At 38.2% G+C, this 144,179-nt stretch overlaps 1 protein-coding gene across 1 annotated transcript; it reads left to right on the forward strand.

Moving 5' to 3' along the window:
- Nucleotides 1-233: 233 nt before the first annotated feature.
- NEK10 (NIMA related kinase 10) lies at nt 234-88,733 on the forward strand. The gene is given in 35 exon segments (XM_048301646.1): nt 234-391; nt 865-979; nt 1,298-1,374; nt 2,492-2,606; nt 3,088-3,186; nt 5,807-5,891; nt 6,348-6,389; nt 6,937-7,015; nt 7,369-7,436; nt 8,455-8,477; nt 8,479-8,532; nt 9,519-9,605; nt 11,014-11,037; nt 11,039-11,144; nt 11,147-11,229; nt 11,735-11,877; nt 12,367-12,428; nt 14,511-14,553; nt 14,556-14,584; nt 16,720-16,784; nt 18,163-18,265; nt 18,383-18,499; nt 19,047-19,163; nt 19,165-19,204; nt 19,800-19,848; nt 20,439-20,556; nt 20,748-20,850; nt 38,072-38,146; nt 55,336-55,466; nt 55,885-55,955; nt 61,007-61,221; nt 71,611-71,784; nt 71,873-71,959; nt 86,771-86,880; nt 88,650-88,733. Coding segments are annotated over 33 exon segments (2,802 nt in total). The 5' UTR covers nt 234-391; nt 865-905; the 3' UTR covers nt 86,815-86,880; nt 88,650-88,733.
- Nucleotides 88,734-144,179: the final 55,446 nt, after the last annotated feature.

The following is a 144,179-nucleotide window of genomic DNA, read 5'->3' on the forward strand; positions in this document are numbered from 1 at the left end:
CAACCTGTTCCAGTGCCTCATCACCCTCACATTTCCTCCTAATATCTAATCTAAACCTGACTTTTAGATTAAAGTCATCATCCCTTGTTCTAACACCACATACCCATGTAAAAGTCCCTCTGCAACTCTTTTGTAGGCCCCTTTAGGTACAGGATTGCTGCTCGATAACTCCCTTTTCTTTTCTCCAGGCCAAACAACCCTAATTCTCTCAGCTTCTCTCAGCGCAGGGGAGGTGCTCCAGCCCTCTGATCATCCTTGTAGCCCTCCTCTGGACTCACTCCAACAGGTCCCTGTTGTTCTTCTGATGGGGCGCCCAGAGCTGCATGCGGTAGTCCAAGTGGGATCTCAGGAGAGTCGAGTAGAGGGGGAGAATCACCTCTCTCAACTCACTGTATGCATCTCATTTTTTTGTCAGATACCTCCTTTTTCTACCCTTCATTTGACTTGTTTATTTGAATGATATAACTATTATATTTTCTGTTGTCTGGACAACAGCTTGTTGTTGACAACCATCATTGATGTTAGCCTGCAAGCAGTGCTGTAACATAACCGGCCAATTCACAGTGAAAAATAATGGCAATAAGATGAAAGAAGAGTAAAAATCCTAATAAAAAACATGTGAAATAGCAAGACAGTATTGTCTATGCATGTGTTGGAAAACCAAGGTTTCTGCAAGTTAGTTTAATAGCTTTCTTAGTAATATCTGGAATTTCAAAGGATATGCTGATATAATGCCCAAGGCTTCATGCTGAGAAAATGGCAAAGCTGTTTTTTTTCTAAAAGCCTTACCAGTTGGTTCTGTAAGTAAACATGTGGTCCTTTTGCTGCAGTGATGTTATTCTTTGTATCTGCTTTGTTTTTAAGGAAAGGAGTTTTTAGCCCCATAATGATAATAGTGATACACAATGCCTGATCAGGACAAAAAGTTGAAGAGCACAGAAAAAGCAACAGACAAAAAGCCTCCTGGGATCTCTATGAGGTATAGTATCTGACTTTTACTTTGAACTTCAGCAGGACTCGTGTGGAATTTTCACTGGCTGCCAAAGCAGAATGCTTCAATTTGAAACGCAGTATAAACATGACAACTGTTACTCTGGTCACAAAGTTTATTTGCACCTTTGTTGATTTAAGGCATTCTGGAGAGGCTGTAAATTTTTCTGTACGCAAAATGTGGACACCAGGCAACTCTAGAAAACTTTATTTTCTGTCAGTAGCATTGTTGCTTGCTGACCTTCTTTGCAGTTATGGAAATACTTTTGTGTAACTATTAACACATGCAATTGTGGTTTTTTCCTAGGGATTATTCTGATCTAAAAAGACGTCAGTCTCTCTTAAGTGTTCAGTCAAGGAACCAACAGGTATTTTTCAATAACTGTTATTAAATGTGCTTTAAAATTATAATTAATGGTGATTATCTTTCTGGCATATGCTTAGAACATTGTGTTCTCTAATTATTAAAACATGTTAGCAAAATCTCGAGTAGCGGATGTCTTTCTTCTTGTCTCTTTTTTTTTTTCCCTTGGCAACACTAGACCTTCTGTGTGGGACAAATCACATTTAGAACAGGTGAAAGAATGAAACTGATCCTCTTCCCATTCTACTGTACCACATTTTTTTATTTTAACAGGAAAAAATTGCTTTAGTTTGTATCTTGAACAGGTTTTATCCAGCTATTGTTGCATATAGTCAAGTAGCATAGCAGATTTGTTTTCCTCTGTGCCCTTTCACAGTGTCACAAGAAGGTAGGCTTAAAGATGCATGAGTAACAGCATGGGGGAGAGTGGTAAAGAATATAAGATAAGATCAGCATTTTAACCATAAACAAATTGTCTTTGAAGAATAACTCAGCTGAAAATACGCAGGGCATAAATACCAACTTACAGGAGAAAGTCGAATCTCTTTCACCTCAACTCACTTAGTGAAGCTTGTATTTGCCATTTGAAGCAAAAAAAACCAACACATGATGATGGGTGTGAGTCTTTGGAATCACAGAACATTTTCTCCCTTTCAATTCTGTAAAAAGATATGACAAAATGACTAAAGGATTCATCCATGTGCGGTAGGAGTTATGCACTTTCTGCCTGGTTAGAGGCCTGGAATTGCTTCTGAGCAGAAAGCTGAAACGTGAGTTGTCCAACCTGAAAAGAATGTGAAGGCTATGCAATTGTAGAATTGGGACAGGTAAGAAGCATAGATAATGAGTGTGTGTTGCAGATTTTGTCAGGCTTTGGTATTATAAATTTTAAAGGACACCATTCTTCGCTTTTTACTCACCTCTATGTACTTGTTTTCCAGTCTTGCTTTGCATCAGTTTTCTGCCACGTCAGTTTTGTTTTGCAGAGTGGGTGTATGTATTCTATAATGCCAAGTTTTAGGTCGAAAGTTCAAGTCAGAACTTGAGAAGAAGTACTTTTACTTGATCATATTCTCATAAAACTTAAAATGCAATGTTTGCCTTACAACTACTATCCCTTCCCTCCTTGTATTCCAGCTATATATATATATTCCAGTGTGACAAGACCTTGGCAAAATGTCAAAAGCAATGAACAAAAGTCCAGTGGTCAATGGCAAGAATCAACAGAAGCTTTTGAGCTTGAAAAATTTAGGTAAAAATAATAAAAAATAAGCTGATGATGACACTCTCATATCTCTGAACATCTTTATGTATCTAAGGGCATCACCTTTTTGAGGTGTGAAGGCATTTGTATTTTTACCTATGTCTGTTACTTGTACTTTTCATGTTAATTTGAGATGAGAATTACATATTTTAAACTTTTTAAACCTGTTTATGTTCCTGCCTTTGTAAGTTTCAGACTTTCCCACTCAGCACAGTACACTGATGAGAGTTAATATACTCATTTTAAATTGTGATCATTTCTTTTTTTGGAAAACATATACCATTCTGTCCCAAATTTTGCATGAGACAGACTGTTAATGTCTGGCAATCTGAAATTGTGTTATTCTGTGGTAACTGCTAATAGGAAATTTCTTAGATTTTGTTGCGAATGTTATGTTGTAGCAATGTAAAATTGTCTTGTGACAAGTTAATTAGCAATTCACCATTTTTCTTTTTTTCTTCCTCATTAGCATGACCTGCAAAAATGAGAGAAATATTAGCAAGCATCCCAAACATCAGCTGTTTCAAGATACCTTTATGACTTTAGTTAAGAACAGACTTACCTACAGGTCGGTATATGAAACACATTCATAACCAGGAAGGAGGGCCACTCTTTCTTGCCTTACATGAAGAAGCAAGATGCATGGATAATATTTCATATTGTTACAACAACACACCTCTCTGTGGAAACTACCAGCAGCATTTCGCTTCATAATCTCAGTTTTAAACAACCATTGTGTATTGGCTTTGAGGAGCAAATACTTGGGTTAGTGGGACAGAAGAATGAAGGACTGGGTATATGACAAAACTTGGATGACCAAAATTCTAACTATTATGTTTTCTTGATCATTTATCTGTATATGGTGTCTGTAATCTAAGATTTGCTTTTCTAATTTATTTTACTGTTTCTATTCGTATTTTGTGGACTGCTGCCTTTATAGAGAGAGGCCAGTGGCTTCCATAAAATTCTGATGAGTTGATGCCACTTGTTGGTATTTATTTGTATTTGTGTGTATAACAGGATTGGAAAGGGTAGTCCCTTTTCTTATGCTGCTTTCATTTATGTGAGGAAAAAGTACAAGACCTTAAAAAAATAGAGGGGACAGAGAAAGATTCCTTTGGGGTGCTTTTTTCAGGATTTTTTTACTATACTCCTTTGCAGTGTATTGTATTTTCCTTTTTAAAGCCCAAATACATTTTCTAAAAAAACCCTTAAGTGGTACAGAAGTTTAAAGAAGGAGCATTTAAAGGTATTAATGTGTAACTGCTAGAACTTGCAGAGGAATCTAACAACATCACATAGTTTGCTTAGATCCTTATTCAGAACCAACTGGGGAACTTGGGATCTCTTCCTTGATTATCTAAATGGCAGTGATTTTAAAACAGGTCATTTAACTGATTTGTAAATCTGATACCTCTTTTGTGCATGTGAACTCAGTACTCACCAGTGAGAGGTCAGTGGCTCAGCTTCATTTGCCAAAAATCTAAGAATATCTTACACTGTGATTTCCCAAGTTCTATTTATGCGTTGTGGCATACTTGGCTTATATTTTGGTTTTCTTTGGTGGTTCTTTGTGACAGTGATATGGCAAAACAAGCCTCTTGTATTAAGAATGAAAGCACTCAGGCAAGGCGGATGAAACAAGCATAAATTAGTAGGTATGTAAAATCTGTAAGGTAGCTGGAGTTACAAAGGTGACTTAGTTGCCCTTTGTAAATATTTTACTATGACTGTGATGATGTCCCCCCTGTGGACCTACTCCCATTTCGTTGTGTCGGAGCTATAGACTGTCACCTTGATCAGCATTACACACTTGGCTGGCATAACCATGTTGGTTGGGAGGAAGAAAAGATGACCTCCCCCTTACTGGCATCACTGTGTGTGCAAAAGTCCTGGTTGCAGGTAGTTTTCTTGACAAGAAAGCTGTGATCAGCTTAGCTTCAGTAGTTTGAATAAGGGGCATAACTAAGGCAGAAAAAATCTCGCTGGCATAAGCTGGATATGTACCTGGTGTACCTAGTAATGTGTATTGTAAATGTAACTGCAGTAGAAAAGGCTCTCAAATGTTAACCAGGCTCGGAGAATGACTGTCCACTGTGGTAATATCTTCAGGCCACTTTAAAATCTGACCTACAGATTTTGTACACAGGTATATGGTTGCTGTTTTCTTTCCATTAAAGTTTTTTTCTGTTCTGATGTGGCCAATTATGGAATCATAATGAAAAATGGTATTACTTTGGGCAGAATATTGGCAAAAAAGGGCTGAGAGTTTGTTAGTATCTATTTGTAAAACATTTATTTTTATGGAGGTATTTTTAGCTATTGGCGTCATTCCCAACTGCAAATGATGAAAAGGAAAGAGAACTGCCATGACCCATACACTTCTTCTATTTCCAAGAAACTTACCCAAACAAATTCTGTCCTCTCAGTTAAAATAACAACCAAAAAAACACATGGCAAAGTTGTCTAATTTTAGGTTTATTTTAAATAGGGAAATGGGGATATATACTTTCAACAGACAGTGGAAATACTGATTCCATTACTGGTATTTTATGCAGGGTTTCTGCCCCTGGATGCTTTCTGCAAATCTGATTTGTGTTTTCTGCCATGTCTTATGCTGGATATTCATATGTAGAAATATAAAGAAGGAAGTTCTATATGGAAATACAATCCTATTTCAAGAACATTTGAACTAAATAATTTATTCCCAGGATAATAGAATCAGAGTTTTTAAAAACTGGGATAGATTATGATAATTCAAAAGAATATTTTAAATATAGCTATTTTTACTTCTGTAGCACCCTTATTTTTCCATAAGTATATTTTGTGCACTGAAGTTTGCTGTGTGGTTTCTCACTTATTTTGCCCTTTTGGGCCTTGGTCCAAACACTGAAAGTTTATATCAAAGCATGGATAATTTGTTCTTAGAGATAAGCATGTACTTCCCTGCATCAGTTCAGTGATAATAAGTGATGGCTGGTAATGCTCATATAACGAAATAAATTTATTTATAGCTGCTACTGTATTTGAATATAAATGGTATTAAAAGTTCTATGGTATGGTATGTTGAACAGTTGTTGTAGCTCACTAATTGTCTAGTCAATTGATCCTGAATCAAACTATTTTATTTAAGTGTTTAAACACTTTTTTATTGCATTTGGTTTATGTTTTGAATATTTCTTTTGCAGGCAGTGGGTTATTCAAGCTCCATCCATCCATTTTCTTAGAGTATTAATCTGCCTGAGATTATTAATAAGGGATCCATGCTGCCAAGTCAGTACATCAAAATATTGTTTCTTGCTTGGATAAGGGGATGTATGTGTGTCATGTATATGAGTTGTATTGGTGCTTGTGTGCATGCTTACATATATGTATCCGTATTTCTATATGTGAGGATGTGAATTGCAAACAAACAGACTCCAAGAGTGATTTTACACCATTACTGCATAACTTGCTCAGTTTCTGGTATTTCTTATGTCATGTCTGTTGTTGCTGACCCTAACAAAGAAACTGTAAATCCCCATGACTGATGGCTTGGTCACTGCTCTGAGCCCTAGGCTTGGTACTTGGCTTTATCATACAGATATGTAAAATTCCCGTAATGTAGTAAGTGAAGAAAACGGAAAGCCCTGTTTTAGAACCTTTAACATTTCACCTCTGTTTTTGTTTATCTACTTATTTTAAGTAATTCTGAACTCTTTTTTTTTCTAATATTTATATTTCCTATAGGAAATGCTCCACAGCCTGGGTGGAATTGAAAATCTAGCTCAGGTAGGATTCCTCTTAGTACCTTTTTCCATTATGTTGCATGACAGTTTATTATGATTAGAATGAAATATACCGTCAAAAGCAGTATATAGATACTCTTGGTTTATGGAAAGAAATGAGTCCATTTCTCTATTTGCACATGAGCAGTTGGTGTGGGTTTTTTCACTAGTTTTCAAAACAACTGTCCTATAATCTAGCTGCATTCATCTAGGACTTCTAATTAGTAGACTTAAGAAATGCCTCCTGAAGTGGGAGAAATAGAAAAGTCAACACAATTGGTTAGGTCAAAAGAAACTGTATATTTTTAAAGGGAGATGGCTAAAGCCACCCTGAACTGTAGCAAATGACTTTGCAAAGGGAAAAGCATACTTATAAAATGTTGAAACAGGTTTAAACCTTGGGTCTACAGTACTATTGCATTACTGAATATTTTTTCATGAAATAGATGCACCACCTACAGGCTCTTCCTGGGCAGAACAGTCTAGGTTTATGGAGTCTTCAAACTTTTTTTTCCTAATGGTATCCTTTATTTTTCCTCCCCTGCTTGTAGTATATGGGAACAGTAGCAAATCGTTATCTTAATTATGGAGAAGAGCAGCATAATGTGGACAAGTTGGTCAACATGACATGTAAGTGCAATAGCTGATAAGAGAAATGATAAGGCTACTCACAACTTTTTGTGTGAGGCTTTTAAAATGTTTAAAATACTTGAGGTGGTCATTAAGTAAGATATTACTAGATTCATTGTAGACATCATCACACAAGTAAAAGCTGAAATTCCTGTGGAAAAGAACAGCTTGTTTTTCTACATAAGTAATATTTCTTTAAGAAATTAGTATCTTTTTATGCATTGAAATAAAAGAGTAAAATGAGCTAGTTATGGTTCAAAGAACATATGCAGTGTTTTGCTCTGTTACCTGACTGGTGAAATGAAAATGTTAGGGAGAAAAATTCAATTTATGTGACTTCCTTTGTTCCACAGATATTTTCCAAAAGCTTGCTGCTGTTAAAAATCCAAGAGAATGGGTTGTAGCAAGTGGAGAACATAAAGTAAGTGCTTTATAAAATTGCTGATTTTGTTCAATTAGCTACTTAATACAATAACCTATGCTTTTTAGATTTGACCTAGGTGGGACTAAATTCCTTACCTTGTCAGGCTTGTAAAGTAAGATAATCTCTGTGTTTTTCAGATCTATTAGTAGTATCATAAAAATAATTTCTTCTCTGTAAGTTGATTGGTCTGATGTATGGTTATTGGTGGTTTGAGACAAATAGATTGTAAACATTTGGAGTAAACTAAACATTTGTTCATATAAAAAGTAGTGCTCATGTACACACTGTCCCGTGCTACACGTTACTGTGATTCAGATAGTTTTATATACTTTTAAAACATAAATGTATTTTGAAGTTTTTTTACACAAATTTCTGCTGTGGTTTTTCACCACAGGTAAAGTATTCTGCCTAAATATTCTGTGTCAACCAGACATCCCTTGCTATGCATTACCATCAGTCTAAGAATCTGTCCTTAACTATTGCTGGTTTATGGCTAAACTGAATACAGTAGAGATCAAAATCAGTATAACTAGTGTTTCATGATTCTATCATGCTGCAGAAAAACAATGGCAATTGTTTTTAGAGAATCTAGACAAGATTTATTTAGGTATAAAGCATGAACAGAAATACATGCAAGGCCTTAAATTACTGTGCTGTTTAAATATAAGCTTAATATTAACTTTTTGCTTCAGGAGGCCTGATTTAGAATTCTGAAGTGTTACACAAAAACGAATTTTTACAATGGTGTAATAAGTTGGAGAGATGCTTTAGCAGTCAAAGAAATATTAATTGTAATTTGATAAGGAACATCCTTGCTTGTCCTACTGGGTGTATTCTAAGATTTTAAGTGTATATTTAAGAGTACTTTAAATGTACCTAAGACTTTTAACATACTGTGTAAGGATTTAGTATCTTAATTTTTGCTTTTCAACAAATATTTCTATATGCATTTGAGTTGTAAAAGAAAACAATATACTTTATATTTACTTACCTTGTTTCATATTTTGTTTTCCAGACCTTAGTAAATTTGTTATCTGCCAGACAGCCATGTGTTTTTTGGTGCCCTCTGTGCTCTGACTAGCTTAGCAGAAAGGTAGGTTCAAATTAATGAGCTATAATTAACAAAAGCTTTTTAATGTTTTCTCTTGACACAATATTAAAACTGCTCTTTATGAGGAAAAATTAAATGTTCTTAATTTTATATTGAAGCATTAGAAACTGAAGTAGAAACTTTGGTCCCTGCAGCAGACTTCTTGTTCATGTGGACAGCTGTGCAAGACTGGAACCACAGAATCTGTCTTTGCAATCCTTTTGCAGGATTCTAGAATTCCTACTGACTTCCTGCATATAAAAATCTTTTGTCCTCAGCTTAATGTAACAGTGCCTCACAATAATCAGGTAGAATATTGTTCAGTGTAGCAAATAATAAATGTGTACTCCCAAATCCATGTATATGTACGCTCTTCTCATTAATTAGTGTTTAAATAAAGATAAAAAGAGAAAAAAAGATCAAAAAGGAGGACAGAGCAAATTTCATCCATAATGGCATTGTATAAGAAAAACTGCTGTTTCTACATTATTGGTCTGCTGTCTCCCAGACTTCCCAAAATTCTGATTCAGTTTAAATTTTTTTTAAGGTCCATGTTAATTTAAATGATGTTATACTTTTTCAACTTCTGTTTAATTTCACTGAATTAAATGTAGGATTCTGGGTTACATTTGAACTAGGCGAGAAAGAGTTTGGAGTATATTACAAATGTTCATGGAAATTGTGGTTGTTTTTAAAAATGTACTCCACTTGCTTAATTACCAGTAAGGCATAAAATAAATTAGTGTCTTTATTTTTATGCATTCACATTTACTTTTTTTATACGGGGAAAATTGGATAATTGTTGCATTGTTACTCTTGACCCAGAATATATTTGTGGCTTTAAGTGTTTGTGTGCACAATATGATATTATTACGTAAGACTTGGGAAAAAAATAATTCATCAAATGTACAAAGAAGGAGGCTAAAGAGCAATGTGTGTTTATCATATAGTTTCATCTGATATAAATGCCAGGAATAATCAGTTTGTAGTCCAGAATGTAAGCAGAAGATAAGTGAGCTCATCATTGTTGAAAACTTGCTGGTGATATTACATGAATACAATTTTCTCTCTGAAAGGTGAGACTTAATTTGTGGATTAAATGTGTTAAAATAATTTTGATTTTTTTATTTAGGGATGCTTGTATTTAGAGGTATTAGAAAACGTGCCACTTTACCATACCTAAGGTCATATTCTGATACCTGTGTATTTTCAGTCACTGAAAAATGCAAAAAGCAAAGTCTTTTCCGGCAGTTTCTTTTTAATCCATCTCCTCTCTCTCCACTGTTGGCCTCCAGTGCAGTGCAAATGAGTTACAATCTTACCATAAAGTGATAGCAATCCTTTTTCTTGGGGCATCTCTTTGTTGCTCCTGGCAGACCTCAGTGGTTAGATGGAAAGCATGCCGAGCCCTGACAGTTCCTGGCACGCCCAACATAAACTAGTAAAATTGCAACCTAGAGCTGCTGTAGTTTGTGCCAGAGGCTGAGTCAGATCCCACGTCCCGTTGATCAGAAAATCATAAACGTTCCTTCAATTGTTCAATCATCTCAGCTAAGACTGCTAGCAAAGCATCACTGCATTTCAGTGAGAAACTGAAAGACTTTCAAATTTGATAATACATCACTTACCACATTTAAAATTCTGAAGAGATTTTAAAATTTCATGGTTAATTATTTCACACATATAAATGACGTTTTATGTGACTAAGGATAGAGAAATTTAACATATGAAAAGGTTTTATTTTGTTTCTGGGTTTGAAAATTATTTAGGTTATATGTAAATCAAAAGTTAGATGTAAGAACTAGAATTTGAATGTAGACAGGAAGATGATGAAGTTCTGTGCTAGTTAAGCATAATTTTAAATTCAGATATGAAAGTGAATTCATATGTTTCATTAAAGACACATGGACTTTTTTTGCTTCAAGGGGAAATGGATATCCTTAACAATATTTTCTGTGGGAAGTCCACCTTAATTGCAGTTAATGAAAGTCTTGTGTAAATCTTTTAATGGATATATCCAGTCACTTTCTAAACATAATATTCAAACCATACTGGAGAAGAATCATGCATTTTTGTGTTATCTGTGGAACTAGGCTATTCGAGTTGCATAGATGGACTTTACAAGTTTGTGCAGTCAGTGCTACTTGTAGTACTAATGCCATTAATGAGAAGATGGTACCACAGATGACGGCAGCCCACCTGGCCACCTCCCATCCTGGCTGGGTTGCCTCTGCTGACAGCTGAACTCAATGTAAATATAATTTCATCCCTTGTGAAAGTTTGGACCATTGTCTTCTTTTACTTTTTAAACAGTGACTTTAACCAAGTTGCAGTGACTTTAACTTGTTTTGTTTAAATTATTTTTTTTTATAGGAGATCTCTGTTCCTTTTTGAACTTCCTGTGGTTTTTTTTTCCCTTTGCTAAATGACAATACAAAATAATGATGGAGTTACTGTTAAAATTTCTTGCTGGTTTTTTTTTAGGCTGTTGCTACGACTTCTTTGTGCAGTCACAAGTCAAAGAGCAAATAAAAATGTATGAAGGAGTTCCAGTCTTGCTCAGTTAACTCCATTCTGATGACATCAAACATCTCTGGAGTATAGCTTGTATTCTGTTTGTGAGGTTTGTGAAGATCTTGAGACTAGTGTGGAAATTTGGATCTGGGGTGGAATCAAGCAGCTCCTTCGTATATTTTAGGGGTAGGTTTTCAGTCCTCAACATCGTGGCAATTGTACAAGACTGTTTGATATATTAAGATATATTTGACCAAGCCCTGTTTTATCAAATAGTATCTTTGCCTTGTTCAGCTGTATGTGATGCCAACAGAATTTAAAAGCCTATTTAGAACATAATGAATGAGCAATATTTTTTCCAGCCTTTCCTATTTCATTGTTATCCTAAGGTGTTTTTTCATATTTTCAAGTATAAACTAAATAATGAATAGTCATAAATATATAATTACTGTCTGTTTAGTTTTCCTATTAATCTGACACCTATTTAGTGAGCTAGAATTGTGAATATAATTGATGAACATGGTTTAGAAATTTTCTGTTTAAAGGCTTGTTTGCTTTTTTAAAGTGTATTAGCTAATTCAGTGAAAAACATAAAAATTTTCAGAACTTCAGAAATGGTTAACAGAGACATATTAAGCCATTTTTTTAGCACTGCCATTTGATTTTTATTTTGTTCTGTTTTTTCTTCAAGGGAAAGAATTCTTGTGTCTGACCACTCTTCAGCTGGAAGCTTATCTAGTGCAAATGCAGCAGGGAGAATCCAGTATCTTCATTGGTCAGATGATCTGAGTCCTGATGAGATACAAAAAAAAAATACTTTCTCACTTCAAGCAGGTAGGTTTATAAGGTCTAATACTCTATGTCTTTACATACACTTGTGCAAAAGGATTAAAAATATTTCAAAATGGTAAATTTTTATACCTGCTTTAGGGAGTAGGAGCACCAAATCAGATTAGTTTATTTCCAAATGTGTGATAGCAGCACTTATTTTCAAAAAGTACACTTTTGTTAGAAAGAAGCAAAGCATAAAGTATCTGGGAAACATATATATTTCTTCACCTGCAAAAACAGTGACAAAAAAAGTTATTTATTTATTTTATTTTGTGTTTAGCATGAGATTATTTTTATTTGATTTTATTTTTCTTCACTTCATTTTAAATTTTCTATGATAGATGAATATGAATAATATGATTTCAAAGTGATATTCTAATGACTACTAGTCAGGTGAGGATTTATTGGTAGTTATGGACCAAATCCCTTTTAGAGGAGATTTCTCAATAGAGTCAAATGGCCCTAAATGTTACATCTGAATCTTTATTCTAGCTTCTTGTGCTGCAGTTACTGAACTGGTGCTCAATGAGACTAATGCTTACGAGGTTGTACAGGTAGGAAGATTTTATTCAGTTAAGTAAGGCATTATAGTTTATAATTTCACGTAATTGTTGTTATTCATTATCATAATTTAAGAGATTGGAAATATGCCTTTCTATAACTTTAGTACTTCTGTTTCTTTATAAATTTACACACAGAGACATAGACACAAAGGTTATCAGCATAGGTGTCTGGAAGAATAAACAACTTTATTCAGACAAGGTTTATTTTGGCATCTCTTGCCATGCTTTTATTATATTCAAAATAGGATCGTAAATAAAAGTAATCACAGAATAAACAGAGAAATGCAAATTCTGAATTTCATGAAGTTTATTACAAAAAACTATGCATCATAAAAATTGACATGTTGCTGTTTCACAAGCAGTTTATTTTTTCTTAAGAGTATGGTATTTCTGAGATAACTTCCTGGCATTCATCTCCAGGGATAAAACATTCTTAAAATCCCTGGTTGTATTCCAGACCTAGTCAAAGATACAAATATTAAGGACCTTAATATCAGCTGAAAGCTGTAGCCAACTCTTAAACTCTAAATGTTAAATCAAAGCCTTCAATTTAGATTAAAACCAAACTAGAGGTATTCCTGGAGGAACCGAGAGACCAAGAGCCTTAAATATGAATGGGAAAGAAGTTTGTGTATATTTCAAAATTGTTGGTTGAGAGAAAAGGAATGAAAGTAAGTCTAAAAATATATATTTTTTATGATTCTTAAGCATTAAAATTTCAATAAACTGTACTGATTTAGATAACTATTTATCTAAACAACATAACTGTATGTATTTTAGGCTGAGTCTGATTTCAGTAAAATAAAATATGACTTGTTTAAATTAAATGGTTTTAACAGAGAGTTTTTCTGCATTGCTCCAGCAGTACATGGTAACTGTGGTGTCAGTACATCACTTAAAAATGTACAATGTGCAGGCCTGGAAAAGGTGTTTCAAACTTAACTTCTGCTGCTGCTCATTCTGTCAAAAGACACCAACCTCTCTGTTTGTTTAAACACCAGCCAACAATCCCCTTTCAGATCAGGACATAGCCTCAAGCATGTTCATTTCAATTGGAGTTCCACTCTACAATACCACTGTAGTAATTTTAAATCCTACTTCTTTCTTTTTGCTTCGAGAGTTGCATGGTGAACAAAGTGAAACAACTCACCTGGGTTAAAAACAGAGGACAAAGATGTGCAACTCTTTCAGTTATGTGCCACGGAGGTCAATCTGTAAAGGTTTATATCACCTGGTGTCTAAGGGCTCTTGGATCAGGCAGTTGGGAACTTTTGCTTCTGCAGTAGCTGCCCTCTGCTGCCTGTCCCTCTCCGCCGTCTGTCCTCTGTCCTTGTCACACAGCCTTGGCAGCAGTCTGTGGTAATTCTGGTAGCAGATAGAATGTGTTTGACTCAATGGCTCTTCTGCACAGTCCAAAAACCTATGCTTAACCATAATTCTAATTAAGCTTAATTCTATCTTCATGATCAGTTGAAGAAAACATCGGGAACTGCAGAAGAGCCTCTGCAGAGCTGACACATATTCTCTTCAACTCTGCTAAAGAGGAGAGTAGTCTCCATCAGGGACCTTGTCAAGTAACTGGGAGCAGTACTCCAACTCAATCTACCAGCCACCTATCAAACTCATAAAGTGGATAGGATAGTGGAGGACACATGGTTGCATGAAAATGGAAGCTGACATCAGTATGGTGTTCACAAAATCCTGCTGAAGGCACAGACAGACTTCTCAGGCTATCGCTTTTGGTGTTTCTCCAATTTATTTTTACTGAGACTTGAATTTTATTCCTGACAATTCAAAATATGGTGCCACATGGTGACTGACTATTGCTGCAATTTCCTTCACGTGTAGAGACAGAAGCACTTCTTTATCTGTTCACAGGCTCTCTTTGTGGTATCAGTTTAAATGTAACAACGACTTAATTCTTATACACATTTAAGCTTACATTTTAAGTGTGCAATAGGATGTTGAGAACTTGTCTATTGGTATTAGCTTCTGATTTATCTGAACACTGACTTTTATTTGTGATTTGTATGCAAAGATACACTATTAATGCTGACTTTTTTCTGTTTCCAGGCAAATGGAATATATACAATAGCAAAGCTGATTTTACCAAAGAAAGGAATGCTGAAAGAGCCAGTTTATTACAGGTAACTCCCTTTATTATCATTGCACAATGAAAGCCCCAACAGTCCCTGATAATTTTTTATGAATTAAAGTTTATTTTAAAGTACAGTAGAAAAAAAATCGTATTTAAAGGGGAACCCCTCCCCCCCCCCCCCCAAAGCAACAAATGGCCCAGGAACTAAAAGTTAAAGAGAGACTCAATTTCTGTTCTGATTTACTTTGTTTCTAGCACTTCATATAGTGTAAAGGAAAGACAATATTTTTCTTGCGATAATCTTTCCTCTACTTTTTCAGGTTGTCTAACATCAGATCTTCTTTATCGAGCCTTGATCTTCATTGAAACTCACTCTAGACTTGACACTCTACTAATACCTGTTTATTTCTGGAGCATTTTACTGTGGATGTTAAATAAAATACATGAAGACAGTACATAAAATAGAGAAAATTTAAGTGTAGAATAAATACAGGCCAAAAAAGCATAGAATGGCTCTTGGTTTTGCATGTCATTACCCTCATAAATGTACTGGTTTGAGTCAACTTAGACTAAAGGTTATCAGTAGTAATTAATTACCTGGTAGCTTTTCTCAGGCTCTGTGAAGTGGTGAGTGTCTCTTTAAGCTATGGGAATGTAGTGCTCAGAGCTTCAGGGATGAGCACAGCTGCTTCTGCTCCAGTTGGCAAAGTCCTTAGCCCAGCTGAATGCATTCGTCATCCTGCCTCTCACCCGGTCTTTGTTCTGACAGAGCCACTTCCACTATATAGCTATATAGCTACTCTACTATTTAATCAGCTAGGTGTGCTTGGATACTGAAGAAAGGTATTTCCACCAAAAAAAAAATTAATTCATTCTAGTGTTGTCTTTCTCATCACAGTTCTTCTAGATTAGAATTGGAGGGTAGATTCAGTGCAGTAGGTACCTTTCTACTGCAGTGAGGTTTTATAGTGCACTTCAGTTAAATCATCTTAAGGATGAGATAAATACAAACCTTCCTGGAGGGTAGGTATGGAACTAACATGCAGTCTCACAAACTGGAGTATGTGCTCAGTATCGTTGTCTCACACAACTGTAAGGAGCTTAATATATGCCCACTGAGATTTTTAGATTCCAGCAGAATGTGTTGGAAATAACTCACAAGAGCTACTAAGCAGCTGTAGTTGGGTTAAACATGAAGCCATTTGAATGAATAATGGACTTAATGATCGCATATGAAAACTAAATCTGTTTTGTGCAAGAGGTATATTTTTATGAAACCTTGTTTAGCTTCTCACACTGCTATCTGTATTGCCTTTATAAATGTTACTGCTGTGAAATACAGTTGTAGCTATTGGAATATCCTTTTTGAGTTTCACAGACATTTTTCTTAGAATTCTTGCAATCCTGGTGTGGTGTCTTTACTGCCCCATTGTGTATGTTTTCAATGATCAATTAACTTTTCAGCTTCTTTCTGCCATGCTACCTAAGTGATCTTACTTCAGGACTATCTTTGTTTGCTCAGCTATAAATGTGCCAGATCACTGAGTCTTTAGAAATAGAAATAAAAATGAGTTGCATCAAAGCATACATATTAACTACCTGCCAGTAGCTGTCTTAAAGGACTTTCTTTGTTTTGGAACTAAGAGAGAGATAGGAGCTGAGGTACATAAAGTTCTCTGTAAATACGATGAATTTAGGGTTAAAAAGTTGAGTAATCTCTCTTCTCTCACTCTTCTTTTTTGTCCCTGTTAGAACTTACGGTGCTCCACACTGAATTTTTCAGAAAAAAATGCAAAATGCTTTTTTTCTGCAACACTACAAACCCACCAGTTCGTTTACCTTTTTCAGCATTGGAGAAGAAAGCAGGTCTCAAGTCTTGAGCTATCTGCAGATGAAAAGAGATGATCAAGATTTAGGTGTGCTTCAGCATGTGCTGAAGCTGTTGTCACCAACTTTTTTTTTTTTTTTAATTGTTTTTCTCCCCTTAATGTCCTTGCATACTTTTAAAATACAGGAGGAACTTAGTATAGTTTTATTCCCTTTGTTATCAGGCTAATAAGATAATCTGTCATTTAAATACAAAGTTTGACAGTATATAAGGTCAAGGAGAATCCTTGTTGTTTATCAGTGGCTTTTCCATGTGTTATAAGTCTCTCATTAATTTAAGTACTTTTCCTACTATAGTGTTATGCTTTCAGAGCCCTGAGATTTCTCTTCAGTATGGAAAGAAATCAACATATTTTTAAAAGGTATGTTAACCATATGTTTTGTGAAACTCTTTTAGGATAGCTTTCAAAAAGAAATATTTTTTAAATGTCAATTATTTTGTAATGGGCAATTTCTGTTCTGTTCACAACTACAGATAGCCCTTCATAACTACACTCATCCCTTCATTGCATCAGTGCCAGTCTGCAAGATTAGGTGTTCAGTGTTGGGACTTCTTTTGTGTGTATGCCAGACTACCTAGCTCTGTATGGGCTCCTTCTCCCCACATGAATCAACCTTTTATATATGTTGAGGACAGATTTAATACTGCTGGTGATAAAACATACTTTTACCCTGAAGATGAGCAGACGCAAGTTGCAGCCCTGGATAGTAGCAATTAAGTGGAAGCAGTTAAACTTTTTCTCTGAGCCCTCTACTCCTTCACCATGGGTCTGACTTTGCATCAAGCTGTTTTACTTAGGAGTGTTGCTGGAAGGTTTGGATCAATAAGGACAAAATGTTTTCCATCAATAATGCATTTTTACTAGTAAGATGGCCATTTCACCATGTTGGCTACAAAGGCTATGTGAAATCTTAGTTTGATTTGTGGGATTAGGATAGTAATCGGAGTGTCTAGGAGGTGTGCCTGTCAGGAGTGTTTATGTTTTTATTTTATATCATAAATTACTAAAGTTCTAAATATGACTTTTGTGTTATTTTTATTTTTAAAAGGTGGATTTTGTACTGGAAGTGCCTCAGTGTGTAATGAATTTTCATGGTTGGTGACAAGTTTTTGAAGAATCTGGACTAATTTACTGTCTTGACTTTTCCAAATGCCCTGATCTTCTCCATTTCTACTTATTCCAGAACTTTAAAAAGAAACAAAGCTTCAGTCAAATATCTAACTAATCAACTGTTACATGTTATCTGTTGGCTTTTGCTTTTCTCAGTCCTTTTCATCTTTTAGACTAGGATTCTTGGCCAAAAATTCTAAGATGGGTGTCACAATTCTTTAAATGCAGAAAAATGTTAATCCTATCACTTAGTGCATTACAAGAAGAAACTCAGATACAGTGATAACAAGCATAAAAGAAAGTGCTGTAAGAAAAAAAAAGCAAAATTACTGGAAATTCAGGAGGTGCATTGACTTTAAAGACTTATACTTGTTTGGAGAATTGGCATTTATATTGGTTGGCATACCCAACCAATGGGGGCTGAAGTCTGACTTTTAAAATGGACTTTAACTCCTATGTATATAGTGTTAGAGGATTAATATCTCAATAGATTAGTGAAAAATAAGTGTACTATTTAGGAGGTTCTGAAGTAAGTTGTAATAATAAACATTGAAAAGTCTCTGGTGTAGATTAATAGCTACTGCGTACATTGTTTCTAAAAAATATAAAAAATTTTGAACCTTTCTAGACTTTTCCCTACTGACTTTTTTGAAATCTTCATTGATATTGGACATTATGTGCATGATATCAGAGCTTATGAAGGGTTGGTATTAAAGCTAAATTTCTTAAAGGTAGGTAAAAAACCTTAAGCCTGCATAGTTTTAAGAAGTCATATTCTTGCACATTCGTAGCACAAGAAAGGCATAAACATTTTAAATTTATTTATTTGTAATTTAATTTATGACTAGGAGGATGTATTGAAGCAAATTGCTGAAAATATTGAGAGCATGAATCACTATAAGGCACCCACAAAACATATAGGAATTGCAGTTTGAGAGCACCTTGGCAATGGAGCTTTTGGAAGTGTATAGAAGGTAAACTTTTCTTTTGCTATTATTTTCCAGATTTGAGAGGAAGCTTCATGAAGAGGGTCTAATACCTGTTCTAGGCACAACTGTCCTTTGAATTTCAATTGGGAAATGTAGGTGCAAAAAGGCCTTTGTGGATCTGAGCTTGTTGTTAGTGTTTGCTGCGATTTTGTTTGTTCCATGTTTTATATTTGGGATTGACCAGTGTATCTCTTAGGTTTCCTACCTTACTTTCTCTTAATTCCTTTCCACTAACAGCATTTATGTCTATTGCAAAGCTAATTAATCTATGTAAAACCACAAAAATTCAAGCATGTTTCATCTGACAAGCAACACTGGGTACAGATAATGTTACTTCAAGCACTGTGCAAGTTCAGTAGTCTACTGCTAACCTGTACTGTTGGACTGTAGTTCTTTTACTAATCACATCATACACAAAAAAAGCTATGATTATAAATTCTGTGAGAAAGGTTTTGACTCTGATAACTAATCTGGTAGCCATATACCATTCTTCCTATCCCCATCCTGTATTTATTGTACAAAGGTTTTATCTTGTTTATGGGTTAGAAAACATAACAGACAAAATCTCCTGGCAATGAAAGAAGTCAATTGACACAATCCAGCATTTGGAAAGGACAAAAAACACAGAGACAGCAGTGTAAAAAAACATTGTCTCTGAATTAACCATCACCAAAGAGCAGGTGTGTCTCGTGAGCTCTAGTTTGATATGTTGGCATTCTGAATTATTAACTGTGAGTTCTCATATGGAAAGCTGCCTGGTGGAAAAGGACCTGGGGATGCTGGTTGGCAGCTGCCTGAATATGAGCCAGCAGTGTGCCCAAGAAGGCCAGTGGCATCCTGGCCTGTATCAGCAACAGTGTGGCCAGCCAGGACCAGGGCAGTGATTGTCCCCCTGTGCTTGGCACTGGTGGGGCCACACCTCAAATCCTGTATTTTGTTCTGGGCCTCTCACTACAAGAGGGTCATTGAGGTGTTTGAGCTGGTCCAGAGAAGGGCAATGGAGCTGGTGGAGGGTCTGGAGTACAAGTTCTATGAGGAGTGGTTGAGGGAGCTGGGGGTGTTTAGCCAGAAATAATACTCTATTTTCCTCCCAATTACTCTAGTAATGTGCAACATTTCTCTGCATTTGGGGTAACAGTGAAGGTACAGTGGAGTTCATAAACAAGTTTGTGGAATCCTTGTAGTATCCTTCCTTCCTAGGTGTAGCTAAGCATTTTAAATACTGTGCCATTGGTTTAACTATTCTAAGCATCTACATTTCTTTCCTCATTGTACTTTTATCATCCAAATGTTGTACGGTATTGCAGAACCTTCTTGGAAAGTGAGTATAAATGCAGAGAATTACCATATTGCACATAGTGAAGAAATAGACTTATATAATAAAACCACTTACAGGTTGGCAGGAGTGTGTTGAATTTGAGCAATAATCTTTCTTCAAGAACTGCTACAAATTCAGACAGACATATATTCCTTTAAAATTGAAAAAAATTATGAGAAATAGTGTTTTTATTTGTTTATCTATCAGTAAAATTAGATGCAATGTAAACATGTAGCAGGCATCATTCTTCTCTAAAGATCCAAAGTTTACAACTGAAATGCTAAATAGGGAGAAAAGCTGTGGTGAGTAGTAGAGTGAATGATATAGATTGCCAGCCATATTGTTTTAATTTTCTTTTCAATAATGAGTTATCTCCATACACCTGCCTGCTGAGTGATTATCAGGCAGTGATTTCCTTATAGTTCTGGGATATCAACTGAGGAAAAAATCGAACAAAAAAGTGTAGAAAAGTATAAAATATATCTGTCTGTACAAATAAAATTTTAAAGTAAAAAATAACAGCTTTTAAAATACATTTTTACCTCAAATACTCTATTTTAAAATGCCTTCTGTATAAATAATGTTCTATTAATTTATTGTATTGTACCTAGTCATGGAACTCATAGAGAGGGTGCCATTGGGAGAACACTTTCACTCTTTGAAGGAAAAGCAACAACAGTTTACAGAAGACAGAATACGGCATATATTTATCCAAGTAAGAGCCTCCATTCTTTTTGCCAGGACTTTCCTACATGTAATTAGTAGCACCATGTTTTCAGGCTAATAAGTGACAAAGTAATGCTTATTGTATCAGTCACTAATATATAGCTGTGAATTTAATTATATGTGCCTTTATTTAGGTTCTATTTAAGAATGTTTGTAAGGCTCTTTCTGTTTCTGTTTAAGCTTTGTCTAGGTCTTTGTTATTTGCATAAAGAGAAAAGGATTGTTCATCGAGATCTCACTCCAAACAATGTCATGTTGGGGGATAAAGACAAAGTTACAATTAGTAAGTAGAACTGCTTTTTTTGAAGACAATTTCTCAAGATCTACCTGAGGAGCATTTTCTAATCAAAATTGAGAAGGTTTCAGATTCCTGGGTGGTGTTGGTCACCATACCTGGAAGCTAGCATATTATTGCATTATTATATTGTTGAGTGAAATTGTTGAATCACAGAATGGACTGGATTGAAAGAGACCTTAAATATAATCTATTTTCAACCGCCCTGCTGTGGACAGGCCTTTCTCTAGATCAGGTTGCTCAGAGCTCCATTCATCCTGACCTTAAATACTTCATGTGATGGACGCCCTGTTCCAGTGCCTCACCACCCACACAGTAAAGAATTTTTTCCTAATAGCTAATCTAAATCTACTCTTTTTCAGTTTAAAACCATTCCCCCTTGTCCAGTCACTATGTGCTCTTGTTATAAGTCCTTCTCCATCTTTCTCATAGGCTCCCTTAAGGTACTGGAAGACCACAGTTAGGTCACCTCAAAGCCTTCTCTTTTCCAGGCCAAACAAACCCAATTTTCTCAGGCTCTCCTCATAGAAGAGGTGCTTCATCTCTCTAATCATCTTGTTGGTCTTCCTCTGGACTTGCTCCAACATGTTTATGTTCTCCTGTGCTGAGGATCCCAGAGCTGGATGCAGTGCTCCAGGTGGCTCTCACCAGAGTGGAGTAGAGGGACAGAATCCTCTCCCTTGCCCTGCTGGCCGCACTGCTTTGGATGCAGCTCGGGACACATTCAGCTTTCTGAGTGCTGGGTCATGTCCAGCCTCTCACCCACCAGCACCCCAAATCCTTCTCTCCAGGGCTGCTCTGTATCTGTTCATCCCCCAACCTGTGTTGATAACAGGAATTGCCCTGACACAGATGCAGCACCTTACTGTTGGTCCTGTTAAACTGCATGAGATTCCCATGGACCCATTTCTCGAGCTTGTCCAGGTCCCTTGGGATGGCATCCCCTCCTTCAGGTGTGCTGACTGCACCACTCAGCTTGGTGCCACCTGGAAATTTGCTGAGGGTGTACTTGATCCTTCCATCTATGTCATCAATGAAGATATTAAATAACACTGGTCCCAGTATGAACCCCTGAGGGACACTACTTGTCACTGATGTCCATTGGGACTGATCACTGCCCTCTGGATAGTATGGAATGCAGCCATTCAACTAATTTCTTATCCATCTAGCAGTCCACTCATCAATTCCTATTGTGGGGAACCATGTCAAAGGCTTTACAAAAGTCCAGATAAATTGTATCTGTAGTCCTTCCCTTGTCCACTGATGTAGTCACTCCATCACAGAAGGCCACTAGGTTGGTCAGGCAGGACTTGCCCTTGGTGAAGCCATGCTGGCTCACCTGAAATCACCTCTTTGTCCTCCCTGAATCTTAGCATAGCTTCTAGGAGGATCTGTTCTGTGATCTTCCCAGGCACAGAAGTAAAATAATTGCTAATACAATTTCGTGGTATCAGCCATGACTATATTTTTTGCAGCTATGGATATCAAATATGATGGAGGAGATGATTTAGCCCTAAAATATTTAAACTATAGTTATGCTTCAAGGCCTGTTTTTATTTAAATTTGCAAGAATATAGAAATAACCAGATTATAGAATAGGTGCTAGTGAACATACAAAGTATAACAGCTGTCTATTCTATTCCAATCTTACCATGAAATTGTTTAGTATCCTTCAGTTGTTCCCAGATCAGCTGCAGTGAGGTGCTGTTTGTGTAAGTCTGTAGTAGTGAATATTCTTGATTTATGCTTCTATAATCATCACAGTGTGGAGGAAGGAATCCAGGCAGGTTCCAGGACAGGCTTTGAAAGCAATATGTGTGTGAACAGTGCAAAGCATGGCATAGTTTTAGTCTTTGAGTGAACTAATACAACCTGGTACACACAGCAAGCCTTCCAGGCAATTCAGATCCTGTAGTTTTTGAAGTCCTCAAAGAAGTACTGCATGTTTTCTTGCTGCTTATGACACAGAAGAAAATACACAATTTGAATGCTGCAGAATTGTTGTGAGAAGTCTTTCTGCAAAATTCAATCTCTCTTCTTTAAATATAACAGGAAAGTGTAGGCACATACACACACCCATCCACAAAGCACTCAGCCATAAATATTTAGCAATAGTTGTTTCACAGTAAATATTTTTACCTGATCGTGTACATACTTCATTCATTATCAAACCATATGTGCTAAACCCCCTCTGACATGTGCTAAACCCCCTCTGATTCTTAGTAATGGTGCAGTTTTGAAAGAATGTGATTTAATGGTGCATTTTTCCTTGAGTGATGAAAATAAATATGCAGAGTATTATTTTAAGGTACCATATAATTGTATTTTATATCAGCATACTGCCACTGAGGGGCACTCTTGTCTCAACAGCCTTTCCTTATCTTTGTTCCATTCTAAATATAGAGTAGTCTAAACGTACTTTTCAAAAGCTGGCTCAAAATTGCCCTTGAAAAGCATTTATATTTCTGTCAAAGATTTGCAGGCGTTCAGGAAAATTGGAAGAACAGAAACTTATTTGGACCATTACTACAGCAATTAGTTTAAAACTATTACAGTATTTAAACGAACACTTTATTTAGTCCTACAACTAGTACAAGTGTAGTACCTATTGAATTTTTGGGGAGAGCTGACGACATTTTATCTATTGTTTCTGAATTTAATTGAGCCTTGTTGTTTAACAACCTTAATGAAATTAAGACTAAGTTACTTTCTTCCTGATGATAGTTAGTATGTACTGTATGGATGCATGCTGTCATATTGTTCCTAACTCATACAGTCCATGTATGCCAAAGACTGGAGCATTTGTGATCTTGATGCTTATATCTCACAGTATTTGAGGATAAATATACTGTCCATTAAGTACATGTCAAGTGGTTCTTAGTGAAAGTTTATCCTGATTTCAGTTGTGATAGAGTTAATAGTCTTTCTAGTAGCTGGTACAGTGCTGTGTTTTGAATTTCGTATGACAATAATGTTGATAACACGCTGAGGTTTTAGTTGTTGCTGAGTAGAGTATACTCTAAATCAAGGACTTTTCAGTTTTCCATGCTCTGCCAGGGAAGAGCTGCACAACAAGCTGGGGGCAGGGAGTGTATCCAGAATAGCTGACCTGAACTAGCTCAAGGGATATTCCATACCACAGAATGCCATTCCCAGTATATAAACTGAGGGGAGTTGGCCAGGCACTGCCGATGGCTGCTCGAGGACTGGCTGGGCATCTTTCAGCAGGTGGTGAGCAACTGCAGTGAGCATAATTTGTTTTTCTTAAGTTTTATTCTGCCCCCCCCCCCCCCTTTAATTACATTTGCTATTAATATTATAATAAATGCTGGTACTATAATATTACAATATTATAATATTTTATTTTGTTTCAGTCATCAAACTGTTCTTACATTGACCCATGAGTTTTATTTTCTTTTTTCTGATTCTCCTCCCCAGTGGAGAAGGTGACAAGTTGAGTGTGTGGTGCTTAGTTGCTGGCTGGGGTTAAATCATGACAAAGTTACTACAAAATGTTAGATGAATGTGAAGCATATGCTAAAATATTGAGAAATCTCTGCATTGAATTTATCCTATCAGCTTTTATTAAAAGAGAAGGTCTGCTCTAAGATCTACTGAAACCTGTAGTTCTGCGTTTACAAGCTGCACACTCATCCTAAATAGAGTGAGTTCAATTTTCTGGAGTCTTTCAAATCTGAAAACTGACCCAAACTTGCCTTGATCTAACTAGAGTAATGTTCCAGTGGACTACCTGTGAAGCAGTGTTATGTGACTGTGTAATTGGGATATGGCTGAAATTATTTTGCTTTATAAAAGAATCTTATATTACTGCTCTATTTCATTTTTCTCCATCAGTCCTTCTGGAAATAGTAACACTTGTTAATCTCTTGCTATAAGAATCTGCAGGCTGACAGTATAACAAAGGCAGCTCATTCATCTGTAACTAATGTTCTTAAAAAATACTATCTTTAGAGGGGTGCCTTAGTTTCAGACTCTACTGGTATATTTTGATTAAAAAAAAAAATTAGTGAAGTGAGCAATACGCTGGAGAAAGGGCTTCTAGAGACTAAGACTTTAATTCTGCAGCAGCCACACCAATGAACTGCTTTAAGAAAATTCTTGGACCCACAGATAGGCTTTTCATACCATGTATAGGAGTATGGGACCACTCACATTCCAAATCTCTTGAAGATATATTACACAGTTTCTGCTTTTACCTGGGTTGAAAAGGAAAGGAGTGCATAGTGTGGGAGACATTCCCACCTTGCTGTCAGAGCAGAAAACAATAAACCTGCTAAAGAATTATGCTTGTTTGTCCTGATGGAGAAAAGTTCTACAGGTGGCCCTTGTGGAACAATTCCAGCAGAACTTGGTAGGCAGGGACCTATGGTGAAAGAAAACTGTTGGGGTTTTAGTTTAGTCTTAGGTTTTCCTGTTAAAGGAATTTTCTCCCATATGCATGTTGCTAGGGGACAAATAGCTGTACTTAAGAAAGACAAAAAGGGGAGTGGGGCGGGCCTGGCTACTCTTTTGTCTACACCTGGGTGTGGGGGCAGTTCGCTCTGAGCGTCCGGAGAGAGAAGCTGCAGAGAAAGGAGCTGCTGCTGCTTTCTTTTTGGCCGTTCTTTCTTCCTGCTGGAAGCAACACCGGGACCCCAAAAGCCGCTTTCCCTGCCCTGCTGGAGACCGAGCTGTGGCTGCCCTGCCCCGCTGCTGCTTCGAGCTTTCGCTACGCTGTAGCCCTGCTCGCCCTGCCTGCCTGGGCCTCCGTGGTTTTTCCCATCTGGATACATCTCGTCTGCCACCCGGGATTTGCGTTCGTCCCTGCCATTCCAGCCTGCTGTTCCTGAGAGCCCGGGATCAGCTGCCCAGCGGTTTGTGAAGCCTTTGTTCCATCCCTTCCCGGGATCCCAGGGCACCAGAGCCGCGGGTTTCCCGAGCTCGCTCCGGAGCGCCCCCTGCAGCCGCGGGGGAACCATCGCACCTGCCCTGCTCACCGGGAGCCGCCAGCGCCCCTGCCGGCTGCGAGCGGAACTGCACCCGAGGGGAAAGGGCCTGACAGCCGAGAAGGCTGGGACTGGGTTTGTGATTGCTGTTACTGCCAGAGTTGTTGTTGTTTTGTTTGACTGGTTATATACATATATATATATATAGTAAAGAACTGTTATTCCTATTTCCCACATCTTTGCCTAAAGGCCCTTGATTTCAAAATATAATAACTTGGAGGGAAAAGGGGTTATATCTGCCACTTCAAGGGGGGCCTCTGCCTTCCTTAGCAGACACCTGTCTTTCAAAACCGAGACAGATCTTGGCGCCCAACGTGGGGCATGAGGGCATTAAGAGATAGAGGTGAAAAAGGAATAACAGTTCCTCGATAACTTTATTTTGTGTGCTGGATATTGGAACCTTGTTAGGCAGCACTATGTGGTCTAGTTTACCCTGGTTTGGGTGGCATGTAGCCGTGGCTATATTCTTCCCCTTTGCAGCTCCTTACTTGAATATGGGTCCTCTGACTAAGGCTACCATTGCTGTTATCCAGCTTGCGTTATGGGTCGAGAAGGTGAGGAATTCATGGGTTTTTAACTTCCTCCGGAATGTGGGCACATGGATAAACAGCTATCACACACTGAGCACATGTTTTTGGGGTTATGTTAACAATGGTACCTTCTGTGAGGAAATGACACCAGGGGAAGTTTTCTCCCAACCCCTCAACCAGTTCTTTGGGCCCACCCCATCAATTTTCGAAGGGTTTAAATTCCCTCTGAATACTAACCATCTGCTGCTGATAGGCCTACTCTATTTAGCATTCAAGGATAAGTTGAGATTGGCTTGGATATCTACCCGGACACCAGCCCCAGAGACTAGAGATCCTGCCCCAGAACCTGACATGGCCCCAGAGAGTAGAGTTCCTACCCCAGAGCCTGATCCTGCCCCAGAGCCTGACATGGCCCCAGACACTAGAGATCCTACCCCAGAGCCAGAGCCTGCCACAGCCCCAGACACTAGAGATCCCGCCCCACAGACTGATACTGCCCAACAGTCCACCTCAGAAATGGACTACCCAAACTGGGTGGGGGTACTGGCAAAAGGGATGCAGGAGATGTGCCAAGAGATGGGTCAGGTGCGCCAGGGGATATGCCAGGAGATGGGTCAGGTGCGCCAGGAGATATGCCAGGAGATGGGCCAGGTGCGCAAGGAGATGTGCCAGGAGATGGGCCAGGTGCGCCAGGAGATATGCCAATTGCTAAGGGAATACACCTCCTCAGCTAGTGAAAAACCCTCTCCCTGCCCCAAAGAGGGTGAGTCCGATGGTGCAGCAGTGGAACCCACGGATGTTACAACCGTCCAGGCTTCAGCTGAACCACAAGGACAACCACAGCCAGCAGCGGTCGCCCCTGTGCAAAGGAGGAAGTATAAGACCAAATCAGTACGACCAGTTAATGATGATGGGCAACCAGGGCCCTCACAACCAGCAGGAGAGCCAGAGCCAGAAGTCATCACTGAGTCCCTGTCGCACGACAGTCTCCGTGCTATGCGAAACGACATTGTGCGAAGGGGGCGTGAGCCTTATACCACCTGGCTGCTTCGGGTTTGGGACCTTATGGGCACAAGTGTGCAACTGGATAGTGGTGAGGCAAGGTATCTGGGATCGTTGACCCAGGACCCAGGTGTGGACCAGATATTTGTGAGGGAGCCAGGGCCTCTCTCTCTCTGGGAGCGGCTCTTAATGAGTGTGAGAGAAAGGTTCATTCACAAAGAAAGAATGCAGGAGTATCATCATAGAATGCAGTGGAAGACACTCGAGCAAGGGATCCAACAGCTAAGAGAGGTGGCAATATTAGAGGTACTCTTTGGGAAGGATGGACAGCATGATAATGACCCCGATAAGGTCAGGTGCACAGGACAGATGATGTGGAACCTGGCAAGGCTAGGGCCATCGCAATACACCACCTTCATTGCAACGATTGATGCTGACAATACCCGAGAAACAGTGGGCTCTGTTGCCAACAGGCTCAGGCATTATGACAGCATGATCAATGGCCCGCTGAAAGCTCATGTCTCTGCTGTGGTCCAGGACCTCAAAGAGGACATGAAGGAGATGAGGAAGGAAATGAGGGAGGAGATGAGGGAGGAGATGAGGGAGGAGATGAGGAGGGTCAGTGTGGCACCAGTGCGAGTCACAGGCCCCCAAGTCAGAGCCCGTCGTCCCCCTGCTAGAGAGAGAGGGTACACCCCACGAGCTGAGCTGTGGTTTTTCCTGTGTGAGCATGGGGAAGACATGAGAAGGTGGGATGGGAAACCCACCTCTGCCCTGGCAGCGCGGGTGCGTGAACTCAAGGAGGGAGGCACTAACCGAGGGGGTTCCGCTAAGGTGAAGGTAGCCTCAGCCTCCCGTGACCGAGCTGCCAGGCATTACAGAAGGGAGGACGATATGTCGGATCCCCTTGAAGGTACCTCGAGCATGTACGCCCAGGGAAAGAATGATAACCAGGGCTAGAGGGGCCCTGCCTCTAGCCGGGAAGAGGCACGGGAGAACCGAGTTTTCTGGACGGTGTGGATCCGATGGCCTGGCACATCAGAGCCACAAAAATATGATGCATTGGTTGATACTGGGGCACAATGTACTTTAATGCCATCGGGACATGTGGGGGCAGAACCTGTATCCATCGCTGGGGTGACCGGGGGATCACAGCAGTTGACCCTTTTGGAAGCTGAGGTGAGCCTGACTGGGAAGGAGTGGCAAAAGCATCCGATTGTGACCGGCCCAGAGGCCCCGTGTATTCTGGGCATAGACTTCCTCCGGAATGGCTACTACAAAGACCCAAAAGGACTCAGGTGGGCATTTGGGATTGCTGCTGTGGAGGCAGAGGGCATTAGGCAATTGAACACCCTGCCTGGACTATCTGAGAATCCTTCTGCAGTTGGGCTCCTGAAAGTGGAAGAGCAACGAGTGCCAATTGCCACCTCGACAGTGCACCGCCGGCAGTATCGGACAAATCGAGATGCTGTGATCCCCATCCACAAGATGATCCGCGAGCTGGAGAGTCAAGGGGTGGTGAGCAAGACCCACTCACCCTTCAACAGCCCCATCTGGCCTGTGCGCAAGTCTGACGGGGAATGGAGATTGACTGTGGACTATCGTGCCCTGAATGAAGTGACTCCACCGTTGAGCGCTGCCGTGCCAGACATGTTGGAGCTCCAGTACGAGCTGGAGTCCAAAGCAGCAAAGTGGTACGCCACTATTGACATTGCCAATGCATTCTTCTCCATTCCTCTGGCAGCAGAGTGCAGGCCTCAGTTTGCCTTCACCTGGAGGGGCGTGCAGTACACCTGGAACCGACTGCCCCAGGGGTGGAAGCACAGTCCCACCATCTGTCATGGACTGATCCAGACTGCACTAGAAAAGAGTGAGGCTCCAGAACATCTGCAGTACATTGATGACATCATTGTGTGGGGGAACACTGCAACCGAAGTGTTTGAGAAAGGAGAGAGAATAATTCAAATTCTCCTGCAAGCTGGTTTTGCCATCAAGAAGAGCAAGGTCAAGGGACCTGCCCGAGAGATCCAGTTCCTGGGAGTAAAGTGGCAAGATGGACGACGTCAGATTCCCACTGAGGTCATCAATAAGATCACAGCAATGTCTCCGCCGACCAACAAGAAGGAAACACAAGCTTTCCTAGGTGCTATAGGTTTCTGGAGGATGCACATTCCCGAGTACAGCCAGATCGTGAGCCCTCTCTACCTGGTTACCCGCAAGAAGAATGATTTCCACTGGGGCCCTGAACAGCAGCAAGCCTTCGCCCAGATCAAACAGGAAATTGCTCACGCCGTAGCCCTTGGCCCAGTCAGGACAGGACCAGAGGTGAAGAACGTGCTCTACTCTGCAGCCGGGAACAATGGTCTGTCCTGGAGCCTCTGGCAGAAGGTGCCTGGTGAGACTCGGGGCCGACCACTGGGATTCTGGAGCCGAAGCTACAGAGGATCTGAAGCCAACTACACTCCCACCGAGAAGGAAATCCTGGCAGCCTATGAAGGAGTCCAGGCTGCCTCAGAAGTAATCGGCACAGAGGCACAACTCCTCCTGGCACCCCGACTACCGGTGCTGGGGTGGATGTTCAAAGGAAAAGTTCCCTCCACGCATCACGCCACCGACGCTACTTGGAGCAAATGGATTGCCCTCATCACGCAGCGCGCCCGAATTGGAAACCCAAGTCGCCCTGGGATCTTGGAAATAATTACAAACTGGCCAGAAGGTGAGACTTTTGGGTTATCTTCTGAAGAAGAAGAGGAGCAGGTGACACGTGCCGAAGAAGCCCCACCATATAACGAGCTACCAGAGAGTGAAAGACAATACGCCCTCTTCACTGATGGTTCCTGCCGAATTGTAGGCGCTAGCCGGAAATGGAAAGCCGCTGTATGGAGCCCCACACGACAAGTTGCACAGGCCACTGAAGGAGAAGGTGGATCGAGCCAATTTGCTGAGCTCAAAGCTGTCCAATTAGCTCTGGACATAGCTGAAAGAGAGAAGTGGCCAAAGCTCTACCTCTACACCGATTCATGGATGGTAGCCAATGCTCTGTGGGGTTGGCTGGAAAGGTGGAAGAAGGCAAACTGGCAGCGCAGAGGAAAACCAATCTGGGCTGCTGAAGAGTGGAAAGACATTGCCACTCGGGTAGAGAAGCTATCCGTGAAGGTCCGTCATGTAGATGCTCACATCCCCAAGAGCCGGGCTAATGAAGAACATCGTAACAACAAACAGGTAGATCAGGCTGCGAAAATAGAGGTGTCCCAGATAGACTTGGATTGGCAACATAAAGGAGAACTGTTCCTAGCTCGATGGGCCCATGATGCCTCAGGTCATCAGGGCAGAGATGCCACCTATAAGTGGGCACGAGACCGAGGGGTGGATCTAACCATAGACAGTATCTCCCAGGTTATCCATGACTGTGAGACATGCGCTGCGATCAAGCAGGCCAAGCGGGTGAAGCCTCTGTGGTATGGCGGGCGATGGTCCAAATACAAGTATGGGGAGGCCTGGCAGATTGATTACATCACACTGCCTCAAACCCGCCAAGGCAAGCGCTATGTGCTCACAATGGTAGAAGCCACCACTGGGTGGCTGGAGACCTACCCTGTGCCTCATGCTACTGCCCGGAACACCATCCTGGGCCTGGAAAAGCCAGTCCTTTGGAGGCATGGCACCCCTGAGAGAATCGAGTCTGACAATGGGACTCATTTCAAGAACAGCCTTATAAACACCTGGGCTAGAGAACATGGCATTGAGTGGGTGTACCACATCCCTTACCATGCACCAGCAGCTGGGAAGGTTGAGCGGTGTAATGGACTGCTTAAAACCACCTTGAAGGCACTGGGTGGGGGGACTTTCAAAAACTGGGAGATGCATTTAGCAAGAGCCACCTGGTTAGTTAACACTCGAGGTTCCACCAGCCGAGCAGGCCCTGCCCAATCCGAACCCCTACAAACAACAGATGGAGATAAGGTTCCAGTGGTGCACATGAGAGGTATGCTTGGAAAAACTGTTTGGGTAAAGTCTGCCTTGAGCAAAGACAAACCCATCCGTGGGGTTGTTTTTGCTCAGGGACCAGGTTGCACCTGGTGGGTGATGCAAAAGGATAGAGAGACCCGATGCTTACCTCAAGGGGACCTTGTTTTAGGGTGAACTACCCATGGCTCTGTACTTGTATCAATATCAGCATGTATATTTGTATATAATTTGGGTAATGCATAGATTTATATGGTTAAAAAAAGTTAAGTTTCATGTAACATGTTAGTATGGGAAAAAATTCGGGGTGGATAATGTTGGGGTTTTAGTTTAGTCTTAGGTTTTCCTGTTAAAGGAATTTTCTCCCATATGCATGTTGCTAGGGGACAAATAGCTGTACTTAAGAAAGACAAAAAGGGGAGTGGGGCGGGCCTGGCTACTCTTTTGTCTACACCTGGGTGTGGGGGCAGTTCGCTCTGAGCGTCCGGAGAGAGAAGCTGCAGAGAAAGGAGCTGCTGCTGCTTTCTTTTTGGCCGTTCTTTCTTCCTGCTGGAAGCAACACCGGGACCCCAAAAGCCGCTTTCCCTGCCCTGCTGGAGACCGAGCTGTGGCTGCCCTGCCCCGCTGCTGCTTCGAGCTTTCGCTACGCTGTAGCCCTGCTCGCCCTGCCTGCCTGGGCCTCCGTGGTTTTTCCCATCTGGATACATCTCGTCTGCCACCCGGGATTTGCGTTCGTCCCTGCCATTCCAGCCTGCCGTTCCCGAGAGTCCGGGATCGGCTGCCCAGCGGTTTGTGAAGCCTTTGTTCCATCCCTTCCCGGGATCCCAGGGCACCAGAGCCGCGGGTTTCCCGAGCTCGCTCCGGAGCGCCCCCTGCAGCCGCGGGGGAACCATCGCACCTGCCCTGCTCACCGGGAGCCGCCAGCGCCCCTGCCGGCTGCGAGCGGAACTGCACCCGAGGGGAAAGGGCCTGACAGCCGAGAAGGCTGGGACTGGGTTTGTGATTGCTGTTACTGCCAGAGTTGTTGTTGTTTTGTTTGACTGGTTATATACATATATATATAGAGTAAAGAACTGTTATTCCTATTTCCCACATCTTTGCCTAAAGGCCCTTGATTTCAAAATATAATAACTTGGAGGGAAAAGGGGTTATATCTGCCACTTCAAGGGGGGCCTCTGCCTTCCTTAGCAGACACCTGTCTTTCAAAACCGAGACAAAACCAAGAATTCATACAGAGAAATCTGCAGCCAGCCTGGCACAATGCAAGATTGTGGTTATGAGGGACCTCTTCTAGGGGTGGTTTCTGAATATCATGTCTATAGGTCTTACTGAAAAAGGAATACCTGAGGAAATACCTCATGCTCTGGTGAGACCTTACTTGAGTACTGTGTCCAGCTTTTGGGTCCTCAGCACAAGAAGGACATGGACCTGTTGGAGTCAGTCCACAAGAAGGCTGTGAAGAGGATTAGAGGGATGGAGCACCTCTCCTATGAGGAAAGGCTGAGAAAGTTGGGATTGTTCAGCCTGGAGAAGAAAAAGCTCCGGGGAGATCTTAGAGCACCTTTCTGTACTTAAAGGGGACTATAAGAGAGCTGGAGAGGGACTTTTTACAAGAGCATGTAGTGGCAGGACAAGGGGGAATGGCTTCAAACTGAAAGAGAGTAGACTTAGATGAAATATGAGGAAGTAATTACTCCCTCACCCTGGGAGGGTGGTGAGCCACTGGAACCGGTTGCCCAGAGAAGTTTTGGATGCCTCATTCCTAGAAGTATTCAAGGTTGAGTTAGATGGGGCTCTGAGCAACCTGGGGAAAGGTGTCCCTGCTCATGGCAGGGGGTTTGGAACTTGATGATCTTAAGGTCTCTTCCTGCCCAAACCATTCTATGATAATAGTATGAAGAATTTTTGAATATTTATAGTCACACTGTGTTTCCTTAAGTAATGTGTGGTTACATGGTTTCTGTATTCAGATCTTTCTTTATTATTTTGTTTTTAAACTTATGCAAGGCACAAATGAAAGTCCTAAACCCAGGAGGTGCTTCATTCTAATGTGAAGATTGTATAACTTGGTTTGTATTTCCTGGGACATCTTTTATGCATGTCAATTAAACTTGAATTATCCTAATCTTTTTCAGGCTCTTTTATGTTGTGTGTTGTTGCAAATGTAAACAGATATTTACAGTCTGATCCTAGCCAGGCTGTCTCTGACTGTAGAGAACTTTAAGCATGTTGTTGTTTTGTAGTCTCTAGAACGGCCCACTCTACTCATTTTCTGTTTAATTTCTGACATAAATTTCATAAGAAGGGGTCCATAACTAGCATTTTATGCTGGTACAGCACTTAATCATAATTGATTGAGCTACCAATGCTATGAAAATATAAATACTAAATCATGCCAACCTGAAATTTTGTAAAACATCTCATTCTAAATTGATAGAAAAGCATTACTGAAACTGTACATCTCTGGTCAGATTGAGTGTCTGATTTATTGTTTCAGACACACAAAAAAAGGTGGAATTTTAGGCACAGCCTGGATGAAAGTTGTTTTGTTATAGGGTTTTAGAGATTCATTGAAGCAATATTATCTGTGGCTTTCCTTTTAATCTGCCCAGCTTTTTATATAAGACATTGAAAAGTTACAGTTCTAAATGGAAAATGTGTATCTGCTTTTATTGCAGCTATATTTTACTGCAGCGGTATTTCTGTCTAGAGCTCTATAGTTGCATCTGTTTGTAGGACAAAACAGAAGACTCTGTATCATCACTTTTCCTCAGTGTCATTTAATTGCAGCAAGGTTTAGACCTTGATGGTCAGAGGGCTGTGTGGAATCACTTGGGCACCTTTCAGAGCTGATATCAAGGAGAACTGTGAAGGGCACCGTACTCTCTTTTGGGCAGCATGTTCTGTTTAATGTTTACTACACATCATAAAGTAGCAGCTGAAAGGATCTGTATGGGTCTGAACCTAGGATTATATAGCAGCAGTATGCTAGTTTTGAGACAACTCATCTGCCACATAAACTTCTAATCATAGCAGGTAGCCATGGAGTGTCAGAATGGTGAATTGAATGAGACTTGGAAAGTTCAAATAGTTCCTGGGTGCTGGAAGAAAGCTACATGTTAATTTTGTAATTCAGAATATTTGCATGTTGAGTGCATTATTTTAAAGACCTATTGGCTCTGGATTCTCTTCCATGCCCAGAGAAGCAGTGGCCATGAGATAAAGTAGATATAACCAGTGTCTGTTGTGTGTTAGTCACTGTTCAGATTCACTTGAATCAATGCTACTTTTTTAGCAGATTAGATGGCTCATTTAACTAATATTCATTATCAGAATTGCTACCCTTCACACTGAAGTTCAAGGAAGTCCTTCTAGTACTCTATTTTTGAAGTTATTTTCGTAATAGGCTGAGTGGAATCTCCTATTTGTTTATATTCACCCTGTAAATCAAACATTCTGGAAAACATTGGTGGATTAATAGCATGATTACATCTCTCTTTACAAATCTCAGTTTCAGATGTGGATCAGTGCCTAGGTTCCTAGTGCAGAAGTTACAAGCTTCACAAAACTGGCAGTAGATTGTTTACAAAGCATTAATGATAGCACAGAAAGGAGAATGATAGAATAGCTAAAAGTTTTATTTGGGAATGAGGAGAAGTTAATTCTGTTCCAATTCTATTGATGAGGAAAAGTAGAATAAGTATGTACTATTGTTGATTAAATTGCAAATTATCTTGATTTTAGCATATGTTTTTTATGGAAAATAAATTGAATTTCTAATTTTATACTCCAAATCACTGTAACTCAGTAAGTTGCTAACAAACCTTCTTGATTACAATTGCAAACTTGCTGAAGAGAAGCAAAGGGTTTTTCTCTCATCCTGAACCCTTCTGGGTAGAAGAAGAAACTGTTCAGAGGGTAGATGGTGAAAATCTGATGTGAGCAGGTCTGAAGTTCATATATGGGGTGAATTTGATACTCTATTAATATTCCTTTTTGCTGTGCTTTTGGTCTTTGTATATTTGATTTTAGGAAAAATTAATGGCATTTTTGAATAGGATTCAAATATAAATTCAGGAAACAAACGTGCAAGTATGATGTCGTTGTTAAGATGTATCTGGATAATTTTTGTCTTGTTTGTACTGCAGAAGACTAATCTACTGTTTAATACTGGTTGAGAATTTTGGGAAATAAAACAGCAAATGAAAATCCAGATCCTCTTAATAAAAAGAGAAAAAACCCTCAACATTGCAGGTATCTAAAATGCTCATTTGAAGAGACTGATAAGATGTAGAAACTTTCTGTAATTTAACTGTCATGAAAGCTGCAGAGACCATTCTGTAGGAGGTTAAGATACTAGTCAAGTCAGCTTGACTTGTCAACTATTTCATAGTTCTGTCTTTTCTTCATGCCCTCTTCCACAGATTGTTAATCTTTTTTGAAACTACCGTGCTTCATTATCACATATCCTGCAACTCTAAACATAGTGTAAACAAGTGAAAGAAGGGGAGTGTTTCAGAATCTAAAGGATTATGACTACATCATATTGTTTTAATTTTTCTTCCTGTTGGAGGATTGTCTTGTATGGTTGACTATTTTTTAACAAATTAAAAAAAATTATAATAATACTAATTAATAAGGGGTCATCTTTGGTCATCTCTTCATTTAATGATATATGAAGCAGGCCTGTCACAGTTCTTAGAAGTTATTTCATTTGTTTGTTAATTATTGTAGTAACTTTTGGCATCACATGCCAAATAATCATGGAGTATTAAAAGTTGCAGACCAATTTATTTATTTTTTAAGACAGATGCTTAAATAAATTAAAAGAAGCAATGCCACTACTTTGATGTAGTTCAACAGCTGGCAGTTCTTTTTCATTCAAATCTCTATTATAGGCTTGAAAAAGCTAAGAAAAAATACTTACGCTTAATGTAAAGCTGATTGTCCTGGGCTTTACATTCCTTAGCTCTGGCAGCATCAGTTGTATGTGGGAGCTTCTTGCTGGCATCAAGAAAGTTTAGCTGAATTTGGAAAAAATAATGCCAGTGAAGGGGTTTTATCCCTCCATTTCTGAGGACCTGAGCTTAAAAGGAAGAGAATATATTTACTCCATCTGGCTAATTTTTCCCTTGCTTTCTTTTTTTTCCTGCAGATAATCATTAATGTTCTATTAAAATGAAATACTACTTCCAGAACTGAGATGTTCAGCTCTCTTCTTTCCTTTACTAAATCTTTCAAGCAATAGGAACTGAATTTATTGATTGCTGTCATGTCTCAATACTCTTCCTTCATCAAATATTATTTGAAGATCCTTCATCAAATATTATTTGAAGAATTCCAAAGGAAGGAATTTAGAATGATTAACACCAATTAATTCAGGGACGTATCAACATTGCAAAATCCTCTGGTCTTTGGGGATTAATATTTCTTGAAGCGAACTGCTGGAGGACTGCCTTAACTCAAGGGAAAAGGGAGGCTTCTTAGGTGATCCTATTAATTTAGCAGTCTTTTTACTTTTTACTTACATTTTTCAAGCACTGCAGAACTAGTCCTTCTTTGGACATTTTGTTCAAAGAAAAATTATCTGTGGCTTGAGTGTCTAGATGTGGCTTTCTTATCAAAGGCCCTTTCTGAATTCAAGAACTGCTCCTTTTCAGACCCTGAAGGCTTGCATTGAGCAAGAGCCAACAGAAACTAATTTTTCTTACCTGTATTTCTTCAGATCTCCAGCTTCTTTTGAGGAGTAGTAACATTTTGAAATAAAATATTTATGAACTATGTCATAGTGAAAACAATTGGAATAGGCATGCTATGGGCTCTGTCCAAGTAGAACAGGAGTTTTAGAATATTTTAAACAGTATTATTTACTACACAGATCTTCCCGCTTCTGAAGCAGTATTACAATACAAAAATTGTTAACAGGGTTTATCAAGTACAATAATGGTTTCTTGCTCTTTGTGCTTGGACTTAATGAAGTGTGAGGTATCTTAGCTGTGTTGTTGTGTGGAGGCAGCAGTAGTGTTGAACTGGAAAAAACAAACAAACTGTTTGCATGGAACTTTGATTAAAAGTATAATCTCTAAAGACTGTGTGTGACATTTTGTGAAAGACTGCCTGGTAATAACACAAAAGGCACTTATTTTAACATAATTACATGATCTTCTAAATCTACAGCTTTTGTCACAAGGTAAGGCTAAGATTCACCATTATTTTTAAAAAATTCCATCTTTGAACTATGAAGTTATTAGACCCCCCCACCTGCTCCTTTGACATTTAATTTGTGGAAAGTCCACCCTTCCCAGCTGTCATAATTTCAAGGAAATCAAAATAATTACCATAAATTTAGATTATTAGAGATTAGTATTAGATCACTGCTTATTAAATATGTACCATTGTCATATAGTTTATTGAAATATATTAATAGAAACTTGAAACTGGTTATATAGTTTAGATTGAAACCATTAGAGGTGTGCTTATAGTATTTTTAAAGCTGGTAGGCCTGATTAAAATGTAAGTTGTTGATGACTGTGGAGATAAAAAGATAATGTGGTCCAGTTCCGTGAAATGTAAATGATAAAAAAAAAATCCCTCCCTTCCACCCTCCCCCAACTTTTCATTTGTTGTGACTGAGCACTGATTGTCATGCACAGAAGGTGGCAATTGAGATATAAATCTTTTTGTCTTTTTTTAAAAATATTGTAGCTGACTTTGGGCTTGCAAAGCAAAAGCAAGAAAACTGCAAACTTGCATCAGTAGTTGGAGCCATCCTATACTCATTTTAAATACTCCTGCATATAACATTCAGTCCAGCAACTTCCATCTTCATAGTTACTCTTGGAGCAGATAGGCAAGTTACAATGGAGTCAGGAACAAGGTGCAGGAACAAGCTATTCTGCAATAGTTGGTTGCCTGCCTATTTTGATGTTGCCTGGTCTTACACACGGTGGTTACTGTGGGTTAAGTTGGTGCAAAAATGAACTAACTGCAGTAGTGTAGTAACTTATCTATATATAGAATATCCTTATAGATAAAGAAGTGTGGGTTTAAATTATGAAAAGGTGCATGTAAACAGTATCATTTACCACCACCACATGTGATGGCCTTATACCTGTAAGAATGCTTGGCCTGCAGGCTGTCATAAGTAATTAAACATTCCAAGCTATCAGGGGAGCTACTGATTGCTCCTCTGAATTAAGAGTGAGTCAAGGACTCAGGCATTTGGCAGTTGAACATAATTCATTTTGCCATTTTTGAAATTGTTGCTTGTGAATTCCTAGTGCCAGAATGATAATGATTGGCACTTAATCCCTAGAAATCCCTAAATCCTAAAATGGCTTCAAGAGTGAGACCTTGTAATATGTTAAATATTCAAGTCACTTACCTTGGAAGACTAATGATTATACTTCTTAGTGAGCAAAGGTAAGGGGATTGCAAGGCTGCCTTAATTGGTTGTCCAAATATTCCTGAAGCGTAGCACAATCTCTGAGTGGCACTGGATCTGTGAGTGATGGTTTGGGTATTTAAAGTGTAGTAAGAGTTTGGTGTAACTAGTTATGTGCCATCTTTTTCAACTTCTCTGAAATAATAAATTCATTTTGTTCACTTACAACTGGCCAGAGAAGCTGTTGATGAGAAGTTATTGTGTTCTGTTAAACACCAATTTAAAATAGAGGTGTCAGAGGTGTCAAAACCATGCTGCTGTGGCACTCAGGCTCACTGAATTGTAATCTTTCTTATCCTATCTACATTTATTTCTTCTTTTTGCCTGTTAGATGCCTGTTTTCTTTTCCTGTATATCTCTTGGGATTTTTATATTTTGTAGGAAATTTCTGTTTGAGAGTAGTGTTCTGTGGTTTTAAGTACTCTTTTTTTAATACAATTTTTGCTTATACTGTATTTATTATTGTTCTCATACCCTCTTTATGCATGGAAGTTCACATCAGACCTAGAACTTTGGCAGTTCTTTTTCTACCTCTTTATCCAGGTACTTGGATGCAGGATTGAGGATAAAATGTCCCTTACATGTTGCAGTCTCTCAAGTTAAGGGATCCTTTGGGACATTACTTGTCAGTTCTACTCCACAGGCAAAATCATGGAAGCAGTGATCCTTGTTTGTCTGCAGTCGGCAAAGAGAACAGGGATACAGTACAGATGTCTTTGTATTTAGAATGTATGCTTGAGTAATATTTAAAATGACAGGCTAAAATATCAGTCTTTCCAACGTCATAATAATTTAAAAATTCTAAAAAGGCTTTGCAAACAGCAGCATGTGCTGGATGCCACCTTCCAGGTGCTTGGTTAATACTTTGTGTGATGGTGGGCTTTTTGAAACGGAAGCTTGTTCACAAGGAATAAAGTGAACTGGCACAGTATTTTAGCGCAAGTCTTGAAGGAAAAATCAGAGCCTATAGACTTAATCACTGCTTGGATTTTTTGTGTGGGGTTTTTTTTGGTATTATTTAAGTAGATGTTAAAGGCTATTAAGAAATCAAAAAATTAGGACTGTCCACCTACCAATATTAGCTTCTGCACAAAAAAAAACCAAACTGAAAAGAGAAAGAGAGGAGACAGCATTGTCATCTTAGAATGGCAGAAATTGCTTTCTTCTGAATTGACAGGTAATAGTTCGGGGTAGTTTGAGATGCAACCCACCCTTCTTGGAGCAGACAATATAGTAAAGAAACAAAACAGTAAATGTCAAAAGGAGTGTTGGACGCTTATTGTTTAAATTTGACTAAGCAGGGTTATGCAGAATGGTTTAGATAAAAACGCATCACTGTATGTACCTAGCATGGTTGTATTTGGGCTTGACTGAATCAATTTGCTAATGCAATTTTTAAACCCTGTGTTGTCATAAAATAACTGCAGACACTGTTTTATGTTTAGAGAGGGACTTATATAATTGTGCTTTGTAACTGTGATGGTTTTTAATTTTACTTCATACTAGGTTGTATTCCACTATCACACTAATTAACCTCCTTTTACTTGGTTATGTCCCTGAACTAAAAAATGCAGCAATGTGTATGTTTAGCATACCAAATGTATTAAATAGGTGTGTTTACGCTTAATACATTAAAAATTGAGGAAAAGACTGCTCTAGGGAATTGGTAATGAATCCTAAACTCTTTTCCCATCTCATAAGTCATGAGAAACAATCTGCTCCAAGTTAGTGGTGACAGTCTTTATTATCATGCTGTCTTGAAGGCCTTCCCAGACAGAGCAATTGTCCATGTTTATAGAGAATGATGTTTTCTTTCATTTGTACCTTCCATTTCTTTGTTTCAGAAGAAGGACTGTAATTTAAGAAGAGGGACATATTGACAGCAGATCAAGAGATGTATATAACTGTATATGTATAGAGACAATTTAGATAAACTCTGGGAAATGAAGTAAATTTTGAGATTGGGTGGAATAGAGAATCCCATCATAATTCCTTGAGAACTTGACTGATCTGGAAAAGCTGTTGAGAAACTGTGAGTAGATCCCTCAGGTGTCATTAAGAAGCGGGCAAGAAAGTTCCACATTAGTTGGCGAGCTAACTTGATCTTTCTGAAATAAAATTGTTTTCAAATGTTAGAAAACTGATGCACAGAATAATGTTATTAATTTAGCTTTTTGTGCTAAAGTTGAGGAGTTTTCTTGTTGTTATGTTTTGAGGAAACTCCCATTTGAGTGGTAATTGAAGGTACTATTTTACTTGTGTCGCTCATCTTCTCCGCTGTGGAGGAGAAAATATCCCTTGATCTTTCTGTTTATGGACTACATACTCTGTATACTGTGTTCTGTTAACCAAATTTCTTTTTTAGTACTGATCACTGCTTCTGTTTATAACCATATCTCATGAGAGCACTACATAAATCAATATTCTGGTATGGTTTCATGTAGAGACCTGCAGTAGCTGCATTGCTTATTGTGGTGACATAATATTTTCACTTATTTAAAGCATTTTTGTGTTGGGAAAGGTTAATTTAAGATGAGGGAGTGTGTTGTATTTTCATACATACTTTAGCCTTTATGATGCTATATGGTCAAACTGATTACCAGATTTTCCAGCAGCGCTTTCTTCCTCCAAAAATAGTATCTGAAACATTTTACCAATTTCAACAAAGTTTGAGAGTTTAGGTTCTTTCAATGTTTGTAAAAATTTGGTGATGGATAGCAAGCAGTGAAACAATTCAATCTTGGTGAGAAAAGTTTTTAAACTCAGCTGAAATGTTCCCTTCCAAATAGCTGCAGTACATTCTGTCATGTGACAGTAGTTTGTTGTTAGATAGTTAGATAACCAAGAGAATATGAAACTGAAGGTACTGTGGAATGATGAGGGAGAACAAAAAACTAGTGGAAAACTGGTCTTGTGCTAGTTCTGCCGTTCATGGAACAGATGACTCCTGGAGGGGCTTTACTGATTTGAATAGAAAGGTAACAAAAGTTAAATAATCCTTTCAGTAGATTAATGCTGATATTTTTACCAGAGGATCTTCTGAAAGTTGATTAATGCAGGTGTTCACTCTGAGAATGAAAGATAGCAAGGAAATACACCTGTGTAAGTTTGGTTGTGGTGTAGACATAGGTTTATAATAATGTGTGTCAGCAAAAAGTCCAGTGCAATTGGAGGTGGAATCCACAGGGACAATATAGGTTGAGCATGCAGGCAGTACTGTCCCCATGTGTAACCCGCAGCACAACTCTGTGTAGAACATTATGTTTCATTATGGGCACCCCATGGCTGAAAAGACACCTGGATGAACCTCAAGGAAGAACATGATAAGTACTTGACAGAGACTGCCTTACAAAAAGATGGTCAAATGATTTAATTTTATATAGTTTTTGTTAAGTAAGAAGTTTGTCTAGTTTACTGTCACCTGACATTTGAATGTACTTAATACCATGTCCATTGTGACACAGCATTATACTTGGGAGTAAAACTGGAAATTATGTGAAAAAAAGTAAGAAAGCATGAAGATACCTGTATTTATCTCTGGAAAAATGTTCCAGTGGCAATTATAGAAGTCCCACCGTAAGAGATAACTTGATACTAGACAGGAGAGAATGAAAAAAAATCTTGGACTAAAAGAAAGCAGGCCACTTCGGAAGTAACATGGACTAGTCCATACAGATGTATTTTTCCTATCCTGAGTAGAGGAAAGTTGTTGTACTCACAACAGCTTGTAAGTAGCTTAAAGCCATAGCACAGATTGTTTACATGAAAGGGAGTGTGAAAACAGTTTTCTGTACTTCTTTTCTATCAAGTGAGTGGTCCTGATCCACTTTCTAAAGAGTTACTTTAATGCTGAGGGGTGGGGTATACCATGTAATAATTTTATAGACTGCATGGTGACTTTAGACTGCTATCGCGAGGGGAAAAAAAGTACTGCCATAATACATTATAAATCAACAATGTACTTCTTGGAAATAGTTATTTCTGTAGGACTTACATAAATTGTACAACAATTATTGTAATTTATAATAATTATTATGTTATTATTTCTTCAGAGGAGATAATAATGATAATGAATTAATACTTTTTGTTAGAATAAGATTAGTCATTTAATCAAACTAATTGATAGCTTGTAAATGTCTTTTAGTCCAATGTTACTGGCATTTGTTTGCTAAAATTCTTCTTTCATTTTTATTTTAAGTAATGTTAAATGAGCTACATTTAGATAAACTATGTTCTTATGACATCTGAACTGCAGGACTTGGAATACCTCTGATGGGTTTATTTCTGCCTTTCCCATTCTCTTCTATATTCTAGATGTTAGCTGCATTAGTATCTTGGCAAATCCTTACTATTTCAAATCTTACTATTTCTTGTTCTGCTTTACTGCTCAGTATATAGTGTGCTGTTTGAATTTCTTGTGCTGTTATGCGTCACCTTGCTGTCTTGGATGTTTCCTAAATAGCTTGCTTGTTGTTTTACCATTTCTTTGATGGTCAGTTAAAGCTGTTTGCTCTTTTCATTTGGGTCTTGGGATTTAGTTTCTGGTGTGGCCTTTGTTCAGTTGCTTGCTTTTTCACAGAAGCCAGATTTCAAAGCTCTATCAAGGATTGTCCAAACTGACTTAGTCTTTGCTTGGTTTGCTCCATCTCTTCCAATTGAAGGAGTTTGAATTTAAGTACCCTGTGATTTCAGACAGACCCATATATCTGCATTTGCTATCTGTTCTGCTGAAGAAAGCTCTTTTCCTGGGTTACTGCCCGGTATCTATCTAGGTTCTCCACAATTTAATCTATACAAGCAGGGGTAAATGATTTTATGACTAGAAAGGTAGTACAATGTTAATAACTATGTGATCCCACTTGCAGACTGTGTATTTTTATGGAGAGCAAGGTGCCAAATTGTGAAACTGGGAGATGAAGGACTATGTAAATGTAATTTGTGGGTAGGTTTTGTTGATTATTATTTACAATTTAACATGTGTGTTAGTTCTCTTTCTACCTCCTGTCTCAAGAAGGGTTGATAAAAGCTTTAGCTTATTCCAGAAGGATTTTAAGAAAGAATTTGGAGGAGAAAACTGTGGAATTAAATGTTTTTCTCATCGCAGGATCATGTGACAGTTCAATTTAGGTGTCTTGTCCTATTTTGCTTCTGGTCTGTTTCTCAAGGGTGCCCATTGCTGTGGTTTGGTAGCGAGCTGAACAGAATGAGGTGATGTCTCAACTCCCTTCCTTCCTTCTCTTTAGTCTTTGCTCAGTTTCCCATGTAGTCTTACTTTTTCAGATGATGTTTTTAAGTGAGCTAGGAAGTAATACATTTTAATATTAAAAAGTACAATAAAATATGTCTAGATTATTATGTTATGAGCCTATGTGCTTATTTCATCTACTGACTTTCATGATGATTGTTGGGGGCATCTGTGTCAACAGACTTTATTTAGATCTGAGAATTTTAAGTTCTGTGCAAAAGAAGAAAATGAAGTCACCATCTTATTCAGGTAAAATTTTCATCTGTTTGCTTTCTTTCTGGTTGTTTTTGTTTTTCCATTTAATCCATACTGAATGTGATTGCTAGACAGAAAAGTTGTTATTGGTTAATTATCTTGTATATTAGTTTCCAGCAAATCCAAATACTTGCAAAGTCATCTAATTCATACCTTACTGTGAGACAGCAGTTACTGTCAGAAACAAGTCTCTGTGTGGCTGGGATTCATCTTACTTATATGTAGCAATTTAAAAGCTGGGCATCTTATCGAAGTCAAGCAGCTAGATCATTACTGAAAGTAATGGAAAAAAAATAGGCATTCCAATAATGAGTTTCATCCCATCTACCTTAAACAGTTATGTTAGGAGGAGATGAATCAACCACCTGATGTGTCTATCTCTCTTCATTTGCTACAGAGGGATCTTAGCATAAATCTCTTAGAGGAGTTTAAAGTAAGGTGAAATTGACACCTTCCATGAAATCAGGAATCAAAAATCTAGGTTTATTTTAGAGTTGTTGTAAAATTGGATTTGCTACTGCTTGTGTCGTCTTTTTGCAAATACTTACTTTTCCATGTCTCCCTCTAAAATGTAAATATTCATGCAATTTCTTGATAAGCTTGCTTATCCAGCTTTTAAGCTGGATAAAGGCAGTGAATGAAGTTCATTCGAGAAGGCATATATCTCAGTAAGCAAAATATTTTACCATTTTTTAAGTATTCAGATTTCTGTTTCATAGATAAAAGAAAAAAAAATTCTCGAGCTGTTTATATATTTACAGACTTCACACAGTTCCTTCAATATTTTACAGGAAATTGGAATATTAATTCACTGAAAAACATCTCTAGTTGGAAGGAAATTCTTCTTAGAAGAATCTGTCAGATGCATATTAGGAGTACCTTTTTAGAATATGAGCGTTTCAGGTTTTTATGTGTATGGATAGCACTTTGCCACAACTTAAGGGTACAGTTTGTCTACAGCATTTCTTTTAAAACTGACAGCTTGACAATTTGCTAGATACTTTTGTGTAAATGTATAACATCCCATGTGTGGACCGTGCAGTGTTGCCTGGTTTTGATAATATAAATAACAAATCACATTGAAGGGAAATTTTATTTTGTAAGTTTCAGAATGCGGCTTATACTTCCTCTTGTTGTTTTAGACTTTGTTCCATGATGCATCTGAAGGAATAATAGATGTAAATTAGAACTTTAATGTGTTTTTCTGTTTTAAGCATACCAGAAGTTCTGTATCTAGTACTGGAACACTAAATTACAAATTAATGATACTTTGATTTGTCCTTATAACTTACTCAAAGATGCGTATAATAATATTGAAAATTCAGAAGCATAAAGAAATTGAAACACCTGTGCAAATTTTGAATTTAATTAGATAATTGTATTTTTATTACAGTGTGAAAGGTGATACTTCATGACTTTCTTCAGTAATAGTAAGACAACTGAAGAAAGAATCAGCTTTCTATAAAGATCACCTTTTCTAATAGAGCCTGCAAGCCTTTTTAAATTGTCCTTGAAACTTTTTTTTTTTTTTTTTTTAAGGAAGGCCTAGAAACAATAGTAGTTTTATACACTGGCTCCCAGCAAGTTTTTTCTCCAGATCAACAGATATGGCATGTGGGTGAGAAGATCAAATTCAGACTGAATTGTATCTTTATGGGATATTTTCCCAATATGCCTATACACCCTATCCTGATGAGGGGAAAAACCATTGCAAACAGATCTGTGTCATGGTTTAACCCCAGCCATTAAGCAAGCCCCAAGCAGCCACCAGTGGGACTGGGGAGAGAATTGGAAGGGTGAAAGCTAAAAAACTCATGGGTTGAGATAAAGATAGTTTAATAGGGAAAGCAAAAGCCATGCATGCAAGCAAAGCAAAGCAATGAATAAATTCACTGCTTCCCATGGGCAAGAAGGTGTTCAACCATTCCCAGGAGTACAGGGCCCCATCACATGTAACTTTTACTTGGGCAGACAGACCTCATCATTCCAAACATCCCCCCTTTCCTCCTTCTGTATAAACTAAGCATGATGTCATGTACTCTGGAATACGCCTTAGGTGGGTTTGGGTCACCTGTCCCAGCTGTGTCTCTTTCCAACCTCCCATGCACTCCCCATTTCCTCACCAGTGTGGCCATATGAGAAGTAGAAGAGTCCTTGGCTCTCTGTAAGCCTTGCTCAGCAATAACAAACACACATCTATATTTACCATCATTGTGTTCAGCACAAATCCAAAACACAGCCCCTGAAGAAAGTTAAATCTACACCAGCCCAAACCAGCACAATGTATAACTTTTAAAAAAGTGTATAGAAATGCTTCACTTGGGGGTAAATGCACATCAGAGCCCAAAAAACTCTAATATTTGTGGTCTACTTGTAGTAGATACCTAATGTTGATACCTGGGCCCTTGCATTATGTTGAGAGTTCTCCCAATTTTTATAGGCAAAGTAACTCAATAGTACTGTACCCTGTAAGCACTCCCAAATTGCTTTGTTTCTGAAATGAAACATTCTGGCTAGAAAATTCTAGAGATCCAAAATGCATCTTTGAGCGGTAGTACTGTGTATATATGTATACACATATATATATATATGTGTGTGTGTACATACATACTGAGACATGCAAAGACATGCACACCCACACATATGTGAAAATCAATGAGAATGTTCATACATCGAGAATTTAGTTCAGTTTAGATAGCGTAAGACAGATTCTGTCATGTTTGGATTTTGGTTTGGTTTTGTGGGGTTTTTTTTGTTTGTTTTTTTTTGTTTGTTTGTTTGGGGTTTTTTTGTGGGTTTTTTTATTTGTTTGCTTGTTTTGTCTTGGTTTTTTTTTTTGTTTAATTTGTCGTTCCACATTGCCAAGTTAAGCATAGATTGGATTAGCAACACTGTTTCTGGCATAACCACATATGCAGGAAATTGCCATCTTGATTTCTCCCGTGCTTTCAAGTACATATGACGTTTTACATTATGAGAATTCTTTTTTTGTTCTACCTGCCAATGATACTTAAGCCAATGTGTCCTAGCAAGTGGTATCCTAGCAAGTACGCAATTTCCATACCTGGGAATTCTTGGAGGATGTTGTTTCCCGTGTTTTCAAACATGGGAACATTTAGATATGGATGTCCCTTGGGAAGCATAGTCAGTGAACATCCATGAAATATATCCTTCAGTTTTCAAGATAGTTTTTAAGAAGATACTTGTGCAATGAACTTCAGTGCTCTATGAAATTCAGAAAGGGCTGAGATTTAGCATTTGTTTTCTCTAGCACTAAAGGTTCGTATGTGTGAAAGCAGTGGAAGTATAAAGTTGCTACAAAAACCAGGTCTGTCTGCCTGAGATGTTCACTCTTGCAGAAAAAGTATAGAGTTCAAAGATGGGAGAACATGTAGTAGTTGACTATAACTTGCTGATCTTCTGAGTATGAAAACAAGTCCTCACAATAATATTCTTCTGCTCCTTTCAGCAGCTTTTTATGCTCAGAAAGAGGAACTGGTAAGAGATATGCTGAAGTTTTTAATGTATTTTCTTGTAGAGTTGCATTTTGATTGACTTAGTTTTTCTCAGGAAAGGTAGAAGAGTGTTTCAGTTGAGCATTGTGAGCTAAGGGTAAAACTGAAAGTTGTGTTTCAGTGAAAGCTGATTTTATATTTCTAGAGCTGACTTCTTGGCTTATTTGGTGTCTCTCTTCCACAGAAAAAGCCTCCCAAACTTCTGCCAGTACCAGTTGTTTTTGAGGCTGTGATATAAACTGTGTCAATGAAATGATTCAAGGCAAAAAATTCCAGTTGTGACAAAAACCACCCAACCAAAGCCAGCCGTACTCAAGGGCAAACACGAGCATTTGTGTAAATATAATGATGAGCTAGATTAGAGAACTGAGCTGGCTTAAAAATATTTTAGGTCTTTGCTCTGATGTGTAATGCATCTATAGAAGTACTTGTGCTGGCACAGGAGAGCAGACCCTGGTGGAAAAGAGTGACTGGGAACAGCAGAAGTAAGACACCGTCTTGACTTTCAATCTCTTTTGAATACATAGCCTAAACAACTTATCTCATGTGAGGCTGTTGTGGTCTTCACAGTTTCATATGTGCTCCAAGTTTTTGATGGGAGAAAAAAGTAGTTACAAGTGCTTCTTTGCACTTAGGAATTGGGAAGAGGACCTTGTGCTCTGAACATGCTTTTGCATTGGGTATTTAATGATTTAGGTATGAAGAAGGTATTGGTTTCTTTGTTTTGTTTAACAAAGCAATAGCAATAAAGAACAATAGAATAAACCTTTTAAAAATGTAATTTGATTTATATTCATATGTGACAAGGGTGAATTAGAAGTGAGTTGGTAGCAGTTTTTCATGTGTTCTAGAACAATGTCTTATTACAATGCTAGAGGCCATAAGTTATTTTTTAAAGTTGATATGTTAGGCATCACTAAGCAATAGTGTAAAAAGTTGGCATGCATAAAAGCTTGAAGGTTTGTAAATTCAAAGAAATACAAATCCATTGTTGAATGTTAACTGGATGTCCATATCTTTATTTTCAAAAGTGTAAAATGAAAAACCCAAGAAGGTAAATTATAAAACATCTCGACTATTTCAAACAGAGAGGTATTGGATTGTGTTGAAAGAAAGCAATAAGTTAGTGAGGTCTCTAAATGCTTGATCAACAGCAGCGTAGCTGAAATTTACGCTGGTTTATTACTGTGGTCTTGTTTTTATACATTTCTCAGTGCTCATTAACATTTGAGATTGAGACAGACTACACAAATTTACTACTATATGCAGTGAAAAGTGTCCTTCCACATCAAACCAGGGGGTTTTTTTAGAAGATACTAGTAAAAACATAAGGCAGGCATTTTACAGTCTGATGTATCCTACAGTTATTAGTGGCCTGTCACTGACTGCATTGGTTTTGCCTATCCGTAGACTAAATTATATGAATATAGAAGAGCATTCTTGGCAGAGACAGGCAATGCTTGGACTAGAAAATGAAACTGTTGAAATTACACTGATGAGAGAGCAATTAGACACATGAAAGTGGCCTCTCTTAGCTGACTTCACCCATTTTAAAATTACATTCCCCACCTGGTGGCATGAGGATTTATCACACTGTAAAATTGCCATCTGAAGGTAGTAAATTTCTTCCCTACCCTTGGACATTTTAAAACTTGGTGGAACTGATAAATAAGTGATGAATTTTTCTCTAAGTGCCAGTGGAAGTTGAGGATGTCTGAAAAGATGTCTTTTTTGAATAAGAAATGTATATTTTTTTCCCCAAAAAATATTTAACATAATTTGTAAGGAGAAAAATGGTAGCAAGTTAGACGACAACATAATAAATTATTATAGACTTACTTGGCCATACTTTTTCCATTTCAAAATAGAAAACTGTGAAGGTAAAATTTTAACTAGTGATTGAAAATCCTGTTCCTGCTTCATCACTCAAGGGATAGACAGAATATCCCCAAAAGGCTTGTGTTGAATTCTTTATGTGGGTGAGAAATGCAAATAGCTTTCAGCAATATTCACAGGACCTCTTTATTCAAACTGTCAGTTTTGTGGCTCCCGTTTCTTCTTCCATTGGTTTTAGTGATAATTATGAAGCTACGATAATGAATGTGTATCTGTAGCTTGCAGCAAACTATCCAGAGAAGAATTCTGATGTGCAGCAACTGCTTTTCTATTTTTTATTTTAGGACGATACTGGTGCTTCTTTGTTTTGTTTTGGTTTGTTTTTTTTTATCCTTGTATTATTTCCCCCTCTTTCTGTGACGTGGAGAACTGATTATAGAGTAAAAGTAGGGTTTTTTTCACACTGGTCTTAAAACACACAAATTATCCTGCAGTAGTTTAGTAAAATGAAGATGGGTTCGTAGAAACCTAGAAATGGTGTCCAAATACAAGCATTTTCTCATTCTTTGCACTGAAATTCATTGTCTTGGCACTTTTCTGAGAAAATAGAGATGAACTGAAATAGAAGAGATTCTAGCTTGAGTTATGTAGATTTTTTTTCATCATTGTAACAGTCAAATATGGAAGTGAGAGGTTGTGTAGTCTTTACCTCTGAAGATTTTTCAAGACACTACTGGGTAAATCCCTGTTTATCTGGGCCAGGGAACAGCAGTCTCATTTTTATAGTGAATTATGGCAGTCATAGGTACAAAGATTGTGATAATCCCATTCTCTGCTTTGCTTTGACAAGTCCTGCCAGCAAGTAGTAAGGCTATCCATTGCAAGCGAGTATTATTTTATAGGTATTTTAACAAATATATCTATATACCTGAAGTTAATAGAAACTGCAGAGACTCTTTTAGCATTTGGGACCAAAGGAAAAAAATCCCGTTGATCAATGTATGGCAAGCTTGTCTACTATCTCTCCTACTGTTCTGTCTCCAGCAGTGGGAAAAAAATCAATATCCATAGGTAAGGACAAATGGGATAAGCATGTTGGATACTTTGCTAGTTTCCAGCTATTTTCAGGTTGCATTGCTTCTTGAAATCAGTATGGTTTCTAGGCATGAGTGTTTGTATAGCTGATACCTACTGCTGGAATCTCCATCAAACTTTAAATAATTAATTGAAGGTATGTTAAAGACTAAAAGCAGTAACTGTCATTGTTAAAATCTTTGTCAGTGGTCGATGCTTCTTTATTTAGCCTTTCATTATAACTGTCACTTTTTCTGGGAGTCAGTCTCGAAGAATCACTGCTGTTTTCATTAATTCCTAACTGTCTAGTTGAAACCAAGTCTTATTTGAAAATGCTCCTCCTACTGAAGGACGCCATATACTGCATGTTCTTACACCTGTTGGAAGCAGCAGTGAACACTGTACCAAGATAACTCATTAGTGGCTTACTGAAGTTCTGTGTAGCTTGGGAAATCTTCACTGGTTGTGTCCCATGTAAAGTCGGCCTGATAGTATTGACAACATTCTTTAGACGCTTCAGAGGCTCTAGAAAATGAATGCTGTTTCGAAAATGTCATTCCTTCATCTCCTCTTTTCCTCCCCCTCCAAATTTAGGACTTCTTTCTTAATTTTGGAACTTCCATCCACTAATAACTAATGTGAACATGAGCTAATCTAGTGAGGATAATCATCTTTTATACAGCTATGTGGTAGTGCAAATGTAGCAGACTCAGATAAACAGGCTGTTTGAATCTCTGTTAAAAGTGTTCTTAAAGAAAAACAGTGACAAAATCACATCAGTAAGCAAAATTATAAATGAAAGCTTGATTGCAAAGATATCTCCAAAGCCATGTAGAGGGGATTTGGTTAAATGTGTTTGATGTTTTACAAGTAGCACTATACTGACAAGATTTGGTTATTGTTTTTTAAAAAAAATCCTAATTATAAATGTGGGGTACTATGGGAAACTGTCTTCTGTATTTAAAATAGCTACTTAATTTTGTAAAAAGGAGTTCAGAAGGAAAAACAACTATTTGGATTAAGCAATGGCTCATTTTAAGGCTGTGGGCATGGAAGATTCTGTTAAGAATAAAAGCAGTGCTAATATGTTGAGCAAGAGTGACCTTTCTAAGAAACAATTATAAAATTGTCTGTTAAAGGATGCTGAGAATTTGGACAGTTATTCTGTGGATATAATTCTTTCATTTTAAATAATTTAGTCTTGCATTTGCTATGGACATTTGTTTAGTGGAGGATTCTCTTACAGTTAACATAATGCTGCTGGAGTAAGCTTTTTCATCTTGAATGTATAAGTTGGAAATGACCAGTGATTTGCAAACTTAGATGAAAACGATAGTTATTATCTTGAATATGTTAGCTGCAAGAATTAAATGACTGTATAAGTATCTGCTGCCACTTCTAGCAGCTGTGGCTAATAGTATCAATACTGCTGCTTAGTGGCACTAAGCTCGGCCCTTGGAGCAATGGAAATGAAAATCTTTATCAGCTCTTAGGATCTACCCCTTTCTGTCTTGAATGCGTTTTCTGATCTGTTTGCTAAAAATTTAATTAGTACCACTGTCTGGTTTCAGCCAATTGAGCTATCTTAAGGTAAAAGTTAAAGGACGAGTACTGCCTTGAAAATTAAAAAAAAAGTCATACTAATGCTACACCCTTAAATTTTCAGTGTTTATGAGTAAGACTGGTTGCGCTCATTCTTTCTGGTCTTGACCAGACAGTGACAGTTTATACACACTTGTCATCTGAATTAGGCAAACCATATGTACTCCTACCACCCTCCTGTTTGTGGGTGGCAGTGTACAGGAGCAAGAACTGGGTACTTTCTCTGCTTGGCATCCCTCACCAGTGTGGATCCAAAACATGCAACTTGACTGCAGAACTGTTTTGCTAGTCAACAAGTACTGTACCCCACCCACATTTCTAACTAGCAGATGGTGAGGCAAGCCTGTAGAACACGGTGAGGGATTTTACTACAAGGCTAAAAGTAAATAAATAATATTTGAAAATCCTATTTAAAAATCTAAATTACAGAACTAATTAGCCACAAAAGCATAGCATCATGGAAGTAGGGGATTTTATATTCTCTGTAAAACTTTCATGGTCACATTAAATAAAATTACTTCAGTAATTTAAAGTATTTCTTAAGCATGAGACAATATTTTTTTAAGGTATTGGTCATCCTAATGTGCTCAGTGTCAGAGATTTCTGACCAAGACATTTGTTCTGGAAGAAAAGATCAACTTCTGCTACAAGTCATTTTGATTTAGAAAAAAGGGATTAGATGCGCATTTAGAACAAGAAATCTTTCAGCATGAATAAACAGAACAAATTACTTCATTAACTTTCAGCTACTGTGCATTTGTGTGAAACTATGCTAAAACTATAACCCTGTCAGCACAGTATTCTTTCTTTGATTTCCAAATCACAGTATGATTTTTCCAAGTCACCAGCTCATGGGCTGCTGTTTGCTCTGGACATCAAGCAAGGTTTTTCTCTGCTGTTCAGGAATCAAGATGCTGTAGTCCAGGTCATGCTTGCCTCTGTTTCTCTCTCAGTTGTATTCATCTTATTCTTTCTGTGGCTGATCTGTAGCTTTTTGCATAGTTACATAAATTTGGCTTGAATAATCTCTGGTATTTTAATATAATTTATTAATTTAAAAATAATATTTTTAAACTTGATCTCTCTATGCATTGAAATTATCACTAGAACGAAAGACCAAAATTCAAGTCAGATTTATTTTTCTGAATAGGAGCATGCTTAGAACTTTGCTAAGATAGGGCCTTTGCCTTATTGAGCTCACCATCTATATGGTAAGTTCCAGTACTAATGTTTGCTCTAACTGGCACTTTTATGTTGCTGTTATCCCCGGAGAACATAGGTCCAGGTTAAAAGATATGGCCAAAGCAGAGTTAAGACCTCATTTAATGAATTTCTCCTCTTTTATAGTGTAGTTTACAATAAAGAAATTACATTATTGGCTTATTCACTCACCACCTCTCAAGGTGATAGGCTGAGCAGTAAGACACGCATTTCCAAATATTATTGTCACAAGACTGAAAACAATTCTAGTGTTCTGACAACAATAGCAGGTGTCGAAATAGTTTACATTCTTACAAACTGTTATCCATCCAGTTCTCATGAGAATGAAAGCTGTCACAGAGAAGCTGTGAGAAGCTGGATTTCTCTGTTTCTCAGCTAAAGCATGAGAAAGGAAAAACTTCGCAAACTACGGAGCTGGAAAATTTCTCTGCTCCTGCCTTTTAGCATCCACACTTTTAATATACAAAAAGGAAATTTACACAAAGACATCTAGAATTAGTGTCACAGTGTGATTACAGAAATGCTGTTATGTTCTAACAGTATTTAATACCCACTCTGTGGTTATGTATCATCAACAGCAAGATTCAAAGAAAATTGCTTGTTGGGTTTGACCTAAGAATCTGTATCTTGTTTGATCAATTTTGTCAGAAGATTGTGACCTGTCAGTCTCTCTCACTTCCCTGCACTGTGACCTCTCTTCTGACTTTCTATTCTGTTAAGTTCACCTAATTTATCATTTGTCTGGGGACCTCATCCCATATATTTAAAAAATCTGCATTTTGTACATAGCAGCAGGATATCCTCTAGCATCATTAATTGAATTTACACAGTACGTCTGAGCACCAAAATAAGGCATTTTACCAAAGATATCTGTACAATAATTATGAAGATATAGTGGTTCCAAATTCTAAGGTGAAAGAAAAAGGTAAACAAGTCAGTTTTCAAGTTGATTTTACAGATGAAAGATGTCAAGTATTTTTTTATATCTCTGAATGAAATAAACCAAACACGTTCTGTGATATGATCCTTACTTACTGCTAAGACTTGAACTCCAACATCAGAATACACCTACTAATGTAAATTGTAATCATCCAGGTTCATGAAAAGCACTGAGGAAATTGAACAAAGGAAGTAAATTCTGTTTTGTACTCCGTCAAAGCTGAAGTTACTGCCTTCTTCTGTTTTCTTTAGGTGTATCTTTACAATGATTTTTTGTATTGTCATTTGGCTGCCTGCTGAGTGTCCATGTTGCATCCCTGCAAGGAATGCATTACAGGAGTTTAAAGAGGATGAAAACGATTCAATGAGTCATGGTTTTTTCCTTACATTAATAGCAAAACTATATCCATTAGCATTCTAAATCCAGGAGTTGTATTCAAATCTTTCTGATACCTGAATTATAAGATGATGTGCCATATTAATCTGTTCTCTAGTCTGTTTTATTGAAATGCCATCATTGTAAACTAGTTCTAAATGCTATAGTTCATTTGTGTCCATTAAGTCCAAAGACAATGTGAGTGGAAAGGACAAGTGAACAAAATATAAACCCCTAGCATTGTGAGAAGTTCAGTAGAAGTTGAAAGTCTATTAATTGTACTTCCCCTTAAAGAATTTGGCTGGTAAAGGAAACAAATGCAACCTTTTGAATGTAATTGTATGTGCTCTGAAATTATGTTGTAGTGAATAACTAAATATTGGGTGGGGTTTTTTTTTAGAAAATAAGCCTACTTCTAGGTGAATTAATAAAACACTTGTGGCTTGCATTGCTTTCTACGTAGTCCTGAAGTTGTAAAGTGTGAGCCTTATGGAGAGAAGGCTGATGTCTGGGCTGCAGGATGCATCCTTTATCAGATGGCCACTCTGAACCCAGCATTTTACAGCACCAATATGCTCTCCTTGGCAACTAAGGTATTCACATTTGCCAGATCAACCTCCCAATTATTTCTGCATGTGTTATCATGAATGAGAATTCATGTTTAAGTTATTGACATGTAAACTGCTCTCAGCTCTAATGTGTGTGTCTTGTGAATGAGCACAAGTGTTTATTATTGTGTGAATTGCTGTCTTACCATTGTAATTGCAAAAATTGCTTGTAAATGTTCAATATTGTAGCACTTTAATCTACAGTAAGTATGTACACTAATGTGGATACCTGACTGGAAGAGACATTCTGCATTAGAAGATGTGTTCTAAGTTGTTCTGCAAGTTAGAGCTGATGATGTAATGCTCATCAGGTTGTTTCTAGGGGCAATAGTTATCATATTGGATCTTCGAATAAATAATGGAGTCTTTTTCTTCAACAAATTGTAGACTTTTTATTTTTCAGATAGTAGGGGATGTGTATGAACCTGTGCCAGAAGGATTGTACTCTGAAAAAGTTTCATTTGCCATTAAGAGGTAATTACTCATTTTATTTCGACATCCTGCTGAAAAGATGTTTGTTTTGTGTGCTTCCAGCAGAGATAATGCGACAGTTTGCAGACTTTAGCAACTGCCAGTATTCGTCTGTGAATAGGAAATATCTTTGGATTTGAAGAAAAACAGAGCTATCTCCTTACACCAATAGTAACATATACAATATAGCTGCAGATGTGCAACTGGAAAGCTCATACCAGTATAGTCAGGGCATTCATTTAGCCACTATATACTTTATATTCTGTGCTGAAATTTATATTTAACAATATTAGTACAGTACTTAATTCCCTACACATCATTCCCCCCCCCCCCCCCCATAAAAATCCAGCATTTTGAGTAATTTTCAAATGCAGATTGTGGTCAAGGAAATAACCCTGTTACAATATGTTACTTATAGATCACTGTATGATCATGTTCATAGCTTTTTCTGTTTATTTGACAGATGGAAATATGTTTTTCACCATTTTATAATTCTGTTAGCACAGCAGCAGATATAACAAAGTAATGGAGGAAAAGATGAGCTTGTACTTGCTACACTCACTCATCACATATTTCTTAACTATGTTTATATCTTCCTGGAGATAAGGTAATGTGTAAGGCAAAGTATAGAGTGAATTAGAGATTTAGTTATCTCTCTTGATTTTTCCATTTTAGAAAAAAACCCCCCACCTAGCACAAAAATGCTTATACTTTCTACTCAGATATTCAATTCTGTCTCTGAAAAGCACATTACTTTACAAAGACTAAGGTTTTTATAGTATGTTTTATTGTACAGAAGGGTTTCTGTTATTTAAAGACCTTGTGGATGAAGGACAGTAATGGGGAGTACAGGAGCTAATAGAACTAACGTTTATGATTAAGAGGTTCTGAAATGAATTTTAATGGAAATATTAAAATCTTTACACAAGAATTTTTCTACGTATTTTATTAATGGTGGGAAGCATGACATGTTTTTTTTTGTTATTGTTAATTGGGGGGGTACTGTTTTTAATATTATCTCTTACTGTGGGTTAAATCTTAAACGATGTACCAGCTGGTCTTTGTACTACTGATGACATCTCTTTGAGCCAGGAGGTTCAGCCAGTTATCTTCCTACCTTATAGTCCTTTGGATACTGTAGGATAGTGTGTCAATGTTATGTTTAGGTTTTTGCTTATGCTTTGTGAGATATTTAGAAAGAATAAAAAACATTAAAGAAAAACAGTAATAATGAGATTTTAATTATAATACAGATGAGAAAACATTAACAGAAAAGATGTAGTTATTTTCAAATGACTGGAACACAACACATTTCAAAGATGAATGTCGTAAATAAAAACATATTTTCTTGATAACGGTTTGAAAAAATATTGAAAGTTTCATGTTGCAACTGTAAATTTTCATTTAGTGTTATCATTACTATTCATTAGTATTGTTATTAAAATACAGTTTTATTGCTTTAAGCTACTAAAAAATGTTCTGGAATCATAGCCATCAAATTCCTTCAGAGCTGAACATCAGTCTACTTGGTGTTTAGTCATAAATCATTTCTAGATGCACGGGAAATGGATATAGGACTTACTATAAATTGCTTCTAGCTCCCTTTATTCTTGGAAATTTTGCCCAATTTCAGTGAATTAAAATAAAAAATTAAAAGAACCCCAACTCACAGTATTTTTTAAGGGTGTAAACTTGCACCTCTTTAAAAGAAATACAAAATTTAATGCAAAAAAGATTTTAAAAGCTATGAAATTAGTGAAATTAATCAACATATTTAAGCAAATTTAAACAAAAATATTAAAATCAATAAATCAAAGTATTGTAAAACATTTTAAAAAGTGCTTCTTTGCACGGCAGTTGTGTTTTACTAAGAAAGAACTGCTTTAGAAATAATAAGTCATTCTATGGCATTTTCTTTGAAGAAGAGTGTTGTGTTATATGTTTATGTTAGCAGGCCAATAGTACTGTGCAAGGAAATCATAGTAAATTATCAGGTTCATTGGAGTTAACAGATTTAAGACACTTTTTAGTACATGCAGCACTGTCCCTAGCAGCTTTCCTGTCCTACACTGCATACAAAATATTCTGGGGATTTAAAAATAGACCTAATAATATATTATTACTGTTACTAAACAGCTACCTAGGGTGTCTGAAACAACAATCACAGACTTGTTAAAGTATTTTAGATTGGAAGGGACCCCTGGAAGTATCTAGTCCCTCCTGCTTCATGCAGATACAATTACATCTGATTGCTCACTGCTCAGGGTTTTGTCTAAGTCAGTTTTGAATATCAAAGGATGGAGATCCCACAACTTCTCTGGGCCCTCTGTAGTCCTTGTCTGCCTTTGTGATTGAAAGTAATAGTAATAATAATAACAATTGTTGTATCTATCCAGACTTCCCTGTGGTTTAGCTTATGTCTGTTGCCTCTTGCTCTAACACTGTGCACCTCTGAGAAGGATCTGGCCATGCCTTCCTGTTATGCAGGTAGCAATCAGGTCTCTGAATAGGTGGTCCATGTCCCTCTGACAACAGCCCTGCCCCATGTATCCCTGAAATTCATTGTTCAGAAACCTTTGGAGAATGCACTCTCTCCCGTCATCTAGGTCGTTAATAAAGACATTAAATAGTACTGACCCAATATCAGTCCTTGGAGGATGCTACTTCCAGCCACCAGCTGGTCTTTGTACTACTGATGATATCTCTTTGAGCCAGGAGGTTCAGCCAGTTATCTTCCTACCTTATAGTCCTTTGGATACTGTAGGATAGTGTGTCAAACAAAAGCCTTGCTAAAATAAAGCTACCCAAAGGGTATACTGCTCTCTCCTTGTCCTCAGACAGCAGTCTCATTGTAGACACCAGTCAGCCTAGTCAGGTAAAAGAGCTGTTTGGTTAATCCATCCTCACTGTTCCCAGTCACCTTCTTGTCATTTCTGTGCTTGAAAATTACTTTCAGAGGAGATAGCTCTATTATTTTCCCAGAGACTGAGGTGAAGCTGACTGGCTATCAGCTCCCTGAATCCTCCCCCTTGCTTTTCTTGGATATTTGTGTTATATTCAACTTTTATCAATTTACAGAAACCTTCTTTTGATCCTTTTAGATATGACAGATAGTGGTATTGACCAATTGAATCCCTCAGACCCTTCTCATTTGGTCCCATGGGCTTGTGTACATCCAATTGGCTTAAATGCTTTTTCACTCTATTTTCTGCTATATGGAAGTTTTTCATGCTCATAGATTCTACAGGTAGGCTCAGAGATCTGAAACACTTATGGCCAAAGTTTCTCAATGGAAATGAAGGCAAAAGAGGGACCAAGCATCCCAAACGTTTCCACCTTGTTTGTCACTAGGTTGCTTAGTCGGTCCACATTTTCCATAGTCTTTTTTTGTTGGTCTTTCTTCTGCCTTCCACATCCATTGCTAGTTTCAACTTTTTCAGCTTCTGCTGAGGTTTGGCTTTCCTAACTCTACCCTTTGGGCAATGTCTGTATTCTTTCTGTGTAGCCTGCCCCTGTTTCCTACATGTAGGATTGGGCTGTTCTAGTGCTTTGAGATCTCCCTGAAGATTAGCTTGCTTTCCCAAGCTTTCCCTTTACCTTCCACAGCAGTCTTCTGTGAGATTCTACTGGGAAGATCCCTGTACATGCTGAGTTCTGCTCTCCTGAGGTGCTGTTTTGTAACCATACAATATCGCTTTCTCACTTCTCTCAGGATTTCGAATTCCACAGTCTGATGGTTGCTGTAAGATCAAGAGGCTGTCGTTGATCTTCACATCCCTGCCTCTTTCTTCCTTGTCTGAGAGCAACAGGTCTGGCAGAATACCTTTCAGCTCCATCAAGAAATTGTCATCGGCAGATTCCAGAAATCTCCTGATTGCTGCACTCAGCCATATTACCCCATCAACAGATATCAGGGTGATTAATAGACCCCAATAAGTGTCTGGAATCATGAAGCTTCCTTCATCTGTCCAACAAAGGCTTCATTGACTTTCTCTCTGGTTTTGTATGGTTTATAGCAGTCATCTATCACAATGTCACCCATGTTGGTCTGCTCCTCTGATCCTCACTGATAAGCTTTTGACTACACGTCAGGAGTCGGACTGCAGCCTGACTTTAGCCTTTCCTCCTCAGTGATAAATACCTAATTAGGTATGTCCCCTGTCCTTCACATTTGACCCCAGTGCACTGTGGTCACTTTCAGTGTGTTCAGAGTTGGCCCCAATAATGTTATTTGTGCCCACACAAATGAGCAACAAGAAGTAATAGCCCAAGGGTTAGGATGAGTCTTGGTAGTATCTCCACAATGTCCTGAATCCAAGCAACAGACATCACATTCATCAAATTGATCAAATAGATGGATGTCTCTGTCCCTCAGCCTCAAATGACTGTCAGCTACTGCATCTTACCTGTGATGTGAACACTTGTTTCAGACTCACCTGGCTGTGATGTGTCCTCCATTAGGCTTTGTTCTTCCTCACCTGTTCCTAGGTCACTATACCTGTTCTGCAATTATTCCTCTGTAGTTAGAGGAAAAGCCTTCCTTCCCTTGGCAGAAGTCATAAGTCTTCAACCCACCTCCTCTTGAGAGCCTTCATTCACTGCTCCTTTGAGGGCAAGCTCTAGATATTCCTTTTTCCTTGCATTGTTTTGAGAGTGTTGTCTCTGTGAAGATCCTGACATTCTCCTGTAAATCCTCCTTCACATCTGCTTTATTCAGTGGTGCAGTGCCTTTGACCAGAGCACAGTCCCCACAAGGGAGGCCATGTCTCCCCCATCCCAGGAAAAGGCCCCAGGCACTCCTTAGTGTGTCTTGGATATCACAGCTGCAGCCTCCAGTAGCAGTTCTGTCCGGGTCAGTGTCAAGGATAATTGTTTCAGTGGGTGCTGGCCACTGTGCCATGGTGTGTCAATACCAAGGCTGTCCAGCATCAAGCTGTCCCGGGCAGGATGAGTGAGCAGTGCTGGCTGGCATAACTTCATAAATACCAGGGCAGGAATGCAATGGTGGAAAAGGTTTTTTAGAAACAAGTAAATAGAGAATGTTCTTTCTGTAGCTGCTTGACTCCTGATAAAGAGGCATGTCCAGATGTAGTGGAGGTCATCTCACTTCTGTCTGATGTGATGATGAAATGCCTGGATGTTTTATGCACCTCTCATCTCGTGTTGGAGAAGAAACTGGATCGGCAGAAGGGACAAACCCAGTGGTACTTCATGGAGGCTAATTGAAATGCAGTGACCTATCACTATCAGCTCTCCATTTTATCACAAGTAAGTACATGTATTAGGCTTATTTTTTGTTATCATTGTTTGCCATATCTGAGAAAATAAGGTGCAACAAAGCAGAAAATAAATCAAAATGAAAAGATCCACCCTCCTGTAACATTCTTCCATGCAGGCTTTAAAATTTATTCTTAACGAGGTATTCATTAATTTTTTTTTGACATTCTTATGCAGGAAAAATGACAGTATCTTAAAACCCAATGTCATTCTGTGTTGGAAAATGGCATTGTTATGGAGGTTCTTACAGCTTTGATAATATCTGATAACATTTAATTATTACTGCACACTTGTGAATGGTTTGTGAATAGGAGAATATACGCTTGATTAGGGTGATAATCTTGTGTATGATTCATAAATAGTGACACCTAGAAAATGGAACCTACGTGAATAAAATTTTTAATTACAGATTGCAAAATACAGACCAGTGATGCTGATAAAATATTTGCTCATGCTTTCTAGCTCTCTAATACAGTTTTGCAGAAATACTTCTTACAGTTCTTTCATTTGCTTCAGGCCGTGTTTTAAGCACCTTTCATGAAGTACATTAGTATTTTACATAATAAACCAAACTCATATATGATCTCAGAGAATTTATTTTAAAAATACAAGGACAATGTTTCTGTGTAGCAAAAGTGTCCTTTGAAAATTGTTATGATAATTGGAAAATAAAGTTATAATTTACACAGCCACTCTTGTCTGTTCAGATATTGCATCTCTTACATTCCTGTTATCAGGGCCCAGCAGTTTGTACTGAAGAACCTCTGTGTAGGAAAAAGGTTTTTTAGAACACTTGGTCCCGAACATGCTAGTCTTCACCTTTCAGACATAACACTTGTATAAATAGTTAATTTTTTTTCAGTAGTTTTCTTACCTAGCAGTCTAAGATCATTATTTATATTACACCATTTTTTCAGTAAAAAGAATGCCAAACCTTCCAGCAAACTGTAAGAAACCACTGCCTTTTGAAATGTAAGAGGTATTGGGATGAAAGAAGGATACAGAGTAGGATTTGTAACTTAAAACACTATAAACAATTTTTTTCCATGTTTTTTTAATTTAAATTTTCTTAACTTAAAGCTTTGGAAGCTTGTTGTATGTCACTATTTTTTTTGTATCTTGATATAGTCATTCTCTTGCCTAACTGTGATGAAATTTGCAAAAAAATGTGCTGTAGATGGAAAGATGCTAGATTTGGGATTTTGATTCAGTTATCGTGTCTTTGAGAGAAGAGTGCCCTATCCAGATATTTGTGAGATATGACTGAACTGATAGTTCTACATAGAAGTTAGAATACTTGTGTTTTGTATAAGTACTTGGAAAATACACCTATCTACAAAACTGCCTGTGTATTTTGGGTGGTAATGGCTAGTTTTCTCAAGGAAGAAACACTGCAATTCTAGTTCCACTCCAATAGATATTTTATTATGCATATTAAAGGAACAAGAGGTTCTGACAAAGATCCAGAACACTGAAGAAATGGAGAGGAATAAGACTTAGTAATGAGAAGTGGGAGACCTAACTTTGCAAATTGTTGTAAATAAGAATAAATCAGGCTAGGATCTTTCAAATTTCAGAGGCATGTACAGGGCTTAAAAACAGGAGCCATGTTGTTTCATTCTTCCTAGTATTTAGGGAAACTTTATAAAGTGGAAGGATTTCTAATAAAGAGAATAATTATTACTGAAAAGTTTTCCTTTTGAAAAAAAAAAGGCAATGTTCTGACTAAAAGTGCTTGGAAGAATTTCAAGCAGCTGCTCCTGAAATAAAAAGCTCTGTGAGATATAGACAGCCTAATTCATCTTAGTCAAGGCCCCAGCAATTCCACACCCAAGTAATTTGTCATTTTTCCATGGTGTCAGAGAATTCAGTGTTTCTGCCATGTAGTTCAATGTTTTGTTGAAGCCAGCTAGCTTATACTTTGCTTTTTCTACTAAAATGTGCTTATGGCCTCCTTTTTCATCCCAGTTGTCATACTGTGAATGTTTCTGGAATAAGGACTGTACTCTGTCCTTGTTTATGGAACTAAAGAACAGACATCTTTTGGAGACAGAGTGAAATTTGTTTTATAAGTAGTTTAAGACTAGTTTGGAAGCTGTTAAATAGGCAGTTGAAAGGCAGGTCAGTAGATGATGAAGTATAGTTAGCTTGTGTGGTACATACAGCATAAAATACATACTTGAAAATATTCCTAGTAAAAAGAATCGTCAGCAGCTCCCCCCACAAATTCTTATATTTGCTAGTTTTCCATAGAAATTGTTGTTTATGTTAGAATAGAAGCAGATGTAGGGGTGGCAGCTGTTTGATAGAATTAGTGTGTTCAGTTCTGAAAGGTTAAGGTTGCTGACATGACACAGGGAACAGAGGACCCAAACGAGTAACTAAAATGGCAGTAATTCTCTCTCACATTGCACCTTTCACTTCAACGTGATCAATATTTTATTTTCATGCTCTAGGTGGGAAGAGGTGGAGAGGAAAAAGGTAGTTTGTGTAAGGTCACCAAACAGAACAGTGTCAAAGTTGAGTTTTCTGTGTTCCAAGGCAAACATGAGTCTCAAAACAGTAGTTTATCTAACTAATAAATTATCTTTCTAATATTTTCCTTTGAAGAGATGAGCGTGTAGCCAAACAATAATTTGATTGCTTTTTTGAAGTATATAAATTTGAAAAATGTATTTTGTCTGTTTAGAAAGCAGTGAAAATAAGTCACTTCTATTACTTTGGAAATATGTGTTTTGTTACATGGGCATCATCCATTATTGTTTCCTTTACTGCATATATCCTGAAATATTTTAAACTTTTTTCTCATTGCCACATTTTTTAATGTAAAATATAAATATACCTAAAAGAGTATAGAATTATGAATATTCAGTTCAGTCTTGTCTTTTGAATGTGGTAGAGAACAACATAAATTTTATAATTGGAGTCCATCAGCTAAAAAAATATAACAAAATAGGAGCCATTTGTACCTTCTGCTGCTCTCAGAGAATATATCAAAAATGGGCAGACATGGTAGACTACCTGGATGGTCAGAACAACTTCCTTTTCTCAGTTTCTGTAGTTCTGATCTGTGCATATGGCACATATATTCTGTCACATTCTTTCTCTATGCCTCTCTGTGTTCTTTGGGAATTGAAGCTTATTTTCATTTTTGTATCAATAATGTCACATTCCATTTTTAAATTTAGTATGCAAATCCATGTATTCAGATCAAGTTCCCAGTTACACAGAGTAATGGGAGACTACAATGCTTAGACAATGGGAAAAATAGGTCCAACCTTTTTTTCTGAGTGTAGTCTGATCTATGGAGTGGCTCCCCATTCCATGTTAGTCAGGGCTAATTGGAGTCAAAAGTAATTAACAGTGCTTGGTCTGAGCTGGTTCATTTAGGTTGCCCTTAGCTGAGTGCTTTGACCTAGTGTTCAAATGCATGAGAACGCTCATTAGCAAGGCTGCTCTCTGCGTTCTCCTGTTTTCGCACTTGAACTGGTCTTTCCCTAACCCAGCATGCTGGAGAGATGGCATATAGAGCACAGCGAGTCATCTTCCATCCAGATAGGATTTTTAGCTGCAGGTCCACGCTGGCCCTCCCAGGCTAGTTCTGTAGGTATCAAGGTATTGTGCTACTGGACTAGGTTACTGCTGCTGGAAAACATACTCTGATTATTCTTCTTGCAGGCAGCTTGGTTACAGCCTGTGCTAGGAAATCTGCCTCTCTCTCCTGCACAAGCTGTTCAACTATTTGTTGGCTGAAAATAGTAAAAGAAGCAGTGTAGCTGTTTTCAAACTATATCTAAACCACTAAATTTAAAGAACCTGACCAAACCTGAAATAGCTGATGCAGTTTCCTGGTGTATCTGTGGCATAAACCTTCATACTCCACTTCTAGATGATTGGCTTGATTGTACTTTGTCTTTTCTGTATTGGTTTAGAAACATGAATGATGTATCTAAACTCTCAAGAAACATTGGGATTTCTTTTTATGTCCCTTCTGTCACAAAGACCCTAATGTAAATAATTGTGAAGCACTTCGTGCTAATATCTGTAAATAGAGCATGTTACTGTTCTCACTCTTCTTCACCCACAGGAAGGGATTATCTTTATCGCAGTTGTTTTCTTCATCCCCAGGAATGTGTGGCCAAAGGGGGAAGGATTAAAGATCATGGCTGAAGAAACCATACATTTGTAACCCTGCAGGGTACTGGCAATTCTTGTAATTCAAAGCAGCTGTTCCTTTCCTCCAATTTTTAGAAGAGATGAGGATCACAGCTGTATGAAAGACAAAGAAACACAACATAATCTAACTGCTTTTTCACCCAGTCATTTCCCCCATGACCAAATTCAGTTCTGCTCTGCTGGCAATTGTTGTGCTAATAATCATGTTAGTTTCTAAGCATCACCACATGCATTACAAAGTAGTACTTAATTAGCAATTCGATTTGAATTAATCAAGTTTTTTTGTTAACTCAGAAAAAGACATAAAGATTGGATTAATGTTCATTTTAATTTCCTTTTCCTTTGTGTTTAGAAATAGATTTTGTGCCATTCAGTGCATAAAAGATTTTCTTTCTTAGAACAACTGTGTATGTATGCAGCAACTGTTTTAGTATTGGTTAAAGCAGGGAGTATGCTTGGCTTTAAAACACCTACCATGCAACAGGTTATTAATATTTCAGAAATATATTCCAGTAATTATGCAAGGCTAGAATTTTAAAATATTTTTCTTAAAATTATCATTAAAATTTATTAGATTTTTATATAAAAGTATGGATGATCGTAACTCTGCACTGCTGCATACATATCCCTTTGGAAATGAGAGAGGACTCAGGAATGTCGTGAAGACTTAGCATTCCACAAATTGTTTTCTTATTCTTCCGCCTTTGGCTCCATTGATTTTTTTTTTCTGACACCATTCTCTTCTGCTGTTTATGTAGCAGGTACTAGAATTTGTGTCTAAATGTTAAAAATGTTGGTGTGATAAAAAGAAAGTAACCATGTTACATTTTTACTGTTTGTGTTCGGAGAGTAAAGTGACAATGCAAAAACTGTTTTGCAGGTATAATTTTTTTTAAGAGTTGCAGAATAGAAAATAGTCACCACAACCAAGTTAGTACCTGTGAAAATGTATTATTGAACTCTTAAGGACAAATCCATGACATGCTTAATTCAGCTTAATTTGTTAGTGCATCAAAAAATTTTAACAGCATTGCAGAATGTAAAGGAGGAAGAGTTGTCAGAGATTATCTTGTCCATTTCCAAGCCATAGAGTTACCTGTCGCTCCTGACAGATATTTGACCAGTCAGTCCTAAAAATGTCATGTTATAGAAACAGTTTGGAAACAGCAGAAATCCAAAAACTGTCTTTACCATCAGGAATCACATGTCTGATTGACTCTTTTTTTTTTTTCCATATGAAGACCACATCTGCAGTTAGTCTGATGCTTGCAGAAAATTTTGTTCTTTGCTTGAAAGAGTATATACTTTATGTATGTCTGGTTTCCAGGAGATATTAGATGGACATATGCTTGTGCATATATGGGAAGTGTATGATGCTTGAAATTTTCAGACCCAATCTTAAATGTCATATAAGGGTTCTGATAGCACTGAGTGCAGAATATCCCCAAAAACTGTTTGCTGAGCACATTCAAACCTGTTACATAGTGTATGAACACATTGTACTAGTTTGAAAACAAACTAGTGGGAGATACCAAGTCAGAATAACAATTTAATAGGGAAATAAAATGAGGGGGGAAGAAAAAAAATAAAGGCGGATAACACTGGGTTAAACTGACAGAGTTAGGATACAACCTGGCACCCTGTTAGTCAGGGTGGTGGTGGCAGTCTGGTAGAATGGTGGCTGCTGTCCTCCCGAAGCGGTGATCCTGTAGAAAAGGGTCTGCTCCTCCTCAGAAGGTCCAGTGGTGGCTATGTAGCTCCTGTCCTCTGGAAATCCAGGGGGAAGGTTGTCTCTGGTGTTCAGTCTCAGATTATATCCACGATGGGATGCTTGGTTCCTCCCTCTGGGTGGAGCATCTCCCTCTGGGGTAATGAGTCATGAGGCCAAGTGTTGATTAGGCTCATTAACAGACGATAGTCCGGAGGGAGTTATCTCTGAGTCAGGCGGCAGGACAATGATGGGCCATTAACAGAAAGATAGTCTGGGGGGAGGAGGCAAGGAAACACTGCCCCACCTGATTTCAACAGCTCCTGAGGATGGTAATAGAACACACTGCAACCCAGGACACACATATTTCTCTTTGCAGGATCCCAGATAGATGCAATAGTTAAACAATTAATTACTGAAAATTTCCTCCCCACAGTGGAAATAGGTAAAAGTTATATTTTTTCTCTAATTTGTTGTATCCCCACCCTGTGGCTTTTTCTTTTCTTTTTTTAGATTTAATTTTAGCTGAATAATAAAAAATGTGGAGACCGAGAAGGAAAGAAATGAGAATAATCAGACATCTACAGAACATGACTTAAAACGTGATTTTAACATGACTTGACATGATTTTAAGTGTAGTGTTCAAAATTGGACCTAGTTACTCCAACTGAGAATCTTATTGGTACTAAGTAGAAACAATACGCAAATCTTCAGAATTATTCTTTCCTTTATATATCCAGTATCATGTCTGCCTTTTCATAACAGCATGGTATTTTAGCGTCATATTCTGTTTCTGATCCAGCAAAATCCCTATATATTTTGCTGCAGAGCTTCTGTCACCTGTCCCTCTCTAGTCTGTGCATTTGTATGGTTGTTTCTCCTTGCTTATAGAACTTTGCATTTTCCCTATTTAAACTTCATCAGTTCTTTTAGTTTGCCCAGTTTCTCACAACCTTCTTTGACACCAATTGTCACTTTCATTGACACAACTCTGTGTTTGATGCATATGCTGCAGTATGATATACGATGTGAATGTATCACAGCCTGGGCACCTTTAATAGGCACTCTATCTACCCATTATGCAGATTATCATTGTAACTCAGTGACAACATTGAGTGGTTTTGCAACAAGGTCAAAAAGGAGCCTGATAAATTGTGCTTGCTACCCATTTTCAGTTTAAGAAACACTTAAAGCAGTTACCAAGTTGAGTACAATTTTTATGGTCGATTACTCAGCCAACTGATCGTGACTTTGTCTAGGTTACACTTCTCTAGCTTTCTTCTAAGATGTCATGAAAAAAATTGTCAAAAGCCTTACTAAAACCTGCATATGTAACATCTACCTCTTCCTAATGCACAAGAGATGTTACCCCCTTACTGAAAAAGATATATTGGTTTAGCCTGGTTTTTTTCCCTGACAATTAATTTCACGTTAGTTATTACTTATTTTATTGGTAACTTTAGGGTTTTATGAACAGTTTACCGGTGGAAATAGGTTGTCTTTTTTTTTTTTTTTAAATAGAAATTCAATTGACTAGCATAATGGTGTAATTGTAAATGTCTCTAATAAAGAAGATTAATTAAACACTGTTTGCAAATGCCACAAGAGAGCTCTATATTTCATGAAGACAGAAGAGTTAATTCTTTTGGACAGCAGTATGACAAAACAAAGCTAAACAAAAGATCAGTATCTTTATTTTATTTAAGCCTACTTTTTTTTCCTAGAGACTTTTAGATTCCTGTTGGAACTCAAACCCAACAATTTAGGTTTTGCTTTTCCAAAACCAAAGTATATCTCAATTTTACAGTATCGATGGTTACCAATGAAGAGATAGACAGTACGAGTATACAGGATATGATTGAAGACAGAAGAAGTTTTCTTCGTGGCTGGGACACAAATTTCCAGAGGTGCTTTTGCTCATTAATAAAGGTAGATGAATGCTGGAAAAAAATGGTAATTGGTTCATAATTTGAACATTTTTTGTAGGGGGACTTCTTCCCTTATCTTTCCTTTTGAACTTTGTTTTTTATACAAGAAGGCAGAATTTGTTTTAACAATCAGTCTGAAGAATGGGGAAACTGAGGTACTACTTTATAAGGATAATGGGAAAATAAACTGGATCAGCTGATGGAGACTTCAGAAAGATTTGTAAAATACTGGACTCTAGAATCAAGTGTAGGTATGAGCACAGTTCAAATGAATAAATATCAACCCAACTCCTTTTTAAATGTTTGAGATATTTTGAATATTCCGGTTTCATAGATTTCTTTGAAAGGTAAGTATCTGTTTTTCTCCTTATCTGAAAGAAGTCTCTCTGAGACTTCAAGGCATATGAAAATGATTGTTTCAATGTGTTGGAGAGCACTTTTCTCCATGATCTTCTCAAAAAATTATGTTCTTTATATCCTTATATCCTTAGGTAGGTCCTTTTGGTTCCTCTCCTATGGTGAGCAAAAGTGACATTGAACTTGCATCCCAGCCTCTTCTAGTCAGGGTACTTTTGTTCTTCTAAATCAGCCAGTTGTCCTACTCAAAAGAGAAAAAACAGTATATAATATTGCTTTTGAAAATTATTAGCTATTTTTTAGGTGGAGTAAAGCATGTCACAGAAAATGTATTCATTACTCTCAGATTAGTAATGAAATACTGTAGTTTTCTATGTTCAGCTATTATGTAAATGGACCAGGCTTTATTTATGGTCAGATTATAGCTTTGCAGTTTATATAACTGCTTTAACGCTCTAGGATATGTTTCACTGATCTTTGAACAGTTTCTATAGCAGGCCTGCCAATTATTTTAGCGTGAGGTTTATGGAGTTCAGTTCAGACATTTCCAACAGGTTTCCTTTCTTGATGGGCAGTGAGATCTGGCACCAGTTGGTATCAGGTCTCTTTTTGATCTTTTTTTTTTTTCCCCATCAGCTCCACCTGATTTACAAGTTGTTGTTAACAAGTAGTCTTTTGAGTATGAGGTTCAATACTGAAAATGTTGAAAGGAGGTTTAAGTTTGAAATGTCCATGCAGTTTGACCTGTCTCTCTCTTTACTTTGATTCCTTTGATGGGGAACAAGTGAACTGGTTCTCTTCAGTAACTGTGGACTGACTGTTCAGGGCACAAGAAGTGTGTTCATGTGTGCCAGGACTGGAGTGCTCTCTTAAAGTAAGTTTGAGAGTCATTGTTAGTGGTTTTCATGCCGTGCTACACTGCAGTCACTGCTATTGTGGTGTCTTGGACATAACCTCAGTCCAGTACTGAAGTATAAAATGACCTTTTCCCACCTGAATTTAAAGGGAAAATCTTGACAAGCCATCTCTTGGCTTGTTAAGTTATAGATTTGGGAATAGAACAAAGGATGGGGAAGTAGTTGAAGCAGACCATTATGCAGGCAGTGGTCTGTGTAGTCAGTGCTCAGGGATGCAGTAAAGTTTCTGAGAAGAAAGGATTTCTAGTGCATTCACTCTGTTGTGTCCTGATAAAGTCAAAATACTTCATGGGAAAAACTTGGAAAGAATGTTAGATACAGGACAAATTGTCTTATACAGAATTGGTAAGAATATAAGTATTTAGGAATGTATTATCTCCTGAAATTACTTTAATATTAAAGATGCTAATTTGTTTAATCTGATATATTTATATAATTTATCTCTTTCCTCCTTTATCATGCTTTACTTTGACAAGATAGAGTAAAAAGAAACATGAATTTATTTACATGCAACAGAAATAACAGAAATAATAAGTGAAGATGTGGAACAATAAGAGATCGTAAAAAGTCTTCCTTTAAAATACGTTCCATTTAAATAGAAGCAATAACTGGGATTGGGGATTTCTATTCTTTCCAGAAAAACTATAAACATCAACAGCAGCAGAGGCAGAATTTTATATTCATTAAAGAACCCTATGCTACAAACAAGATGCGACACTTAAATGTTACAGGCAAATAATTGATATTCCATGTTTTGATTTTCTTAGCTCTGCTTTGATAATGCCAGTCAGAATTTGGTCATTTCAGCCTTGGTGTCTCTCTGGCATCACATCATATCAAGCTGACTTCATATTTTACTGCTATCTTGACTGTTAATGCAGGTTTTGCATTGTCCAGAACTGGACTGCTGTTTGTATCTAAGGTGGAAGACAGCAAATCTACCAATGCTTGTTCCTGCCTTTGTCCAGTCTGTTATTTTTCCTTTGTTCAGTGTTTGCTTCTGCTCTGTCATTTGTTTCATTTTTCTCACTCTCAGTGCTTGTTGTGAAAAGACTGTCATTAAGAACAAAACCGTATATGTAAAGGATAGAAATAAATTGTTTAGTTTCAGAGTTTGAAAGTCTTGCTCTAAATTTAGAATCAGTGACTGAACCAGGTACTGTGCAGTCCTGGACTAACAGCTAAGTCTAGTTTTATGTGTGTATGCACAAGTGACACTTCAATTTTTGGATTTTCTAGTGAGTGCTGGAAAAGGACAATATCCAACATTTCCTTTTTGTTCTTTCTTGTCAGAAAAAATTACGAGAAGTTGAGTCTGGATAATAGCAGCAGTGGAGCAGCCAGTTGCAAAAGTGAATTTTCAGAGAATACTGACCTTCCAGTTGACAGTTGTCAGTCTGCACATGGAAAAGATGAGGAAAGAACATATGAAGCAATCCCAGTAGAAGGTCACAGGACTATGGAGAAAGGTAGCCATTAGCAAAAGAAGCATCAGGGGTGCTATCATGCTGGTTAGAGGTGGGTTAAAAGCTTCTTTCCTTTCATTTTTATGTGTAGGTATTTTCTCTGAATTAGACAATGAGATGGACATAGTGGACAACTCAAGCAGCTCCAGTTCAAGTAATTTGAAAGAGTCTGCTATTGGTAAGATTCTTTAAGAATGAAGTGCACATCACTTTCTAACAGTAAAACAGTTGTTTAGTCCAATATATGAGGGTATTTCATTATTTGTCGCAAGTTCACAATCTGTTGTGTTACCTAAGTAAAGAAAATAGCTCTGCCTCTGTGACAGCCCTGTCCAGTTTAACACATTTGGTATCACCAAGACTTTGTGTAGCCTTTCCCCATATTTTGCAGTAGCAGCTATGAAAGCTGGAATATTACTGGGCTCCTTGAAAAAGAAGGTGGTTTTAAATTTAAGCATAAGATGACTAATATTGATAAGAAACAGATGGAAGAGTGTGAAAAAGAAAGTTGAAAGAGGCAAGCTTTAGCTGTCTGGAAGAATTGACTGAATTGAATTGAGGGAATTGTGTGGATTTTAATTAGGGCAGAATTATGTGACAAAACACAGCATTAATTCTGCCTGTAGTTATTTATGGTAATCAAATAGGAAAGCACCTATTTGTTGTGTGTTATCTTAAGTAACAGCTTTTTGGGATTATATTTCCAATTTGAAAATCTAAAGAAAAAAAAGAAAACAAAAAACCCCAGCTCTAACCACTGAGTTACTTGCTAGATTGTGAGCTATCATGATCTACCTATTAAATGCAATGGGATTCTGATTAGAGAAAATCTAAGTACATTTTATACTAGAAAAAAATAGAGGTGGATGTTCAGTTAAGCAAAATTTAGGATTTCCATTCATAAAATATGTGGGTGATATAAAATGTACTTTTAAAAGGTACAGGGAAGGATGTAGTTGTCTGATTAACAAACATTATTGCTGCAAGGTCCCAGGCTTCAAAATACCTAGAATAACATTACTTTATCTGTTTGTAATCCTATTTGGTGGCTGGATTTTCTTTCCTGTTTTGGCACAGGTACTGAAGAAATATGGCCTCTTTTTATTGAAATGTCTAGCCATTATTGCAGGGCAAATAGATGATTTGATAGTTCTACTTCAAATTCATTAAAATGACTTGCTAATTGTAAGTGGATAGCCTGCCATTCTGAAGGCTGGAGGACCTGTGGCTAGCCCGCCCTGAGGTTATTATCAAAGTTTCTTTAAAAGATAATAATTTTAAAAAGCACTTTTTTTTGGTCACTTTCTTGTGCTAAGGGAGTAACAAGGGAAGGCTACGGGATACAGGGAAGCCTTGAATAACAATGGGAAGGGACTGCATAGAATGAAGCCCTTAAGAAAAAGCAGCTTGCAGAGACAAGGCTCTATTTTGTGTTTATACTGAAGAATAACACATTGTGTATCTCACAGGAATGCAATTCTTTGTGGGCTAGTTCAGCATTGTAGACAGAGATTTGAAGCCTTTTTGTAGTTTGTGACTTGCCACACCCAAAGCATTAGTGGTAATGATTTCCTTGTAGTTAATTGTTCTTCGTCAAGATTTAGACATTAACAAAATATCAGCTTTTCCTAATATTTCAATATTACCGTGCCATATTGTGATAGTTTTAATTAAATATTTTAAGTGGAAAGATACAGTCAGTTCCTATCAGTCCCAGTGACTTCAATCAGCATTTTAAAAGTCATTATCTATTTTTCTCCCAGCACAGTCTAATTATTATATAGATACTTCAGGACTGCTTTTTCAGAAAAATAACTCTGCAGTCTTACATTCTTAGATCACCTGTAGTTTCTACTTAATGCTGAGTTCAGTGTTATAGATCAGTTGTAAATGATGCTGGCAAATGTTTCGACTTTTCAGGGGTAAAGAAAAGATAGCTTTAAAAAATAATTATAAATTCAGGACAATTGGGTATTGCTTGAGATATGCTCCATTCATTAATAATAAGTGGCTAACAGAGTTTGAATTATCAGCAATGGTTTTGTCAAGCATGTCAGCATTACAGGGAAAAAATGTGACCAACTTTGATCCAGCTAACTTGGAAACTGCTAACGTGAAGATGAGGGTTTTAGTTTCAGGTATATTGATGGGGATCATGAAAGGATTTGTCTAATCGTGCTGTCATCACATCATTCTCAGAGAAAACGTGATCATTCTAATTTAAAGCTAGGGTGCTATTTTATAAAAAGGTGTGATATGCTGAGCTGTTCAGTAGCACAGAAGCTGGTATGGATTTGTCAGTGTAATAGGAGTAAGCTTTTTTTTATAGTCCGATATTGTCATAATATTTTTAATGCTTTTGCATACTCAGTGTTTTTCAATTATGCTTTAAGAAAAGGATTATTCTTCTTAGACTAGACAATGTATTTCTACAAGACCAGCTCCTTTAACAACTCCCAAGATTGCCAAGTGCAGGGCGTGTAGATTCTGGAATAGTTGTTCCTGGTACTTGAAATGATTAATCCTACAGGAACAAGATTCTGCTCATTTCAAAGCATAGAGGCAGCAATGACAGATCCATTTTTCTTTTCCTGAAGTCATTATAATTTCAAATTATAAAGATTGTCAGAGGATAAGGACATACTGAGTCAAAAATCTGTGAAGAGTGATGGGATGGTAACAGTTTATTAGTTGCACTTTTTTTCTTAGTTTAAAATTACAAGGTTCCCAACTTTACCTTAGCTTAGTCATATTAAAGAGTTCTTACTTGCATTTGGTTTACAGTGTAACCATACCTTCACTTCTGTTAGTAAAAGCAAATAGCAGGAAGATATGTAATATGTCTTAATGCATAGTAGTCCAGTTGAGCTAGTGTGTCAGTTGGGTGAGAGTTAAAAATTTACTCTTTGTCTGGGAATGCTCTTTTGGACAATATTTTTTATTTCCCTTAATCATGTTCATTTACACCACAATCAGGATGGTGTCCTAAATACACTGAAAGACAGTTCTGTGTAAAACATGTTATTAGAAAACCCTGGTCCAAGGGCTTTATGTACTTGTCCTGTAAAGGGCAAGACTTCCTCCCAGTAAAGAGGTAGCATGCAATAGATTCTTTTCTGAGTTGCTCAGCCCTTTCGAGAGATTAAGAAGTCTCAAAACATAGTCCTGTTGCTCTGCTGTATCTTGCTTAAAAGTTTTTCTCTAACTTCATAATTTAATTTATGTTTCCAATATTTGGAGGAATCTCTACACTTACATATCTTGTAATATGTTGATATTGATATTCAGGATTGATATTCAGGATTCCTTTCCTGAATTTCTGCAACCCAATAGTATTCAAAGTTACCATGTAATGAAGACACCACAGATCTGCCTGAACAATATTCTAGTGATGTAACTCTAAAACGGTCTCCTACATCTTTCTTTGAGAAATGCAACTGGTTTGCACAGTGCCACGACTTGAGTCTTGTGCAGGTAATGCTCTTATCCAGTTGAATAATTGGGGATTTCTAGAACTAGGATCCTCTCAAAATAGGAACTCTGCATGTAATATGTAGCAAGAGATTTGGCTCATCATTTAGGTTGTGAGTTTAGGTCATCACTTAGCTCCAAATTTAGCTACTTTTGAGGACAGCAACAAACACTGTATGAAATAAACCCCCATTCAGTAATGTCATTTGTTTTCTGGAGCCCGTAATGTGGGCTACATTGTAGGCAGCTACCTTATATCTTGAAAGTTCTGTGGTCACAAAGCTGAGCCTTCTTTTTTTTTTTTTTTTTTAATTCAGACTGGTTGTATTTGATGGATTTGGTGATTTGAGATGACATTTCTTCTTTAGTAAGATGACTAGATAGTTTGGTAAGCTTTTGGAATAAGATTGTCTGACATCTGCTATATATGGTTTTCTGGTTTCAGATTGTGACGAGAAAGTTAGGGAATTTCTTGAAAATTATTATTGCACCAAGAAACCCATCATTTGCAGAATGGACTGTTTGTGAAGAACTTTGGAGATCTTAGTGTTTTGTAGGTTTACTTTTCCTGAGTTGTCTAAGATTCAGATTTCTCTTGAGACCTCGGGCTAATGGGATTTTGTTGAAGACATCAGCCAAGACCTGGTTTTCCTGTATGATGCCTGAGTTAAGTTCAAAATATGTTTATGTCAACTTCTGTTGCTGTACATGGAGTCACTGCTAGCAAGAAAAAAAACCTTTGCTGTTTGCTGTGCAAAACAGCTTAATTAACCTGGTTGGGATTGTCCATTCCAGTGTACAGTGATTTGAAGGGCAGTTTACTAAGAGTATTTTGAATAAATAAAGGTATTTTAACCTTTCTCCTAAAAAGATCATTGAGCTGTCATCCAAAAAACCACTCCCTTTGCTTCCATTTCATTAAAGGACATGTATTGAAGTTTTCTGCTAATACAACATTTTGATTCAATTTTCCTGCCAGTCTGATCAAACTTGGAAAGGTTTTCAGAGATTTTTGGTTTTTTAGATACCGTTGAAGTGAAAGTTAAAGCCAAAGCAAAAGTTACTATCTTCTCAGGTTTTTCTGATCTCATATCATGTTATGAGCTCTTTCCTTGAAATTGCCTGTTTAGGTGCCTGCAAGAGCAGAACACTAAACTTCATATTAAAATCTTTTTGTATGATTTTTACTGATGTCAATGCACATTAAGAAGTTAAAGTCTTAGAAGTTGCTCTAATTACATCAGCTGTTAAAGACCAAAGTAGCAGTCAGGGAAATTCTTTATGCCTCATTTGATACATTTTTTTTATGTCCTCAAGGAATCTTCATAGAGCTATTCAGAACAGGGAGGCTGATGAGAATTAAAAGTTTTGGCTTTTGTGAGTCTTTCACATTCTAACAAGAGTGGGCACAAAACAGGAAAGAGATGGAGGGTTTGTATTTCATTTTCCTTGAGATCGTCTTGAGCTGAAAAATGCCCCGTTGCAAGGCATTTGAACAAAACATATTGCCTTGCTCTTCCTATCCATGTCAAAGGAGTAGCCATGGTAAAAGGAAATGTGGTCCAGGCAACCGTGAGCTGGACATCAGGATACACGATGTGCTCCGTGATTTATGTGAGTTAACTTGCCCACACATCAGTGCTGTTTCTCGCTCTCTGTCTGGCTTTGTATGATTAGCATAACTCATACACAGAAGACTAGGGATTATCAATAAAGTCATTAGTGTTCCCTAAGTGTGTGGATACATGTGTGAGTGTGTTTGTTACCATGATTTTTACATGTTTGAATTTCCTTGTGTTTAGTTATTAAGTAAATTATTTTCCTGTGTTTTCATAGTGAGTAATATAATGAGACTCCTTTCTCAGATCTAGCTGCTCAGTGGGTCTAAAGGATGTTTGCTATTGTTTACTGGTTTTCTGCATCATGATTTCTTTGGGGTTTTGGTTTCTAGCATTGATAAGTATTTTCCTAACTTTAGCATATGAATCAGAAGATATTGCATCTCTGCCGTGTACAGTGAGTGGTGAGACAGACTCTTTGGTGTGAAGTATCATGCACTTGTAAATACACTCATAAAATGGCAGATTAGCAAGTCAAATGTGGTGAGTCATCAAACTGATCAAGCAAATTTGGATATGAGCCCTTTACTGATAAGAGACCATTTATTCGAAACAGCCAAAGGGTACAGTATTTCAAACCCAATTTTGTGTATGAATACTTGGAAAGGGGATGGTTTTTTTATAAAATTCTAGCCAACAGCGGTGTTCACACTTAGCCAAGTGGCTTTTGTTACAGATTTTCTTGCATATATTCACATGATATATTATGATATTTGTTGTGACAGAGTGTCGGAGGTTGTAACTCAAAATCCTTACCCCAAAGCAGCATGATTCACGTTCACTCAGAGCTTCTACTTTTGTATTTGTGTTATTGTGTCTGCATCCTAAGCAGGTAAAATATCTGTTCCCTGAATAGGAGCAATAATATTTTTCATTTCCTTCACTTTATAGGCAGTGGGCACTCTCTTTTTCTATTTTTCTGTCTCATTAGCAAAGTTAATTGAAGAACTTTTGCTTCTATGAGGGCCTAGTGTATTTGCTATTATGTAATTCAGCTGCTCTTATCAAATAGTCTTTTGTGCTAGCTACCACAGAATTTTGGTATCTGTTTTGATAAAGCATCAGCAAGGAGTAAAATATTGTTTCTTTTTCTTTCATTCTCTCTCTGTGTGTCTTCTTTTTAAGGAGACAGATTTGGCCTAAAGATGTATAATTTCTTTTGGTTTTAAAGTGAACTCAGTCTGACAGATGAAAGCCTCCTTCAGGTTTTTTTTTTCAAATTCAGAGGATCTCAGAAAAGTAGGAAAAACATTTCAGAGTCCAACACAAAAGTATGTTTGAACACGAAAAGATTGAAGACTCCCAGAAATGTTTGCTCTACAGTTGCTCTAGAACTGATATAACTGCTGTAACAAGACCAACAATGGGAAAACTACTTTAAGTTTGACATAAAATCTTTTTTTTCTTATCTGGTGTTTGAGTGATTAGATGCCTCTGTTTTTGTTTAGTGATGATGTTTTTGATGTTACTAGTGTGGAAAAAAATCTCATGTAGACAAAGATGCAGGTGTTTTATTAAAATACATTAATTGTAAAAAAAAAAAATTGTAAGCATATCCTAATCTTGCTACTTAGACTTTCAGTTAGCAGAATTATCTTTTCATTAAACATACACTCAATCAAAATGAGATACCAGCGTGGTCTCAAATTACCATGAAAAGAATGGTTTTACAGGAGTGATTTAAGACAAATGCTTAAGACCAGTATTTGCTTTAAGGCAATGCTTTCCAAGTACCTAAATAATAGATATCATCAAACATTACCTTTCCTTCTACGAATTTTTTGGCAGTATGCAATAAATTATTTCAATGTTTACATTCAGTTTCATTGCTGATTAGATGTTGGACCAATAACTGGTCATACTGCTGTCTTCAAGGTCTTGACTTCAGTAGGATTATTTAGGAAGTAAGGTATTGCATGTGTTATTGCATACAGCTGCTAATGGAATGCTAGCTAATGGAATGGTGACAGTAAAACTCTGGTGGACCATCAAAGGTCCTCTGAGAAAGTGAGCAAATATTTTATCTCTTTATCCAGACTAGAGACAATGTTGCAGCTACAGTGGTAGCAGTAACTGTAAGAATTTAATGCAAATCCAGGTACATATTCTGTGGACATCTAGCCAGCATATGTTGTTACTTTCTGTGAAATTCTGAAATTGTTTATTAAAATACTGTGTGGGGATGAGATTGTAGTTATGATGCAAGAAAATCTTTGATACATCAAACAGCAACTTGACAGTCAAGTGGGGCTTTGGAGTTTGTTTAAGGCTGTTTTCTAAAAGTTATTTTAATACCATGTCTGGGAATAGAAGATATTAACATACGTGTTTTGTTTTTTGGTTTGTTTTTTTTTTAACAGAAGATAATATTTATGTGTTTGTTTCAGGTATAATTAAATGAAGTTTTAAGGTAGCTGTGATTTGTGATTTTAATATAAATTATATAATTGATCACTGTTACGATCAATTCCAGTTGGTTGTTTCACAGTGGAACAGTTCTGCAATTGCCTTTGTGAAACATGTCCTTGGTTACCTTTACAGCTTCATTTTATCTCAGCCTATGGCACTTAGTCTGCTTCAGGATATTGTTAGAGGGTGTTTGCACACAAAAGCTTTACATGCTTGCTACTTAAGCTTAAACTGTTATTAGTTAGCCAAATTCTGGTTTTGTGTTTTTAAGCAGGTGTTTTTCTATAGAAAAATGTGCTTATGTATTTGATAGTGTATATTGTAGTAGTGTTGTAATGTAGAGTCTTGTCCCTTTGAACTCTAGATCTTCTGTATAAACACAGACACCCATTTCTTGGATTTGGAGACCTCATTTCCTTCAAAAAGGAAACAAACAGAAGCAGAATATGTCACACCATCCGTCTTCTAAAGGTCTTCCTTTTTCTTCTGTTTCTTCAGTAATGCATCAAACACATTCTTGACAATTATTTTTTATGATGTCTTTGGCACCACCCTTATTCACAAATTCTGTTAATTGTTTCTTTATTTCTGCTTTTCTTTCATATCTGGAAAAAACTCTCAAAATCACTCTTGGCTGCATCTGCCTCCTGAACAATTTTTTCGTTTTACCTTTGACGTAGCTAGGTAAGTATTTATAATGATAGCATTGATTCTTTTCCTGTGTTTCTTCACAGACCCTGTTTGATTCAAATGAAGTATTTTATTTTTGCTATCAGAATGGTTCCTAGCATAACATCATCCAGTTTATCACTTCCTAGCCTTACATCTTTAGTCCCGTTGCAGTCAGTAATGGCAACCTCCTCATGTTTGAGCATTGAAGAAAGCACGTTTTCTTTCTCTTTGTAGAAATTCGCTACTATACTATACTATACACTGCCCTTCACATAATCATTAGTGAAACTATTTCCTTGTCTTTGTAACTACTCCTTGAAACTGTAGCTTTCCCTACTGCCACAAAAATAGATAAAAATTCTTTCCATATTGGGCTATCGTGGCTGCCATCCATCAGGACATTATGTTAGTTCTTTCAATTCCCCAGTGTCTGTACCCATTTGTTATTGCTTATCTCAGCTAGTGAAGTCTGTAGGCTGGGAAAGTATTTGTCTGGAGTTTAGAGAAGGATCTAGCATTGAAACATGTAGAGCTGTATTTCTGACATTGAGATATTGCTATCCTGGTGATAAAAAACCAATTTTTTCCCCACTTTACTAGTACTGAGCAGGGAAAGAAACTTTTATTTAGTAGAAGTCATCCTATTTTGGACATGCAGAGTAAATCAGCCTTTATGTGACTTACAAATGCACAGTTGTAAACTGGTGAATTTGGACAGATTTCCTTTAGAGGAAACATGAGAAGGAGTCAGGGAATACTGATATTTTCTCTACAGTCGTTGATGCCAAACATAATTAAAACTTTTTTCTTTTTTTTTTTTTTGTAATGATAGAGATTATGTTGATGGTTCTGGATCAAGACTGTGACCAGGTAATTTTGTGCTTGCAAGAAATTCAAACTTTAACTTAAACCAAACAATTTCCAAGTTTTTGAACATTATCACATTATTCTCCTGTTGCATATAGAGTGTTTCCTCTTTATTTCTTCATCTTTAATGCCTATTGATCTGCTTTTGAGAGTACTTTCATTCACCCGCAGGTTCTGCACTAAGAAAATAGAGTGTTTGTGATGAGGTGGCAATCTCATAGGAATAGCTCTTTGCATGTTTTTATCTAATAGTTGTACTTTAAATGTTAGAAAAAGAGGTAATTACATTTTACATACAAATACGTTATCTGAAATACCATTAAGGTACTTCTTAAAAATATGAATTCCAATAGTAAACCAGTAAGATCTCATGTTAATGGTCATTATCCTGGCTAAACTTCTACTGAATGCAATTGAAATTTCTCCTGTGAAATGAATATTTCATGGAGCCCTTGTAAATTATCATGTATTTATACATCATGATTGATGAAACAAGTTTTCCATTTGAAGTACTTTTCTTTATTATTGAGAAGCTTCATATACTGTAAGCTGCTAAGCTGTGGTTTCAGAATGCATATTGTCTGAATAAAATAATATTTGAAATAAAATTATTTTGATCAGTTGAGCTATTGATCTTCACAAAAAGGTACTTATTGTCTGTACTAAGTTCTATTTTACAGCTTTTAATATAAACGTTGTATTAAGAATTTTAATTATGCAGTACGAATCCAAATTTGATGTCAGCTTTCTGTAGTTTCGGTGCTGTTTACTGAAGAGTGCCATCATAATAACAACACGGTTTAAACTCACTATCCAACCATAATGTCTGAGAGTTATAACAATCTACAGGCAAATACTTCAGCCTTTGTTGATATTTTCAATTCTGTGAGTAATTTGAGTAAATGCATTATCTTTTGCAGTGATGTTTTCCTTTTGGATAAAACTCTAAAAAGCTTTGGTCGTCTTCAGCAGCCTGTTCACACATGTCTGCCCTCATCCTCCGCATAATGCTGTACTTCTTTATTTAAAAAAAAAACCCAAACATGGAACTTGGAGTGGTCTGGAATGTGTGGACTTCATGGGAATTCCTAAAGTCTTTGAAGCACACAGACACTACAAGTAGATGTTAAATCTGGTCCTCCTAGACTTTTAAGTCACATTGTTGCTGTCATACTAGAAAAGAGAAAAAACTCTCTAAGCTGAATAACAGGGAAATCCAAATTATGTCCTTGCTGTTATCATTCTAAACATATTTATATTCAGAGAAAAAAAAAATCTGAAGACCTACAAAAGAAAAGGCCCTGATTTATTTACTTTCAGTTTGTAATACAAGCTATTGACAGGAAAAGAGGAGACAAATACCACAGAACAGGGAGCAGTGAAAAAGGTAAGATTTCAAAGAAGTAAAGGTTTTATGAGTGTCCTAACAAAACCTGAAGACTTCTAGCTTATAATGGCAAGACCACACTATTTTTCGGGGCCTCAAATATAGAAGTATTGAAACAGTTGTCACCTTGAGCAGAAGAACCAACTTACCAATTCTTCTTTAAGTGACTCAAAGGAAATGCAAAGCTACTTCTCCTCTAACTGATTGTTAAGAGAAGACTTAGGGAAAACATGTCAAACTGAATTTCACTTGACTTTCTCAAGGTATCCGCCAAAAGGCAGTGCAACAAAAAACCCCAGCAACAGCAATGATGTTATCTTCCTGATCCTACTAGAAATGTGTCTCCCTGTGGTAGAGAAGGATGTTTTCTGTATCACTCTATTTCTGTGAGAGCACTGTTCAGATCTGGATGGTCTTTAGACAGTACAACTTGTGAATATCTTTTTTCTTGTTAAAGTAGCCAGCACAGAAATTCATCAGCAAAAGAGTGGTAATAATTCTGTTGTGAACTAATTAATGTTGCTATTTGGATTTCATCACCCTCTCAGTAGAAGTTTTAATCTTGACACAAGATCACTTTGGAAAAAAAAAAAAACCCAAAAGTTTCAGTGGTTGTAAATTTGTACATAAGACTTAACGATCCTCAGGGTGTTTCTGTGAGAGTAAATGTTAGAATATAGATCTAAATTAGCCTCTGAAGTGTAGCTTGAGATAATTATATTTAAGAGAGGTACAGGGCTTCTGGCTGAAGTTCAATACTTGGGCCAAGGGTCTTTGCTTATCTTCCGGGTCTAATACTCAACTTGGAAAGATAATTTTGTGAACTAATGTTCTTTAGTGATTTATAGTGGAAGTCTGGTATAAGCTTTTATTTAATCTCTGGGCCTGACAATATGTATGACTTTAATACACAAGATTAAAAATCCTAAACAAGAATGGATTTACCTCATAGAAATGGCCCATACCAGACATGTTATTATAATTCTTAGGGTAGAATGACAATAAATTTCATAACATCAAAATATATAAAAAACAAATTTGTGTTAGTCTATGTAAAAAGAAAAAATCAGTTAAGAAATTTCTGTTGATCATATATTTATCCTTTTGAATAAATGTGACAAAATTTTAACAATTGTTAAGGTACATAATACTGCTTTTCTCATAGAGTAATTTAGTGATTCAGAGAAAGGGATTTTCTTTTGAAACACAATATCACTTACATTGTCTAAATTTTTAGCGTTTTAGATTATCCTTTTCTTGTTCCCAGCATTACTGGGAAAATAAATCAGGCATTTCAACTTGGTATTTACATCTACAGGTTTTAAGCATTGTATGTTATTAATATACTAAGGCAACAAAATGAGCTGCCCTCCTGATTTTATTCTTGTCATCTACAGCATTGGCAGGAATTGCTGCATCACAAAGGAAGGTGCGTCAGATCAGTGACCCTGTTCAGCAGATTCTTATTCAGCTGCACAAAATTATCTTCCTCACTCAAGCATGCATTACTGTTGCTTCTGACATTCTGTACTTTTTAGTAATCTGCTTTTGTCAAAATGATGTTGCTGCAAAGTGCTGCTAATTTAGTTACTGTTCTTTAAAAACAACAGAACTTGACATTTTTGCAGATGGCAGGATGCTTTAAAAATATATCATTTAAATAAAGACTAACTTTGAATATTAGTATGTGGAGGATGGCAATAATTGAGTCATATGAAAAAAAAAATCTGTGGCTCACCTCAGAAAAATTGATTGTACAGTAAAGTATTTTTATAACACTCTGTCATACCAGCAATATGACTGCTTAAGGTGACAATATCATATACTGACATGGAGAGTACATAAAATGCTTTCCTCTGTAGTAATAGTTTCTAAATAACTTTGTATTGATAATTAAAATATAATTTCATAGTCATATTTTCTTGGGAGTTTTAGTGCAATAGATGAAATCCTGAATATGTTCACTGTTTTGAAATGTCAGATATTTTTCAAATTTAAGACTTGTTTTAAAATTAAGTTCAACTGCTCCATAGTGAGAGAGAGTTGAAATTATTTCATGCTGATTCCAAAGCAAAAATGGAGCTGAGCTGATACAAAATCTACCTTGAACTCTCACCTAAAAATGTGATAGGAAATTCTTTATTCTGCAGAAAGATGGCTACCATGCAGCTATTTGCAATATTTTCTATTATTAAATAAACATATTTTCATTTTCCAAAATGAAGTATTTACATTTGGGATGTGATGTTTATCACCTCAGGGCTTTTGAGATTGATCAGCCAAATTTGTTTGGTTTCATTTAGAACAGAATAACATAACTGAACTTGAGTGTGCTTTACATGTCTCTCTTTTGCTTTGGTTTTTTTTTTTTTTTTAATTGTCAAGCTTATCAAAACAGGTAATACAAGAATTAAATTATCAGAGACAAAGGAAACAAACATTATTTAAAATAATGGAAATCATATCCTTCTCCTATCACCAGAAATAAGGCAGTTCAGCTCTTACATGGTATGTTAGGAGTATGTCCAAGCTGCTCATTAGTGAGCCTATCCTTGCTGTTCAAGAAAGTTTTCTCAAGTGGCCTACTAATTAATACGAGTTATTGCAATGTGGATGCTCAAGAACTAAGAACTAACAGCAACTCAAAAACTGGCTCAGAATTGACCACTGAAGCAGTAGCAACAGCTTTTCTCTGGTTTCAGAGAAACCAGAATCCATACCTGTACTTGTTTACTGTTTCCATATGCCTCTTTTGCACTTGTTTATGTTCTTACAAATCTGAGGTCGAGTGTTTTTTATAATACATAGCTGTTTTTTTAAACTCTGTTACATATTCCAGCTGACAGTTCTAAACTGAAGTTTGCAAGGGAGAGTTTTTGCCTGTTAGTTCTTGGCTGCCAGCAGCCTTCCGTTTCCATGGGAACAAGAATCAGAGTGATCTCTGGAAAACAATGTAAGAGAAAGCTTTTTAAAAAGCATTATTAAAATCCTTGGCTTTTTTTTTTTTTTTTTTTAACTGATCTGACAACTGATTTCATTAAAACAAAATCTAAAATTGAACACTAGTGCCTGAGGCAACTCCAAGTTTCTCAAGCACTGGACTTGTTCTTTACCACTTCTCCTTCAGAATATCCCAGTATCTCCATGGTACATTGACTGCACACAGTTGATTGCAGTGGTATGTTATCCACAGAATATGTTGTCGGCCTTTCATAAGGCATCATGTTTTTTACTTGCTTATAGGCTAAGGAACATTCAAATTCTGGCTTAAAGCAGATGTGTAAGGCCTTTTCTGCATGAAAAAAGAGTTGTATCTGTCTGTAACAAAAAAATCTGTATGCCACCAGCTGTCTGGTGAAGTCTTTTGTGCTTAGCATGTGACTTTGATCCCTGGTTTGTCAGAGAAAATCGGGACTCCTGTGAGGCCAATAAAAACCATTCTGGATTTATAGCTGTCTAAGAGCAGTAATTTGTTCCGGAGGGATAAATGTCTTTACAATATGTGCTATGTCGGTGTATGAATATGAATAATTAGTGGTCAGCCCCTCCCTAAGTAGTCAAAAACTTCCTGTATTTAGTGGAGTGTAACTTTATAAATTTACATCAATGAAGTGATTGTAAAGAGTATACTATATGGTAGAAAATCACAGCTTTTCAAACAGTGTCTGCAGGTCTAAGCAACTATACAAAATCAGCATAGAAGATAACTTCAAAAGGCTAGTAACATACCATAGAATGGTTGTCAGACTGGGTTGTTGTCATTGCAGTGACCAACAGCTGAAACTGTACATTTACTGTTGGAGCATAAAAATTATTTTAAAGGAAAACACGTTCTTTGGACTCTCTATTGAAGACTTTAAGGACAGTAGAGTAGGATTTGTGGGTGTTTTGTTTGGGTTTTTGGTGTTGTTTTTTGCTTGGTTGGTTTTTTGTTTGTTTTTTGTAATATAGATGAAAAATGTGTTCTTTTTCAACCAAAAAGATAAAGGAGGAAAAAGTATACTGAATCAGTTAAGCTTTATAGACAAGTGAAAGGTAAATTGCCTCCCTCGGGAAGCTTCGAGCAAAAGGGATGCTCTGAATTGTATTAAGACCCATAAGTACCTTAAAAGAGCCTGTTGAAGCCATTCTATGCATGTTGAATGATGGGCTAAGCTTCTTGATATTCCATTCATTTCAGATGGAGTGACTCTTTATAGCCAACATGAAATCTAGTCTAATGTTCTATGTGCTTCATCTGTAGAAAAATGTCTCAAATACTAGCACTTTGATCAGGGAGGCAAACCTGGTGTTACTAGTGGTGGGCTTAGAATGATGTTTACCTTCAAGGCTAGAGGAACTGAGTTGTATGATAAGCCAAGCCTAAGAAAGTGGGCAAACGAAGGAGCGTTATTATAAGATGCCACTAAATCAAGTCTTGCACTGTTGTTTTTCACCATGCTACTAGATATCAATGTTTCCTTTTGCAGTGTAGCTACATTTTTCAATAATGGCACTTCTGAATGGGTCATTTTTATGGCCTCCGTAACTGAATGGTGGAAACATGTTTCTTTGTTTCATGTAGCTTCCTCCAGCTTTGCAATGCAACTTGAAAAGGAGAATCATTGAGAGATTCAAGAAATCCCTCTCAGTCAGCAGAGCAATCCTTGTAATCTGAAATCAGAAATCAAAAAGGTGTGGTATACCATTTACTACTTGTGGCCAAGTTTGTCTCTCTTTCTATTCAATCATGTATTGATATTAGTAGCACAAAAATATAAGTGTACTTCCTTGGCATCTGTGTAGTGTGGGAAACTGAAGCTAAGATATTTCATTTATTAATTGATGATAAAGCAGTTTTTAGATATATTATTGTACCTAGAATTTGATGACTGTGGTGACTTATTATCATACACATAATTCTCCTCTGTGACTTAATTTGATTATCACCTACTTCCACTGAATTATGGAAGCTTCTATGTCATTGTTTGCTACAAAACAGATGACCCCAAATGCTGGATCCTCCCTTTGCTTCTGTAATAATAAACCTGAGATTCTAAAACTTCCTGGAAGGTGGCACATTGGTAGTACATTAGAAAGGTAGTTAAAGATGCTTCTTTCTGAGCTATCAGTTTCGTGCTATCCTATAAACCAACTTGAGATTTACATTAAACAATTCCTGTATTTCAGCCATAACACTAAATCTAAGAAATACCTGCTCATTGTGTATTGAGTTGATGTTCTCAGAAAAGGATACCCAAAAATATGATAAGAAAAATCAAGTCTTTTTTATAAAATTAACCTAATTTTCTGGTGTTCAGAAATAAAGGAAGTTTTTTGTAAATGCTATCAACAGTAAAACTGTGTAGCTTCAAAACTATTAGATTTAAACCTGCAGAAAAGGGAAGAAATACTCTATTTAAAAAGTAAATGGTAGTAAATTGAAAATGTTTGAAATATTGAATGCAATTCTGGGCATTGTACCTTAAAGGAAATAGTCATATTCTATTAATAGAAAGCGACAACAAAAAGTGCAGTTAGAAGGATGGAGAATTGATAACTATAAATGTTACATAATTTACCAAAAACAACACTGTAAATGTACTGGGTGACATGGATATCATTTGGAGGTAGTGAGAGAAACCTAAATAGAGGAAAGAATTAGGTTGAATTCTTACAGCAAATGTTGTTATGAGATTGTACAATTTCTGGAAATAACATTTTAAAATAATGGGATTTTAACTATGCTATAGTAGAAAACCTAATTAGATTTACAGATGAAAAGATTTCTTCACTGATCAGTGGTGGGGTAAAGGTCTTCCAACAGCAGAAATTCTTCTGTTTCCGTAAGAGTGAAGTGTTACCATGCTGCAGAAATGCGTGACTGGAATTTCTCTCCTGTACATGTGGATAGTCCTGTCAGAGAGGTTACCAGTGGATATTTTCAAAACTAGATGTTTTTAAGTTTAGTGTCAGTATCATTGCTCATATAATCAAGTAGCTGAACTGACCTTGAGTTTTCAAGAGTGCTGGGATCCCTTTAATGGGAATTATACCACTTGAATATGGGCTAACAATTTCACTTGAAGCCACAATTTTAAAAACCAGAGTCATCAGCTGCTTCTCTCATGGGTTCAAGAAATACACTTTCCTGTTCATCTTCACACTAATGTATAGTTTTACATTTTATTCAGATCATCTGGAGAATTCAGTGCTTTATACTAAATGCAGCTTGCGATGTTCTGTGTTTCTAGAGAGAAGAAGGTAGGATGTTCATAATTGTGGTCACCAGTTTTTCATTAATCTAAAAAGGCCTGAAATTTCTTTTGACTTTTTGATTTTGATTGCACTGGGAAACATAGAAAAGAGTAAGCTGCCTCCTAGAAGTCTGAAGTTTTGGAAATTGGGAAGGTTGGAGATTTCAGGTATCTCTTTTCCTTTTTCTCTTTTTTTTTTTTTCCTAGCTGCTGCAAGGTTCTCCTGAATTGATTGAACCCAACATCTTCACAGCAGATTGGCATGGGGTACATCTTTCTTCAGGTGGAAATATGTTGCTTCCAGATGATAGAAAAGGTAAACAAAACATGATAAACTTCTATAGTGGCATATATATTTCTAATAAAGTGTATGGTATCAAAGCAGAAGGAATTGCTACTCCAAGATCAGTCTTTAAAGACAATAAAGTTATGTTGATTATACTGATTTTCTGGTCTGGTGTTTTTTGGTTTGGGGTTTTTGTTTGGTTGGTTGTTTTTTGTTTTGTTTTGTTTAATTCATGGTAAGAAATGCAGCTTACCACTGCATTATACTTTGGACTAGTGATACTCAGCAAGACGAATCATAAACACCATGTATAATCAAACCTACCAGCTGTGGCGTCATCTGGGGTGGGGAACTACAATTCCTGGTTCAGAGACTTTTTTATCATGTGCTTTTTTGTGCAATGGACATAAAGGAAATGTGCACAAAGAAGAGTGTAAATGTCATTGTGCCATTTACATTCTTCTAAATACAGAAAAAGCTATGTTGCAATCCATGGACTAGAGGATACAGTAACATTAAAATCTGTGGTGCCAGAGAGTGGAGGGAGAAGCTTTTGTTTTGATTGCCTTTGTGTTGAAAATAGCATATCTGTTCCACAGCTTATTGCAAAAACCAAAATTAATACTAAATGTCAAGGGTGATATTTGAGTAGGAAATGAGTCCCTAACAATCACTTTAAATATGAGCATTATTTTGTTCCCGGAGACGATAATGCAATTTGTTGAGATGCTCATTATCTTTAATTTTTGAATCTCTTAACCTGCAGACAATACTTTTGTCCTCACAAATTGCTGCTGGCTGTGTGCCCTTTCCACTGTAAATTTCCACTGTAAGTGGAAAAAAATAAGAGAGTTGCACTTCTGAGTTCTGTTACATAAAGTCTTAAAATTATTTTTCATTGGCTAGAATACTTCCATAATGTGTGTGCATCAAACGTTCATATCATGCCATAAAATAACCCCACCTCGTCAGGGGGTCATTGTACTCAGTGGGAGTTACTGATCATGAAGCATCTCTGTCATTATGTTTGTAGTGGAATTGCTAAGAAACTGATAAGGGAGCATAAACCCCAAATTCAATAGTGTAACATTACTTGCCTTTCACTTTAAGGCATCCTTGGCACTTCTGGCATGGCAGAAGGGATGACATATCAGCAGTTGCAGGTAAGCTGTATATGTACCTATATGTTTTCATTTATTACTTTTAATGAAAATAATTCACTGAAATTAAGTTCTTTTAACTTGTAGACTCTAATTGAAGAGGTTCTAGTGCAAAGTGGTTATTACAGTTTCTCTTTAACAGGTCAGTCTAGCCAATTTAAAAAGAAAAAGTTAATTATGATGTGCTAAACCCAAATGTATTGTCTTCCTGTTTACGTGACTGCAATTCACTTTAAACTTAGTGCAGTATGTGGTTTATTATAATACGTGGATGCTTGGACTGGAAGAAATGTATGTGGAATTTATTAGCTAATCTAGGCAGCTTTTTTTGGCCACAATTTCCTCACTTTTTTTCCCCACATAAACCCACACCTGAACAAAAGGTTCGTTACATAGAAGTATATTTTATTTCAATACTCTGTCATTACAGGGTTTAAAGGATAAAGCTGATATATTTAGCAAAATATTTGAGTACAGCACAAAACCCAATGTGTTTACTAGCACAAAAGAGCAGAGGATGAAAAAATGCAGTGGTCTTTGAAACTAGGTAGATGCTTTGTCCTCAAGATAGTGTATCTTTCCTGCAGGAAAATTTTGACACAAGAAAGAAAATATAAGAAATATGTCATTATAAGCCTAGCATTTGTTATATTTTTCACCTGCTGTACTATTGTTTGTCATCTCAAATAATCCTTAGTGCAAAAAAACATTAACTACTTTAATTGAGTAAGTCTGTTCTTGTCTTTACATTTGTCACCATTTTAAAGTCTGGGAGACTGCAGTTAGGTTTTTGAAAACAAACGAACAAACTGTCCCCACCCCTTGCCCTCGCTAATATAAGTATTAAGAGGTTTTAAAAATTTATAGTTCCTGGTGCCTCAGCGGTATTTTTCAGTTATTTTTTATCTCTGCAAAGTTTTTAGTATGATTCAAGTTTGAAAATTTTCTAATGGTAGTCTGAATATTTCTATAGGCTACTCATTAAATTGGTATTTCGGCTTGCAAGTGTCTTGCAGCTGCCAGCTCAAAGAATTGGAAATCTTGATTCAACACTCCCAAAATAAAATAATGGTTTAATCTTTAAACCTTTAGGGTGTACTTGAATTATGTTTACAAATTACTTTTTCAGCCATGAGGTCTAACAAACTTCTTTATAAATGTTTTCAAGTATCTCAAAATTTTTGCCCTAATAACAAGCTCCCAGGATTTGATGCCGCAGAAAAAATATTGCACAACTTATTAAAAAAAAAAAAGACATCAAGGTCTACCATGTCCTGTTATAAATGTACAAATGTGTTGTAGTAGTATAGGCATTCATCTCACAAACAGACTAATAAAAAGTGTCTTACTTTAATTAACTGCAATGAAGGAGGTGTATGCTGAATATGTATTTCAGTGTTTTACAAGAACTACTACAGAGATAAGGTATCTATTAAAGGAAATCAGTGATAGTGTATCCCATTTTGAAAGGACACATAAGGATTGAATCCAAGTCCCTGCTCCTCACAGGACTTCCTGAAACTAAACTATATGACCAAGAGCATCATCCAGACACTCCTTGAACTCAGACAGGCTTGGTGCTGTGATCACTTGCCTGGGGAGCCAGTACCAGTGAGGAACCTTTTCCTGATGTCCAATCTGAACTTCCCCCAGTGCAACTTCATTTCATTCCCTTGGGTCCTATTGCAGTAAATGTAATTGCTGAAATGTAGAGCATGCTTCAAGATTGCAGGCACATATGCTGGTACTTTCAACATATGAGTGCCATAGAAATGCACATGGGACTAACAGCAGTGAAATAATAAACAGTCTTTTTTGCTGATTTATTCAGGACTACTTTTTTTTCCTGCTGTGCTGGAATTCCTTAGAGAGTAGCTGTTCTGCAGAAAACTAACTTAAGATTCTAAATCTTTAAAAATGTTATTTTAAAGGAGACATAAAAGAATATTCATAGCTACATGGGATGACAGTGTAGTATAAGGAATTCTTCTCGATGCTGTGTTTATCCTGCGGAAGGAAACGCGTGAAAGACCAGGCAGTACATTTGCACACATATGTAGGGTCTGGAGAAGGCCAGTGGACATTCATCCTTAATCACACTGGTGGATGTGCTATGTCTTTGATTTTCACAGCAGCACTGGGAAATTGGAAAGCACATTGTGTTTCCCCTGGGTCACGCAACTTCTTTAGCAGCACTGGTAGTATCTTATCCACAATCAGTGCTGATCTGTGTTTTCTTCATGGGACTTGTAGCAAAGACAAAATTGATTTTGGAGTGAATTTTGGAGGAATGGAGTGAAATCTCATAGATATGAATCTCCTCAGAAGCTAAGTTGTATGTTGTCTAGATATGGTTGGGTTTGGTTTTTTTTTTTTAAATTTTAATTGCTTAGATTTGTTAATGGTGTGCATGTAACAGCTATTGCAGATTTTGCCCAACTCCACTGCATATGTATCACTATAGCATGTCCTGGCTTTTGCTGGCAGATACAAGACAGTCTTACTGCAACCCTGTTGTTGGCCTGTCACCAGCAATTTGGTTTTTTACTATGCTTTTTATGGTGGATTGACCCTGGCTGGATGCCAGGTACCCACCACAGCTGCTCTGTCATTCCCCTCCACAACGGGGTGGGGGAAAGAAAATATAACAAAGGTTCATGAATTGAGATAAGGACAGGGAGGCATCACTCACCAATTCATGTCACAGGCAGAAGAGACTCAACTTGAGAATATTAGCTGAATTTATTACTGATCAGAATCAGAGCAGGATAATGAGAAGCAAACCAAATCTTAAAAATACCTCCACCACTCCCCGGAGAGAGCTCTCTTTCCCGAGCTCTATCTCCTCCCCTAAAGTGGTGCAGAGAGACAGGGAATGGGGGTTATAGTCAGTTCATCACAGGTTGTTCCTGCCACTGTTCAGAGAGAGGAGTCCTTCCCCTGCTTCAGTGTGGGGTTGCTCTCACAGGAGACAGTTCTCCACAAACTTCTCCAGCCTGAGTTCTTCCCATGGGATATAGCTCTTCATGAACTGCCCCAATGTGGGTCACTTTTCCATGGGGTGCAGTCCTTCAAGAACAACCTGCTCCAGCATGGGTCCCCCACAGGGTCACAAGTCCTTTCAGGAAACCTGCTCCAGTCTGGGCTCCTCTCTCCATGGGTCTTCAGGTCCCTGCCAGGAGCCTATTACAGCATAGGCCTCCCATGGGTTTACAGCCTCCTCTCAGGCATCCTCCACCAGCTCCAGTGTGGATCTCCCCCACAGGCTCCAGGGGGATCTCTGCACTCCCAGTGATCTCTGTGAGCTGCAGGGGCACAGCTGCTTCCCTATGGACTTCACCACAGGCTGCAGGGGAAGCTCGGCTCCAGCACCTGGAGCACCTCCTGCCCCTCCTTCTTCACTGACCTTGGTGTCTGCAGAGTTGTTGTTCTCACATATTCCTCTCACCCTGCTCTTCTCTGAGCACAACTAAATCTGAACAATAACTTTTTTTCCTTCTTTAATCTCTTGTCACAGAGGCATTTTCACCATCTCTGATTGGCTCAGCCTTGGCCAGCAGCAGTCCTGGAGCCGGCTGGCATTGGCTCTGTCAGACATGGGGGAAGCTTCTGGCAGCTTCTCATGGAATCCACTCCAGTAGCCCGCCCCCCCACCCCCCAAAACCTGTCCATGCAAACCTAGGACACTTTTGAATCCTATTATTTGCTGTGATGCACAATTATGTTTGGTTCCCCTGTAACTATAACATTGTTTCCCAGGCAATGTTCTACTCCCAAATAACTTATATTTTTTCTTCCAGAAAACTAACAGGCCATGCTTTAGCCTTGGCTGTCAAACACATGTCTATATTTCCAGAGAACTTGCTGTTTTCTGAAGTGTGTTCTGCTCAGTGCCATTCAGAGCTTTCAGAACTTAAGCAATTTTTTTTTTATTATTCGCTGCTCACACTCTCTCCAAATAGCCAGAGTCCATTTTTGATAGCTGTCCAGTATTGAATGATTCATTTGGCTAGCAGACACAAATCAGTAGGCTTCACCTCAAACTCTCCAAACAACATAAGTAAGCTAGAAGAACAAATCAGTTTCCTGAGCTGCACGGCAAGTCACTTATCGGTGTCCACCATTATCTGGTTTTATTTCATCACAAAGTAATTGGTTTGCAGCCCTCACAGCAACATCCCATGAGCCATTCTTGCCTAAAGCTGTTTTGAGCCTGGCTCTACTTCCTCTCTACATACAGTGAGACATTTTAGAAGCAACTGCAAGTTTTCCAGCAGAACTTCAATCCATCCTGTGGCTTTCCTGAGATCCACTTCTTAGAAAAGTGTTCACAGAAGAGCTTCAGAAAAAAGTAGTAAGAGTAATGAATATCTGTATCTTGTTTGCTCTAGCAATATATAGGGCAATACTATTTTTAAACTTACTTATGTTATGTTAAAAGCTTTTAGTTTAGATTGAGTTTTTCATTTTCTAAGTTGTGATGCAGCATGTGTGGGTCTTTTGCAGTGGAAACAGAATGGCAGTGCTTCTAGCAGGGAACAAATTGCCTTCCCTTCAGCTCATACTATGTTTCTAGCTTTTCTAGTAGAAATGAGAAGGAAAAGAACTTCAAGGGCTCAAAACTCCTTAGAAGACACATCAAAACACCACAAACTTGATTTGCAAAATTGCAAATGTTTAAAGATGTTTTTTGTTTTAGGGCCAAGTTTCTTCATGTTTTCTGACCAAGTTGACATTGACATCAGTTCCATATATTGTAAGGCTACAAGGTGAATCCTGGTTTAGAACAAAGATTTGGGATGTGTACTATGGCTAAAAGCACTATTAAATGCAGAATAAACAGCTAGATAACATCATAATGCAATCTTCTACCTCATTGTGAAACACACTTTATAGAGAAAATTCTGAAAATATGTTTTATTTATTTTCTGGTTTGGGGAAATTTATGTGCTATGTCTTTCTTTCCCACCACTTTTGCCCCTTGCTGTGCCCTTCTGAAATTCCAAGAATGTAAGATGGGAAACCAAGCCTTAAGTGAGGTGATGACACGAAAATGGTAGTAGGACAAATAAACTGTACAAAGAGTTAAAAATGATTTAAGCAACTTGATCGAGTGATGAGAGAAACATGAATTTTTTAGAAACTGACAGCTTCATAAGAAAAATGTCACGCTGCTTTTTTCCCCCCATTTTCATTATAGTAGTAATTACTATCTCAATACCAGTCATTTCATGGGGATTAATGACCAGCTGAAGATAATGACCCTCAGCTTTATCTTGAATAAGCAACTTGTGCCCATTTATCACTAATCTCCTGAAATTACTCAGCACTCCAATTGTATTACTTATTTATATAGAAATTTGGTAAACATGCATAAAAAAACCCTGTAATGTTTCAAAATTATTCTGTTCACAACCGTTGTGCCACTCTCTCTTTTCTGCCTTCTGATTTAATATTATACTGCATAAGAGCCCAGCTCCTTGTTTGTGAGGCTATTTATGAATATGGCAGTGAATACCAGTTTCAAAATTTCATCCTGCTTTTTTATATTAAAGTACACATGTAATACCCAAATTCACACAGAAATCTGTTTTTAAAATTGCTTGAAGAGACTTAACCCAAACAGAAACTCAGTTATAAGAAAAAATGCAGCCATCAGTGATAGGAGTTGTGTTCAGCTGAATGCTGTAGCTCTGTTGTGGTTCCTCTTCCATGGTCAGCCCCAGTACCACACAACCACTCTCTCACTCCCCTGCACTGGGACAGGGAAGAGAATTGGAAGAATAAAAGTGGAAAAGCTCTTGGCTTGAGATAAAGACAGTTTATAGGTACAGCAGAATCTGCGCCTGCAGGCAATGCAAAGGAGGTAATTCCTTCTCTGCTTTCCAATAGCAGGCATGTGCTTAGCCATTTCCAGGAAAGCAGGACTCCATCACATCTCACGATTACTTGGGAAGACAAGTGCCATAAATCCAAATGTTCCACCCTGCCCTTCCCTCTTCTTTCCTCCAGCTTTTATTGCACAGCATGATGCCATATGGTGTAGAATATCCCTTTGGTCAGTTGGGGTCAGCTCTCCTAGCTGTATCCCCTCCCAGCTTCTTGTGCGCTCCCGGCCTACTCAGTGGTGGGGTGATGAAAAGATGCAAAAAAGGCCCCTGTGCTGTGTAAGTGTTGTTCAGCAATAACTAAAACACTGATATGTTGTCAACACCATTTTCAGCACAAATCCAAAGCATAGCAGCATACAAATTACTATGAAGAAATTTAACTCCATCCCAGCCAAAACCATACAAGCTCAAATGACTACGTCTGTTTGTGAGAAATGCTTCAACATTTGTTTTGTAGGAAGAAAAATGGTTACAGTGCAAGTAAGACTAGAAGGAAACAGAGTTCATAATCAAATGCATATATTGATATGCTGTCACATATAATTTTCTCAGCTTTCTTCAGTGAAATTTATTCCATTGTTATTGAAATTTTAGAAATAGAGAAGCAACAAATTTTGTAGTTAGAAAGAGCTATTTCATGAAGAGGAAAACTGTCAAGTCTGGCTGTAATGATAGCTATACATTTTTAACTACTCAAAGAATATCTTATGGTATTATTCACAGAAGGATTATATAGCTCAGGAATGACAGCAAATTCTGGACTGTGCCTGTTTGAGGCAGCCCTCATTTGTATTTGGTCTATGGTCCATAATTTGAAAATAGAAATGCGTTAGTGGAGCTTTTTCTGCCTGCAAATTTTTACCATGTTAATTAAGTATTCTTCAACCTTAGTGTACCTCTTTAATTGTGTTAGATGACTAACAGATTCAAATTTGTGCTTAGTTTAGTTAATGGTTTTTTAATGTTCTATAACATACCTAACTAGACAATAAATGACAGTGCGCAGCTCCAACACTCCTGGAATCTAAAGTAGGTCTTTTGACTTGGTGAAATCTAGGTGATTTAAGACATTCTGCTCCTTTTAATTCTCACCTGGAACCATTTCCACTAATGTTGCCGGGTATCTGTTAATTGTTTTCTTCTTCCAAATGGTTGTCCATGTAGATTCCTAGTTCTCACACATACAAAAGAAGATTGCTTTGGCCAGCAAGTCCTACCAGCGTTCTGTTGAATTGTACTTTTCCCCAAGGAGGTAAAGAAGTTTGCCAAAGCTCAGAAGTACTTTTTACTATTATTATTATTTTACTATTATTACTATTATTATCATCATCATCATCACTACTAAACATTTTTGACTGCAACAGTCTTTCATTTACCCCCTTGCAGTTCTGATGGCTGCCAGCTGAAGGTCTGTGTGGCACTTGAAGTGTTCCAGTATATTTCCACAGACCAGCATTCACTTCACCTTTTGAGTCAGCTGTCCTTCCACTAAGAGGCAGTATTGGCCTATCTTTCCTAAGCCACAGCTCCTACAGAAATTAGAAGCAACATGAAAACCTGGTGTAGCAATTGATCCTAGCTTTAATTTCATTCAGCTCCTGGCATTAGACAGTGACTAATATTTGTCACATGGATGAATATAGAGAGTTCCAATGACAAACATTTGGCCAAGAGATGGATTAAAAGGCACTTGCTAGATAGGGTTCCCTGCTGCACATGGCAATTGTCACACTGTGACTTTTCACACTTGCTAGAAACATAATTTTAACCAAGTTGTTACAGCTGCACGGATATAGGCTGCATTCAGAAGATACGTGTCCAGGCTTCATGATAATGGTCAAAATCTACAGAAATGATGATTTATAAACTAGGAAAAAATATATGCTTTGGATTCTAGGGTATTACCAGCTCTTCACGTCAAAATCAAATGGTCAGGTGAGAAAAACTTATTGCTAACTGTATTTCTAGAGAATTGCAGAAATGTTCTGGTTATTTCATGGGTGAATAGTAAGCTAATGACAAAGAGAATTTTATTTTTTTTTCCTGGTATCACAGTACCATAACAAGACATTTTTCCCACTTTGGTTAGTAAGTTAGTCTTTAATTTTTTTTATTTTAGGCTTGTTTTTCCTGTGAGTCAGAATGATAACGACTGTAGAAGAAACTGTTTATTGCTCTTTAGCAACTAGTTAGCATCAAGACTGCTAGACTTGGCTCGTATTAGTACTGCTAGGTATAAAAGATAACCTGGCTGTGATTCATGACATTGTGTGGTGTAGAACAGAGAAGTGATCCTGGGGATCCATCTGGTGCAAGTACCAGAATAACCTGATCATGTGGTAGGATTGTCATTGATGCAAAACCTCTTCCTTCACTCAAGCTGAAGATTGTCTTTAGCAATGAGATAAGTAGAAAGGTGCATTTCACCTCTTGTTGGAAAAAATGAAAGAGTATGTGGCCTGAATTTAGGCTGACTGGTAGGTACCAAGTCATTGATACAGTTGAGTGATGTACACAAAATTAAGTGATCTCCTGACACTAGAAATGCCTGAAGTCCACACTGCCTGTAGAAAAAGTGCATGTTTATGAAGCTGTCAGTCAGCATTTGGACTGTGGGAGTGACTGTTTTCAACAGCAGGCAGATGGCTCTGATCCCTTACAGAGATCACATGCCCTGAGTTCTCAGACATTGTTCTATGAGCACTCCATCTTTGAGTAGAAGCATCTGTCATCACAGACGTGTTTTGCCAAGATAAGATGGGATTGTTCTTGCAATTCTGAAGCAGGTCCTTCTACCAGTTTGTTGAAAATATTTGAGAACAACTGTGCGTCTGAGATGTCTGCATGGCAGAATTCCTGCATAGAGCAAAGATAAAGTCTGTCAACATCAAAGGAGAAGGTACCTTCCTACATAAGCTGGTTCAGAAAGCTCAGTGTAGTCTGGAATCATTCTTGTGCAAGCATTCTTATACAGCTGCTGTGAACACTTTCAGTTGAAGTCAAGGGGAAGTTGGTTTGGTTTGGGTTTTTTTGCTTGGTTTGGCTTGAGGTTTTTTCTGGGGGAGAGTTGTGGAGTTTTTTTAGTTGTTGTTTTGGTTTGGGTTTTTTTGGTCGGTTGGGGGTTTTTTTGAGGCTTTAATGGTTTGGTCCAGCTGGGGCCGTTTAGCTGATAAAAATGTAATATCCTTCCATGTCATAGCAAGTTGATGTTGAAAGGCATTTTGGGAACTGTTAGACTAAATAAAAGACAATCTGAAAGTTTGGGAAGAAATGGAAGATGAAATTGACCTCAGTGTTCAGAAATCAGGGCCATACAAAGAAAAATTCTTTTGTACCCGTTTCAAGATCTCCTTAATGACTATGACTAGAGGAGGAATTGCGCAGAGTTATGTAGGTGGGTGTTTTGGTATAGCGGTGCAAGACAGAACAAAAGCTATTCCAAGATGTCAGAATAGTACTAACAGGCACAGTTTTCCTCTGAGTATTGTAGTTGTGTGCTTTGTCCTTGAATACTCCCTTTTTGTAGCAGAACATCCATTTACTGATAAGGGAAATCTTCATATTTCTGACATGATACTCCATAAAGATAATTTTTAGGCCTCATCATAGCATCAACTCCAGTTTTGAAAGTTAATTTGAAAGCTTTTACTAAGACAAATCATGGGAAAATTATATAAAAAGAAGGAATAACTGTTTATCTTACTGTGACATTGTATCTATAAATCCTCTCAATCTCCTGAGTTTTCCATGTTTTTGAGGAGTCCTACAGTTCTAGAAATCTGTGCCATGGAAGGAACGGAAAGATTTTAGCTTTTACAGCACTGAATGAAGGCACTGAAGATAAGAAACTTTGGCCCACCTTGCTTGCCCATATTAAAAACATCCTAGTAATTTTAATCTTTATTAACTTGTGTGTTATAGCAAGGATTTAAGATTTGGCCGGGAAAATACCTTTCTTCTTTTTTTTTTTTTTTTTTTTTTTTTTCCTTCCCTCAGAGGCATGAATTTCATCCTTCACTTAACAAATCTGTGCCCGTGTCATAATTTCAGAAAAACCCCACAGTAGTAGGTATATGCTTAACAGTAGCCTTAATAGAGTACTGAAATATTGTCAGGTCAAGTCTAGACATCAGAACAGAGTCTGTCTCATCATCTTAAGGTAATGCTTGGGCAAAGAACTGATAAGCAACAACTGATGAGACAGAAGCTAGGAAATGAGCATACATCTAATACAGAGCCAAGAACAACAGGAGATGGAATACAGGAATTCTGAAAAGGAGATTGGTATGGGCAGAAGGAAGAACCGCCTGTGGGAGATCTGACTAAGAGAAGAGAGAATGGTTTGCAGTAAGGGCAGGTGGTAGACAGGGTAGGCACGTAGAACAGGAGCCAGGTTCAAAAGCTCAGACAAAAGGGGATCCAGGGAGAAATTATTGCAGCCTTTCAATACTTAAAAAGGGTTTATAAGAGAAATTTTTTTACCAGGGCCTGTAGCAACAGCATAAGGGGCAGCAGTTTTAAACTTAAAGCTGTAGATTTAGATTGGACATAAGGAAAAAGTTTTTTGTGGTGACAGTGGTGAGACACTGGAACAGGTTGCCCAGAGAAGTTGTGGATGCCCTATCCCTGGTAGTGTTCAAGGTCAGGTTGGAAGAGGTTTTGAGAACCTGGTCTAATGAAAGTCTTCCCTGCCCATGGCAGGAGCATTGGCCTACACGATCTTTAAAGGCCTTTTCCAGTCACAACCATTCTATGATTCTAATTTTTGCACAGCAATGATTATGTTATCCATGTAGCATGCTGAATGGAAGTTTGCTGTCAGCCTTTACTCTATGTTTTGTTTTTCCTTAAGTGCACTTGACTTTACAACTTTAATAACAATCTTTCAGCCTAGGAATTTCTATCTACCTTTGTTGAAGTGTGCATGCAAAGCTACAGACTAGTTTTCATATTTTTCCTTTCTTCATTCCTGGTATACTTCGATATTCTTCAGTACTTCAGTAATCAAAATAACACTGCTTCTCGAGGGACCACATAAATAAGAGGAATGTTTGGAAGGTCTTTATTTATCTGAGTTATACAAATTGTATGCAAGTAGTCTGAGAAAATTTCAGAAGAGGTCTTACACTTGGATTGGAGACTGGTAGAGTTTTGAGACAAAACCAAAACAACCTGTTTTACTTTTTCACAGCATTGATTAGGAGAAAGCTTTCATCATATTTTCATAGAATAATTGTAACAATGTATTATATCTTGATTATGAGACATGTTTCACCAATATAAAGCTGACAGATGCTGCTCCATCACTTCCTGTGCTAATTTTCTATGTAGCAGGTTGAAGAGAAATTAGAAAAGGTGAAAGAAGTGCTGCTAAAGACTTGCTTTCAACTAGTTCTCCATAGTGCTGAAGTCTCTGGACATGTTACATCAGCAGCATAAGTTAAAGCTGTCCCACAAATACATTATGTTGCATTCAGGCTTCATTGATTATCTGTGGGAGACTTTTGCACCATGCTGCTCTAATTCTATTTGTGTGCTGCGCAGACTAGTCCATAAATTTTGAGTCAGAGGATCATTAGACAAACTAATTCCCTGTGTGTAGCATAAATGATAGAATTTCACCCAGAGATTTCTGCATCAAACTGTTGTAAACTATGAACTAAAACCATTTCGTTTGATAGACTTTTGGGGTTCCGTGGCTTCTACATCATGCTCATACATCAGCTTTCTGCTGGTAGCACAAAGATTGATCCCATGCCTGGTGAGTGTGAATAGTGGGAAATTCTTACTTCCAACTACCTACGGATTTTTTTTTCCCCCAGGTATCTCTGCTATCTGAAGGGAACAAAGAACTGTTCAGCAAAAGAGGAGAATGTGTGATTCTAAACAAAGAGTTTGGAATTGTTCCTAAAGAAGTCAACCTGCCTGTACTTCAGCAGAGGCTGATTACCAAAGGGTCAAGCTTTGCTCATTGAATAGGATCCATATGGAATACCAATGTGGAACTGTTTCGAATACATTTCAGGATGAGAGTGTTTAGGTTTGTTTACAGCATAAGCACTTTACAAGAAGCATTGTGAAAGATGCTTCTAGGTCTATACATTAGGAGAAAAGCACAATTCTGAATAGTACATATTTTCTATTTTTAGAAATTTTTTTTAGGCTGTTGCATAGTCAGGTTTTCTGGAACAATAGTTCAGTAGCCTTATTTATATTCATGCATGCCTTCTGTGTAAAGAAAAAGAGCTTTGTAATATGACCAGACAGAAAATATATGTAGATTCACTGTACCAGAATTAGAAACAGATTAAATACCGTCAGTATGATTTTAATATTTAGAAGGAATTTCACTTCTTATGTTTGGATAATAGCAAAGTCTAATGCAGTGACATGTTAATAGTCATTATTTGCAACTGGCATAGCTTCTGAAATCATTGTTATTTTAAAACCAGCTGGTTTTACTGCTATTTCTGTCTTCATATTATATGTCTGTAGTCACACATTGTATAGATCTCTGTACATAAAATGTGTCATGTACATTTATATGCATTTTATGTACACATTCATTTTATTCTTTAACAGACTCCAGTAAATTAAATACATTCTCTGCTGCTAATCAAAAGTACTTCAGGACACTTCCAGAATTTCAATATTTATTCACTGTGTTAAACGTAGATAAAAATGTCTCACTCCAATAGCAGAGAAGCTGTGTTTTTCTCTACAGCTTAGTAAGGAATTCTTACTAAGTGCAAAGGCTTTTCTCTACAGTTGCTACTGTGGCAATCATAACTGTTGCAAATAACCAGGATGCACTTGGTGATTATCTCTGCTGAAAATTATTAGCTTTGTAGTCATCACACGATTACTTGTAGGTAATTTGATACAGGTATATGTTGTATACATTTTTCTTCATTTTTTCCCCCCAGTGGTTAATTTGTAGCTTTAAAGAGCTAATTGGCATTCATTTCACAACAATTTAGGTGTATATTACCTTTGTGACTTCAATGTCCCGAACTGTGAAGCAGTGAAGAAGGGCCCAGTGGACAATGCAAAAAAAATAACAATAATAATAAAATCGATCCTCTTTTCACATACATGTTATGTTGAAAGTCATCAGGTGCTGCCTTTGCATCGATACAATGGTGCAATATTGACAGCAAATGTCTGTTAAGGGTCAAGGCGTATCATAGCTAAGATATCACCAGCAGGTAGCTACAGTGTGCTGTGGTAACCTCTTAACCCCCTGATTCTGGGATGCCGTGTTCCCCCTGTTCCCTGCCCTACCCCGGCCGCTCCCTCCATTTCTCCCTATTGGCTCCTGTACCCCAGCCCTGCCCAGGGACCACCCTTGAGACCCTGACGAAACCACCCTGCACCCAGAGCCCGGGGTCTCTCTCTCTGCCTCCGAGGGCGCCAGGACAAGGTGTGAATAAAGCCATCTTACCACCCTCATGAGAGACCCTTCTCTACCTCCTTTACCCTTCAATGGACTCCGGGCTGCGACTGATCGCATGGCCCTGGGAAACCCCCGCTGAGCTCTCAGGGAGCAGCAGCCTGCTAGGCAGAGCCCAGCGGTTACAGCAGTGTGCACCATGAATCACCACAGATGATGCATTTCCTGCAATGGTGCCACTAAAAATCAGTTTCCATTCTACTTCAGAGTGTTAGTTTTTCTTTGATAGAATGAAGAAAGGGAATGCAGTATGGTTAAATCCGATGGATTATAAAGCAAAGCCACACTGTATATGACTGGCAGTGGAACCGATTACACGGATATTTTATCCAAAACTCTTCATTTAAATTCAACCTTGATGTGTTCTACTCAAATTGCATAAGAATTCCAATAATAATTTTTCCACTGAAATAGCATATAACCAATCGACACTTAAAGTAACCTATTCTAATATAATTGTTTTAGAAATTTCTTATAGTTCTAAACTGTCAGTGTGCACTGAATGCCTTAGAAATACTTTTGACTTCATTTCAAGTGTGTTTTGAAATATCATTGTTTATATTTTGTCTGGATTTGTATGGTGCTAATTCATAATTTATGGCACTTTTTTGTTGAGAAATGGAGTATAATTAATTATTCTTATTGTGTTTTTTTAAAATGTATTTTTAGTGCTTTTAACTTTGAAGCAAATTCTGGGCTTGTTTCTGTGACTGTGAGAAGTGACATACTAGGTAGTAGCCAGCAGAGGGTCAGACTTCTCTCCAGTAACTCCAAGACAAGCAGTGGATTGGCAGCATGTGCAACCACCAAGGCTTTGATTTGAAGCAGGAAATCAGTGGTCTTTTCTGTTTCTTTCTCAGTGTTCAATAGGATTTTTTCTTCCTTCCTGGCTGCAACAGAATGGACATGCTGACTGTTGTTGGAAAGAGCTGATGCATTTTGCATGTAGGGCAAGCAGTGGCTACAGAAGATCCATTATCTAAGCTGTTGAATAGTTTATGGCATAAGTACATAGATGCTCTCCACTGAGACCAGCTTCCATTGTGTTTCCCATTGTATGAAAAGTAACAAGAGCCAGTTCTGACATGAATGATTCCTGTATGGCTAAATTCTGTATAAACAACAGGGGTAAAACCTATTTAGGGAAACACAGAAACCAAAATTAAGTTGTTCAATATCATTCAGCAAATCATCAGCGAAGTTGAGAATGGAACTGACATCTCCTGGGTTACAGTCCAGTTCATAACTGGTATCCTTCAAGGTGCGTAGCTCTTTTTTTCTCATATGTTTGTCATCTTTAATGTAACCTGTGCAAAAATCAGAGAAACAGTCATAGCTGTCCTTACTATTTAGCTAATTGAAAAGGTCCTTCAAAGTGTGGTATTAACCATGTTGAAACACTGTACTGAACTACAGCTAACTTTTGGTTATTTGTGAGTTAATCTGAACTGGGAGTTATGCAAGCCTTTCTTTCAGTTTGCTTGGCTGCAGTGGAATACCTGACGTTATGTAGCATTCTGCCTTCTAGTCTTTATGCACTTACTTTCTACAGTCATCTGATTACAAGTACTTTTTCAGGAGAATGTACTGTGTATGTATTCTGTAGCCTGATTTATATATGTTGTGCTCTGTCTGAATCATTTCCCAGTCTCCTTTCATATCCCTGAATAATCAGATGTTGACATAGGACCAAATCATTAGTTTTATTCCATAAGGGAATTCCTGTTTACAGGCACAGAATAATGTGTTTTAAGACTGTTTCTTACAGTCATTGTAACTTTTTGGGATTAGTGCCTGGTTATTGGTATTTCTTGTCAAGAAATTTGACTAGTTATGGAACTTTTGGAATTATGTTAATTAAAGAAGAAAGACCAACAAATGTCCACACTGTAAACAGGAAACCTTCTAGCAGTGACTTCCGCAAACTGAATAATAGACACAATTTTAGCATGTATGAATTCTGCCCTACTTTTGGGAAGAACTGGCAATTCTGAATGACTGCATTTCAGGAGATGTGAAAAGAGGAAGCCACTTGAGAATATTTGGGTTTGACTGTATGAATTCACCATGCACTTGAATTAAAAACTTCTCAGCTGAAGGTTTCATCATTCAATTTGTCTAGACAGATAACAGCAATTGGAAGCAAAGGTCTTCTAATTAATTTTTTTTTGTGACTTGAAAGAAACTAAATTATATGAATACTCTGTGTTCAACTGTTCTCAACAGGAGACAGGGAGAATTGTAATGAGAAAACTAGTAATTTTAAACTATTCGACTTTTGAGTCCTCAAATATCCTACCAAATGAAAAACTTATTTCTATGAAAGTTTTCTGTTCATAATTGAATCCATTGTCCACTGCTGTATTTTGTCATATGTTTCTAATTTCCACGAGTCAGGACATGTTCCCTGACTTAAACTGTTATGGGATTTACTCAGTTTTGCTCCATATTTAGGCTTGCGGTAGCTCCATTACTGTCTTTTGTCTGCCTCCATCTCTATTGGTGCAATGTAAGCAAATACAGATAATTTTTAGTTGAAAGTTTGCCTTAGAATTGGAATCTGTAGTCAGTTACAGTCTGAATCTTTACAGACAATGAAGACATGCACATTTTTTATATATATATCTATGTGTATATATAAGTAATATATATACATGATTTTTTAAAGTTAGTATAGTTGAAAACTTAGCAGTCTAATTCAAGAATCATTATTAGTCTAGATCTCTTGCAGGAAAAAGAATAATAATGCAGTTAATTTTCTTTACAAACACTTTTTAGCTTCTCCCCGTTTGGGGCAGTTATGCTAACCCTTCCACTGCTCCTTAGTGTCTTAAGGTCAGTGGTTTGGTTCTGGTGGGGTTGTCAACTGTTGTAGTCCTGTGCTAGGAAGAATAGGATGTTCATGTTGATGGCTCCATCTTCTTGGTCTATGATCCACCATTCGAGATCATTTTTCTACATTTGCTAACACACTTTTACTCCTTTGCCTTTTGTTTTTTGGTTTGCAGTTCCACGAGACATCTGGATTTATGGTATGTATGGTGCATTTTACATGTACTGGATACTGTTTCTTTGTTCTCTTAGATACCTTTAACCCCAGTTTTGTCCAGGTCTGCATTTTGTTGCTGATCATGGCTGAGTTGTTTATATTTACTAGTGCTGAGTCTGTGCCTCATCTCTTACCATCCCATAGCTGAATTCCTCTATACCACATCCTGTGCTTTAAGGAACAGATCTCTTAAGGCCCCTGCTGTCAAACCAGGCCGGTATCTCTTCATACTACATCCTTATGTTAGTCTTGTAAGTATCTCCTTATACATTGAGTAACCACTTTTTACAGCTATCTGCGTAAAACCATTCTTATTCAAAGATAAAGTAAAAAAAAAAATTAGAGATATTGAACTAGTCAGTTGGAGAAATCACAAACACAACTGTTCCAATTGAAACAAAGATATATTCAGAAAAAGCACAGCTGACAAGCCTCAGGACTTGTAAAGCCTTGTGAATTCAGCACAGTTTATGGCCTAATGGTGGTAGTGGTACTGCTGTATTGCAGAGCTGTAAGATTGAAGCTTCCAAAACTTTTAAAAATGCACTGGCTCTTGTTCTTGTACCCTGTGTACTGCTCTTAATGCCCTCAAAAGGTACAAGTCTTTAACACCGTGGCAATATTCCTATGTGTCAGAAAAGAAGGAAGATCTTGTTGCTGAAGTATGGTGTCTGTGGTATGTTGTGTGATCAGCAGTACTTGTTTAAAGAGGTCTAATGTTTCCAAGCTTGCCAAAATGGTGAATTGCTGTTGCCGAGTGTGTGACCATGTGGCTGAACAAGTGGTCAGATAGCTGTCCTTCAGAGCAGCAAGCAGTGCCGCAGCAGGATAAAAAGGAACAGGTGAAAACAGGAGATGGACCACATAAGACAGAAAATTACTCTCTTTGCCAAAGACGTGGTCTGAATACAGAGGACTCACTGCCTCTGCATCTGATGCAGCCTACGCTGCAGTGCTGATGGATGAGAAGAGACCACTGACTTTGTTAACTGAGCAGAACATGCTCTGTGGTGTTCCAGCAGTCTGTGGGCATCTTGGATCCTTGATAGCAGGGCTCCACAAGGAACAGTTTGGTTATTACTGATAATTATATTGATAATAGCTGCTGAAAAGATCATGACTATGAGGATACACTATTGGAGAGTGGGATGTCAGACAATTTGCTCCCTGAGCTTGCTTGTGGTTTTCTTATCTTTTCTACCAGGTCCTCAGGCAGCAAAGGGATGGAGTTGTTCCACAGAGTACCTTCCTGGGTGTAATATGTATAGATTCTACAAATACATGCATAAAAGAAGTGAAATAGTAAATAGAACCATTGAAACAATGTTTATTGACATTATTTAGGAAGGTTTTAAAATTTTGTTTTAATTAGCAGTATCTGGAATCAAAGTTTTGCATTCCTTTGGCTTGATAATGACAATTAATTCTTTACCTTTTCTTAGGCAGGTCATGATACAATGGTATTATACAAGATGATTTATGTTAGCAGAACATGTCAGCTTGATGTAGTGGGTCTGACACTGTGGCCCACAGCCAATGACACAGCATATGCCTGAAGGGTTACATATCTACTATCAGTTGTGATCCTTTGTAATCTGGTTGCAGCCAATGAAAATAGACTGTGGACAGCAATGTGCCAAGCAGAAGCAGGACTGACCAATGTTTCACCTGTTGGCAGTGTTGGTATGAATGGTCCTCTTCTGAAGACCTGTAGGAGCCAGCAGGAGCTGGCCCAGAGGCTTTTGTAAAACTCGTGAAACTCAATGCAATCTCTTAGTCCTAAATTATGTTGTGCTGAATGGATCATTTCTGCAATTAGGTTTATATTGCAGAGAGTAGGCATTAAATAAATGGGTGAGGTGTAGCACTCTGTAACTGCAGACAGCTATTTTTAAAGATGTCTTCAGTGAGCTCTAAATTAAGGTTGACCTATTCGTCATCTTCATTTCTTTGAGACAGACATTTACCATGCTCCTTTACATACAGTTTGAATACCCTCTCTGAATAAGGAAGCCTGGCAGTCCATTGGAGCTTTGCCTTGAGTGACCTGCCCACTGACTTTCAGAAAGATTAAATGATGATACAATATAGTGATTTTTTTATTGAAAAATAATTATAGAATGGATGGAAATAGATGTTCCTGACATGAAGGAGTAATGGACAAGGAAAAATGTCATGTTCCAGTTAATCAACAGTGAACTAACTTCTCATAGTCCTGTTCTAAGTAAGAAGTCACTGCTGCAAGAGAGGCTGGGTGGAAATCAGTGGCACAAACCATTTTTTCACCACTAGAAAAGTCACTTTGTGTTCAGATTTCACTAGGTGAAACTGAGTGTACTTGACAGAGCAGAAGTTTGGGATAACTACTGAAAAGGTTCAGTAAACTCAAAACACAACAATAGTAATTGAGCACTGTTCTGCTGAAATCACTATACATTGTGGAGTATTTGAATATCTGATCAGGCTACTTCTCTACAATTTCATTTGTTGAGACGTGTAACTGCCCATACGCACAAAATAGGTATTATAAGCATTTCTAAGAATGAGTTGCCTCCCTCATGCATTTTCTGAATCACGTGGCCTTTGCATTGGTGCATATAGCACTGAGGTCACACAGAGAAGATCAAGGTATATTGCTATTGAACCTGGGGATCAGCAAATTCCTACAAGGGAGGAACTCTTGCAGCTTTTTCTTACCGATGTAACTTAGAAAACCAGATAATGTGGTTGGAATATAGAGCTAGAACAGCAAAAAAACCAGCATACTGATACTATCCTGGTGAGTACTCAGGCAGCTTTGTTGAAGCTGCCACTATAGAAGCATTTTGGAAGCTGACTGTGCCCTAATGCAGGATGCCTGGAAAGTATGTATAGGTTCTAATCAAATTAAGTTTTCTTAGAATTAGTAGCAGGAAAAAGATAATCTCCACATAACCAAAGCTATGCGCAGCTTGTCAATTTTTAACCTTTTTATCACCTTCTGTTTCAATTGCTTCATGTATTCCTGCTTGTTTTTGTCAGCCTATGAAGATAGTATACGTCTATGTAGGGGAGAGATTAATTTCCTCAGGCTATTTTTCAAGATTTGTTATTTGATTTTGTGTATTCCGCTGTAGCTGCACTATTCTTTTGTATACCTCAGAAAGATCTAGAAGATATTCTTAGTTCTTCAGCCAAGCATGCTTGGCAACAAGCTTCATCTTTTTGTTTAAAAATGAAGAGGGTTACCCATCTTTTTTGAAGTGCGATTGTTACCCCTCTCTGGTCTCATTTCTATTTATCAAGACTGCACATTGCAAATGTTCACTGTTTACTCTTTCAAAGAGACAAGCTGAATGCACTGCATTCAAATAAACTTTAAAAAATATTGAAGGGTATCCTAAAACATGTTTCAACATAATCTGTAAAAGAAAGCCCAGGGAATTTTGTACTGAATTTCTGTAATCATCACTGCAGCAGATACTGCTGTTTTTTTCCTAAAGCAAATTCTATCTATCTTCTTCACTAAAATGTGTTAAGTGCTTGACAGTAATTATTCTATGTTTGCTTCATTAGCAAGTTAAATATTAAGGCTTAAATACCCTTAATGGTAGGGACTGACGTCCTGTAGCTTTGGCTCATTTGTATGTTTTTAAAAACCCTTCAGATTTGTTGGTGTTTCAATACTAGTCTTTCATATCTAAGGAGTTTTTGTTCCATTTTTTTCCATTCAGTTTTAGAGGGAGGTGAAGGTTATTACTGTGTGTCACTTGGGACAAAGTAAACGGAGGAGGAGGAAAGAATTGTAGTAAATGTTTTGAAATTTCATTATTACATTGGAGAGTTTTGTTTAGATGAGTTAAGGCAGCTGTATTTTTGTAATGTATCAGAGGATTTACTAGTAATTTGCATTTCTGTACAGCTTTCAGTTTAAGGGTCTGAAGTGCTTTACGGACATCGATTAACTGAATCTTTTAGCACCCAAACTAGGTAAAGATTAAGATCCTCGTCTTACAGATGCAAAAGCTGTACAGAGGTAGAGGAGCTAGCAATAGCTTTACCCATAAAGCAGAACTCTGGTGGAAGGTTTTGTTGAGTGAAACAGCACCTGTTAGGGATGAGAACAGCAAGTTCTTGAGAATTGTTGTAGACCTATTTCACTTTGAGCTGTAAGATCAAAGTTTCTTGAAATTTTTACTTGCAGTTTAGCAATTACATCCTTTCTTCTCTCAAAAAGAAGTTTTTACATCTTCTCGCTATCTTACACTGAAGTATATTCTTAAAATTACTCACTTGTTTGAAAAAAGAAGCTTATCTATGTGTTCCTGAAGAGATCAAATCCCATTTCCATGAGCTTGGCTCACTTTCTGGTCCTGCTACTTACACCCAGGTTGATAATTTATTTAAAAAATAAAATCTGGAAGCAGAAATGTAGTGATATAAAGCTGCCTTCTGACCTCATTCCTAGCTGCTTTTGATGCAGCTGATTGCATGGATGTCCTAGTACTGCCACTAGGAAACTTAAGAAGGAAACCACCAAAAGGGCGGAAACTGGAGTGGTGAATGAGGATGTGCAGATTCATTTTTGCAGAAAAGGTCTCAAGCTGAACATGAGCCAGCGGTGTGCCCTTGTGGCATAGAAGGTGCATGGGATCCTGGGCTGCATTATGAGGAGTTTTGACAGCAGGTCAAGGAAGGTGATCCTTCCCCTCTTCTCAGCACTACTGAGGTCATACCTGGAATGCTGTGTCCAGTGCTGGGCTCCCAGTAACAGAGAGACATGGACGTTCTGGAGAGAGCCCAACAAAGAGAGTCAGACAAAGGGCCCCAAAGATGATGAAAGGACAGGAACATCTCACATGGGACAAAAGGCTGAGGGAGCTGGGGCTGTCCACAGGTGGAAGAGGAGGCTGAGGAGGATCTTATCAAAGTATATAAATATCTGAAGGGAAGGTGCAAAGAGGACAAAAGCAGGCTCTTTTCAGTGGTGCCCAGTGTCAGGACCAATGGCAGTGGGCACAAATATGAAAACCGGGAGTCTGCCTGCACACATTTTCACTGTGCAGGTGACTGAACACTGACACAGGTTTTCCAGGGAGGTTGTGGATTCTTCATTCTTGGAGCTATTCAAAAAGCCTCTGGATGTGGTCCAGGGTACTGAGCTCTAGGTGGCCCTGCTTGAGCAAGGTGCTCGGGCCAGATGACCTGCAGACATCCCTTCTACCCTCAGCCATTCTGTAGTTCTGTGAATTTCCATTACGAGCTTAAAGCTGATCTGCAAAACCCAGAAGTTTAGAACTGGGCTGCAAAAGTCAGTTTCTAATCACTGCTGTGGATGTCAGAATTTCCAGTTATAATCACAGATTTTTCTAAACATGATAGTCATGAAGGAGTATGAGAAAACTACAGGCTGGCATTGGGACAGTTTTTTGAATGTGAAAACTCTAACTGTTCCTGTGTGATAGTCTTTCTTGATGGTACTGAACGCATGTGGAATGACTTCCTTTTTGAATTTTTCAGTGGTAAAAGGGAAACAGCACAATACACTATTGAAAAAAAATAGATAAAATATATATAGATAATGAAATGCGCTGTTTAAAGAGGACTGTCTAACAACAGTCATTAAATCAGTCTTTTTTTCCTTAGCTTGTTAGAGTCTAAAAAATCTTCTGTAAAGAATATTAGGATTGTGGAAAAAAAATCTACAAAATGTAAAATCAAGAATTATGGTAAAATTTGGTCATATATTGCTGATAATGTATTTTATGAAACTGAAAATAATTGACAAATAAAGGAGCATGGAATTGGTAACATTTCAGAGGGCTGAGAGACAATGATTGCTTATAACCTGCTAAAGCAATGACCACAAAATCAACTCTTTTCTCATATGTCATTTTGTTTATTAGATAAGGAAATTTAATTGTTTTCATTAGGTGGGGGGAAATGGTAAAGTCAGCCATATCTCTGTATCAAGGATTTTCAATGTATTAGTCACGTCTTTTGTATTAATACTGCTTCCTTTTGTATTGCTTTCATGACTTGTTTTTCTTTGTGTGTGTGTGTATTTCTCAGAATCTCAGAGATGGCATTAGGGCCACTTGGAAACATTCAGCTCTAGTGATCCTGTAGAGATGTGGTCTCTGCAGGGAGTGTTGGATTGTACATAAGAGTATAGACTTCCTGTCTTCCAGCTGAGCTTCTTGGAAAGTGTCATCCACTGCTACACAGTACTACCTAGCTTTTTTTAATTGATGAATTTTATGTTATTTGATCAGTTTCTCTGTATCCTTGGGATTAGGAAATTCATGTGAGAATTCTTTTTTTCTCATTTAACGGTAAAACCATGTATTTTACATGATGCCTGGAACAGCCAAGTAAAATCTGATCTCTCTGTAGTTTCAGTCTCTTATCTTGGAAATTCCCAACTACTGGAGTATAGTGCCTTCCTTCACATACACCTTTCCTTCCTTATTTAGGTGCACTTTGTTTACTCAAGCTTTTTATACCACCATTAATTTCAGACCTGCGTGGTAAAAATCTTTCTGTGTAATTCTTCTTTCTAAATGTTTGGGATGTTGTTCATTTGTTCACTTCTTACTTATAGAAGATATGTTGGTGTTTTGAAAAATTCTTATTTTGTTCTCTGTTACTTGGGAAGCGGCAGGTGTTCCAAGGTGCCATCAGATGTTCTCCAAAACCTACTGACAGTCATACTTAGTAAAATGTCAGAATTTTTATTCACAAAATTTCGGGACATAACTAAGTTTTATTAGAACTCAATGAGCCATGAAATATTATTTATGCCTTCTAAAAATGCATGTTAGGTATACAAATGCTAACCTTCCAATTTTGTTTTATATTTCATTTTACTTCCTAATACTGACAGAAATGTCTTTGTTGGCTTTCTACAAATTTCTGTTAGCTTGTTAGTGTGCTCCTCAGGTCCAAATGTAATAATGTCTTATAAACACATTTAGACTTCTGTTTTTCCTTTTTGATTCTGGACAGTGTCATTTGCTTCCTGACTGTTAGACTTTTTATTTAATATGCATTAGCCTGAAACATTCCATGAAAAATGTGTTGAACGTGAATTTTAATATATTTCAGAGACATAATAGGTATTAATAGAGCAATAATACAGTAGCAGACACAGACCAGATTACAGCTTGTAAATTACAGCCAGTGTACTCAAGGCAAACACCATTAAGAAAACATAATTTGAACATTAAAGAGATTGTGTTTGTAATCAGAACATCTGCCAAAACCATATCCAAAGATGTAGAGGTCCTCTAGCACACTTCTTTTGCAGCTTCCATTTGTGCAACCCAATGTCTTCATCTGCCCAATTGAATTAAGTATTCTAAGGTACAGCCAGAAGGATAATTGCTACAGGAATACCAGATACAGGTGCAACTTAAGTGGAGGTAATGTTTGTAATATGTGATCTGCCAACAGGCTTGGATGTGGAACTCTTTATCTACATTAGCTGATGGAGTGATTCCTGTCACAGAGGAATCTCACAGAGAGTCAAGAGAATTGGGTGGTTGCTTTGCCATTTTCAATCTCTTCCTGAAACTACATTGGCTTGTATCAATCACCTAGATAAGAACAGATTTGAGTTCAGTGTTCCTTGAAGAGAAAAGTGATCTTCCTAGCTGGAACTTTGATGCCATGAAGATTTTTTGCCTTTTCTTTTATACCCCTGTTATACCTTTTTTGCAACTTCTGTGTTCTTAGTGCTTTTTGCCTACATTCTTGGACTTGTTTGTCAAGCTGAGAGACTAAACATTTTAGAAGCTTCATAGCTAGGGATCAGTGTGCCCCAGACCCCAAGGTCCTCTCCAGAACACATTCTGTAAACTAAGATAGAACCATCCAGGGGAAGGTTCCTTGGGGAGAGGGGCTCACTCGAGCCTCTTATTGGGGAACCTTTGATAGATATGCTAATTAGTAACACCTAAAATGTTATACCAGATCTTTTGGGGGTAAGCATTGCAGTGTGCATTTTGGTGCATTCGACCTGGATGTAGTGCACCTAAGGATCCTTAAAATAAATACCAAGGTAAAATCTCTTTTCCCCTTCTGACTGTGTATGACTCTTAAGACCAGGAAAAGGCATCATCTTGAGTGTGGCTGAAAATCAGGAGGAGAATCATTTGCATTTCATATTTTGCCAAGGTTTCTGACAGTTTGTCTGCTTTAAGATTTCTGTTAAGCAAAGCAATCAGATCATCCCAAGTCTTTCACTGATCCCTGTATGAAATATTGTCATTTTCCCAACCCTGTCAACATCCCCAAAAGCTTAAAAAAAAAACCCAAACCCTGGACCTAATTCCATGTTGCTGAAGAATTTTGAAAAATTATTCTGGAAAGAAGGGGTGAAACTTGAAATGGAAGATTATCTTACATTGGACAAAATGCTTGAAAAGTGATGCAGAACAGGTATTTTGTATGTGTTCTGTCCTTGGTTTGTGTGATGCAACAGATTTGCACCAGTTCTGTTGGTAGATTTTGACATGACATCTATCAGTGGGGAGCAGTTTCTTTGAACTCCAAAGAAATTGCTTCATAGGAGCTGGAATTTCAGATTATTAACAGGTCATAGACGGTAAATGACAGGCACCACTTACATAAAGATCTGTTTTCAAAGAAGTGACTGAGAATAGAAAGGCCAATTAGAAAGCTATGGACCAGTCATCTAGCTAGAACATCATCACAAGCTCAACAGCTGTTTCATGTCTAGCTCTGCAAGTCATCAGGGACTTAGGCATCGATTTTCTTGGCGAACTGCAGAAATTCTTGAGTTTACTCTCTACATGATTCAAACACTAATAATGTACTGTTTGTATGTGTGAATCCTGCCTCTGTCCATGTAACATCATTCTGCAGTGACTCTTAGGTGCTTCCTACTGTGTTTCCCCCATCTATTTTAAATTTTGTTTCTGTTGCTATCTAACACTGGCTGTTGTAGCGAGCTTGTAATCATTTTCACCAAAAGTGAACTGGCTGCTCAGCTCTCTTACAAGAGCTTCACATGCTTCTCACAAACCAGGTCTTTCCCACCTTGAGGAGTAAAGGGCAAGACCATTTTCAAGTTGTGTGATATTGATGGACTTCAGCATTTCCAAAGAACTTGCTCCTTTTTTGGCTATGACTCTTTTAAAACTAGTTTTACACATTTACATTGCACCAAAGAGCCAGCCAGGACCTTTTGGCCCAAAGTGTTCATAACTCCACATTTTACTTAATTGACAATATGAAGGCATTTAAATAACCAGTTGCCAATTATACCTGCCTGACAGTAGTCTTGAACACAGATAGAAGGGGACAGGAGAGGAAGTATCATAGTGTTATTTCAGTGTCAGGGTGTTTTCTGTAGATGTTCAGCTATATTTTACCTTTGGGCTTTGTTTCAGGTTCCTACCCTAGTTTCGTGCTATTCAACCTATTCGTGAACCCAGTTTTTAAAGCTTGTATAGAGATCATGGCAACTTACCAGAGTGTGAACCTGTCACTGCATCTATGCTCTGGCTCTGCCTGATTTACAGAGACAGCCCTTCATTATGCTGTACACACACCGTGACCAGAGCAGAAATGCTAGTGGTGCATTGAAGTTGAATGTTTAGTTCAGAACTGACAAAAGAAGGGTTTTCTGTTGTTCAGACACCACAAAAAAAGGAGAGATTTCCTGTCCTCGAGGGTGCTGGACAAACAGCATCATATTTGCTTTTACCCTGCCTCAACAGGAGGTACCAAGAAGACTCAGAGGCTGGGACAGCAGACCTGCATAAGGTCTTTTTCTGAGGTCTGGAGCCTCCAGTCTGTCATGCTCCATTCCCAGCCTTTGGTTATCACCCTTTAGTCTTTCCTTGTACCCTGGAAGGACCAGTATCCCTACAGAAAAAAATATGCCTTGAATCACTTTAGGGCATTGGAGACCTTTCAGATTCCTCTACATTAATATTTGTATGTGAAGCTAACTCATGCAGTAAATTAGGCAACTGTTGATTAAATTAGAGTGACCTGGGAGAAAAAAAATACAGACGCTAAGGAAACATTCTTAAAGTGTTTTTAATGGCTCAAAATCTTCAAACTGCTGCAGAGCATAGCTGGAAAATCAATTTGGAGTTTCATTTGTTTCTGTTCTCAGAAATGAGACAGATTTGGCAGTTGTGCTCTAACATTAATGATTTAAGGGACTTAACCTTGCTTTATGAATAGAATTCAATCCAGCCTTAAGGCCCACAGGCAATTACTGCAATGGGCATCTGCATGACATGGTTTTAAACTCTATATACATTGTAAAAATGTGGCAGGGGGTGGGGTTTATAGGGATACAACAAATTCAAGAGGAATTCCTAATGGCGGAACTGCACGCTGATCTTTATCTAAGCACATAGGTCATAAAGTGCAGGAGATGTTAGTAATATTTGTTTCACATTGAGAAGGCATCATGTCAGGTAATGCAGGAGAAATGAGTATTCTTGAAGCAATCAGACTGAGAGCCTTGGTGTCCCATAAAGTGCTGCCTAAAATTAAGTGAATTTTCTGAGAGCAGTGATAGAAATTGACTACTATTATTATCCAGGTAAGTTTTTGACTGTGATAGGGAAAAAAGCAAACTCCTGAAGACCTGGAACAAAATCAAGGAGTTTAATCATAAAATACTGAAGGATCTATTCCTTGTCTTAGCCATTAGTGTTCTCTCAAAATTTTAGAAAAGTATGTTCTTGCTTAATATAAAATGGTACAAAAAATCAGTTAAGAAACGATCCTAGTTTTGGTAATCTTGTTTGTATGGGCAAAGAACAGAAGAAATATGCCAACTTTTTGTTCTCACTGCCATCTAACAGGTTCTGCAGCAATTTTTCCTGTCTGTCAGTGCAAATCTGCTCTGGATCCTTCTCTTTTCCTTCCAGTTTATTCTTACAGGAAGGGTTAGATATCCTCTTTGTAACAAAAGTGTTGGATTGAGATGGTTCTAGCTTTCTAACATTCCTCTGAAATGTTTTTCTTTATCTATTGGCTGTCTGAATTGTAGCTTGTCTTCACATTTGATTAGTGAATGTTTGTCTCTTAAACAGGCAGAGTAAGATGGAAAGAAGTGAAATGTTTCAACAGGTAGAAGCATCTATAGAACTGTTTTCTGGTCTTTAACTCATGCGACCATTTCTCAAGCCATTTAATGAAATGTTTAATCAGTGTTTAAAGTATTCATACTGCTCATTTTAAGGAATATAGTTACTTTGGAAGAAAACTCTGGATTACTTGCATGTATGGACTCTCGTTAATGCAGAATAGGAGTCCCTGATCTCCTTTAGTTCAAAGTAACTGGAAAACAATAGCTTTAACAACATCCATTTTCATAAAAGCAATGAAATATAATTATATCCTGCAGCTTGTTTACTAGTGCAATTGGTGCAAGACACATTTTCTCTTCTTTCTCTAAGCCAATAGGATCGTTAGAATAACAGAAAATAAGGTTGGAAAGGATTTGAGCATTAGTTTTTTTGCCCCAAGGTAGGATCAGTTAGACTTGTTAAACTTTTCACAGATGATTGTGTGTAACCACTTATTATTTTTACTTTTTTTTGCAAGTTTCAAAGGTCAGCCATTTACCAGTCTCTAAATGACCAAAAGCTCGGTGGTTCTGAGATAGAGAAACAACCAGATATATCTGCTGCCTTAATAACTTTTATTTGCTGTCTAGCTCTAGTTGAACTGGTGTTGGTAATTCATGGACTAATGGTTTTGGTAATTCACTTGACAGCCAGCAGTTTTGCTCTATTCTCAGTCAGGAGGACTCAGGCTGCTGCATCTGGGGTTACTGAATTGCTGCTGACTGTTGCTGTTTAATATTTGCAATTACACTGGATCTTGTCAAAACCCATGAGGTTTTGACCTCTTGACCAAGAAAGTCACATTGTAAGAAGAATCTTACAAAATTTAAAATCCGTCCAGATGCCCCAGTCCACACTTGAGCAATTTTTAACATTATGGATTTTTCTTGTGGTCTAAGTTGAGCTTTCTCATTTTAAAGTCCAGTTAAGGTTCCTTATTTGTTATCCTTTTTTTTTAATGAATACTATTTTCTCTTTGGAAAAACCTTTTATATTCTCTTTCTGTGTTCTTCTGGGTCATCTTTAGACTAAGAAGTTTGACTTAATTTTTTATTAGAACCCACTGTCTGAGAATATGAATGTATTTAAATTCTTCCTTTCCATGCAAGTTTTGCCATTGGTTTCTCTGGAAAAAGAAGTACAGAATCCTACCAAAATGTTGTATTTGGGATATTAATTAGCCCTTGAAATTGATTTTAACACTAAATAGTTGTTTTAAAAAAAGCCCTCCTTAAACATCTGTGTAGAGATTGTCATATAAGAGGTAGAGACCTAAGCTTCTGATACATAATTAAAATCAGGAGAAAGTTAGTGGTCATAATCTTCAACTTCTGAAGTAATCTTAGGTTGTTTTGCTTTGCTTACAGGCTAAGTCTTGCTTTCAGAGCTGTGATCTGCTGTAATGACATGATGTGCCAACTGTACACACTATGTTGTACCTAGTTGGTGCATTTGTCTCTTTTCATTAGCAGATAATTTCTAGATAGTCTGACACAGAGTTATTGTTTAGTTTCAGGAGCATCATTTCAACACGGTTGCAGATAATTATGGCTTCATGACTTTAGATAGTGTTGCTAATGTCTTCTAATTTTGGTAGCTGCAGCAATATGTTAGTTGGCCTTGCACGTCGTGTTCCAGCATGGTTGGATTGCTCACAAGCTGTAAGAATGAGTCTAGAAATTTATAAACAAGGTTAACGATCTTTTTAAGGTTAAAAATTGTAAAACTTTTTTGTATGTGAATTCTAACACGGGGTGATGTTTGACATCAAAATATGTGCTCACTGCTTCTGTTTTGTAGTAAACTGGTACATAGTTCTCAGGAAGCTTGTGCAGCTGCAGAACCTGTTTAACTGATGGACCATTGCATACAAATTGTCTTTAAATTGATTAGGTCATGGTCATTACAGTGAAAAGGAACATTACCATATGATCAGTGCTTTCCACAGCCCAGCAGTCTGAATGAAGATCAAAGCTCAGGAAACTAAAAGCCTAGGAAAAGCAAGATGAAATGCAATGTGCCATGTTAAATATTTGAAAACTCCTTCATCAAATTATTATTGATGAAATAATAAGATCAGAGCCAGAATTCATCACAAAAAATCAGTTTTGAGTAGTTACGGGAAAGTATCTTGCTGTCACAAGGTGAAACTAGAGCTGTGGGGAGTAGGCTACAGGTTTAAACACCAATAAAACAAGAGGGAGATCAAAGGTATACAAAAAGTAATAAAGATCTTTGTGCTTAGTTGAGAAAACATACTGTAAACTAGCTGAGCATCAAGAATGGGAAAATAATTAGATATTACAGGGAATGGCATAGGCCAGAATAGGTTGTCAGCATAGGGGCTTGGGATAAAGGGTAGGTGAGAAATGGAAAAATCAATCAGAGGAGTAAGAACAAGGTAAGGCAGAGTAAATGGGAACGTTGCAAAAAACAACTGCATGAAACATGGCATAGGATTGTGGACTGTGGAAGTTGATAATATATAATCAATGTACATTCCTTGGTACCGCATAATCAATTTAAGTACACAGATTATCAGTTGTTTTTACTATTTACTCTTGTTTATCAATCAGGTCTAAGAAGATTGCTTTTTGGTAGTTTGATGGGTTTTTTTAATTTGTTTTGGTGATCTAGATCACACCAATTAGAGCAATTAAGCTTTAAAGTTTTTACTGTGAGTCAGAAAATTGTTCACTTATGTTAGAAAATGCTGTGTATACTCTAAAATATGAAGTACTGCGAGTCCTGTCCCTGTAGATCCTCAGAGGTGTCACAACCCAAGCCTAAAAGGCCTAGATTACATCTGGTTTGAAGGGGCTTCTGTTTCTATTTTTTTTTTTTTTCTGATTTCCTGGAAAGAAGTTAGATTTATTTGTCTTATCCATGGAAATCTTTCAATAAATTGTCATCAGATTTCCTTTCCTCTATTCTTCAGATAATACGTCTGATTTCACTGAGGGTTAACATCTCCTAATCAATAGTTCAAGTCCTCTAGGACTCTTCAGAGTTACTTGGTTTTGGTGCATTTTTTAATGCAACTTCTGCTGATTTGTTCTAAAACCTTTCTGCTGTCTCTTCAGTTTGATCCAGCTCTCCTAATTGCCTCTGCAGAGCACTGGGTGGTTGAGGACACCTAAGGAAGCTCCTGTTTGATGATAGCAAACATCAGTGCAAATCGTTCATTCATCTGTACCCCTACAAGTGTGCTTTGTTGCATCTCCATGACCCAAAATCCTCCTGTTTGTCATGCTCTTGAGAAAGATGTTATTAGCCAGTAGCAGGTTGCAGCTGTTCTATCATGTTCTATACTTCTAATGTGCCAATACTAAATGCTGGGTTTTGGCATGGATGTGATTTACTCTCTTGGAGATTGTCTTTTTTTAATAATCATGGTCATTATGTCAGTACCATTTTGATCCAAATCCAATAGTGTACTCAGGAAACAATCAAGCATTGCTTCTCCTCTTCTGGATGTTAGTTGTTCCAAGAAAATGTAGTTTAAGTGATGTAAAATTGTTTCTTATGTGCCATTGTGACATTTACTCAGTATGTAGAAAGATAAAACTGCTCTTCCATTATTAGTCCTCTACACTTATTCTCTTTTCCCAGCAACTCCCCTGGATAGTTAGGAATGTAATAATAAGAGTAACAATAACAAAAAAAATAATAATCCTTTTCAATTTGGGCATTGAAAATTCAGTCTGTATGAATTCAATGTTTCTTACTGACATTGTTAATTTTTGTGTCCTATTTGACTATTGGCTTTCTTTAATATGTAAATACTCCTTCACAGATGTCCCTACTACTATATCATTCCTATATAATTAGTTCACCTTCAGTATTATCATGCATGACAGACTGGACTTTTCACCAACTTTTTGAGCTATGTTATTATCACACAGAGCCAAGAATTTCAGACCACCACCTTATTTTTAGGCTCTTGAAAAGTATTTGAAAGGATGATCTTGACCTGATCATCTCTTTTTGTAGACCTGCTTAACAAGTTTTATTTTTTTGTTGACACTGTAGTTCACTGTTTCCTCTTAGATTTTTATCAACTTTTATGTTAAACTTTATTTGAAAATTTAATCTCTAGTTTAATGACTTAATCCCTTAAATATCTTTTAACATATTATATTGTTCTCTTTCACACCTGCTGCCTTTTTTTTAAGTCTTAAAAAGCTGTTCTGTATTGATTTTAATTTCAGCTGTGAACAAATTATTTTTGTTGGAAAGTGAGACATTTCCCTCTTTGTAGGCTCATCTATCCCAAGATTTCCCAAGTCACAATAAATTAAACCCACTCTGTCTATTACTGTATTCTGAATTATGCCTTGACTAACTCAGTGGGACTTGTCCTCTTTGTCTGGTTCTAGTCAAGACAAAAGAAACACTTCAGAAAATTGCTCTCAGAGAGATCTAAGGCTTGAACTGCCTTGTAGTAGTTATGCTGCTGCCTTGAACAACTCTTTCCCATCTGCTTCCTTCTCACTGCACTGTAGTCCCTTCCCACAGCTCAAGGATTTATAATTTTATTGTCCCCTCCCCTGACTGCACTTCCTGTCGCATCAAAGTTTCCCACATTAGTTTACTTATTTTTAGCTTGTGCCAGTATACTCTTAGCATAATATGCATAGGCAGAAAAGCTTGTGGTAGGGTGTTTTCCACCTGGGAGTTTCATGTAAAAATGATATTTTGCTGGCTGTCCAACTTGGGATATGAGCCAACAGTGGAGATACCATCCCTTGACTTAATTGTGTTTATTGCTCCCATAATAATTCCTTTATTACATGTTTTTTTTTCTTCTAGGTCTGTTGCCAACTAAGTGAATTTAGTTCCCCAGGAAGATGGCAACATACAGAAAATGGATAAATAGAAAGATCAAGAAAATCTTTGGGGGAATGTGAGAAAGCTCTAGAAGGTTGTAACTGAGGTCTGAGACCCAGGAGTCAGCTGGCAATACCGAGGGTCAAGCTAGGCAGACAAGCTCAGGTTCAGGGGGCATCTTTGCACAAATGAAATGATTTTTTATGGCTGCTTAAGTGAAGCTTCCATTAAAGCCTTGGCAACAGCCCAAAGTAAGTCTGTGTTGAAGAGATTTAACTGCAATTGGAACAAATAATCCTTATGCATCATCTGAGTCAGTGCTGAGGAAGGAGTGCATGTTTTTCACTTGTGTATGCAAGAAAGAAAGGAAAAATCTCTCATCTTTTGCACATCCAGGAAAAGCATTCACAATGTCAATACCTTGTTGCTTGTCTTGAATTTCACTTGCAGTGCTGCCTCAGAAGACCTCTGTATGGTAAAAACACTCATAAGAAGTTTAGGATTGCTTTCCTGAAATCATAAACTCTGAACCTGCAAGTTTTGTTTGCCAGGATGCAAACTAGTTTGCCAGTTTAAATCCCCAAAATTACATGCTGTGTTTTTGCCAGTGTTCTTCAGACAAGCATTTTCTACCATTGTGAGGTCTGTGCAATAGAGATAAGCCCAGCCTCACACTCCTGAACAAATCTGAAAAGACATTTTTTCATCAGGAAAGAAGGGATGATTCTAAATTGTAATCCAGACTACATCTCAGTCTGGAAGCTTGAACCTATCACTAGTTTACGTGTACTGACCCTTGCAATAGCTGAAAAGATTTATGTTTCTTCAGGACAAATAAGGTTGATGGTTCATTTGCCTGGCTTTCCTTTTGAGAGCCCCTGACCATAACAGGCATTTGTAGCTCACAACAAAGCTTCACTTGCGCATGTGACCTTTTTGACCACTATCAGAAGTCACTGCCACTGGTCAGTGCCTCTGGAGCTCTGTTTCTGAATGTTTTGTTGTGAACTGGCTATTGAACTTCTGCCACTGCCAAGAGATCCGTGCCCGTGAAACTGGTTGCATAGATGGATGTCTGTCACCTGTTTCTGTCACTGGGGAAACATCGAGCTTAGCAGGCCATGAGGGATCGGAGTGTTCCAATGTGCTGTGACAGCTGTGTAGTGTGATGGCTGTGGCCCTGTGCTCTTGCTGACAGGATGAGGAGCTCTGCAGTATGCAAGGGATTTTCTTGCCTGCACAAACAAAACCCTGAGAACAGTCTTTATACTGCTTTGAGACTTAAGACATTTGAGTTTCACTTCTTTGTCTGTCCTTTTATTATTACTGTTAACATAAATCAGTATCATTAATGTGGTTTACATTTCATGTGTGTGCACGGCATCATCTTGCCAAGACCCACAAGTAAGTTTTATAGCAACAGCTAAGTATTTAATTTTTGAAATCTGAAGAACTTCTAGTGAAATTAATCACGGCATAGCCTTCTGAATTGATATAATCCAATATTAATCAGATTTAATAAGCAAGAGGATGAATCGAGGCATTGTTAATAGGATACAGAATCTTTAGGCCACCATGTGAAAGTCAGTGCTACTTACAGATTAGTGAGGTGGTTTCTGTGAATTGAATCTGGCAATATTTTTGCAGTGTATCTGGCAATACCTGGAGAGGATGCATTCTGCAGTTCAATCCACTAAGTCTTCATTATTCATAGTCAGAGACTGGTATGAAAACCCTGCATGAAAATCAGGGCATAAGGTGGGATGGTGCACCCAACTGTGTAGTGGAAAAACTGAAATGCTGAACTTCAGGGCACTTTTCAGGGTGCATAAGTTAGTCTGTGACTGTAGATAAGACATCTCCAAATTAGCTCAGGAGGTGGTTGCAAGAACAGTTGCACTGATAAGTCATCTTCCTTGCTGATCATGGTTTGTACAGCCCTGGGCAGATGGGAACTTCTCAGAAATTCTTGAATTCCTTCTATGGGTGAAAGGAGGTTCCACTGGACATCAGCTTAACAACTTCTGTAGACATTCCAACAGTTTTGGAAATAGCCAAGAATAGTATGTAGAAAGATAGCAAAGGAGTGAAAAATAAGGTTCATGTCAGTGAATATATTTTTACTAATTTTGTTTCTACAGGTATTCAGCCATCACTACAGTACCTAAATAACTTCCAGCAATATGTTAACATATGCAAATAGTCTCAGTCAGGAGTAGCTTTTCCTTCTTTCATACTCTTTCTTTCCTGAGACCTCAGGTCATATTTCTGTAAGGAAAAAAATGGGTATGTGGTTTGTGTAAAAAGTGTACATAATTTTTTTTCTTTCATATCATTCTATATACATATATGTATAGATATAAAATGCTGTATATCTCTCACTGTTACGTAGACTGTATGTTACTCTATTATACATATATTTATATCTTTCCTTTTTGGAGCCAATGATGAGATTCTGCAGATATTGAGAGGGAGATTCCATTTAAGGTAGTGATCAAATGCAGTAGAAAATTTAATATATGGAGCAAAGACAGCTCGGAAGCAAATGTCTAGTTATCTTCATGACCAGTATGCCAGCTGAGGCTGCAGGCTGGATATTTGTTGAAAGAAAGCAGAAAAATTATGCTTTGCTTCTGAGATAGGAATGCTTCAAGACTTTTGAAGAGTACAAAAGGATTACAGCTTTGCATTAATGTTGTATCTAAGCCAGTGAAAAAGAGGTGCTCTCTAACTATGGCAGCACAGCCATGAAGTATGTTTTCCATAGCATTCTCCTAGAGAAACTGGTTGCTCATGGCTTGGATGGATGTAATCTTTGCTGAATAAAAATTGGCTGGTTGAGCCCAGAGAGCAGTGGTGAACGGAGTTATATCCAGTTGGCAGCTGGTCACAAGTGGTGTTCCCCAGGGATCAGTGTTGGGCTCAGACCTGTTCAATTCCTTTATCAATGATCTGGATGAGGGGATCGAGTACACCCTCAGTCAGTTTGCAGATGACACTAAGTTGGGCAGGGGTGTTGATCTGCTGGAAGGTAGGGAGGCTCTGCAGAGGGATCTGGACAGGCTGGAATGATGAGCCAAGGCCAGTTATATGATGTTCAATGAAGTGAAGTGTCCGGTCCTGCACTTGGGTCACAACAACCCCACTGAACACTGCAGACTTGAGGAAGAGCGGCTGGAAATCTGCCTGGTGGAAAAGGACCTGGGGATGCTGGTCAACAGCAGCTGAACGTGAGCCAGTGTGTGCCCAGGTGCCCAAGAAGGCCAATGGCATCCCGGCCTGTATCAGCAAAGGTGTGCCCAGCAGGACCAGGGCAGTGATTGTCCCTCTGTGCTCAGAACTGGTGAGGGCACACCTTGAGTGCTGTGTCCAGTTCTGGGCCATTCACTTCAAAAAGGACATTGTGGTGCTGGAGCAGGTCCAGAGAAGGGCAGCAGAGCTGATGAAGGGTCTGGGGCACATGTCCTGGGGGGAGCATCTGAGGGAGCTGGGGTGTTTAGCCTGGAGAAAAGGAGGCTCAGGGGGGTTCTTATCGATCTCTACAACCACCTGAAAGGAGGTTGTAGCCAGGTGGGGGTTGGCCTCTTCTCCCAGTAACAAGCAACAGGATGAGAGGAAACAGTCCAAGTTGCACCAGGGGAGGTTTAGATTGGACATTAAGAAAAATGTTTTCACTTAAAGGGTGTCAAGCATTGGAACAGGCTGCCCAGGAAATGGTTGATCCACCACCCCTGAAGGCATTTAAAAGACTTGTAGGTGTGACACTTAGGGAGATGGTTTAGTGGTGAACGTGGCAGCGCTGGGATAATAGTTGGACTCAGTAGTCTTAAAGGACTTTTCCAACCTAAATATTTCTATGGCTCTGTGATACTGTTATGTACATGGATAAGTAACTTCTTTCATGGATGTTTGTTTAGGATATGAATGGAAAACCAAAGAATGACTAATCCTGTGAGGTTTCAGTATGTGTATGCTTTGTGTGTCTGTGCCTAACAGAGGCAAAACTAGGAAAAAACCCAAAACTGCGAGGGTTGGAAAATGGCCAACAGGATGGGGAAACATGTCAACTGCTTGTGGTGTTGGGAGGTGGTGGAGGGGAGATCTCTAAGATCCTGCAGTTTCCTAGAAGACCTACCAGTCTTCTATATCTGTGTATAGTTTTCCATGTGCTCGATTTCATACAGCAAATGCCCAGTGTAACAGGAATCCAATCCCAGCTATCTCCAATTCTGTTAAAAACTCCGGTTGTAGAAGACTGCCAGGCATGGATCTGAAGGGCACAAACCAAACTCTGCTTTTATGTCTTCTTTCTTAAAACCTTCTTTCAAAGAAATCAGAATTGTATTTGACACACGAAAAGAACATTTCTCTTCTTTCCTGATGCCCTCCTCTGCCAGCGTGTGAGTGAATTTGCACAGCTAACACCTTTGAAAAGATGTTGGGTGGTTTCCCAACATTTGTTCTCTTCTACGCTTAAACTTTAAAGGTAAGAAATGATAATTTATCTCACCTATCTTTTGGGCTCTTTAGAAAGGATGAGAGGATAGATTTTTGTATAATCTGATTCCCAGCAGCCTGATAGGCTCAGCTGCCAAAGTCAGAGTTTAGTCATTGTCTCAAATAAGTCACCCATTGAGGTGGAATGTGTAGAATTGCCCAGTTCACAATTTGCTGTAGGTCTTACTTTGCTTGTTTACATAGTCCACCTAAACCTTGTTGTGGAAGAAAGCCTGAAAATGTGAAGCAAATAGCAGGATAAATTAGAAAATCTAGTATTTATTTTTAATTCAAAATACTTTCAAGCAAAAAAAAAATCAACATTGCATACTTCAAGAGTGTCAAACTGAAAGTAGGTACAGATATGTGACTTGAAAATTTTATTTGAAAAGCATTGTAATAGAGAGATGGCCAAGCTGGTTCTGTAGCTGCATGTGGCCTACGGTGCCAGGTTTATATCACGTAAACTCAAGATTGGGCTGACCTGGAGTTCTTGGAATAAAGCTTGGTATGTGGATGTGGAAGCAGGGAAGGAAACATAGGCTCTGAAAATATTATTTCCAAGCTGGCCAAGAAAGTCACCCTTTGGGTCTGAGATACTTGGATGTGTCTTGTAGGGTTCTTTAAACATATGAAGGGTTTGACATGTACTTGAAAGAAGAGAAAGGCTGGTCATCTCTCGTCAGAAAATAGGCTTTCCCCACGTTGCTTTCTCCTTTTGATAATGCCTATTCTCCCTGCTTCAGTTTGCATTTCAGTAATGTTTCTGTCGCTGTATAAAACCACTTCTCAGGCAAAGCTGGAAGCTGCTTCTGACAATAGTCTGCAAGCTTTGTGCTTTATTTGGGAAGAGGCCAAAGGTAATGATGATTCTGCTGTGATAAGAGCCAGTTTCTAGGGAGATGAAAAACCTCAGCCTCCAATGAATGATCAGCCCAGGTTTTGTTCAGATGTGTTCTCCACTTGTCCAGCTCCTGGAGAAGAGCAGACAGGCAAAACGAGCAGAATCCTTACTCCTTTCCTTCGAAGGAACGGCAGGAAGGTGCAGGAGAATCCCAGCCGCTCTACTCTCTTGTGCCTCTCCTGCCCCATGTCACCGTGCAGTAACATGAATATTTGGTCAATTTTTACAATGTTCAGGCTTGAAAGGGAGGAGTATGGATCATAAGGTAGGAACTGAAGGTACAAAACTTGGGAAAAAAGCAGCAGTCAGGCTCTTTTTGCCTGGAAATTGCTTGGAAGGGCAATAAGGCTCCCTAGAAACGGCTGGAAGTAAGCAAATGCCACTCCTATCTTCAAGGAAGAGAAATCTGGAGAACTACAGCATCACCCTGATCCCTGGGAGCTTGAGGGCATGAATAATTGTAGAAACTGTTTCCAGACAGCTGAAAGACAAGAAGGTGATTAGGAAAGTGAGCATGGATCTGTAAAGGAGAAATTGTACCTGGCCCAACCTGATAGTCTTCTGTGGTGAACTGACTGGCTTGGTGGATGAGGGGAAAGCAAGAAGACTGTGGTTTATCTTGATTTTAGCAAGGCTTTTGACGCTGTTCCCTAACATCCTTAAGACAAAATGGTGATGGATGGTCGAGGTAATCAGTTGGTGCAGTGGATTGAACATTGGCTATACCAGTGGGCTCAGAGGGCAGCTGTGGCACAAAGTCCAGCTGGAAGCTGGTCACTAGTGGAGTATTCTAAGGGTCAATACTGGGTCCAGAACTGTTTAAAACTTCACTAATGACCTGAAGGATGTGACAAAGTACACCCTCAGCAAATTTGCAGATGATAGACCAGAGGAATGTGTTCCTACTCCGAAGAATTTCAACAGGCTGGGGAAATAGACGAGAACCTCATTAAGTTCCACAAAGGTAAAAGCAAAGTCCTGCATCTGGAGATGGATAACCCCATGCATCAGCTGTGTTGGGGGCTAACTGGCTGAAAAGCAACTTTGCAGAAAAGTTGAATATGGGCCAGTAATGTGCCTTTGCAGGACAGACCAACAGTAGCCTGAGCTGCATTAGGAGGAGTTTTGGCAGCAGGTCGAGGGAGGTGGCTCTTCCTCTATACTCAGCACTGATGAGACACATCTGCAGTGATTTGTCCAGGCCTGGGCTCCCCCATACAAGAGAGACACCAACATATTAGGGAGTAAGAAAGAGGAGTATGAAAGGTCGAGTCAGACTCTTCTCAGTGATGACGGGAAAAAGACACGAGAGACAATGGGCAAAATTAAAATGCAGGGAATTCCACTCAAACCTAAGGGGGAAAAAATCTTTATGTTTAACTGAAGACTGGAACAGGTTGGCCAGAGGGGCCATCCTTGGTGATAGTCAAAACTCAGCCAGACAACATCCTGTGCAAGCTGTTCTAGGTGACTGCATTGACCTAGATGATGTCTGTAGATGTTTTCTTCCCACTTCTCTACCGCTTCTGTGATCTTTTCAATCAATATGTGGAGTCAGCTGTCCCAATTGTCAAAGAAAAGTCTAAAAATCCCATACAAAAGCATCTTGCTATTTCAATGTCAGTGGTATTTTTTGTGTGAGGGTAACTCATATTTTTTTAACCTTTGGGGTTGTCACTAAAAACTAAGTATAGATGTGCTTTGATGATGAAGCCTGGCAACTTAGAAATGGTTTCTTTTCTTCAAGTATAAATAGAGACAGAACCTTACCAAATGTTCAGCTGGCTACTGAGACTTCTTAGTTGCTGGGAATGTCTGTACACATGAGAACTTTTTGCTTGAGAGACCCACTAAATGAATGGTGAATGTACCTAACGAAAAAATAACCCTCACAGTATCCATGCAAGATGGGGCTGTAAATGGGCTATTGCTCTGCTGGAAGTGAATCTTGTTATCAACTTTTTACAGCTTTCATAAAACCACAGCTCCATGTTGCTAGTTTCTTATGAAAAAAGTACAGAGAACAACATAGAAATTGCCCCTAGATGGCCATTTCAGCTGCACTAAATACATGTCCATGATGGACAGTGCTTTGGCTTGACCTTGTTAGGCTCTGCTTCGGTCCTCAGGGAGGACAGTTTAGCAGACCTCAGAACCGGTCCTCTTATGAGCTATATTTCCCAGAAGATAGCTAAATCATGTTCTTAATTACGCATTTTGGTGCACAATTATGCATTGTAGGAGCACAGTTTCCATTGAATTCAACACAGATCAGCATATGTATTTTAAAAACTCCTAATGCAGTTAGAGTAGTATTAAGGTTGTAAAATCCATTGCCAGGACACAGGAGCTAAATAAACTGCCAGCAGCAGGAACAGATTGTGACAATGGTGACGTGACATCTTTTCTTCCTGCTGTCACTTCTTGTGTCCCTAACTACTAGCATCTCAATTATTTAGTGTCACATGCCAAATTCTGATAGAAGCACTGTAAGAAACTGTGGAGGTAAAGTTTTGAGTCTTCATTATAACAAAAATGATTAGGCAAGCTTTCTGTGTTTTTGCCTGCAGAGTTATTTGTCTTGAACAGTGTCTGTCATCTTTCTTTTTGGTGAAGCTGTCATTGTATGACCACGCATTGAAACTCACTGATTACAGCAAATAATGTGGAAAAACTCCTAGATACCTGCCAGTCTTCATTTCACTACAAATTATGAGTAGTCAGGAAGTTGAAATGTTTGTTTTGTTGGTTTTTTCCTCCCTCTTTTTTAGAGTCCATTTCATTGGATTCTGATTAATGTTTCTAAATTGGGAGCCAAGAATAAATCAAGAAGAAAGATCATAACTGGAGGGATGCCAATCTGTCTACAGGTAATTTGTCTACTCTGTGAACAAAAGCGTTTATGGATCATGACTAGTAATGGCATTCTCAGTGGTCTTTTCCACTTGAACAGACAATGTAATTCACTTACAGTTTTCTGAATCCAAGTGAGTGGTGGATATCTCATCAAAAAAGTGGTGGATATCTCATCACATGTTTTAGTGTTTTCTGAGGCACCACATAATGAGAATGATATAGCCATGTTCTGAGGCAGTGTCCCATTTAGAAAAGCGTGAACTTGCTTATGGTTATCCTGGTCTCAGGGATCTCACCTAAAATTTAGGCTTTGTAGATCAGTGGGCTTGGGAACACGTATCTTCTTTGATTCACCAGAAGAATGATATTATCTCCCTACAGACCTACAAAACCTTTTTGATCCTACTTCCACCCTTTAAAACCTCCACTATTCCTCAAGTTCTTTCTTTCCCAACACGTAGTCCTTAACATACAAACTCTGTCTTCATTTACATACTCCACTCAAAGGCCTTTGTGCTCTCATTTCTAACCCATCACTCTTTAAGCAGCTGTCATTAAGTTCAATTTACATACACTCCATCATTCACAGCTCCTTAACTTGCAGCAGCAGATGGAAGCAGGAAGAAAAATCACCTGTGCTGCTAGGTTTCATTTCCCAAGGTAGAGAGTAGATCAGGAAGGAATAAGGAGACTTAACAGGAGAATGCACACTAACTTGGTTGTACTGTGGAGGATGCTTGAACAGCTGTAAATAAGCTGTACTTCTTGAGTTCTGGTCCATGATCAGTCCCAGGGACAGCTTCCTTTGTTGCTCTGTGTCGGACAGTTCCAATGGGGAGTTTGTGCAGGACTGGGGTACTCATTAGCCAGAGACAACACTGAGATGGACATGGAGACAATCTCCACCTTTCTGCAGTGGATGGTCCTGCCCCTCAAAATTTAAAACCAGTTTTTCTTAAAATCTGTAAAGAGAAGTATTCCATATACCACAAAACTCCTGGTTTCTGCTTCAGTTCTGGATGCATCTTGCTCCACAATTACAGCCCTTTGTCATTCCTTTGGAATCACAAAGCTTCCCTGATCCCATCTTCTCTGGATTCCTGTTTTTGAATAAATGACATGGGTGCTTAGTGGGGAGAGCCCTCCCTGACACAGCACAGAGTTCGCTGGCTGATGTGATGACCACTTGACTGACACATGAGTGTTTGGGGGCCAGGCTGCCTAAAGAGTCCTGCTCCCTGACATTCCCTTACAGTCCTGTGCTGCTCCCGCTGTTATGTCAGGACAGCTGATCACACAGCTGGCTGGAAAACAGTTTTAGGCTGGATCCTTTCCATACTCTGGTTCTCTGACGACCTTGTTAGCAGTGGTGTCAGCAGCACAGGGATGTGACCAGGTGGCCTGGGGAAAAGGGCTGTTCAGCCAACAATACTGCTGGAGATAAAGGTTGACCTGGCCTTTAATAGGCAAAAACAGAGCAAAGTCTGTACACAGAATGCTGTGAGAGTTAAAAAGTCTCTTGGCAGAAGGAAAGTGACACTGGCATTTTGAGCTATGCATGCAGGGTATCCATACACATGCTAAGAAACAGAATTTGAAAGTGTAGAACGTGGAAGACCTACACTGTTAAAGGATTTTATGGTTCCCTTCAAAGCCAGGAATGGGATCCAGTCAGCCCACGTGTACTGTTTCCCAGAAACAGTACCGACTTCTTCAGTACCTGGCCAGAGTAAGAGCTACACATATGAGAATATTCACAGCAACTGTGTTTACTAATGTCCAAATTGTGGCAGGGTTCAATGAATGAAGATATGTCACACTAAAATATGTGCATAAAGGGACATGAGACTGTTGGACAGAGAGAATTTTTACCTCTCATTCACCCAAGAAATTGCTGACAGGCCAGTCAAGTACAACAAATAGTAATCAGTCCCTTAAAGAAACTTTTTCCTTCCTTAGTTTTAATCCTCCTCTTGTTATCTGTTGGGTAAGTCAGAATGAAATAAATTTGATAGGCACCCAGAAGCAGGGTGGAATATTGATGGAGCTGGAGAATCTCAAAGGACAAGCTGGCTGAAAAAACTGTTAAGGTTAGCATGCTTCAACAGGAAGATGATTTGAAATGAGTCAGGAAGGCAAATAGTTGACCTTACAGATGTGATCTGAATAGTGGCAGCATGTATGGGTTTTCTTTTATTTCTTCACCTTTATTTTTTATAAAGTTTTGAAATGGTGTTTATTTTGTAGATTGGAAATAAATCACCTTGGAAATAAAATTCATTTCACTTTACCCTGCTTTGAAGGTGATTTTAAGGTAACTGATTAACACAAGACATTTCTCATCCACAGATGAGGTTATTCTTTAAGTCAAAGCTCTGAAATGCCTGAAGGAACACCCAGCTCCCTTGTATATCATTCCAGGGTCAGGTACCTACTAGCAGCTAGGGCAGGTTGGCACAGAACCATGTGAGCCTGTTGAAGGGCTGACAGTGCAAAAGCTGGGTCTGGGAGAAGTGTAATCCAGGGAGGATGTATAACTAGGAAGGCTCCCCAGCACGTGGCAGGTCAGCAAAGAGCATCTCCAAGTCCTTGCTCTGGGAAATGTGAAACTCTCTGTTGTGTCACTACATCCCTACATCCCGGGCATCCATCCCACTGCTCTAGCAGGTTGTGTGCCCGTGCAGAGCAATGCCAGGAGACTTCTCTTGTTAATGTGGGTGAAAGTGGAGGTAACACTGCCGTGCAGAGCAGAGCTGGAAGCTGGGATGAGTCAGAGCAGTCAGTTTTAGCCTCCTAGGACAGGCATCAATGCTTAGTTCTGCCTTCCCTAATGCCTTCTTTGCCGACTTAATGTCTTCAGCATCTGATAAAGTGTGAAGAGAATTAGATTATTTCTCACTCTTGCACTTTGGGGCATTATCAGAGGAAGTCATTACTGCAGGCACATATCTGTAGTTTGCAGTTTTGCTGTCCCCAGTGTCTTGAAGGTGGGGGCAGATGCATCCACTACCTACCTGTAACATCCCCATGAAGGAGCGAGAAGATTGAGGATTTGATGAGAGGACACTGAGAAGAAACAGAGTATTTCCAAGTGTGGAAGAGAACTTTACCAAGTGTTAAATGCATTGGCCCAGGAAGTTTTTTTTTGGATGAGTCTGCAGTGTTTGCTGAAGGAGTCCTGAAGTTCCAGAAAATTGCCTCAGGATTTGTCCTAATAACAGATCCCTGATGAGGGCCATGGTAGAAACTTGATTTCCAGATGTCATGCCATGTCTATAAATTAGGTCATTAGCCTGCTACTCCCAATTTCCTCCGGCCATTTGTAAGTAGCACAGAACAACAGGGTCGAATGTAATATGATATGGAATGTTTTGAAGCAGATCTAAATGGAAAATGAAGTGATGGTCCTGTATGTAAGGGCTGATGTAGTAGAAAAAAATGTATTCTTCTTGCCTAATGAATTTACTGGGAAATATATTGCCAATTATGCTCAGCTCTCTCTGCTAAAAGCCACCAAATAACAGATGTGGTTATTTAAAGAGCTGCCAGCACAGGGCAGATAGAAAGAAAGGAATGGAAATTAAGAGTCACCTTTGATGCATTAGAAAGTGGAAATAAAGAGGCGGCTGTTACTGACAAAGACAGACTGACTGCTAGAGAAACCATGTTTCAAATATCATCTTTACACAGGTGACTCTCCAGAGGTTTCTGGCAGGTGCTTCATGCCCCAAATTAGCAGTTCACTGACACTGAAAAGGTAGAAAGATTTTTGAAACTCTAGTATTCTGGAGTCGGGATCCTTCATATCAAAACCTTAGAACAAAAATGAGGTTGAAATTTGCTTTGTTTCTTTTCAAATAGTGTTTCTGAATCTTGTGCATGTCTGTTGATACAGTCTCTGCAAGATGAGATGAACAGACTTTTTTCCCCAGAAAAAAATTCTGCAGTCCTTCAACAGCACTGAATGAGGTTTTCCTGGAAAGAAATCTACTTATTATCATAAAAGTAGAATTATCTCCAGTAACCTGTCACCCTGCAACAGATGAACGGAGCTTATAAGAAGTGTATAAGCAAAGGCCAAAAAGCAGTGCACATTCTGCTCTGCACTGCCCCTCTGTTGCACTAGCACTCCATTAGAACTGTGTTGTTAATCTCGTGAGAGTGCTGCTGATAAAGGATAGATTTCTGCATCAAATCGATGCATATTTGGTCCTCAACCCTGACCTCATATTAGTTTTCTGTGTGTTATATTAGTGGGCTTTTTAGTGTAACCACTAAGTTTGATGGGTTAGGCAGGTTTGATTATTCTTGTCCAGGGCATTGAGCACAGTATGAAAGACCAGCTATGAAAACTAATCACAAGGACAGAATTGGATATGGTTGATCTAGTTTTACTTGCTGAGTGACATTTCCAGGATAAAAAAGGACATTATGGTTTAAAGATGCCATTATGAAGTTGCTGCAGCTTGAAAATGAAGCAACCCTTAATGCAATAAGAAGGCACTGTGGCATTCAGCAAAATAAAGAAGTCTTTTGCTTTTAACCTTAAAACTAAAACCAGCATCCTTGGATGCTGTGTGGCTGCAGCTTTTTTATAGAAACAAGAAAGGGCTTTGCCTCAACTTCTGGAAATTTTCATGACCCTTATATGATAGAGGAAGCTGTGGTCCTTTAATGGCTGTGTTACTTCTCCAGAAATGATGTGAGATTTTTCTAATTTTCTTCCCCTGCACAATGGTCATGGTTTTTGTTTCTTTTTTAAAAAACCTTATTCACCTCAATCTATCTCAGTCCTTGGGAACCAAATGTGTTTGACAACTGTCTGTCATTGTAGGAGATTGACCTTTACCTAAATAAATTTGGAATTCTTTTGTGTAATACTTAGGAAATAAAAGTTTGTTCTAATACAGTGTGCTGACAGGCAGAAAAAATTGTTTACTTACTTCAGTTTTGTAGGAGGTCTCAGGTTGAGTAACTCACCTCGAAAACAGCAACTGAGATTGCTTTTCAAGGTCTCCTTTTTCAAACATTTCATGATTGTGAGAGGCATTTACTTATTTCTGCTCAATTCATTCCAGCTCTGAGCAGCAGCCTTGTCCGGATGGATAACACTAGCATTTGACCACAGCTGGGAGTCTGTTTTCTAACTCATGAATAGCTTGGCAGCATTACCAATTTAGCTACCATCACCTGCTCTGCAAGGACCTGTTCTGTCTGTGAAGAGCTGCTTCCCAGGGGAAGTGTGCAGAAAATCCAGGTCAGCTGTTGGAAACTTTATAATACAGTCTTGTCAGTGCAGCGCAGCACTTGGGCTAATAAACTACATCTCTGAGCAGGTCTCTGTAGTGTAGGAGCAGCACAGCTTTGATATTCCACTGCCTTTTCTAATCCTGGAGGCAGATCTCTTGTGGATTTTGTTTGGACAGGTGGAACTGCCCCACATGTCACAGCACTGGAGGCAGGGCTGCTTCTCCAGAGGTGTGGGCTAAGTGGGGACCTACATGCAGATGTGTGTAATGGTGTTCCCTGGGTTCCTGTCTTGTGGCTGCTTCTGCTCCTAAGGCGTCCTGTTAAGAAGGAAGGATATGAGCAGACTGACTTTCAGAAAGGCTGACAACAAGATATTCCCATTAACTTCAGTGGGAATAGTCCTGAAAAGAAGCTGCTGTTGACTGGTGCACTCCAGATGCTAGCAATCCCTGTATATTCCTTACTGCAGAGACATGCCAGGTTTGATTAATTATGCTGGAGTAGTACAGACCAGGATGCAGCAGAAGTAGCATGTGTGTATATGTCAAACTGCTAATGACAGCCCTGCCTACACTTCATATTGAAACAGTTCCAAGACGTGTCAGAAAGAAGAGGTATATAGTAATTGACAGTGAAGAAAGCAATGTGAAATTTAAGCAGCCGTCATCAGAGCTTGCATCTAAAAATCAAAATGAGATTACTGTGGGACTAGCTAATGAGTTGAGAGTTATGAATTTGAACTAATATCTGGCTTGATTGGATCCTTGCAGTGCCCTCTCAGTCTGCAGATGAAAGAAGGGAAACAGTTTACGATTCAGTATGGTAGTGCAGACAAATGAGACATTGGTAGAGACCCCTTAGTTAAAAAAAAAAAAAGAAGGAAAGAAAATGGACCCAAATGCAAGTGTATACATCTTAGAGCTGTCTCAGTAAGGTAGAGTTATTTCAAGATTTCCAGATGATTCACAGTGCCTGCAGTATCATGTTTTCATGTTCTAGTTCTCTGTATCTTGGAGATTTGAGGGTTTTTTATCTGATTTCAACTCAGAAATTAGTTTTTGTAATTATTTGGTTAATTGATCTAGCTGAGGAGACATTAATCCAGAGGTTTATGGGTAGTCTGATTCTATTAACTGATCTTTCTTTTAAGCTTTACAACAGCAATAAAAAATATTCTTCAACATTCCCCTGTATCTGGCCATTTCTGCCAATGGGGAATATACCACCTCCATCAGCCCAGTTCCTGCTCTGCCTTGAAGGACTGAAAAATCCCCAAGTCATGGGAACATAGGAAACAGAACCTAAGAAGAAATGCCAGGCGATAGAAGATGAGAAGTGATTGAAATGTCTTATATATGCATATTACAGGCTCTGTGGAGAAGCATTTGCTGTCCTTTGGAGGCAGTTTGATCACCTCCATATGGACTGTTGAAAATGTCACAGCCTGCAATTTAGCTCACTAAGAAATACAAGATGTTTTCTTCCTTCTCTCCTGTAGATCTTTCTATCACCTGCCATCTTCCTCAGCCACTTCTAGAAACTGCAAAATTAGGAATGACAAAACACGCAAAAATGAATCATAGGTAGAAGTGACAGCTCAGAAATATCAAAATGTGCTGTAGGTGGGACTTGATTTAAAATGGAACATGAAAAAAGAGCAGGAATTCTTTGGAAAGAAAGAAGTGGTATGCAGAAAGTGGAAATCTGAAGCCTCTGAAAATCCTAGAGAGAAAAGAAATGGCAAAAAGTCAAGCAGCCAAGCAAACACAGTACAGATCTGTGTAATTAAACATCCAGACATGTTAGAAATTGTTGATCCAATTTGCTACTAAGCACTGGCTTCTGCTGAAGTCAGACCTGCCCAGGTGTCTGGTTATTTCTACCTTTGTAAGTCTAGGATCAATTACTTTGGTTTACATTTGCTTCCACCGTAACAGTTTTATGTGCCTTTGGTGACTTAGCATTCACAAGAAAAGACAGAATGATGCTTTGTTTGCATTGTTGCAACAGCTAAAGTTGAGTCAGCTGTTTGAAATATCATTTTACTCGGTTACCTTCTCATTCTTTACGAACAAAATGTTTTGGGTTTTTTCTTAACCACGCCTGCAATCCCTTACAGCGAAGTCTGTGATTTGCATGTGATTTGCATGTAGGCCCAGAGATTGCTGCAGGACGCTGCTACTAACAGGTAAGGAGGACACACAAAGCAGCAGTGGCACGGCTGGGGGTTCTGGAGTACACAGCTTTGAACCTGCAGCTCTGGGGAGAAACTGCAATGGAAACCACAAAATTTCTTGGGGACCAAGATGCTTCTACACACGTCTTCATGATCCTGGGACAATGGTAAGCTGTGGCACGCTGTGCCTCCTACCTTTAATTCTGTTATGTCAGATAATATATCCAAAATCTTTGTAGTGTTTAAGATCTCTGGGACATTTGGGACTTAAGAAAATGTTTTTCTTGTCACCCTCATGCCATTCAGACAAAGTATTGCAGAAAAGTGAGAAAGAAGGTTTTTAAGGCTGAAGAAATTGATAGAAATCTTTGATTTCCAAAAGCTTCATCTCAGGACAACAAAGCTGAACTCAGTTCTTCAGTTCTGGAGAGATCAGAGCCAGGGAAGCAGAATTAGTTAATATTTTGATGGATTTTCCCATCCATATGACTTTGAAAGTCAATTTTCTCCTCTTTTTTTGGTCTTAGAGTGATCACTTATCTGGAATAGACAGCCTTGGACTGGTCTGAGGCAACAGAGTTCTCTGAATTGCATCTGTGCTCTCATGCATGCTCGTTATTCTGAGAAACATCAGGGAAGGCTTAAAGAAACTCTGTAAGGGGATACCAAAACTTCCAGGGAAAATGTAGATATTTTCCAGCTCTGTTGGACCTACCTCGTGGAACTTGAGCCAAAACCCAGTGTAATTTTACACTCCAGGACTTGTCTGAACCTCCATTCACCTTGACTGCAGGCCAGCATTTCCTTTCTCTAAGGAAAGGAAGGGGAGTTGTTTGCAAAGGGGTTTTAAAGCATGATGGGTCTCTTGCAAGCACGAAACAAGATGTAATGAATAAAAAATTGGTCATGCATCATTCTGTTTTAAGCTGTGTTTTTCCTCTTGCAAGGAAGGAGGGATAGACACAGATAAAAGGTGAAACATTATATGCTTTTTATTGCATGTCTTCTTCATATGCACTGCATTGGTTTTTATTCCCCGAGGTATTAAAAAGGAAGGTTGTGAAAATCATTTCAAAGAAATCAAAGAGTACCCAAAATACTCGTAAACAAAACCAGCTATTCTGCATATATTCAAGCTGATGTATGGCCTAACTCCTGATCTTGCAGCCTAATGCTCTCCTGTGCTGGGCACATGAAATCCCTGAAAGCAAATTACTCAGCGCTAGCAAAGGAAGCGGAAGATTTGTCCACGCTTTCTACCAAAAACCCTGCGCCTTACACAATAGCACCCATATAGCTCAGACAGAAGGAAGATAGATTTAAGACTATCCCAGAAATGCTTCCCCTTCACTTTATCCAAAAAAAACCAGTCCCCTTGACAGACTAAGAGGTGACAACAGAGAAGGCGGCTGAGGGACAGCTCTCACAAGAGGTGACAGATCTCCAGTGAAGACATGGAGATATAATAGGGGATGGTCAGAGACACAAATATTTGGACAGGATGTTAGAGTATCTATGCAGGTCATGAAGTATTACACATGGGAAGAAATGTTTTGGGGACCTTTTTTTCAACATGCGCTGCTCCTGAAATGTTCCTCTTGTGCGTGCCACCACAGGCAACTGCTCAGAAACTTGGAAGCCCTGGGCTTGCATGTGCAGTAAGACCATGTGAAAAAAATTAGACAAGAACTGAACATAGGTCATGAAAAATACAGAGACTATCAATAATATATGATGAAGAAGATAAGTGACCTACTGGCTATTCTTGGTCATAATCTTCTGTTCATTTGTCTCTGTTCAGGACTATAAAGCTTTAATGTTCTTGCTTCTATTTGTCACAGTCCTAGCAGACATGCGAGAGGTCACCTGGGTGGATTTCATGCAGCTTCCATGAGTCTGATACGCTGGTGATACTCAGGTCTGACTGGTGTGTAGCTCCTGGTCTGCTCTTGTCTCTGTGCTGTTTCTCATTCTGCCGTTTGGCTTGGTCTGCTCACCCAGCTCCTCATCCTAGCCCAGTCTTTGTGGCTTGGGTCTAGGCGTGTGAGTGGGGTGCAGTGCTGCCTGCCTTATACTGAAAGGGCTGTGCTGACCTCCCTCCTGCTGGCACTGTCAGCCTTTTCAGGCCCTAGTGAAATAAATTCTCTGTAGGTCTACATACAATGCACTTCGATCTTTAAACCCTGCATAGGGCCCAGTCACTGTCCATCTTGGAGAGATTTCAAATTTAAATACAGCAATTAACAAAACCCATCAGAGAGATAGTAGCTACCCTGCTATCTCTTTTTTTCTTCCCTTTGTGCTTCTTTCCCTCTGCCATTATTCACAAAAGTATCCAACCCAAAAACTGAAAGAAAAGACATCTCATGTGTTTACAGCCTGAGACAGACTTTATTTTGTTTGGTGGTGTAATTCCCCTTTGGTTACCTGAATTTCACGTGTGACAACCTGTGTGAAACAGTCTATTCGAGCAATGATGCAGTGATAGGGATAGCATAGACTTTGTGTGGTGGAGGGTGTAAAGAGATTGGTGTTAGTGACTGGCTGTGTAATGCACACCAGAGGCAAACATCTAAGTATGGATATTCCTCTAAAGGAGATCCCTGCAATCCTTCATAACTCACATTTTCTGCAAGCTGTTTGTGAAACAAGAGATGTTAGCATTAATTCTGCTTGACTGTCAAACCTTTCTCTCATGGAAAATGTCCCTCTCCTTCCATCTTTCTTGCAGTACTTCACTGTTTGAAGCTAGGGAAGGACTTTCATGCTAAGATCTGGCCCTCTGTTGTAGTTGCACGCTGGTGATTGACATCTCCCTTCCCTCTTCAGGGAGGGCTTGTGCACATCCTCTTCAGAGGCTCTTACTGAGTGTGACACCCCAGCACAGCCTGAGCACAAAGCTTCTGGGATTAAGAGATGGGATTGTAACAGAAGGAGCCAGTGATCTCTGGGCATATTTTAAACATTATCTGCTGGGTTAATTGACTGAGTTTTCTGGTTGTTCTTCCATCCATGCTGGCTATCTTTTTTGTCTGTATTTTGACTAAGAAGAAAATTGTGATAGATTATCTAGAGGGGCTAGCCCTTCTTCCTTTGCAGAAGCTGGTGCAGCATTTCCTCTCCTGGAAGTGCTGCCTCGCACAGGTAGCACAAACATGTGTGTTTTTAGAGCTTTATCCCAATGAGTCAGCTGTGCTGCTGTAACATTGTTTTTGCAAGCGGTGCCTCAGATACCCACATCTCCAAATGCATAGACATGGAAGAAACACTTTTATGGGTGGGTAACCAGTGTCGACTTCCTCAGTCCTGCCTGCCTTTCCTAAAATAGTCTTTGAAGTGTTTTTTTCCAAAAAGTACATGATTGCAATTAAGAGAGAAAAATGAACTGTTAATCAGAAACAAACTCTTTGCTCTAACAGCTCAGATACACCTGGGCCTGTGATTGCCATGTGTGATACATCCATATTAAACAGCATATGGGCAGGCTTTTATTTTCAGGGTTGCCTTTATCATAAAAAATTAGTATTGTTCTTGCACAGATGGCTTCAGCCCAAGATGAGTCTGGATGACTCAGTTGTCCACTACATCCTCAATTATGTTTGGTGCTGAAGAGGAAAGGTATTTAGCTTCAATCTGCAAGCAGGATGTGCTAAGTACTTTTTGTGCCCTTTCACTGGACCTGCTCGTATAAAACAGAAATTCCAGTGATTAATATACTGAAGCAACTGTTTTGTAAAGGATACCAGCCACTGATTTCAGAGGTTAATAGGAAGAAGTACATCAGATTCACTTGGGATTCACAGAGGTAATGTAGCTGATGAAGTTGCTGTAAAGGTGCTTTCTTCCCTTCCTTGAGTGTTCCAGATTCACAGAACATATCCAAGAACATGTGTCTACAAGAAGATTCTCCAGGGCATTGTCACGGTATGAAATTACAGCTGTACCTCCAGGCAGTTGTATGTCCTCATGTATGTTTGCTGTGGCCTTTCAGGCACAAAAATCAATGCAATTCTGTTGACTTCAGGGCCTTGTCAGGTCACACACTCACCTGTTTCAGCAGCAGCCTGTGCTTGTCTCACATTCTGTTTAGGTCTCATTGTGGATTAGTACCACCTGAGGACTTAAGAAAAATGTTAAAAGCAAACAGCAGCATTATGGAGGTCTCTGACAATGAGGTAAGGATAAAGTCAGAGATCAATGAGAAGTACTGTTTTCTTGGGCATTTCATGCAGTTGTACCCCTAACCTCACCTTCAAAAGCTACAGCCAACCCTTAATCATAATGCAATACTTCCCAGTATAATGATTCCTTTGTAAAACTTCAAGACAGTAAAATCTTGCAGACTGAAAGTATTGTGTTTAGAATTCAGGTTTCTTGCAGCAAATAACAGATGCAAATTCACCAAAGTGATTAACAGATAATTCTTTCAGCACAAAGGAAAATAGTAGTTAAAAGAAACATGAATTACTTGAAAAGAAAGGGAGATAATAGGTAAAATTCCTCCAGTTTTATGTTAGGTAGTTCAGGAGCTGGTTCATGATCAAAGCTGCTACTATAAAGTTGGCAACTTTCATGGGAGCAAGTGTGCAGAAAACTGAAAATAGGAACAATCTTAGATACTGAATTTTTATGTACTGCTGCACATCTATGAGAGATCTTGGAAATGCATTGCATCTTCCAGGAAGCCCGGTCCCATCACCACTGACTTTGCCGTAAAGTTATTCAAATCCTTTCCTAAAAAAAAATTCAGATGTCCATAGGAATAAAGCTCCAAAGTTCAGTAGGTGAGAGATCTGGGCTAAGAAGAGACAGCGCATCAGGTCTGGTATCCTAGAAACACTAACATACAAGGAAGAGCTGACTGCAGGGTGGGAACAGGATTCCTTCAGCAAAATTTTACTTCATTCAAGCCTTGGAAATCCTGTAGGTTTAATCAGTTTCCTTTTCTCTGACCTATCATCCCAATGTATACACACACCCTGCTCCATTGCCCTTACCTTAAAATACCCTTAAAAATTAATAATCTTCCTTATTCTGAATATGGAAGACTATAAGCTCTTTGAAGAAATGAGACATGATATTTAAACAAGGAGTTTAGCTGAGCCCCCAGTTTTATTTCAGAAGAATGAGTGCCTATAAGCAATTTTCCATTCTCTTAAGAGACTGGCTTCAAGACAGAGCTTGATTCTGTCCTGTGTTAATTTGGTGAGATCCCTATCTCCAACTCCATGGCTTCTGCACCTGGGTGGCTTCAGTGCTTCTGGGAGATATCTTCTAAATTACATCTGACAGAACAAATGTTATTAATGTGAGTAAGAGCACTGGAATCTGGGTCTGTATCAAGGTTAGAATCTTGACTGAAACCTCTTGAAAATGGATTAGGCTTTTATAGTCCTTTTCTATGTCACCACTGATTGTTTTCTGCCAGCTGCCATGCTGCATTTTGCATTTGTTGTCTGTGTTCCTCGTGCTGCCCTACCCTCCAGGTTTACCATTCTTTGACTCCTTGTCCCAACTCCTTTTCCTTTCCAAGGAAATGATGAGATGTTGAAGAGAGTTTACCTAGTCTCAAGACATTCAGGGAGACCTGGATCACTCTGAAATACCTCAAAACATTCCTCTCTAACTGAGCCATTTCCTATAATTCTAATTTGAGGCATCCTGATCTCTACTGTGGCTACCAGAAACTAACTTTATTGAGGCAGGAGTAGATGAGACACCTATACCTGACACAACATTCACAGAAATACTATTGATTTCCACAAGAAAGCCTGATCCTCCAGCATTGAAGGCTCATGTTCAAAGAAGCTTAAAACCTTTGTCAACTGCACATAGATTAAAGGAAAGCAATTGATGTGCGGGATGGCTTTCTCCCTGGAGTGTTCATTTGGGATAGTGCATTTCAAAGGGGATTCATTCACCAGAAGCTTAGAATTCATCTGTTTATTCCATGGGTCAGAAGGGGATATGAATATATTAAGATCAGTTGAATGGCTCTCCTGGGTCAGAACACCCATCCATCTAACCCAAGTACCCTGCTACTGAAAGTACCTATGAGCAGACTTCTTAGGTATAATAAGAACAGCAAACACTTGTGAAACTCCCTCCTAAATCTCTTTCAGGCCCCAAATCTTTCAGGCCCCAAATCCACTTCAGGGACTTCCTGTTTTTCCAGTATATGTATAATTGTCACTGTATTTCTCTTCCATGTAGATGTGCAGTCCCACTTTGAACCCATGCCAATTTTTAGCACCCTTAAGTAATTCAGCAACAAGTTCTCCAGCTT

The sequence above is a fragment of the Corvus hawaiiensis genome, chromosome 1 (assembly GCF_020740725.1).
Source record: "Corvus hawaiiensis isolate bCorHaw1 chromosome 1, bCorHaw1.pri.cur, whole genome shotgun sequence".
Lineage (NCBI taxonomy): Eukaryota > Metazoa > Chordata > Aves > Passeriformes > Corvidae > Corvus > Corvus hawaiiensis.